At 39.0% G+C, this 144179-nt stretch overlaps 3 protein-coding genes and 1 long non-coding RNA gene across 9 annotated transcripts; 2 read left to right on the forward strand and 2 right to left on the reverse strand.

The window, feature by feature from the left end:
* Positions 1 to 28240: 28240 nt before the first annotated feature.
* Positions 28241 to 44778, forward strand: ALKAL2 (ALK and LTK ligand 2). Of its 4 annotated transcripts, none has more exons than XM_068937282.1 (6): positions 28241 to 28558; positions 29567 to 29904; positions 32346 to 32399; positions 32517 to 32597; positions 35063 to 35128; positions 44099 to 44778. In XM_068937282.1, exons 2-5 carry the CDS (start codon positions 29646 to 29648, stop codon positions 35125 to 35127), a joined length of 459 nt encoding a protein of 152 aa, XP_068793383.1. In that variant the 5' UTR covers positions 28241 to 28558; positions 29567 to 29645; the 3' UTR covers position 35128; positions 44099 to 44778. The 4 variants fall into 4 exon arrangements, with proteins under 4 accessions (XP_068793383.1, XP_068793384.1, XP_068793386.1 ...); XM_068937283.1 differs by having other exon boundaries at positions 28245 to 28558; positions 29570 to 29904; XM_068937285.1 differs by having other exon boundaries at positions 28279 to 28554; positions 29570 to 29904.
* LOC138066694 (uncharacterized) lies at positions 31764 to 42296 on the reverse strand. Of its 2 annotated transcripts, XR_011140074.1 has the most exons (6): positions 42157 to 42296; positions 41464 to 41580; positions 41241 to 41328; positions 40641 to 40738; positions 36610 to 36736; positions 31764 to 32362 (listed from the first exon to the last, which is right to left on the reverse strand). It is a non-coding gene; the product is annotated as an uncharacterized lncRNA (long non-coding RNA). The 2 variants fall into 2 exon arrangements; XR_011140073.1 differs by lacking the exon at positions 42157 to 42296 and having other exon boundaries at positions 41464 to 41600.
* A 674-nt stretch (positions 44779 to 45452) lies between the features above and the next one.
* ACP1 (acid phosphatase 1) lies at positions 45453 to 66731 on the reverse strand. Of its 2 annotated transcripts, none has more exons than XM_068937280.1 (6): positions 66392 to 66731; positions 56478 to 56551; positions 56253 to 56366; positions 51837 to 51898; positions 49470 to 49575; positions 45453 to 48606 (listed from the first exon to the last, which is right to left on the reverse strand). In XM_068937280.1, the coding sequence occupies exons 1-6, from the start codon at positions 66432 to 66434 to the stop codon at positions 48529 to 48531; spliced, it is 477 nt and encodes a 158-aa protein (XP_068793381.1). In that variant the 5' UTR covers positions 66435 to 66731; the 3' UTR covers positions 45453 to 48528. The 2 variants fall into 2 exon arrangements, with proteins under 2 accessions (XP_068793381.1, XP_068793382.1); XM_068937281.1 differs by lacking the exon at positions 56253 to 56366 and adding an exon at positions 56084 to 56197 and having other exon boundaries at positions 66392 to 66597.
* On the forward strand, positions 66709 to 117890 carry SH3YL1 (SH3 and SYLF domain containing 1). The gene is made up of 10 exons (XM_068937279.1): positions 66709 to 66813; positions 79660 to 79770; positions 80800 to 80913; positions 81405 to 81469; positions 84511 to 84623; positions 87545 to 87673; positions 88606 to 88750; positions 89465 to 89537; positions 90371 to 90427; positions 117316 to 117890. Coding segments are annotated over exons 1-10 (1014 nt in total). The 5' UTR covers positions 66709 to 66812; the 3' UTR covers positions 117522 to 117890.
* The last annotated feature ends 26289 nt before the right edge of the window (positions 117891 to 144179 follow it).

Genomic DNA, 144179 nt, shown 5'->3' on the forward strand with positions numbered 1-144179 from the left:
TAACATCACATCCCTGTATACGGCTATAACACAGCTCTCTCCCTTCTCCAAACATGCTGAGTTTTGTAACGGCAGTAATGTCTCTAAAACCAACAAAGAAATCCCTTTATATAAGACTGACGCAAGTCTGAGTACTGTGACACATATTTAAGCTGCCTTGTTAAAGAATTTTCTTTGAGTCAGGTGAGTACATGTTCTTGGCCTATAGCAAATGCAAGATAATTTTACTTAACATTCTTCCATGAGTTTTAAGCATGGTCAAATAAGCTCTCATTCACTATAACAGAATAGACTATTCACAAGGTTATTACAGTTTAACTGTATCTCTGAGCCCTGAATAAACCGGACTTCTGACCTTGCTATGATGAAAACTGCTTTCAAAAGAGTGATTTTCCAGAACTACTTAGTTTCAACAGCTCACACTGAATTCAGTAGACCAGTCCTTCTCTTTCCCCTATGATATGCCAGCTGATCACAACAGATAGAGAAGGAAAGGCACCACTATTAGGGGCTTCCCACCACTTCTCTTTGGTCCCTGCATTATGAGCTAAGGTGCAGCATTTTCGCACTGCTTTCTTTGATGCCTCTGGTTTAATTAATCCCTGCTTCATTTTGAGTGCACTTAAATAAAGCTGCAGAGATTATTTTTCAAACTGCATGACCCAAAATAAAGCCAGTGAAAAGGGGGAAAACATGTTTGGCAAGAGACTATTCACCTGGCAATACAGGTTTACCCTACCATTTCTATCATGTGACCAAAATAGCAAAGATGATCATCTGAAACATTCTGGGAGCATAGAGAACCAAATTACAGAGAAAGAAATGTTGAGGTGTTAAATAAAGAGTTGTTCTCACATCTGCATTGTGTCTATTTTCTTCCATTGAAAGTCTAAAACAAAATAAAACTATTTATTTAAATGAAAGGTAGCTAAAAGCCTTTATTTCCCAAAGAAAATTAGATCACATACTGTGAGGGATTTGGACAAAAGAGTCTAAATATATTCTTGCATTTTGAATTGCCAAGTAGCTTCTGCCATCCTTTTTCATACTCTATAATAAACAACTCCTGTAAGCCTTGTGGAGTCCTGCTCCCTATAACAAATTCAACAGATGTCTTCTATTAGGAAGAGAATGCCTGTAGGGTGTAAGTCCTGTCTAGTCAGAAATCTTTAAACATGGACATATAAGGGATGCAAACACTTTGTAAGGATTAAATCTGCCTTTTTTGTGATGGAGCTTTAGTGAAAACTTACATAAGAATGAGGAAAACAAACATATATAAAAAAATCCTTTCAGAAGATATTAAATATTGAAGGAAGTAAATGCATTCAGTTGATAAAATTAATACAATAAACTGAAAATATATTAAGATAGTGGAGTCTGAAAATGTAACTTCTAGTTAATTATTTACATTTAGTTAAACAAAAGCATATTTTTAACAGTCATATTTATGTTAGATCCAGAAAAATTACATGTTACAGCTAACTTTTAGGCACCTGGAATTTCAACTCAGATCAAGTCTCTCAATATTAATTGGAGAAGCTGGACACCTCATAACAGGACCCATAATAGCACAGAAGAGATCGGCTTAAAGGAGGTATTAGGAAAGCTATGAGGAGAAAAATGTGTAATTGAACATCTCCATTGCCTAACTTGTTAGGGTTAGGCTTATTTCTATACTATCATAGAACTGACAGGGATTTCATGTTTTCTTTCAGAGAAATATGAACAATGTCATGCTTCCATCATTTTCTGGTTAGTGCATATGTGTGCATACACTCACACGCTCTCTGGAACTTGTAGGCAGACTTGTTTGTTCTTCAGTCTGAATGGGGTTCACACACACACATACACACACACACACACCTTAAAGAGTGAGATAAGAGCTGTTGTTTCACAAGAAGAAAGGAAACTTTTTACATCTTAGGTAGAATTTTTGTACATTGAAGGATTTAAAATCATCAAAGATTTCAAATCATCAAAGATTTCAAATTAATCAAAAAAAATCAAAGAAAATAAAGATATAAAAAATAATATAAAAATTAATACCAAGTGGCTAGAACAACCTACTGGAAAAGGACAGGGTTATCTATCGTAGTAACTGATTACTTAGTATAAGAACTAAAAAATGAACACAGAGCAGGATTAAAATGAAGCTGCCTTCTCAGCAGAGATGTATGGCCACTAGGCCATCTTCTGGGCTCTCTCTGTCTTTCTCTCTCTCTCTCTCTCTGACTCCCTTGCCAGATAGCAACACAACTTCAGCAGAGGTGAAGAACAACCTGTAGAATAATATTCTCAAGGAGAAAGCAATGAAGGTATCTGGTTTCCCTTGGGCTGTGTATGGTAAAGAGTACAGACTCTCTGTTCCCTTGATGAAGGTTGTTACTCTGCTACTATATAGAGAGGAAGAAGGATTGGGCTGGGCTTGGTTGGGTTTGACATGAAGTTGTTGCAAACGCTTCTGCTTACACAGTGGCCTTGTGCTAGCTCAATACCAATCCCAGTCACATGGTGGAACAGGGGTAAAAAATTTGGGCTCGGAGTTGTCCACCCCTCTTCTATATGTTTAAGCATGTACAAAGTGAGAAAAATATAGAAAAAGGAAGGGTGGGTGTTAATTTAGACTTTAGGCAGTTAAATCCTGCCAGTGTTCTGTCTTTCCTAAATGGAGATGGCAGAATGAAGTGGAAAAAGCTTATCCGAAAAAGCAATTTTGAAAGCATGCTACTGACAGCAAAACTGGGGATGACTATCAAGTTAAACAAACAAAAAAAAATTTGTTAGGTGCCAATGTTGGGAGTGAAATTGTCTCTATATAATTAGGACAGTAGGGAGATCTAATGCATTGAGAGAATTATTTTACAAATGAAAACTAACTCTAATAATTGTTGCTGTTCTTAGCAGAATGCTTTGCACATTTAGGCTGTAGAAATGTTATTAACTTCAACTCATTTGAATACAACTGCAAAAGCACAAGTACTTATTGAAATAACCATGGGTTAAGTACTCCAAAGATACATACCTATTCTTGTGTTTTTAAAGAATTCTCATATCTAAGGGTTTTTTGAGTGTACAAGGTATTTTGTAACTGGATTCACTAAGAAAAGGTTTATTTCTTAAAAAAAATTCTTATTTTGGTTTCAAAGTCAATCAAAAATCAGTGAATATCTGAATTAAGGTTTTGTGTGTAATCTTAATTTAGTTTCTTCACTTTTATTAAATAATCATTCATGTTTTCCCTAAATTTTGTAAGTTGTAAGCAGAACATGCAACCATACTTATAATTAAGTATAAAATCAATGAATCAATGAATATTTGTAGCATCTTTGTTTTACTTCTCTGTAACTTCTGTTTTGATGCTGAAATTGTGGATATAATATCAGTCTGGAGGTGATTTTTTTTTCAGTATCTGTTAAAATGCTTCATCCTTTTCTACGTATGAAGTAGATCATTCTTAGCGTTCTATTGTTTGGAGTTATTTTGGCGGAAGCAAGGCAAATGCTGTAACTAAACTGATTATAAACAGAAAATGAAAAAAAATTCTAACAAAGCATTGTAATTTCTTGTTAAGAATCACTAAGAACCTCATTTAGTAGTAACCTCAACCCACCAGCAAGTCGTCATTTTAAGTGTAACATACATTAGTAGTAAAAATGTGCATCTCAAAGCCTAAAGCTGTAGGTCTTGCTTATCTAAAAATCCATGGGTTTTTTTGAACATTCAGATAATAAACCCAAATTACTTTTAAGTAGATAGTGTAAGAATATGAAGGAAATATTTTAAAACTTGGTATTTTATCATAGACCTAATATATACCTGCATATAGGAAATATGCTAAAATGAAAGATAACATTTTATGTTGGTATTTTATCCAGTAACAATTTAGACTGAATTTCTATAGAAAAAATTCAATTTTGTCTATGAATTCTGAGATTCGTGTAACATTTCTTTATGAGCAAACAAAAGAATGTAAGCATTTTTGGTAAGTATAGGCTCTCAACTGCAAAGTCTCCTGGGCATGTTATGTCATTTAAGAATTTACTCACAAATAGAAAACATAAGGAAGCATCTGTGAAAACAGAAAAACATAACTATGATAAGGAAAACAAAGTATGATTTGAATTCAATTTGGCAACCAAATACTGAATTTTTGCTCTGAAGGTGGGCAGCAATCCTGTTTATGTGGTGAAGCATGCATGCAAAGTCTATTGTTCAATGCATGTGAGATGTTTTGACAGACTTGGTTTTTAACTGTGGAATATTTTTAGACTTAATCCTCACATTATTAGGAAAAAAGTCAGATTCATTTATTTGGTAATAAAATACAAATCAATGGTGCACAGAGACATCAGTCAAGATTAGACTTATGATAGGGATATATATTAAAAAAACCCTACTTCACAAGCTTCCTGCTAAATAAACAAAGAGTGGGAGGGAATCTCACGGCACAGTTCAGAAGTAAATTCACCTCAGGTCAAATATCAAGCAAGTCACATAGCTGAAACAGAATCCAAGTCTAGTCAAAAACTACTTTCCCTGCAGTAGCAGTAGCAAACTCCAAACACTGGTGCCACATTTGGCACCGTCAGACATTTATTGTAGCACCAATACAATAACCTAAGATATATTTAAAATAAATTTCTCACTAGACATGAAACATTCTTACTATCACACATTTAGCAATCCTAGATAGAAGAATCTGAAAAAAAAACTAGTTTATTTATTTGAACTTGCAGGGTCTGTAGAGTTAGCATAACAACAGGAGCCAACAATAGTTTTCGCTAGTTCCTTACCTTTTTGAGATATTTCACAGAATCACAGAATCACAGAATCGTTTAGGTTGGAAGGGACCTCTGGAGATCATCTAGTCCAACCTCCCTGCTCAAGCAGGGTCACCTAGACCATATTGCCCAGGATCACATCCAGACGGGTTTTGAATATCTCCAGCGAAGGAGACTCCACCACCTCTCTGGGCAACCTGTTCCAATGCTCTGTCACCCTCCCAGTCAAGAAGTTTTTCCTCAGGTTCAGATGGAACTTCCTGTGGTTCAGTTTCTGCCCGTTGCCTCTTGTCCTGTTGCTGGGCACCACGGAGAAGAGACTGGCCTCATCCTCTTGACACTCCCCCTTCAGATACTTGTACACGTTGATGAGATCCCCTCTCAATCTTCTCTTCTCCAGGCTCAACAGGCCCAGCTCTTGCAGCCTTTCTTCATAGGAGAGATGCTCCAGCCCTCTAATCATCTTGGTAGCCCTCCGCTGGACTCTCTCCAGTAGGGCCATGTCTCTCTTGGACTGGGGAGCCCAGAACTGGACACAGTACTCCAGGTGAGGCCTCACCAGGGCTGAATAGAGGGGCAGGATCACCTCCCTCGACCTGCTGGCAACACTCTGCCTAATGCACCCTAGGTTCCCATTGGCCTTCTTGGCCACAAGGGCACACTGCTGGCTCATGCTTAACTTGTTGTCCACCAGCACTCCCAGGGCCTTCTCGGCAGAGCTACTTTCCAGCAGGTCAGCCCCCAGCCTGTACTGGTGCATGGGATTATTCCTGCCTAGGTGCAGGACCCTGCACTTGCCTTTGTTGAACTTCAGGAGGTTCCTCTCCGCCCACCTCTCCAGCCTGTCCAGGTCCCTCTGAATGGCAGCACAGTCTTCTGGTGTGTTAGCCTCTCCCCCCAGTTTAGTATCATCAGCAAACTTGCTGAGGGTGCACTCTGTCCCTTCCTCCAGGTCATTGATGAATATATTGAACAAGACTGGGCCCAGGACTGACCCCTGGGGGACACCACTAGCCACAGGCCTCCAACTTGACTCTGCGCCATTCACCACAACCCTCTGAGCTCGGCCATCCAGCCAGTTCTCAAGCCACCTCACCGTCCACTCATCTAGCCCACACTTCCTGAGCTTACCTAGGAGGATGTGATGGGAGACAGTGTCCAAAGCCTTGCTGAAGTCCAGGGAGACAACATCCACTGCTCTGCCCTCATCTACCCAGCCAGTCATTCCGTCATAGAAGGCTATCAGATTGGTCCAGCATGATTTCCCTTTGGTGAATCCATGCTGACTACTCCTGATCACCTTCTTGTCCTCCAGATGCTTAGTGAGGACCTCCAGGAGGAGCTGTTCCATCACCTTTCCAGGGATGGAGGTGAGGCTGACAGGCCTGTACTTTCCTGGCTCCTCCTTCTTGCCCTTTTGGAAGACAGGCGTGACATTGGCTTTCTTCCAGTCCTCAGGCACCTCTCCTGATCTCCAGGACCTTTCCAAGATGATGGAGAGTGGCCTAGCGATAACATCCGCCAGCTCCCTCAGCACTCGTGGGTGCATCCCATCGGGGCCCATGGATTTGTGGATGTCAAGTTTGCACAAAAGATCTCTAACCCGATCCTCCTCCACCAAGGGAGAGTCTTCCTTTCTCCAGCCTTCCTCTCTTTTCTCCAAGGTCTGGAATTCCTCAGGACTGGCCTTAGCAGTGAAGACTGAAACAAAGAAGGCATTCAATAACTCTGCCTTCTCTGTATCTTTTGTCACCAGGGCACCCGCCCCATTCAGCAGCAGGCCCACGTTTTCCCTCGTCTTCCTTTTGCTATTGATGTATTTGAAGAAGGCCTTCTTGTTGTCCTTGACATCCCTTGCCAGATTTAATTCCAACTGGGCCTTAGCCTTCCTTGTCGCATCCCTGCACGCTCTGACAACGTCCCTGTATTCCTCCCAAGTGGCCTGTCCCCTTTTCCACATTCTGTACACTTCCTTCTTCTGCTGGAGTTTTGTCAGGAGTTCCTTGCTCATTCAGGCAGGTCTCCTGCCCGCTTTGCTCGACTTCTTCCTCAGAGGGATGCACTGATCCTGAGCCTGGAGGAAGTGACGCTTGAATATTAACCAGCTTTCTTGGACCCCTCTTCCTTCTAGGGCCCTACCCCAGGAGATTCCCCTAAGTAGGTCCCTGAAGAGGCCAAAGTCAGCTCTCCTCAAGTCCAGCGTTGCAATCCTACTCATTGCCCTGCTCCCTCCTCGCAGGATCCTGAACTCCACCATCTCATGGTCACTGCAGCCAAGGCTGCCCCCAACCTTCACATCTCCAACTAGACCTTCTTTGTTCGTTAGTACAAGGTCTAGCATTGCACCTCTCCTCGTTGGCGTCTCCACCACCTGGGTCAAGAAATTATTATCAATGCTTTGCAGGAACCTCTTTGACTGTTTGTGCCTAGCTGTGCTGTCTTCCCAACAGATGTCAGGGTGGTTGAAGTCTCCCATGAGAACCAGGGCCTGTGATCGTGAGGCTTCTTCCAGCTGTCTGTAGAAGGCCTCATCGATGACTTCCTCCTGGTCAGGTGGCCTGTAGTAGACCCCCACAACAGTGTCACCCATGTTACCCTGCCCTTTAATCCTTACCCATAGGCTCTCAACTTGCTCTTCATCCACCCCGAGGCAGAGCTCCATACATTCTAGTTGCTCCCTCACATAAAGAGCAACTCCACCACCTCGCCCTCCTGGCCTGTCTTTCCTAAAAAGCACGTAGCCATCCATGACAGCATCCCAGTCATGTGAACTATCCCACCATGTCTCTGTCACTGCAATGAGATCATGGCCCTGCGACTGCACACAGATCTCTAACTCTTCCTGCTTATTCCCCATGCTGCGTGCATTGGTATACAGGCATTTGAGAGAGCCAGTCAAGCACGCAGGCTTCCCAGGAGAGGTGCAAGAGGATCCTCCATAGCCATGTCCCATGCTGTCTCCCCTGGTTGTATGCACCCGCTGGAGGCATCCTGACTTGAGCGGTGTTTTACTGACTCCCCTGCCACTATACCACTCCCCTTCCCCCATCTTGCCTAGTTTAAAGCCCTCCGTACCAGGCTGGCCAATCTGTTGGCAAAGACGCACGTGCCCCGCTTGGTAAGGTGGATCCCATCGCTCCCCATCAGCTGTTGATCTTCAAACAGGGTCCCATGGTCATAGAAACCAAAGCCCTGTTGCCAACACCAGCGGCGCAGCCAGCTGTTAACTTGGAAAATTCATCTACTCCTCCTGTCCTTTCCCCTCACAGGCAAGATTGAGGAGAAAACAACCTGGGCTCCCAGACCCTTCACCACCATTCCCAGAGCTCTGAAGTCCCGTTTGATGGTTTCCAGTTTGCCTTTCGTGTCATTAGCACCCACATGGAAGATCAGCAGAGGGTAGTAGTCCGATGCATGGACAAGCCTTGGCAGTCTTTCCACGACATCTCTTATTCGAGCCCCTGGCAGGCAGCAAACCTCTCTGGACAAGAGGTCAGGTTGGCAGATAGGTGCCTCTGTCCCCTGCAGCAGGGAGTCACCCACAACAATCACTCGCCGCTTCTTCCGGGGGTTCCTGCACGGCACAGGGTCTGCCAGGCCAGTTGCCTCTCTTGGAGCCATGCCCAGCTCCTCCTCGGCTTGGAGGGCGCTAAACTTGTTCTTCAAGGGTAACTCCTGAGGAGGAGCAAGAGCCCTTCTCCTTCTACGAGAGGTCACCAGCTTCCAGCCCTCTTCAACAGCGTTATGATGCACCTTTACACACGGTGCTGAGCCCTCTGACACCTCCGCTGCAGTGGGGGCAGGGGACTCCCGGAGCTGAACAGTCTCCGAGAACACCCTGTCAATCTCCCGCTCATCCTCTCGGATGCTACGCAGCCTACTAACCTCCTCCTGTAACTCCTTTATCTGGTGACGCAACTGGTCAACCAACCTATATTTAGGGTTAGAATTATGAAAAGCTAGGTTTATTTTTGAATTCTAAACATATTTAGGTACACAAAAGCCGAACATAAGAAGATGGCTTAAAATGGTGCTTTATTACCTTACCTGTTGGTAAGGCTAAGGCTTGTTAAGTTTAGTGTCTGACAGAAACTGAAGATCTAAGTTAATTTCTGGATCCTTCAGTGCCTAGAGAGCTAATATGGGGGTTTAAGTGGCAGGGAAAACGGCTTCTGCCTAGTTTGATGGCAGATGTGAATTGCTAGTTTAAGTAAGTAAAGGGCTAAGATTTGGACCTGGAGGGATGGAGGAACATAGTGTTACTGATGGCACCCGAAAAGCACAAGGGACTGTAACAAGACCTGGGCCTTAGCAGAGCAAATAGGTTATGGTTAGTTTTCGAGATGTTACAGGATTCTGGGTTTAGTTACCATTAGGGATCAATTTTATTTCTGAGAATTTAAATTCTGCGAATTCTCCAACATCTGAAGGATTTGGCTGAGAGCTTATTGTCAATGCTACCTATGGCAGGTATGGATTAAAGTGTGCTTAAAGAAAAGCTTTGGTTTAACTTCAAGAATATCAGGAAGTAATAAACAAGATTTCTTTTCTGGTTCCTGCAGCCCCACACTCTAGGATGGATAGATGGTACCAGAGACTTTACATAGGTAACACATATGGCATGGTATCGACCACAGCTGTAGAGTAAAATAACTTTTCTAATTTGGATGGCAATTAAAATTTGGAAAGCTGGAATCTAATTTTTCACTTGATTATGTATGATTGGCAGCCCTAAGATGCTGCAATTAGCAGGGTCAAATAGGTCAGAATGAAGAGATGGATCTGGCCAACAATCCTATTGTAAAGCTTGATTTGTTTCATTTCAGTTTAAAGATTAAGACTAAGAGGCACTGGAGATGTGATCTACTTGTAACCCATAAAAACCATACAGTCTAGGACAGAAAGGATTAAACAGCTAAGACTACTGCTGGAAACTACAAAAAGGCAGGGAAAACAAGGGCTGAAAATCATAGAAAAAAATCTCTTATATTGATTCTCTGTCTTTGAAAACGTAACCCTAATACATAACCTACTTTACCAACAATGAATACCCACACCAATATTATACATCAGGCATTCCAGAGCTATCTCATATCTTGGCTCAGAAGATCCTGAAGTATATTGTAATCAGCTTAGCTCTATACACCCTGCTTTACTGTGCCTAATCTATAATACAGGCATAAATGTAGCTTTAACTAAGGATCAACAGCCTACACCTGTCCCAAATCTAATAAAAACCTACTCACCTCTGTTGATAAACTCTTATCCCAGTTCTGTGAGACTTTTAGTTCCAGTATAAATACAGATCTTTGTAATCTTCTGTACTAGTTCCTAATCTAGTCTTAATCACAGTTTTCCTTTAGACACCAGGCTTTATTTTAGTCTGTAGAGGATGCAGCAATTAACCTGATTCAGTCAGTGATTAACTGCTATACTCCTTTATGATTACAGCCCCCATCCTAGATTTATGTGAAGCATATCCAACTCAGATATAAACCTTTTTACTTAGGCTAGCTGAAGGATCATTGTAGTTCTGAAGGCGTTAGAAAACACAGAACTCTCAAAACTTTTTAGCACCTCCTGTATGGAAGCCCCATTTAACTCTTCCCTAGCTCCGGTCGAAGCCTTTCCCTCAAACATACTTTAAGGACCATAAGCCCTTTACAGATCATCTTGGCCCTGTGTGTTCTGCTTCATTCTATTCCCTCTCCTTATTTCTATTCCTAACCTTCACTAGAACAGTAAACCCTCCTATGCAACCATCACACCAGAAGACTCAAAAGAAGTTACTTTTTTCTAACAATGCTCGCTCTGTGAATGTATGCAAAAGACTTCAGTCCCTGCTGTTTTTAATACTACTCCATACCCTAAAATCAACCCTAGTCTTTATCTTTTCTATAGATCAATGATCCACTCCCTTTCAGAATTAATTTTAACATCTCATTCAGATCAAAATCATTTGTAATTCTGGCCCTATGGACTTTGCAGGAAAGATAAAGCTATTATCCCAGTTCTGCAATTCCTGTTATCCTAATCCTGTTTCTTTCTCTTAACTTGGGGACTGTAGTCTCATCCATAGTAATGAGTGTCTAATGGATACCATCTAGGAGACAGTTTTATGGCTGTTCCAGCACACTAATATGTAGTTAAGATAGAGGAAAAGGTTGGGGTTAAGGTAAAATGAACAATGTACTGTGCTGTGTTATCAAGGTAGAATGCTTGAAAAACTGGAATTTGGGCTGGAGATGGCAAGGTCCAGTATTTTGCAGTTAATTCTTTGGCTATCTTGGGCTGATAACATAGCTTGAAGGTTAGGTTAGGGTTTGGTGTTAGTAATACTACTGGGGAGAGGAGATGCTGGAAATTTTGGCTTTAGCTGTATTTTCGATGGTGTTCTTACCTCCTCTCTCCTACTTCTGGAGGGGGGTGGGAGGAACAGCTTTTAAGGTAGGAGTGACTGATTTCTTAAAGTTATTGCTGGTTCTCACTAGACATGCAGCAATTGCATGAGGGCTGGGTCTGAAATATTGGTGTCCTTCATGTCCTTAATCTGAACCCAAAAGCTTACACCTACCCTTAGCCAGAAACAAAAAAAAAAAAAAAAAGTGTTTGCCCTAAGGGCTTCCACCCTCATCACAGCTTTGCCTGGCTTGCAGGACACTTGCAAGACCAAGTTCTTTAGTGTCTATTCTGCCAGCATTAACTGTTCCTAATCTTTGCTTTCAATTTGCAACTATTAGTCATAACTATCACAGAACAAACTATCACTCCCCTACTCCTGTGGGCACCAATACTATGAGCCTTTATTCCAGTATTGTATTATCAGGTATTTAGTCTCACTTTATAACACTTTATAATGTAATGAAACTGGTGGGCACTAATATCTTGCCTCAGGATTTAGGGAGGAATTAATCTCCTGGCTGCAGTTAACTGGCTAGACTTATGGAATAGGTGTGAGGGTCTGATGTAAGACACAGTGAAAGCTTAACTTTTTCTGAATTCTACAAGGCCAGCAAAAGCAAAACTTGAATTGACAGAGGTGAATGGATTCAAATTACTACTTTTCAGGGTATTTCCCATCTATTGAGTTCCCAGGAGTTTATAGATCACTGTTTTATTGAAAATGGTAAGTTAATGGTTTGAGTAAAGGTTCTACTTAGGAGCATAACAGGCATAAATTCCACATAAGAGATGGATATTGAATTTGATGCAGGTAAGCTTTTTGCAGCTGTTTCTCTAGTCACTACAGGCCCCCTGTGGTATTGTAAAGATGGGATTTGAGTCAATGTAAGGGCTTGGCACAGGCAATTTGAAAACCTAGGTTTGTAGCCTTTACAAAGTCCACTGAGTAGAAAAAGTATCAGAAAGAAATAGTGAGATAAAGTCAGTTCTGTGCTGACTATGGGTTGCCTGCTTATGCTTATGGCTATGGTTAAAGTAACAGTGGATAACAGTAAAGACTCAAGAACGGTTAACTGTTCTATTCTATAATACCCTGTCAAAACTTAAAATAAGTTAACAGAATGAATTATGTTTCTGTTACAGGTCCCTGCTAAGAAGTTTAAGGTTTGGCTTCTAAATGGTAGGAGTTAATAAAACCTGTGTTTGATGGATGCTAGAAAGAACAGAGAACAGGATTAGGTCTTTATAGAAGATACCAGAAGTGGGCTACTGTATTATGAATGAGGAAGAATTGAAGGTTGGATTCAGGCTCAGGTTCAAGAGTCAAAAGCTGAACATTATGTTGCTGGACCCTACCAATTCATCAGGATTTTCACAGCCCCCTAAAGGGATTGTTTACACAGCAATACAATGAATGGTTGCCTGTATAAACATATCTAGAGATAAAAAATGTATCTTTCACTGTCTTATTATGCCACTAAAGAATTTTCTTTTGAGAGATGATCACTGGACAAATTCGTGATGATGAGGCAGGTCTGAGGATAAGTGAGGAAGTCCAATTAGCCTCAAGTACACGGCTGTGTACAATCTACACTGTAGTTCAGGCAAGCATCAAGGCAAGGGCCTAAGCTTAAATGCAGGTCCTAAGTCAGCAGCTCCAAACATGGCTTATACAGCTCTTTTCACAACAGTAGCATCCCAGGTTGCACAGCTACATCGTATTAGAGTGGATTTGAGCACAGGCAGCCAAACACCACAGAGAGGAAAAGTGATTGGGACACTCAACGCTCTGACAGCAAGGCTGCTGCCCATATGCAGCATTTTAGCAATTATCTCCTACCACGAGAGCTAAATGAATGCATGCAAATAAGAAAGAGCACCTAACCATAAAGTAGGCAGCTCAGCAACTCAGATGATTTCTCAGGGGAAGTAGTATTTATCCTTACAATATTATTCCTCGTTAACACTGTTGCAACCCATGCAAAAGACAAGCCCCAAGTTAGCCTGCAGATACTTCAGTTGGGTAAAGAGACCAAAATGTTCCAAGATACAAAGAATAATTGTGGCATCACATATTACCGTCAATGCACAGTCAGATCTGTCTTGGTAACTAACAGCTGAAAAACACTTGAATGTTGTTAAAACCATCTTCTGCTATTCTTTTCCTGTATTCTGTGAGCTTTTTATATCCAGAAATTATGCAACCACCTGTATAGAAGTATTCAAATAAATACATGCCCTTAATAGGAGCATTGCCAGCAGGTTGAGGGAGTTGATCCTTGCCCTCTGCTCAGCCCTGAGGAGGCCACAGCTGAGCGCTGGGTCCAATGCTGGGCTCGCCAGTACAAGACAGACATAGAGCTAATGGAGCCAGTCCAGCGAATGGCCATGAGGATGATGAAGGGACGGGAGCATCTCTCAGATGAGGAAAGGCTGAGAGGACTGAGCCTGTTCAGCCTGGGGAAGAGAAGACTGAAGGAGGGATCTTATCAGTGCATATAACTATCTGAAGGGAGGGTGTCAAGAGGATGGGGCCAGACTACTCTCAGTGGTGCCCAGCGACAGGAAGAGAGGCAATGGGCACAAACTGAAACACAGGCAGTTCCATCTGAACATGAGGAAAAACTTCTTTCCTGTGAGGGTGACTGAGCACCGGCACAGCTTCCCGGAGAGGCTGTGGAGTCTCCTTCCTTGGAGATACTCAAAAGTTATCTGGACATGGTCCTGGACAGCCTGATCTAGGTGACCCTGTTTGAGCACGGGGGTTGGCCTCGATGTTCTCCAAAGGTCTCTTCCAACCTCAACCATTCTGTGATTCTGTGATCTTTCATTCCTACCAGAATTCCTACAGCAGGTCTGGGATTTCCTAGATTACCTCTCAAGATTTGGATTACTTGACAGTTCAAGGGTGTCTGATTCTCAGTAAGCCACATGAAAGCTCTAGCAAAGCTTCCAGCTCATCCTCAGATTGATTTTATTTGGAGTCCGTCATTCCCTGTGAATTTCCACATCACTATATTCGCCCTATGTGCTTTTTTATCATGCTATATTAAAAAAAGTGACAGCTTTTAACCCTTTAGCTTACTTCTGGAATCAGGACTCTGAATCTCTGTCTTCTATTGGCAACATCTTTGCTGCACAGATTTTCCACTACATGTAGACAGGCTGGCCTCCAGGCATTGCAGGAGGACTGCTAGTATCACTCCACTGAATAACTCTTGATCACAGTTTCAACACAAAGCTTTTGTAGCAATTCTATCCAGGGAACAACAACAACAACAATCCTTCTTCTTCAATTCAAAAAAGAATGTTTTTCAGTTATAATAGAAGAATGAGGACACACACAATGACAGCTCCACACTTTTAAAATCCACAAATACTTAAAATATTCCAGTTCAAGGACTCCTCCTCCTTCTAGACTGGAACTTAAGTGTCTGAGGTGAGAATCAACCTCCTAGGCTAATTCCAAGCATGTGTATATAGTTTTATTACAGCACACAAAGAGTTGCTTTACCAGATTCAAAAAAGGCATGTGAACCCTATTTGAAGGGGCTAATAAAGTTAGTTCTGATGAGTCATAGTTACATCATCATTAAGGTGAAAATATTTGTAACAGGAAGAGTAGATGCATTAGTTTTAAATTTGAATCTGCAAAGTTGACATGGCTAGGATAAAACCAGGAAGCAGCAAGCATATAATGCTTTTTATTTTATTTTCAAGCAAGTATTGATAGCTGGTTTATAAGGGTAATACAGCTGAAAAGCAAGGCATACTCATCTACAGGGCCACCATGAATGTTAGAGATCTGTAACTGTCATTGGTCTTTGGGCTACAGTAGAGTTAATTCTCCTTCCAACTAAGGTTTCTGTACAGAAACTACTGAACATCTATATTTCTTAGATTCTACAAGACCTGCAGGAATAGCTGGAGGTCTGGAGCCATCAAGGATGAAAAGCTGGTGTTTATTTCTGAAGCAGCTATGATGACAGCAGCTCACTGTATCATAGAAGAAATGTGGTTGATGTTCACTAACTCAAAATGTCTTATAGTGTATCTTAAGGGGTCTTGGGCTGCAACTGAAAAAAAAAAATTGGTTTGGAGATGGGCTAGACTACTCCCGACTATCAAGTAGCTGGTTAGTGCCATGAACATAAATAACCTATAACTGAATTTCTCCCTTCTCTCACCCCCCATTAATGAGAAGAGTAGCTGCCATTCTGCAGTTTAATACTCCACATAACAAAATGAGATATGGAAGGCCTGAGGAAGTGTCCTTGGAAAGATAAAGAAAGGAATATTACGGTTAGGGCAGAAGCAGCAGCCACTGAGGAGAACGGAGACATGCTTCAGACAGAGAAATAGAACAAAATTAAAATTTGACAAGAATAAGAACTTTATGTGCTTTGAACTGGTTAAAACTTTGAATTCAAAGGACTTGAATCTGTGTGGACCTCCAAAGTATCCCTCCTTAAGATACCAGAGAGTATCCAAAGACATCTGGCCCATTGATCGTGAATAACAGATTCTGCAGAGAATATATCCATTAAGGCTTGCATTTTAGCGGGAAAATTATCTTATCTCCATTCTTGGAAGCTCATCTGCACTCTAGTCAGGTCTATGACTTTGGTAGATCTATCACTTCATAGGCTTGTAACTAAGATTTAGGTGAGGGGTGGGATTAGGATTACAGTTTAGGGCAGCACCAGTGCGAAGTTAAACCTCAAGATCTGGGAAGTAGGCTGGTGCTGATAAGAGCGAAATGTTTATGACTGTGGGTTCCCATGCTGCAGCTAAAATGAGGGTTGTGTTATAGCTTGACTGCATAGGGACTTCAGTTTACGTCAGCACCCCTCAAGACTTGCAGGTCTGGATCCAACAGGGGCAAATGATTTATGGAAAGCTATAAGGAAAAGCTGGTCACTGCTTTTCATGAAATCTAACAATGGGCATGATAGTAGGATTAAAGTTATTTTATAAATGATGATGAAAGCTTCTATGAGATTTGCAGAACAAGGATGCTGGACATCAACAATGGTGAATTGACTAAATTTTGCAGCTGACATAAACCAAATTGGCTACATCTGTGGTTAGGTTTGGGATAATATTACAGTTATCAAAAATAGGGACTGAAGATGTTATCTGCCATGTTTTACAGTGTCTTCAGAGCTAGAAGAAAAGATAGAGCCAGTGAGGCAGTTTGTTCATGATTTTGAGGTAATAGAGGGCAAGTGGGCTCTGGTTAGGCTTAAAATGTAACACAGATCTACTGTCACAAATGTATAATTTAATTCTAACAGATCTGGACTGCAATGTGTTTTAAACTGCTTGCCGCCACATGCTGAATGGTTTCCTCTCCTCCAAAACATTCCTTAAAAGTGGTCACACCTGATGAAATCAGGGTTTCATCTAGCCCAGCAGCCAGACTCTGACAGCAGACACACAGGAAATAGCATAGAACTGCATGCATTCAGCGGTACGTTTATGAGAACACTCTTAGAATCTCTAAGAGTTGGTTTGCAAACTTCAGAGGCAGAGTTGTCACTTTTTAAACGTAATAGACTTTTTTTTTTTTTTTTAGATTTTTCTTCCATAAACTTTTCCGGTCTCCTCTGAACATACTCAAACTGTCAGCATCTGGAACATCCTATGCCAGCGTGTTCTACAGATAAGCTGCACATTGTATTAAGAACCACTTCCTATCATCTGTTTTAAATCCAAGGCCCCCAAACCTTGTATTGAAAGGCACTGTTTACTTACCCATGGCACTCATGACCTCATGGACTTCTGCCATGTAGCCCTTCAGTCTTACCACTTCCTTGTTGAAGAGTCCTAATCTACTTAGCTGCTCCCTGTATATGAGCTATTTCACACCTCTGGTCACCCTTTTTTAAACTTTTCTGAACTTTCCCCAGTTCTATTATATGCTTTTGCAAGAGAGAGGAGGATGGAACACAGTTGCTGACAGATCACAGCCCTCCATGGAGGGTGGAGAAACGGTTTCTATTTTGTTCTCTGCTCTTTTTTGAATAGTTTCTAATTTGATTTTGAGCAGGAGGATGACATTTTTAAGAGAACTATCTATTATAATTCCAAGATGTCACTCCTGAGAAAGAGGAATCAACTCAGTGTTCAATCTCTTTTCTGTGTCAAGTTTGGATTACTTTTCCCATATATTCTACTTAACATTGGATGTATGTACACTGCATATCATCTGCTGTTATATTGCCCAGTTATTTAGTTTCATAAGATTCTTTTCCAATGTTTCTTAGCCAGGCTTTCTGTTTGCTACCCTGAATGATCTGCTATCAATAAATGTCACCTTCTCCAAGGAATGTCATTTTTCACATTGTTCATGAATATATTGGAAATTAAAGTAATTATTTACCTGTGTAAGGATCTTGGTTCTTGCTCAACGGATACTATACCTCTTTAGGAGCTTCTTGAGAGACAGTTTGTTGATGATATAAACTAGATTCCCCTAATGCATATTGACTTCTTCAAAAAAGGACAATTGATTTGTAAGGCATGACCCTCCTTTCCAAAACCTGAGTTAATAATTTTGAAACACAATGCCAGAGGACTATGGAAGCTAAAACCACCTAAACTATAGGAAAGCTAACAACAATGAAGAAAATCCATTTGTGGCACAGCTAAGAGTGAGGAATTCTAGTGCACTGCAAAAGAAATGAATCATAGCAATGAAACAGACCTTTTAACTAGATATGAATTGTTAAATTATTAATAGTGTAGAAAAGGAACATTTATTCAATTAATACCTTTGTTCTGTCTTTAGAAGGAAGCTGCATAAGATACGTGGATCACATAGGAATAAAGGGAAGACTTTTACTTCATGAGTAACTGAGAAAGATATTAGGCAACATCAACAACAGATAAACACCTTACAGTCCTATAAGATGTCTCCAGTAACACTTTACTGAGGGAATATCTAGTCTTCTGATTTAAATGTTTTTTATTTATTGCAGTGACAATTAATCAATAGAAGACTGAAAACGCTGATTTTTTGTCACCATTCAGGATGAGGAAATGGGGATGATTTAAAAATCAATAAATAAAGAATTAAAAAATAGGAATATTGTTAATCTCAGTCAACATGGCTTTAAAAGAAAATAGGTTTTGGAAGATAAGACAGGTTGGGGTTTTTTAGATAATAGATTTTTTTGATAAAATTAACAGCACAGATATCATATTATTAAGTAGTTTAATATGTGCTACTAATATGACAATCCAATGCCAAGCTGTAGCAAAATGACAGAATGAATTGGCACTTGAGTTTATTAACAAGATAGAGAAAGATATAATTCTAAATCCAGATACAACATTGTTGAGTCTGATACTGGCATGCTATGTGCTGTTCTGATATTCCCTTTCAAAAAAGGATGTCGAGGAAAAAGGTGGAAGGATGTTGGAAAAATCATAAAAATAATTCAAGGGCTGTAGAAAGTGCCAGAGGAAACATTACAATATAAATTGCAACAAGATTGGTGGTCAGGTGTTCTTGCCTTGAGTAACGTACAAATCTGTTAAAATGGGCAAGTAAACACAATAATTTATCTCTGTTGTATTCCATTAAGCCATGAGTAATGCACTGATGTCTGGATAGTTGATGAGGACTGGCTTCAAGAAGACCCTTTTTAAAGGCATAAGGTATATGGATATTTCAGTAGCTGAGAAAACTAGGACCTTCTAGCTTAGCGTAGTACCACTGAGTTAAAAAATCACCTGAGTTTGATCTTCTGTAGGTATTCCTTTGGGTAAGATGAGAAAGAATCATCCAATTTCCCTCTCATTGCAACAAAAACGCATCTGTTTTCCATATTATCTAAAGCAACTAGTCAGAGCATCCATTTGCACTGGACACATATAAGATCAATATGGAATAATGTTCTATTTCAGAAGTATGCTATAGAAAACTGCCAGATCCCTTTGCCATTCTCCTGGGATGCACTGCTAACTGATAACTATTTTGCTGTCATCTCACCTTGAATATAGATTAAGATGAATAAAATGAAAATACTCATTTTACCAGGCAACACAAAATCCAGAACGTTTTCTGACAGATGTTTGTTTGCGCTCCATTGTTTGGAGCACAGGTGACTGCCTGCCCCCAAAAGCCCTTGTTGTTGAACACAGTAAGATTTATCTTCTCTGCAGGAAAAAATCAGCAATATTTAGCGTTTTTCCAATAAGAACTACCCTAAACAGATCATGCTCCTTAATTTCTATTCCTCCACCCAGTCTCTCAGTCTGAGAACTTCCTACTAGAGTTACTAAAATATTTTCAAACTTTGTTAAAAAGTTGCTGTATTAAAAAGAATGTTCTATGCAATATTTTGCTATCAACCTCTGAAAAATCACAAACACATCTCCCTAGTACATTGCACCAAACAGATTGCTTCAGAGTGAGGCAACTGGGGACTTAACAGACTGAACAGCCAATCTCAAGATCAAGTTTCTTGGCACAATCAGGGATTGCAGGACATCATGAAGCCAAGAACATAGTAGCCTTGGGAAATTTAGTTAGATCCAAGCTTTAAAGACCCTGGAAGGCCTCTCTCAAGACTTGATTTGCTAGGCATCCTGTTCCACAGCACATAGTTCCCTGTGCTAATCTTAATTCTTGGGAAATCCCAAGAGTGCTCCTACCTCTGAATTAGCAGGATGCCTCATTTAATTTTGGAGAAATCCTAGGTTATTCTGTGATTCCCTGATAATGTATTAACAGTTCCTATTATTAAAGTTTTTTTAAAAAATGTATGAGATGATTGTCTTCAGATCAAAAGAAAGAAGTTTTGAAATGTTGAAATTGCTCAGAGAATGGAAGTTTGGGTTTTATCTGGCTCCTAATCATGATTCCTACAGTCAGAGCCATTTTCCTTTGAGTACTGTTCCTCTTGCTCCTCTATCAGGACCAAAACTGACAGAGAAAAAGAGACAAACAGCTCTATCTGAAACAATTCTGTTGTTACTTTGTGTGTGTGCTTTTTTAAATGCAAATCCCGTGTTTTCAAAAGGAATAACTGCAAAGGTCACAGATGCATTGATCAAAACTGATTATGGAACATTATCTTTCCATGACAGCCTCTAATAGAAACATCTGACTGTGATTTCTGAGCTAATTGAAATTATCAGAGTGTTATTTCCACTAAATTTGCTCTGCGAAACAAGTGAGAACATGGAGGTAAATAGCCATATCTGTGTGCAGTACACATACCTGATGGCAGTGATAGAAGTCCATCTGTATTCTTTTAATTACAGAGCCAAATTCTTTGGTATATCAGAACAACATTTTACAGAATTTGCACACAAAAGAAATAATCTCTCAACTGAATATTAAATTGGAAATTAACATTTTAAATCAAAAACCTTTCCCATGCGATATCTGTCACTAAATCATTATAAAAATGCATGAAGTCTTCCCCAAATGAGTATGCCAACTGGAAAAGGTAAAAACAATTGCACTGCTTTTATTATCCAAGCTGAGGTCAATGAAAAATCTAAGTGAATGATAAAAATAGTAAATCATAAATTAGATTTTTATTTTGATGGTATAACTAATTCAGTAACATAAGGTATTTTTGAAGTTAGTATCTTTTTTTTCATGTAACTATCTTTTCAAAATAAAAGTAAATTAGAGTGAAAGTTGTAGAAAAGACCTTTACAATGTGATTTTTGGAATATGTCATTTTAAACAATGATAAAAAGAACTCATAAAAATTGAAGATTGGTTCCACTTTGTAATGAATGTCAAATCCAAGTTAGTTTTCAGTTTCAGAACCATTTGGCATTAATGTTCTATGAGAAAATCTTTGACAAATCTGACCTTTTAACGTAGAATAAAATAAAAAACATAGAAAATGATTATAATAATAAGTAAAATGTATAAGTCAAAAGTTTTCACTGATTTCAATACAGTATGTATTTTGTCATGTGTGAAAATTCCTCCATTAAAAAGTAGATTAAGTTTTTTAGGGGAAAATGAGTTCAGGAAAGAGGCTGCAGAGAGCAATTGCAGTAGCAAAATATTCAATAAATATGTAATAGCTTGTTAAAAATAATGTAACGTGAGATGAAGTTATCTTCTGTCTTAGGAGAAAGACCACCTTATAAAGGTCATATAAAACTATGTTTTAACCTTCTGTTTTCCCCTGGGTTAAAACTAAAGATATTGACCATTCTGGTCCACTGCCCTACACGATCTACAAGATCTTATACTCACATAAATAATGCACATAAAGGTGGTGGTGGTCGGGAAAGGGATATTTTCATCCTGTTCTGTAACTAAGCCGATTTCACAGGGATTCTTCATGTTCTATGCTGGTTCTTTGCTGCCTCCAGTGGAGGTTGTACACAGCTGCTTGACTGTAAAGGCAGGAAACTATTTTTAAAGCTGCTTATGAATTCCCAGATTCTGATGCTTGTTTTATTCCAATTTGAGCCATGATGCAGCAAAGCTACTGTAAACTCTGCCAGCCAGTAAGTCCCCAAAGGGATAGCTGGTTTGCTGCTGCCTCTGTCCCTTACAACCCAGGCAAAACTCACAGACTGTGACCACACCAGAAGACAAAATTGTACGCTGCCAGGGATGGTGCCTGGGCACTGGAACTCAGCCACGTACACTGTTAGAGCACATGTTTCGTCTGTGCCAACTCTCCTAATCGATTCCTGTGTACAGTTGGGAAGTTAGGCAGTCCCAGAAGTATTCCTAATGAGTAGTTTGCATAAGGCTATGCTCTCACAGAGCGTAAGAAGGATGAACAGAATGGATGTGGCCTGTCCTGTGCCAGCTGGCTTAAGTGCTAGAGGCCCTAACAATGGTTTTGAGCACATTATATTTACGCCTATAAATGTAGTCTATGTATTCCAGGTCCTGGATTTCCTGCAGTTAGGCTGAGTCAAGATGTTTTTTCCCATCTAAAAGATGGCAGTCTTCCATATAAGAAGAGACAACATTCACAAGTTTGGGCTAGCGGACAGTTTCTTTCTGTCACTTTAAGTGCAGAATCAGGAGACGCCAGGAGTCAAAATCTTAATTCTATAGACTGCTCTTTACAGTCCTCTGCCGCTATTGAGTAAACTTTATGCCTTTACCCTAGAAGGCAGCTTTTTTTCATTATGAATTTAGTCATGAGGAGGCTGCACAGATACAGCTGGGCTGCAATGCTGGTTTCTGGAAGGACAGACCCACTGACTATTTCATAGCCACATGATCTTCCAAAGGGTACACTTGCCTACAAAACAGTCTCTAGACCATGATCTTACTGACAGGCATACTCTGCATCTGAAGTGTAAACAGTTGCCCAGTTGACCACCAGAAAGTCATGGAGCCTACCTACTAAATAAACAGCATGTCTGCCTACTGATTATCCACAGCGGGAAAAAAGTACCACAACTTTTTAAAGAGGCAGATACTTGTGCTTAGTATTCACATGCTGAAAGTGACTCACATGAGACATCCTTACGTTTATATAAGATGGCATATATTTTTCAACATTTATTTTTTTTTAAAGTGATACTTACACATAGTGAGATGACATTATCAAATTTAGACTGTACTATCAAAACATGTTATCATTTATCAGCTATGGCTCTATAAAACACATGTGATTCACTTGTCTCTTTGAGCTAAGAACTATAGTTGGGAATGAAAGAGCAAGCTACTCTGCCACTAAAACAACTGAGTTCTTATGCATACTGAAGCCATCTTCATTCCTTTTGTGGCACAGAGAGATCAGAGCAGGCCAGAGAAAGCAATGCCTTCTATCAGCTAGTGAGAGAAATCAGCTAGGGATTTTACTCTTGCTCTTACATGGAAAGACAGCTACTATACCTGCAGCTATGTAACTCTAAGGCAAACAGACAGCAGTCAACAATGAACACACATATAGCAGGCCCACTGCTGCATATCGGATACAGATAAAGAAGGGTCTTCCTCTGAACTGCTTATGGCCTCAAAAACAGTTTCTTAGAGTGGAATTAGCCTCCCACCTTCCATTAGTTGTTTAAAAGTTAGGAGTCTGGTCTTTGTTAGTGTCTCGCTATAGTCAATAGTCTACCATGAAGAGGAGCTTGACTTGCTTCTCTGTAGCATTTATCTTTATTCTGCAAAGTTAAGTATCTCCAAAAAACTATAGATGGAATAATTCGGAGTACTTTTCTTCAGCCTCTGGTTTCTGAACCTTGAAATTCCAGGGGATACTTTGAAAACTATGAAAGGTAACTAGACAAAGTGACACTATTCTCATAGGACACACATTTCCTCCAGCTTGTTCAGTGGGATTTCCACAGTCGGTTTGCACTGGTGCAGCACCACAAAACTAACCGAATATAATGTTGAATCTGGCTCAGTGACTGAAGTGTTGGCCAACGCAGAGCTGTCTTTAGCCTTGAATTTACAGGTAGAGAATATTATAGGCAGAAATCTGCTCTTTTAAACTCTCTACCAAAAACATCAGGCCGGCCCTGCCTGTAACGCTGACAGAACGTTTAGGAAGTATATCAAAGTTCTCCAGTCTTGGTTGCCGTGATGATTAATGGGATTTTAATCTTCTTGGCATTTGGACCAGGTAGGAAGCGAGGAAAGCCCTTAAAATACTCAATTGGCTTTAATACCCTAACATCTGTTGAAGTTTTTGTTCACGTTATGTATGTTCTCTGGTTGATTTCAGCACTACAGGAATTCGTAATGCCTCATCTCTGCCCTCCCCAGCAGCTGTCACTGCATTGGGCATTGCCTCTGAGAGTTGGAGGCTCACAGAGATGACTGAGCCAGGTGCATAAATATTATTTTACACTTAGGTACAATACATTATATTGAAAACATATTCAACAGTTTCATAAATTGGAACAGAGATTTTGGAAAAAAACATCTGTTGGATGCTACATATATATTTTCCTATCTAGAATTTTAAAATAACTATCATAAACATAGCTTCCAAAGTAATACCCGCATGCTCTGCTCACAGAAATGTAGCTAACCTAACAGTGGCCAGAAAGAAAATCTACTTGTCATTTGCCAGTGCAGGTATTCTTGAATCATCAGGTAGGATAAACTTCCTCTTAAAGAATTACTGACTTCCGTATGGGATAAAAAGTCGCCACATATGGTGGATGTGATCTATACTTTGCAAGTCCAGTTGTCAAGTCAGTCAACGGATAGCCACTCAAGAAACCCAACAGAATTACCAGCTCCATACCATCTCATCATATTTATTTTTATCATGATTGACATATAACTTGAAGAAGATTAAATATTGCTTTTCTTCTGTGAGGACTGAAAAGTCTGTTTTTTAAACTCACAGGGTAACTTTTTAGAATTTTTATAAGCAGTTGGAATGCTTATGGGGAAAAAAAGGATTTCAAAACATCATTTTGAGGTTCTGAGGTCAATAGAGAGCGATACAAGAAGCATTTTCATAGTCTAGTCATATGAATGTCCGCTGGAATTTTCTAAGTGTACACTCAGTTCATATATTGGTTATGAGCTTGATTTAGACAATCAGCTCTGCTCTGCAATCACTTCAGAAAATGTTGCACTTGCTTTTATTAAATATAGATAGGAACCCTTATGTCTGTTATAATCAGCTGAAACAAGAGCACGCTTGAAACTGTAAGGCTCTTAGCATGAAAATTTCACCAGTTTTAGAAGACAGAACCAAGTACACATATTCTTGTTTTCACGTACGCCCCGTAAGTTTAAAAAAAAAAAGTGAAGATATCTTTAACATTCTAGCATGGCATTAGAGAAAGGAATTGGTGAAAGTTAGTAAAATTGCTACCCAGAAAACAGTGACTACCGTGTGTTAGTTAATGACGCTAGAAATTCCACTTTGGTTTTTGTTCCAAATTCCAAACTTAGTGCCTCTGCTCCATAACCCACCCAGGGAACGCAGTGTGAAGTCTTCACGCATCAGTGAAGTCTGTCCACCCAATACAGCATTCAGTCTTCTTTTTTTTTACTTTGTGCTTGCTTCACATGGTCCTTATTCAGAGGATTAAGATGTTCACTTTAAAAATAGATTTGATTGCCGAGGAGACCACTAACTTGATGTTCTGTAAACATAAGCCAAAAAATCACATCAGGAGTTTTTTTTTAATGAAATCTATCCCTGCAGGACAAGCCAAAATACTCATTATGTTGTAATATCTCTTTGGCTTCCTCATCCAAGATTGTGTTGCTTTTTGAGACTGGGGGCCATATCACCCTCTCCACCTTCTTTCAAGGAACGCAAGAAGAAAGTCTTTCTTTATGTCCATGTGCAGCTGGCTGAGAAGGTGTGTTCATCTGTCATTTCTATCTGAAGGCATCCGAACTTACATCTTGTAAATCCTGGGAGCATGCTTTCTTCAGCATCCAGGCTGCTTAGTGCCATCAAGAGTCAGATGCTTCCCAATATCCAGAAAAGAACTCCAAGCACCTCTGAGCTTTAATGGCAAAACAGTGCACCTACTCACTTCCGAAGCCTCAAGAGTCAGATTGAAGGCGGGCAGAAGTCTTGGAGATCGCAGTTTCACCCATATATATGCAGAGAAGGTGTTTGGTAGTATTTCAGTGGTAAGCACTTAGATAGTTAGTTAAATCTAGCCCTAAGAAAATGTACTTGATAACATGTAATATGCTGGAACATTAAATTATCATCCCAAATCTATCAGTGTAAATTTCAGTTAACTCCACTGAAGACATGGGAGCTAGCATTTATCTGTGTATAAATCAATGTAAACAAATCAAAATAGACCACTGCCTCAGTTTCTGCATGCATAAAAAGACAACAGATTGTGTATTACCTACTTTATAGCTCAGTGAATATTTTCATAGTACTTTGAGTCTACATCTATATTAGTAAATTAAAGAGGAATAACCCTGGACATCTGAATGAAATTGCCTACATCGTCAATTTGTCCTTGGCATGCTTTTGGTTCACGCCAGCTAACGCTTTCCCTAACTCATGCTGGAGTTATTGTTTCCAAAGCGATTAATTTGGAAGAAGTATTACTTATAATTACTTGTAATAATTACTCGCAATAGAAGTAAATAGTGAGAAGTAAATAGTAGAGAAGTAAACAGCAAACTGTCAGATTGTGCAATATCTGTCCAGTTTTCCATCTTTGCTATCTATCTCCTGTCTCGTAGCTATAGTGTTACTATTTGGTATGACTAAATTGCAACTATAACCATACTATGGTTATGCCATGCAAAGTACCATTCTTTCTTACTGATGAACTATCGTTTCATTTTTTTCCCCCAAGTCTCAAGACTAGAAACAAATCACCAAGCCAAAGAGAAACTAGTTTTCTGGACTCCTTTCAAAATTGCTCTTGCTCAATCTTGCCTCTGGATGTCTTTCTTAATCATGCTGTATTGTGTAGCATATCCATATATTTAAAAGTAATAAAATAAGTATTTACAGAAAGACACATATAAAAGGCAAACATAGAGCATGGTGAAATCATCTTTTTTTTTTTCTTCTTCCTTTTGTTTGGAAGCACTTGGAAGCACTTTGGAAGTCAGGAAAACTTATTCCGCGCTGGGTGATTTACAGCTCTTAGTGAGCAGAGGTAACGCGCTCTGCTCGGCAGAAGACGAGGCTCCTTCGAGACGCGCACATGGCCGGCGGCGGCGCGGCCCGCCGCGGGGGGAGGAGCTTCCCTCCACAGCCGAGCCCAGCCGTTGCCCGCAGCCGTTAACGGCCGGCTCCGCGCGCCTCCTGCGGCCGCGGGCAGGGTCCCCCCAGCCAGCCCCCCGCCCGTGCTGGCTCCGCGCCGCTTCCCTCGGCTCGGCTTCGCCAGGGCTCAGTTTCGCCAGCTGCCACTGCGGGTCACTGTTGCTGCTGCCTGAGGAGAGGAGGACGCCGCGCTCTACCTGACTTCTGTAGCTACCAGAGCGGGGCAGAAGGGGCAGCGCTTCCTCAGTCCCCCGACCTCGCTGCGCGGGAGCGGACGTTATCTGCGGGGTGCCTCCTTCCCCGCAAGTTCACGTCCCGTCCCCTCAATCCGTTCGCCTCCCGCTCCGACCCCCGTCTTCTTCTGGGGTTTGGAAAGTACTCTCACCGCTCGATCCAACTTTGTATTTGTCTTTTGAGCTGCCAAGGGAGAGGTTTATACACACAATCAAAGTAAATAGAAAAGTTCAGTTGGATCATGTTTCACCGTGTTTCACTTCGGCTCCAGAAGTTCTGAGGGGCTTAATGGGGAAACGGAGGGGAACTCTGTTCGGGCTGAAAATCTGTGGTTGGGCGGGAGGTGTTGGGTCTTGCAGGACGGCTCTCGCTCTTACAGGGAAGCATAACGCCGCGTGTTTCCAGGAGGCTTTCGCCTCTTCACGTCTCTCCGACGTCCCCCGTGGTAGTCCCCCTTTATTCAGGTGGTCACCGTTTGCGGACCGAGCTGATGACTGACGAGAGTCTGCAGCGCGCTCCTGTCCGTGGCGCTGCCTTCTCCCCGCTTCGCCCTCCTTCCCCCCCCCCCCCCCGGCCGGCTCTACTGGGAGCGTTTCCAGGCAGTGCCGCGCTGAGAGCCCAGGAAGCCGCCTCACCGCTCGGGACTACCCTTGCCAAGAATAAGCGAGAAAGGCGACACGCCCGCCTCTTCCACCCAGACCCTACTCCCGCCACCTCGCTGCGGGCTTCCCGGTCGGGAGCAGCAGAAAATAGCCTCCCTTTTCCCCAGCCGCTCGCCCCCGCCCCAACACCTCCCCTTCCCCGCCGCAGCCAGACCCGAAGTTCCTGGTAAACACGCGGCTTCCCCGCCCGCCCCCGCGGCGCGGCCCCCGGCGAGTGACGGCCCCGGGGCCGGGGACCCGCCTGACGGCGAGCCGCGCCAAGGGCCATGAATATTTCAGAGGCTTCTCAGCGCGTTTCTAATTAAAGGCTCAGGCTAGGCGCTCCCCCCGCTCCCATCTTCCCGCCGCCGCCCCCTCCCACTCCACACACACACACTTGGGACCGTCTCCTTACGTCGGAGAGAGGAGAAGGAGTGACTGAGCCCTGCCCGGGGAGCTGCGCTAAGGGGAGGGACGGGGGGACCGGGGCGGGAGGGAAGGGAGGGCGGGAAGGGGGGGCTTGTGCGGCAGCGACGCTCCCGAGGTTGCCAAGTGGACTTTTATTGTTTTCCACCCACTTCCAAGTCGATACTATCTGCCGTCTCATGTCCATCCTATAGCCTATATAAGCGGCTGCGCTGGGGCTGGAGGAGATGGAGTAGTTTGTGGATACGGCGGGAGCACAGGGACGGGAGGGGGGCGGGCCAGCCGGGGGAAACTTGGACTCCCCGCCGCTTGCGGGCTGCTGCTGGCCGGGAAAAGTCACGGGAGCGACTCCCGCGGGAAGGAGACATCGGATCCCGGGACGCGGAGGCAGGTAACAACGCTGGGAAGGGCCAGCAGCCCTCCTTGCTCCCTCTCCCTCGCCTCATGCCGCCCCGGCGAAGCGGAGCGCTGCGGGCGGCGCTGCGGGGTGGCCCGGCCACGCGAGTGACAGCCGGCGGGCTGTCCCGGGAAAGTCGGCCCGGCAGAGCGGCCACGCGGCGCGCACCCACGCGCGGGGACGCGCTGGGCAGCCGGCTGCGGGGCTGGCCGCCCCGCGGCACTCGCCGGAGCGGGGAGGTGGCGAGCGGCGCCGCTCGGCTCGGGTCCTCTGCGGGCGCGGTGCGGCTGCTCCGCGCAGGGCTGGTTGTGGCTGCCGCGCTCCTTCCCTGAGTTGGGAGCGAGGAAAAAAAAAAAAAAAAGCAAGGAAAAGTAGGAGTCCGAGAGTGGCGTGTGGGGACGGCGGCAACGTGCGAGCCGTGTCACGGCCATGCCCCCAGCCAAGCAGCGCACCTCCTGCCAGGGCGAGATGCGCGGAGCGCCGGCCGTGCCGGGCCGCAGGGCCAGCGTGGGCTCGCTCGGCGCGCAGCCCCGCGCGCTTCTCCGGCAAAAACTTCGGGCGAAGTCGCCGCCTCCCTCCCGCCTCCAGCCCGTCGGCTGCGCTGCGCGGCCGCGGCCGCCTCCCTCCCGCCTCCAGCCCGTCGGCTGCGCTGCGCGGCCGCGGCGGCACGCGCCGCGGGCCCCTCGCCTCGCTGCGCCGCGCCTGAGCGAGGCGCGCCCCCGCCGCCCGCCGAGCGCCCCCGCCTCGCCCGGCGGCGCGGCTGCGCAGCGCGCCGCTGCGCGCGCCCGCCGGGGGCAGCGCGGGGAGCCCGGCCGCGGGGGCCGCTCGAGCTGCGGTGCGCCGGCTGCGCCGCCGGCCCGGGTGACAGACAGCCGGCCGGGGCGCCCGCACCCGCCTTATGTAACTTGAAAAGCGGACGCCGCGCTCGCCTCCTGCAGTCTTTCCGATTGCACCCCCTTGAGGCTCCCCACCTCCAACCCACCCCCACTTTTTCTCTTTCAGCAGGATAGGGGGCCTCCCACAGCCCCCTGTTCACATCCTTCCTTTTCATCTGGTCGTCCGCCCTCCAGGTCAGATTGCAATGAGTGGACTGAGGTCTCCTGGGTTTCTGGGGCTGATGCTCCTAATGCTCTCAGCAGGATACTGCAAAGAGAAAACTGACTCCACAGATTTGAAGGACAGGCAAAGTCTCTTAAATCTGATCATGGAGATCATTCAGGAACTGAAAAGGTACCACCTGGAGAAGGACAGCGGGGTGCAGTACTTCCCCAAACATGACTACACCTTAGACCGAAGGGAAGCGGCTGACTATGGGGGATACCAGGATGAACAGAGAGTTGGTAAGTTGCAATCCATGACTTAGGGGATCTTTTTCTTTCTGTACTGGCTTGGGGAATCAGAAATCACATTAGCTAGTTTTATATCAAGAATTCATCACTCAAAATATCTGCAATTCCCTCTGGTATCAGAAACTCATACAGACCGCAACTTCAGAATAGAAAAACTCCATTCATGCTTCAGTCTCTCTTTCCCTGGTCAAGGGTACTCAAGAGATCTGCCTTTCAGTTGTGCGTTGGCTTTGAATGTACAATATTAATATGTGAAAACAGTGAAATAGGTTGAGATCAGAGAAATCAGGGATGAAATGGTTCTTCCTCCTGGAAGCTTATCTTTTTTTAAATATGCCTCTTTTCTTTCCTGGAAATGATCCTACCAGTAATTCCTCTGCAGGACTATGCTATGCCCTTAGAGTGTTCACATTTAGAAATCTTTCCTGCAGTTCAGCCTTATTAAACTTTTCACCCCCATTTATTAGCCCCTTTTGTACTCTGGCGCTAGCATCTTTGAAACTGAAACACAGTACTCCACTGTCACTCTACAAGCCACGAATATTTTGAATCATTCCTTCAGTCATCATTCTACTCATTTGAATTGCTCTTCTCTAACCTCCAGTGAAAGTCCAGATTTTTTTTGTAAAATTACGTTCAAAATTGTACAGAGCAGTCCAGAAACAGTCATACTGAGCACCATGATGAAGGAGAGTTAAAGCTGTTTTATAACGTACTTCTGTGCATCCAGCTGAAAGTTGATTTGGCTTCTCCTGCTGCCATGTCTAATTTACTGTTCAGTGTCACTCCCAAACGCCCTCAGCATCACTGCTGCTAAGCTTACACCTCCTACTAGAAATGACTTTCTGAATATTGTCCAACAGATACCTATTCACTTTTTTCCAAACTAGCTTTCAGTTTGCTATTTTGCTATTTATGTTCTCACTCATTCAAAAATCGCAATGATCAGCAGTTGTTGGTGATTGTCACCAAAACGTTACTTCCGCATCTGGAAGATTAATGAATATATAAAGGAAGACTTTTGCTCTACTTAAGACCAGTACACTGGGAACATTTTGTTTTATAAATGTGAAAAAGTTAAGAGGCCAGACTGGCAGCGAACTCTAACCTGTACAATTCTTATGTCTCAACTTGTAATTTGGGCAGAGTTGGCTATCCTACACCTAAAAACTGGTGTGAAAAATCTGGCTTTTGCTGATCCATTTGTCTATGTGACTATAAAAACCACTTGACAGTAGGTTAGTTGGTAGTGGTGTCATTGACTCCTAAACAGGATTTTTCATTCTGTTGTTATAAGCGAATTATTGCCAGCAGCTCTGAAAAGGTTCCTTTTCAGCTCTACAGCTTAGAGTCCTTCATTTCAGTTTAGGTATCATTTTCCCAGTGAGTCTGTCCCCTGGGAAATTCCTCAGTGAAGCATGCGAGTTTTTAATGCTCTTCATGACATAATTAGGTCAAATATGATAAGGTCAATTTTACTTACACTCCCTAAAGTTAGAAGTAAATGAAGAATGACTTTCGAGAAGTGTCTAACCTCACAAGTCAATCAGATCTGGATGGAAATGTTCTCTACTTTATATCTGATAAGAAGTGCCAGGGGAATGAAAAAGGCTGCTCAGGCATTTGTGGCCAAATAAAGCACCATGTAGTGTATCATACACAATCAGCACTAAGCTATCAACATAGAGTTTGTAATGGAGAGCAATCAAAGATAGCTGTAAATCAGGAAGACACAAGCAAGGGTTAGGGCTAAAATGGATTTCAGTAAACCAGTTTCATTTTGCCATCTGCTGAACACAAAACACAAGGCAGTAAACCACAAACATACGGAGCCAGAAGAGAGCAATTTGCTTTGGATCATTTCCTGTGAATTTTATTTACTGCTAGAAGAAAAAGAAAAAAAAAAGATTCCTGTAAGTAGATCAATCCAGCTTCATGATTACAGCAGGACAGTACTTGTACAAACACACTTCTGACAAAATAGCGGATACATTCACAAAACAGAATCAGAAGAGAAGCCAGGAAACCAAATTTAAATACATCTTTGGATCTTTACTGTTAGTGGAATATGCAATTTCCGAGCAACTGTGAACTAAATTTTCTTAAAGAATTTAAATTTAGATCAGGTGATAACGCAAACCATAAAGAACTAAAATCTGACTCTTAGTTGTCGACGGCATTAATAACTGCACACTTAACAGACGTATGTTTCATCATCGCAGTGCTCTGCAGTACTGTTTATAGTGGCTTCACATGTAAAACTAAAGTTTGCAAGTTGGTCCACGGTACACAAGTGAGTTTTGATCTTGGTGTGTGTTAAAATACAGCAGTGTTGTTTGCTCATCAGAGTTTATTCCCTTCTCCTTCATAGTATATTTGGCAAACATAGTTCTAGTGTAGCCCAGTGAATATTCTTTTTTTCTGTCCAATAGAAATAGTTCCCAGAGATCTGAGGATGAAAGACAAGTTTTTGAAGCATTTAACAGGTATGTTACTTTTGCATTTGTATCCATTGTTTCATCTGCAAACTGTAGGCTGCACTACACTTCCAATAGTTCCTGTGAGCTGTGCTGATTCATAATTTATTTTTCTTCATGTTTCAGGTCCTCTCTACTTCAGCCCAAAATGTAGTAAACACTTTCATCGACTTTATCACAATACAAGGGACTGCACCATCCCAGCATGTAAGTGCCAAAAGCTGAGGTTAGCTTTCATAAAACATCAAAAACCTCCTAAATATAATAGCTCTATGGAATACCAGGTTCATGATACCATGCTAGACTATGTTTCTTGCAGTGAAGTCTGGAGTGCTCTGAAAGGCACTTACTGGGCTTTAGAGCATGCTTGCTGGGATAGTATTACCATTAGAGTTTGGAAAGCAGAAACACAACTTCAATGCAAATATACTGCGTAGAATGACTGTAAACACTGCTTCCTTAGATACTTACGCATAGGTCTGTTCAGTTCCAAATCAAAGGTGTTTATTTTGCATAGGAACATACAACTCCTCTCCCAAACCTCTCATACTAAAGTAGACTAAAAACAGAATCAGAAAGCCAGGTAGGACTACTCCTTCTTATGAATTATCTTATGTAGAACATATCTTACAGCCGTTTTATATTTTGGCAAGTCAGTGCCAAAATAGTGATCTTCCATGTAAACCTTTGCAACCTTTGTCTTCAGTGAAATACGTAAGTATAACTTACTAACACTTAGTAAACAAACCAGCAGATGGACACAAATTACAATATATCAGCAGTGTTGGCAGCACAGAGAATTAAAAAAAAAAAATCAGAAATTGACATTTATCAGTCAGTAGATATGACTCCAAATTGACGCAGAGGCGAAGAAGATGCTATTTTAGTACAGCCTTTTTAGAATGGAAGAGTACTTTATTTTACTTCTCTAAGGTTAACCAGTTGGGTCAGTAGCAGTAGCAGAGCTGGGATTAGAATCAAGAGTTTCAGATTCAAAGTTTCAAGTATTAATAAATATTTCAGCCCAATGTATTTTAAAGGCATATTTGTTAAGAATTGCAGAGTTTCTTCCTATTTATACGGATTCAGATTAGGATCATTTTGAAAAGATATCAGGCTACTTAAAATTGATAAAGAATTATAGATAATGACTAACCAGGTCATGTTCAGTTTACATTGATTATAAGAATGGAGTTGTTAATAACTAGTCTGTTTTAGACAAACACATGGTCATATTACATTTTCCATAAGGGCCACATCACAAACATCATTTGACTCAGCACTAACTGTGAAGCTAAAGACGAGGTGGCCTGAAAGTCGGAATTGGCCTTTTCCTCCTGACAGGTGAAATACCCACTGACAAAGTTTTCTGGGTAATGGAACCTAACTTGTATAAATGGCAATTATAGCATATCTAAGTTGTGAGTTAGGGGTCGTTAACACTGAATCTCTAGGAAAGATTAGATGTAGTTACTCATTAATGAAATAATACCAAGCAAAAATTAACATCACTGGGCTAGTCTTGCTAGGATCTTAAAACAACTTTCTTGTAGGAACATGAAGTAAACAACCTCTTGTAATTCCTCAAGTACAGTATCATGTTACTTTTGATAATATTCTGATTTTAGGTCAATACTTACCTATTCAGTCTACGTAGTCACTGAAAGGCAAATCAACACAGAAAAAGTGCCTATGATGCTGCAACAAGGTGGTAGCTAGTATAAAAGTATTTTGTGGGCATACTTTCTAGTGCTTTGTGTAGCACAGTGCATTGACACAGTCACTAACTTAGTCTACTGTCTGTCCATGGCCAGCTTTCACATAATTTGCTCTCAGGAAAAAAAAAAAAACAAACAAACTTGATTAGTTTTGTACCTTTGTATCAGTCCTGTTAATTGCTACAGAACTCCCTACTGTGAAGGCACCAAAAAGCAGAAGGTGCCTAACATCAGAAATATTAACAATAGGAATACTGTGGGAAAACAACCTAACTAGTTTTAAGATCAAACTTGATACCATTATGAATGAGTTTATATGATATGGCTCCTTACTGTAGCTAGGGGCTGGACTTAATGTTCCTGTGATTATATAGAGAATATCAAAAAGATAGGTGAAATCATTCTACACTGGTATAAGAGAATGCATACGTTACGTTTCTATCAACCAGAGACCTTATTCATCTAATATATTAGTTCTTCTAGGAGGAATATATATTGGAAAGTCACGTTATTTTTTATTACGTTGTTAGATTTATTCACTGAGGACTGAATTTTAAAGGTGGATGAGCAGTACATTTTCTTTCCCTAATGCGGAAATACTGTGGACACATGTTTAGATCCCACATCTGAGTACAGGCACAGATACATAAATTTTCATATATACATACACGTGGACAACCTCTAAGCACATTCATGTTATTTATCTATAGCTATTAAGTATGCACAAATCAGGTGCATGTAGTTGTACGTACCAATTCGACAAGGCTCACAGTTACATAACTCCTGCACACTAAATTTCTAGGTTTGAGGAGCAGATTTCTACCCTGTTGCAAACTAAGGTGTTGATTAAAGTTTATTATGGCAATAATTTGCACACCTTGAACAATTTTGATTTTTAAAAACAAAACTGGTTACTTTAAAAGCGTCTATACCTGTGGTGTTTTTTCATGACAGACTATAAAAGATGTGCCAGGCTTCTTACTCGGTTGGCAGTTAGTCCAGTGTGCATGGAAGGATAAGGTAAGCTTTTTGATAACGCTAGAAGCATTCTACAGCACAGTAAAACTGTGGATTTTGCATTTCAAACATGAAATTTCATGGGAGTATAATGACAATTGCTCTTTGACTAAGGTATTCCTCTTTCAGAGTACTTGACATAACTGTCTTAATTTGGCAAAATATTGGCCATAAATAAAGGATACCCCCTTCTGGAATCATTTATATAAAAATCTATGTGCATCAGCTGTGAATTATTCACAGCAGGACGTAGTTAGCAGATTGTGAATTTGTTGTTATAGAACAAAGCACAACAGCTGTAGCTGATTGAGTTGACTCAGTATACAGTTGAGTATATTGGCAATGGCAGCCCTTTAAGTGTGCAGCTGTAGATTTATGGTGTACGTTTTAATATGAATTAATATATACATAACTATACACATGAAAGCTTTGTAAATGCAGATAAGTTAAAGATGCTTTTATAATAATTCAATTAAAATATATTAGTAACATTGATCAAGTAACTTTATGCTACTCGGATTTCCTGGGATACACTCTGTTCCTCTTTTATGTCAATCGGTTATATCCTTCTCTTCAGCCTAGATGCACCTCTTTAATTGCTAGACATGCTTTGGGAATTTCAGGGTGCATCAAAACAAAAAAAAAAAAAAAAGGACTTCCAAGTTATCTGTACTTCTACAGAACTGACACATAAGAACACAAAAGGACGAATTCAGATCCTATTCTTCTCAACCTTTACCTAAGACAAAAATGTGACCTCTGATAAAGTGATAAATAATAACCCAGAGTGATTTGTCCATAACAAATGCTGTCAAATCAATATGTTTTAACTCTATGACAACTCTAATAAAATAACGTATCTTGTGGAGAGTCAGTGAGGAAGAGCAGTAAATGCTATGCGTCTTAGTTTATTTTAAAGTGCCTACACTTTATTTTAAAGTGCCTACACTATTTTGCATAGCATTCTCACAAGCAAGCTAGGGAAACATGTTCACGATGTATGTAAAAATGGTTGGAACAAAAATTCAAGTAAGTTATTAGCACTTCGCAGTCAAACTGGGAGAATGTTTTGAGCAGAGTCACGCAGAGATATGTTATAGGTCTGATATTGTTCAATATTATCATCAATAACTCGGGTGACAGAAGAGATTACACTCTATTTATGGATGAAAGTGGTGTAGGAGAGGCAGCCATGAGAGTATAATACTGGAATTGAATATTGAAATTGAAAATAATCTTGAAAAATTAGTTGAATAGTCCAAAAATAGGATGCAATTTAAGGGAAAGAGCAGAATTCTGGAGTCATGCAGGAATAACCAACTGCAGCAATATAGGGCAATTTGTGAACGGCTAGATAGGTAAAAGTTGTGTAGAAAACGTACAGGTAGTAGTGGATCACAAGCTACATACACATAAATCAACCACATCACGCTTGGAAAAAAGGCAAATAACATACTGGAATATGTAAACAGAAGTATAAATACCTGAAACAATTCTTTCACTGTTTCTGGTAAGGCCTCAGCTGGAATACTGTTCAGGGCACCACACTTGAAGAAAGATGGGTGCTTCTTGGTGAGAGTCCAGAGGAGAGCAACATGGGTGATCAAAGATCTAGAAAACATAGATTGTTTAAAAAAAAAAAAAAAAAAAGGGAACTGGGATTATTTAGTCTAAGGAAAAGATGACTGAGGGAAAACATGATGGAGTTATTCAATTTCATAAAAAGTGGCTACAAACCATTCTCTATGTATAAGACGCAACGTGTTTAAACCTGCAGCCAAGAAGATTTCAGCTAGACATTAGGAAAGACTTTTCCAATGGCAAGGACAGAGAAATATATTAAATCATTATACGTAATTCAGCATTCTGACTTTATGTAAGCTCTTCAACAGTCTTTTAAAGGCATTTTCTGTCTTTCTGACTTCCTATCTGTTTTCATTTTCACATAAAGAAGGCAGCATAGAAAAAACTATCCCAGCTTCCACACAGGTGTTTCTAAAGTCCAATCACTGTCCATGTTACTTGACACCTTAACCTGAAACGTGCAGCCACAAAGAGGAATCTTTTATCCATACCTTGTGTGTTCAGGGATGGAATCATGGAAGCAATTGTATACAGTACTAATATAAATAAAACTTAGGAGATAGCTAACTCCTTTGATCTCACTAGGAGAAATTCCAGTGATTCAACCTCTGAATTGTAAAATCCAGAAAGCAAGGAACAGGTGAACTATTCTCCTTGATATTCACCTGCAAAAGGTAGGTGAATAGTGTTATTATCAATGCTAATAAGCAGATATATCAGAGTAGGGAATTCTTTTCTTCCTTCCCTTAGAAAGTTCACACATCCTATCATGAACACACAAACTCATAATATGCAGGAACAGTAAGTACAGTAGCTCTAATCTCAAGCTGTGAGTCTACTGAAAAAAAGAAATACATCCCTATTTTGCTAAACAGCCCCTTTGCTCGACTAAAAGGCATGTTTGGATGGAAGTAACGTTCCACTTCTGTTATCTTCCACACAGACATAAATAAATCAGTAATAGTACCAGTACTCCTGACTGACCTGTATTAATAGAAAGAAAGCCTATTCGCCACCACAGATGCCTTGAGATCCATGGGTGTCCTCATAAAACTAAGGGTCTTTCCTTCTCAAAGCTCTTCCACCTCATCAGTTCACTTTGTGTGGGTAAAGCATCTCTCTCAGAAAAGTATAACGCAGGCTTTATTTGCTTTCCTCATTTCATGGATTGAGCTACAGACAAACGGGTTCCTTTTACTCCACAGAGTGGATAATTATTATTAATCCAGACTTTCTAAGTGTTCTCAAGAAATTTCACAATTTTCAACACAGTATCATGTATACATAGGAAGACAAGATTTCAAAGCAATGCTTCTTACTTAAGATACTTTTCTAATGTAAGCATAGTTTATCTGTAGCCTGACAACATGTAGACATTTCTGGTCTCTGCCATAAGGCTACTAGTTAGTATTGATTCTAAAACTCATAACTCCTGAATCTTAGATAACAAAATAATTTTATGTGACATTACTCCACAAAAGTTGAAGTTGACATATAGTCTCCTGTTTTATTTATAATTAAAATTGTAGTCTATTTGTAGTCTATATGACTAAGTTTATATTAACTATAGAGACAAAAGTATATTTTGAAAAATTGTTCTAAACTATGACATGTTTCATATTCTTTTTCTACTCTTTCTCCAATCTTATACTGTAACTTTAAAAAATGCTCTTTCAAGCTAAATTCTTAATGAGGATATAATTCAAGAATTTTTCATGGGGAAAAACCCGGAAGATTTGTGCTTTTTTTCTTATTTATCATTTAAGTGCTAAGTTATTGCCCAGGAAATAGGTTAAGTATTTAAAAATAAAGAATCATAAATCCATGTTGCTTTGATTTAACAAAACTCTTAAGCCTATGCTTATTTTAAGCTCAGGGTAAATACACTACCGAACTGGAGTCTAAATATCAGCCAAAAAAGATAAAGAATAAAAATTTAGGTTATACTTGAGATTTACTGCATATTTTTCTTCCAAATGTATCCACAGATATAAGGTTCAGAATAAATAATACACCTTCTTTCAAAAATTGAAGATGATTTCCCTTTTCTTGGTAGTTATTTTTATCTTACATTCAGATATTTAGACACATTCATTTTTATACTTAATCATCTGTTGTTAAGAATTAAGGTGAGAGTCTAGACCAATCAGTGATCTGATCCAGTATGCAAACTCATCTATTCTAACCTAGTAAAATAGTAACATTCTTAATTGTCCATGCCTGCATTTTTATTTCAAAAAATTAGAATTCCTGTTTTGCTCAGTAGCTGAAACTTATTTCATTGTAAGCTCATGACTGGGCTATAGATGAATTAATGCTTTTGATACTTTGGCAAGCCCACAGTTATCTTTGTGTATTTTTAAAATCCACAGACAACTGTCCATGTTTAGAGATCAGTTTTAGAAGAAAAGAAATATTAGATTTGGGTTTGGCTTGTATTTAAAATGTATTTTGGATTATCAAAGCTTTGAAGCACGCAGAAAATGTTGAAACGATGCTAAGATCAAACAAGACAGGAAAACAGGAATTAGGCATCTATTAGTATCATAGTACATAAGTGATTTGTGTGTGCATGCGTGTGTACGCACGCATATTATCTTCTTAAACGAAGATGAGCATTCACTGCCAAACCAGTTCAGTTGAGCGAGATGACTGCAGTTCTTAAACTCAACTTTTAGTTCTTCCTACTCAAAACTACAAAAACAAATCTTCAAAAATAGGACTTACGACTGTGAAAAGGTTTCACCACACCCTGAAAAAGAACATGCTACTCCCTTCTGTTCCTAACTCAGCTATAGGTTCTACTAATTTTTAAAAATTTCTCATTAAGCTTAGAGATAATAGCCAAAATTTTAATTAGTTGAGATATGTTCATGTCCTCCCATCAAGTCAAGGTTCTCCCTGCACGCCCATGATTGATATCCACTGCTCATGGAAACAAGGTTTCATAGGAAGCACTTGGTTAGCACACAAGATAATTCAGTCAGGGGATACGCATCCAACACAAATTTAAACCTACTTATGGGATCAGAAGTTAAGATTCTTCAGGGAAGAGTCACCCATTTTACAATGTGTCTGTGGAGCGTTCACTTTCTAATTTATCCTATGCATACATAACTGGTCTCCATCTCCAGATTCCTTTCCAGAGCATCTTTGCTTCACATTTTGACAGACCCAAAGACATAAGCAATGCAAAGGCTCAGTTACTGCCGGTTTACCTGTTCACATTGCATGAGGGAAGCCAGAGCAGCATCTCTTTATAATCATATCACTCATGGTCCTTTTCTTCATTGGCAATTCCACGCTGTGATCCCTGCTTGGGATCACATCTCTAATATTTTTTATTCTGTAACACCTTTTCCTTCTTGTGTTCCCATGGCTATGCCAGAGTTCTGTCCTCTACTCTCCTTCTTTGTTCTGTCTTTCAGCTTCATTTTTCTCCCAGTTCCTTCAAAGTTCTCCTTTCTGTGTTCCAACCCATGCAGATACATCCAACACACATTATATTGTCCATATGTACAGTGATTAAAAAAAAATGTCAGAGAGACAGTTTCTAAAGTCTTCACCTACGGTTCACAGTTATGATATTATGCAATATGACAGGCAAATCTGAGGAAGAAATTCTGGCCTCTCTGACAGCATTTGTCATAATTACTTTGGCTTTCAGCAGATCCAAATTTTACCATTTCTCTTTGAAAACTGGAGGTGCTACTGTTGGTGCTCTCCCTTTTCCATCACCTGTTAAGTGTTTGTTAGAAACCAACAGTGTTCTCACAAACTATCCTTAAAGCTTCCTTTCCCATAAGGATTAGTTCAAGGAGTAATGACTGCAATATCACATATGAAAGCTTGTAGCTTTGCCACTGTAGTTTAATTTATATATTTCTGCTTTGAAGATTTCTTTTAATTACTTTGCTGACAAAGTACTTACCTTTATGAATTTCACACGTGTATTTTTAACATTTCTGTTGGAAGTTTCTACAGTTATTTCAAATGAACAAGACTTGGAGACTAGTAACGCAATCAAGTCTAGAAAAATATATATACAAAATTAGGGCAATTAGTCTTGGGCTATCGTGAGAGAAGGAGTTTTAATATTAAAAGTATATGAAAATCTATCACTTTTCTTATTCCTAGACAAGCAGATATAATTAGCAATATTTAAAGCAAAAGAGCAATAGAACCAATATTTCTTGCTTAAGATGCAAAATACATGATAGGACAAGAATAAATATAAATAAATATGGAGGTCAGAGATTCTTTATAGAATTTCTAACAAAAAGCTAAAACACACTGATAACTGATATTTCCTTTGGAATCCAGAAGTCTGTGTAAATTCTAAATAACTTTTAAGATGTATTAAAGTTAACAAACCATACGATAAATTTCCTTAATTGTTCTCTCTCTTACACAGTTTCTTATTCAAAGTAATACTGAATGGACTCAAGCAGTGTTAGCCACTTCCATTTCAAGAAAACAAGTGAAGTTGAATTAAGATGTGGGATTTGCATATTATTCAGCGAAAACTGACCTTTGTTCCTAGAAAGTATAGCCTGATCCATCATATGCAACTCCCAGAACATAGTCAGTTCTCTCCCGTCGGTGACAAAAAGTAGTTCCTAAGGGACACAATTTAGACTTTATAACCACCATTGCTTCAAATTGGATATGTAGCCAGAGTACATTCTGAGTTACTGGTGCGGCATAATCCAGCTTTGTGAATAGGCAATTCTGAGTACCACAATTTTACTTACTAGTGGATCTCTATGGATTGCATCAGACACAGCTTCAACAGCTTTATGATCTCCAATACGTGGATCTCTGTGATTCAGTGCTCGTTTTAGAGCAGACTTCTATCTGGGCATTCACAGCTGGGGAAGGAAAAGGAATTTCTGACGTTAGCACATGGAAATACTGCTACAGAATTCTACTGGCAGAGTAGTTTAAAGGTTATGTGGACATTTAAAACATTAAACTCCTCTCTTATACAGAATTGCTCTTTCCCAATGCTTATGTCCACCATCACTCACAGATAATGACTAGAATCAAATTTCGAAAACTGTAATATGCCTTTACAATATTTTTCATTTGTGCTTTTAAAAATCAAAACAATTGTAAGGTTGTAGGGGGGTTTAATTATCATCGCTGGTTGTTTTTTTCACACTAGAAAGGCAATGTAAGGAACAGAATGGAAGAAGAGAAAGGGCTTGTATGGCTGCCAATATTCCCAATAGATATTGCAGTCAAATACTATTCTTACTGGAGATCCCGAATGCTATTTGTCGTCCTTCAGCTAAGTTGCAGTCTAATTTTCCTAGATTTGAGGTATGTAGCCCAAACTACACGAAATAAAGAATACTGCAACAATAGTCTGTTTAATGCTACCAGTGTTGGGCTTTTCCATGGGCTTCTGGAAAACGTAGAGGATTTAGGAAACTGCAACTCACCCAAGCGCTGAGAACCTAAGATCCACAACTTCTGATCAGATGTCCATACAAAAGCAGGTACAGATGAAATAACAAAGGTGCATTCTATGCACGAACGTGACCATTTCGTTTTTCAAACTCAGTGAGCTGCATATTTTCATTAGTAATGAAAAACCTGTTTATTAAATTCTCAGTGTACAACTTGACAGTTGTATCACACTGTAATCAGATTAAAAGCATATTAATTTGTTTATAAACATCACTTTTTGGCTTAAATAGAGCGCAGTACGGATATACACCCAGAAAATAAGCTAGATGAAAAAAAAAAGAGAACTTATTTCAGTTTCTATTCTAAGGAAAGAAGTTAAAAAAAAAAAAAAAAAAACGCATTTGTCCTATCTGCAAAGCCAGAACAAAACTAAACTACATTAAGCTTTTCTGTAGCATTATTCCGTTACATTATTACATCTTCATAAAGGTTTTATAAACATTATAAAACTAAAAATATGTTTAACTAGAATACTACTAACAAGTAGTTCTGTATGGACCAATAGGTTGATTTCCAATGGATTACATCAACTCTGGGTGACTTTGCATTCAAATCATTCTATTACAGATTACACTTAAGCAGTAGAAAATTCAGAGAAATTCAAAATATCAGACAATTCACACTGATCATGGCAGAGCCAAATACATGTGTTCAGACATACAATATAAAAGTTTTAACTTTGGAAAATGACCAAATGAGAACTCTAGTTACGCTGCTTTGTATCTCCCACATGGACTTATGGTATCCATGATACGAAAGTATAATACCATATGCTACCATGATAGAACAAGATCCCTTTGAGTCTATTCTCTTGTAAGCACACTCTCTCTCATATGCACAATTTCTGTTGCCTAATGAGAATCAAGTTGGTGCTGCATTTTTTCTTTCAATTAGGGCATCAGCAGGTTGTCATCTCTACCTGGTTTCATTTGTTTCCAAGACTTGAAGCTTTTGATATTCATGTCTGGAAAACATGGTGGCGGAAAACGTGGATAATAAGCTCAGAAGTTACTGGATAGACGATGGACTTCTGGATATATAGACACACATATAAAGCTAATTACATTTTCTCAGAGAAGCAGGCTTAAAAAGGATGTACGGGGAAAAAAGGTTGAGGTAACCTTCACCACTCAACCACTTTTGAATTAACCTTTCCAACTGTTAGAAAGTACCTGTTTTAAGTGAGCTGGAAGCCTATAATTTCATGTTACTGACTTGGATACCAGTCATAGAAGAGGCTTTGATTTGATTCCAAGAAAAGGTTCTGGGTAGAGTTAATAGAATTGGCAGCAAATTCAACCACTGCAGCTCCTACTCTGCTTGTGTTGCCTCACTATTTGCAGGTCCCATGGTTAAGATTTCTATTACTGAATCTTAGAAAGTTGCTTCTATTTGCTTCTTGTTTATGAGTCCAAGTTTCTTCACTGATGGGACCAACAAAACACTGAATCCTTTCTAGACCCTTCAAATCTGACCTTGACAGATTTACATTACTGGACATTGTATCAGCTTCTTCTTGATATCAAGACATTAAGACAGAAATTTGCAATCTGTTAATACTATCCTTGATGTTTATTCACATTCTGATCTCACTGCTGCAGTCACAGGAACATGCTAAACTGATCTACGAACACACGTTGAATTGGTAAAATGCCAGTTTTCCAAATCTCCTCTACCTAAAATGAAACATCACAAAGAAGGATGATTTCCAACCTCTGACCTATACACTAAATTAATAGGCTGATATGACCTGAACTAAACCAAGAACGTGCTTTTGGATCTTTACAAAATTATTACTAAATTCTCCAGTTTTATTTACTAACTATATTCAATATGATAAATGCATTTTTAAACACTTGCGTGCGAGTATAAAAAGGATGAAAGGCAATTTTCTTCTTTCTTTCAATCCACCAGATGTTATTACCATGAAAAGAAACACCAAGAACCAAGAGAAGTGCCTTGGAAACCAACAGGGAAATAGAACTTATTACCTTTATAACATATTCCATTGTGAACAAGAGATTTATTTTTGCAGATTGACAGACTACTTCCCATAATTCTTTTAACATGCGTTTTGTATGCTGTCAACAGTTTGCAGAATGACATTCTTTACAGTAGTATAACTGCCAGTAGTACTTAATGCTCCATACTTAAAAAACACACTCTACAACTGATGTATAATGCTGCCAAAAATTACATAAACACGAACACTTCACCAAGAAAATTGATGTTCTGTTGCTTAATTCTGAGGTTTTAAGGAATGTTTGTTTGTATATCTAGAACTACTAAAGATTTGCTCCACAGTAGTTGTGGTCACTTGATATTCTTCATGCTTATGCAATTTTTTAAAAGTTTGGTTAAAACAGACTTGCATTGGGGTCACATTGTACCCTAGGAGTACAAATTGCATGACAAACAAACATAATTCCAAGTAAACATATTTTTGGGGACAGTGGAGCATGGATTTTGTACACACAATAAAGCTGCCATTAATCTACTTTATATAATAAATGTATAAAACATTCCAGCTAATGTGCAATATGTAAATACTGTAAATAGCAAATATAAGTAATAAAGTGTTTGGTATTAAGTTATCCTCAGTGTGTTTTCTTTTCACCCCTTACAATCCAGAATTTGATAAATTGGAAGCTGTTTTCAGGTACTTACTGTAATTTATCCATACTTAAACCTTTTGCCAATGAGCATTTGCTAGGACAAAGGAAAAAAAAAGTATATACCCCTCAGAGAAGTCCAGTAGTTTGGACACTCTCTATGGATTTGTGAGTACAGCCAGATCTGTGTTCCAGTCTCCAGAAGTGCCCAGACTACAGGGCTGCTCCAGTTACGTACAGATTTCTAAATGTGAATTTTTTCTGGCAAAATTTTGTCAGAAAATCCATATTCTATTCATGATATTGTAAAGTGATATAATCAATAAATGTCCAACAAGATATTGTAGTACAAGAACTTTGGAGTAAGTCTTCGCTAACTCCTCAGGAAGCTTTGATATACATTTGCCCTTCTTCCTTAAATCAGATATTCAATCCAGTTGTCATAATAAAATGGCTCAAACAGGAAAAAAAATTATGCATGTCTTGCAGAAGCGCCTCAGGATCTTTTTCTAAATATTGCCATTTAGCTTCCATTTTATCCTCAATTACAGCCACAAAATGTAAAAACAAAATGAAACAAAACACCACCCTGAGAAACAGGGAGGGGGCTGGGATTCTTGAAATGCACACTAAGAAGCCTACAGCATCTATTTGTCTTTAAAAAAAAAAAAAAAAAGGGCAGAAGTACAAGCCTAGATTATCAACAATCACTAACTGCTAAAGTTTCATTTCTCACCGGCAATTATACATGTATACTGGAAAATATGTAGCTAAGAGAAGGTACTCCTACACGATTCTCTTAACTGCTCATCTGCAGTAAACATGTGGGTGGAACTCTGTGCTTCTCTGTAGTTCCACTGATTGAAATCACATCAGAGCATATTACTTAACATAGGAGTTTAAATTCATACAAATATTTCTATTTGTAATAAGAGACTGAAATCTGGTTAAGTTAAAATTTTCCAGAAAAAAAAAAGATATATTGTAAAATGAAAGAAGTAATATATTTAATGGCTTAATAAATGAATATAAATAAGTTAATTCCATGAAAGTTTTTTGGCAAAAGTCAGTAGGCTTTGACAGAAGATAAAACTATACTGTATAAGGGTTTGCTTATTTAGTTCTAGGTATAGGTTCATTACCTTAACTGAAGGGGGGTGGGGAAGACTAAGGGGGAGCAAATTCTACATTTTTTAATACAACATTACATTTTTCATGAGCGGTATTTTAAACCTGTAAAAGCTTAATCATTTTTGTGATTTGTGTATTATGTTCACTGTTTCTCTTGTAATCTAAGTGCCACTGTCCTTCCTCTGAAGGCTATCCTGCTTCTGTATTCTCGTATTTTATGATCTCTTTCTAAATGCAGTGTTGCTATCCTAGCTTCCAACTCAAACAAATGCATGAATTCTCTTCAAGAAACAAAACAAACTCGTCCCCCAAACCCCAAAACAAACAGGGATCCAAAAAAAAAAAAAAAAAAAAAACTTTCTCCTGCTATCAGAGCCAGTGAATTATTTAGCCAACAAATTACTTGTTGAAAATATAACTTGGCACAAGTCTGACACTCTTCAAATCTGAACTGAATTTAACACGGATAGTTGACTTAGTATCAGTTTAGAGTAAGATTTCTAAGCCTAGTGAAAGTTAAAAAAACAAATCCTCCTTTATCTCCTTTCTGTTACCCCAGCAGCCTAAAGATAAATATTTATAACTTTTAAATCTTGGCTTTAAAATGTACAAAACCTTAGGTTCAATTCCTACTCAGCCATGAACATGAAAGCACAAACCATCATGTTCTCAAATGTCTGATTTATTTTACTTCCACTGGAATATTTAAAACGGTAGTACTCTTTTAAGTACCTCCTCTTCTGAGGTAGTGCATAAAACCACATCTAAGATAGCTTGTGCCCATCATTTTCACTCATTCGTTTTGTTAAAGTATTCATAACAAATGGAAAATCATTTTTTCCAGAGTTAGATTTTCATCTGACCTGAAATATATATTCCTTGTCTTAATTAAGAAAGAAAAGAAAATGTTTCATTTTACTTTGGTTTAACCCCCAAATTAATCCCTGAAGTGAAGCAGCTATTAATCTAAAAGTTTTTAACTTGATCTTCAAAAATCAAAACTGTTGGTAATACAAATTTTGCATAAAGATACTTGTTTTTACATTTACATATTCCATCTACCATTTATATTTGGTAAGCAAGTTCCTACATTTTATGTAATATTTTCTTTTTCAGAAAATTCTGATTGAAAATTTAGCAATCAGAAAACAGAAACCTCATTAACACAAACATTTTTCAGCTGTTCTACTGCAGTAGTCCTAGGAGACTTACTCCCCACTGCGAAGGCTGCAGCACATCTTCACAGTGACACCAAGATTCCTCCCTCCCCAGGGATAACAGGGTCCTCTATCAAAATACATCCCTTGCACAGGAGGTGAGTGGGTAACAAATCAAGAGGCTATTCTATGTTAGTTTGGAAGGCAGACAGAGGGCATAACACAGCCACAAGGCTAAGAAAACAAGTTTTAAACATAACGTGGTAATGCCAGTTCATACCAATGTTGCCATTACTTAAAATAGGGAACTACCATGGTAGCAGTTATGTTACTGCTCTCAAAAGAGACTTAAGGCAGAAATGAAATGCAGACAAACAGGCCTGTGTTTTTTACAGTGCAATTTTTGTGAGAGCAGAACTTCCTACTTATTGGCCTTCTATTAACTTCACACTACGTTACAGGTAGTCAGTCAAAAGCATGCTCTGAGAGTATAGTTTAAACTGAACACAGTCCATGTACTCTCCTGAACAGTATCTGACAATACTGTCCATAGAGGAACTGGGATTATAGCAAATTTCTTTAATTATATTTGGTAGATTTGAATTATTTTATTAACTGTGTGATACAAAACATACATTTCACATCTAGGCTTTTAAAATTGACCTGTTTTGTCCTAAAAATAAATGCTATGTCACACTTACCTGTATCACTGTGCTAGGAACTAGTCCCAAGACCAAAGGAAGACTAACTGGATAAGTCCTATTAATATTGATCGGTATTTCTGAACTGAGATCCTCTTAATTGGTATAAAAAATAATTTTGTCTTTGCTAACTGAACACTTAAACCTATCTAACCTGTTTTAACAGGAACCTGATGATTCACACAGGTTTTGCTTGCCTGAGCTTTCAAATAATGTTAAATGCAATACCTGTCTGGGGGCACATACAGTTCTTTTATCCACCAATACGAAACAGCTTCGGTCCAAAAGCTGTCTAACGATGCTAGGATGCTATGCCTAAGTTAATATGCAGGTACTACTATCACACAGCTTCCTGTTGGAAGTTGGTTTAAATTAATTCACTAATGGCCCAATAAGAAGATCTCAGGTTAGTTTATATTGCACATAAAGAAGCAAGACATTATTTTTATAGTGCTTGTGAGAAAGCACTGGAAGAGTTCACAAATAAATTTATTCTGAATGAAATACTTTATTGTTACATAGATGCATGAGAATATGACTGATCATCTAATTCAAGTTTAAAACTTTTCTATTTTTTTCTAATTACATGACAGAACAGCTACAATACAAAATTAAACTGAAAAAGTGCCAGTTTGGCCCTACTGAGAAGGCATAATATTACATTTCAAATACATCAATCAAGTAAAGCTTACATATTTCAGGAGGAGCTTATTATTTTCTTTTAGAAATAAAATGATGCAGCATTAATGGGGCTTCTCCAAAAATGCTTTACAGCATCTAACACACTGCTCGTAAACAGTTTCAAAGTCCTTTTCGTTCCCCTAGAAAAGAGCAGAGGAAGCAAATGTAAGAATGGTAATACTAGCTCAGACCAAAAATTCTTCCACACTAGCTCTCTGCTACCAATAATGGCAAATAATTGCCATTACAGAAAAATATGCAAAAAATATCACAGTATTCGTACTATTTCCTCCCTGCTTTGAATTACCAGGGGCTTACGAGTTTCCACAGCCAAATACTGTGATTTTGTGCTCAACAACCCTTGAGTAACTTTCCTCCATAGATCCTTCTAGTCTTTGAGCCCTTATAAGCCTTCATTTTTTCTTTACACAATATCCTTTCATGTTGAGTTTCACAGTTTAACAAACCACTGTGTGAAAAAAATACCCCTTTTTTCTTTTGAACCTGTCATTAGTTACTATTTCCTTCTTGTATATCGAACAGTGATTCCCTTTTAACCTTTTCCCATGATAATCAAGATTGTATAGAACTCTGTTGCACGTCCCTTCACTTTTCTTTCCTAAGCTAAAGAATCCTAGTCTAACCTGTTGCTCTGTACTGACATTATTTCACTTCCTTGACTATTCAGTGCCCTTCTCTCTTTCTTGATTATCTCATCTTTGAGAAATGATGCTGACTGACCAGGACTTTACACAGTATTCAAAATACATTTTAAATTTAAGTAATTTATATAAGCATAAAGATGTGTTTTCCTTTCCTAGTCTAACACTTTATATTGTTTTGTTCTCTATTCCTAGTAATTCCTAAGTGAAAATATGTCTACAGTTGACTTTATATTTCATCAGATTATATATTTCATGAGAACTGTGGGATCTCGCAACACTATATACTACATATATATACTATTTTTGATCAAGCCACCCAAAAAATTTCTTATACATACATAATAAGGATCTTCAATAATAAGTTGTTTCTGTGGATCATAAGTCCCAAGTAGTTCAATTGTAGCCTTGCAGTCTTTAACTTGGTTGCTTTTCCTTTTCAGATCTCTGTAAAAGTAAAATTAAAATTTTCCAGTCAATTTCTCAGAATTTCTTTTTGGTATCAGGGTTAGATGCTCATGATTGTCATATCCTTTCTTCTAAATTGCCTCCCACTGATACAACATACTATTTTTGAGATGGTATCTTCCCCATCTGCTTACAAATGAGTGTCCATTATCCTAATGCAGTTAAAATGCACCTCATCACCTTCCAATGAAAGGCAGCTCAGTGCTATGTTTTTCACATAATCATCACCTTTACTCACCTAGTATTAAAAAATTTTAAATTAGTTTGCAATAGGTCATTAGAAACAATTTCCTGCAGAGTATTGTTTCAAATAGTTGCTGTTAAGCTTTTACAACCTTACTTTTCTGTCTAAATCATACCACAGAAAGGCAGCAGTGAGGATTAACTCTGTGGCCTAAAAAATTAAGCTTTGAGCAGGGCCTTTGAAAACACACACTATGTTTCCAAGTTTTACACTGATTTATGGATGAGGTTTAAGAAAAAAAAAAAAGAAAAGAAAGAAAAAACAAGGATTACCTTGCCATCTGTAGATCCCAAAGGACATTACGACTCACAGTACTTTTTATACTTAATAAGAAAAATCTGTAAATACTTACAGTAATAATATTCAGCTTTAAGAAATTAATGTTCCTATTTCATATAGTTTAGAAATACAAAATTACAGTAAGAGTATAATATGCTTTTTCTTAAAGAAAAATTAGGAGTCCTCTATAAATTAAGCAATTATTGCTTGAAGTCACAGATTTTCAGTAAGTTCTCTATCCTTCTATAATAAAAGGTGTAGCCTGTGAATATTTGTTATATTTTCAGAGGACAAGAAGGATGTTTGTTTGGAGACTGTAATACCATCCTATATAATAAAATTCACCTAATTACAATGAAGTCCAACCATTTGCTTCAAGGCTTTTGGCATACCACCTAGTAAGCAGGAAGAAGTCAAATGGCTCCAGCACTAAGGAAAAGTGATGTCGCAAATTAAGTTTGCTCCCTTTTCTGATATGGCAGGCACTCCATCAGCGTCTAAGATGAACCCGGTTTCCTGGAGCTACAGATAGGTGTTGCCAGGAAAACCACTTGGACTGGGTTTAAGGCGAAATTAAAGTGCGGCAGTAGCAATATCCCTATTCTGCTATAGCTGTGATGCTTCTGCTCACGTTATGTTTTTCTGTTCATGTTATGGAAATTGTTAATACCAAAGTAAGTTTTACATAAGAATTTAAACAAAACTGAAAGTAAATCTAGTTCAATCTTTCCTGACAAACTGCAATCAATCCAAGTGTTACATACAGCATGTATGAATGAAGAATATAAGAGAGGCCATTCAAAACATTCTACAAGAGTCAACAAATGACACTTATTTCAGTTAAGCACTGCTGTTTTTAAAAAGTCTTTAGGGGTTGCTAATAGACTTGTTTTTTTAAACTAACTTCACATGCAATAGTCCTTATGAACACCTTGACATTTGTACTTTATTAAAACTCAGACCCTTATAAGGAGTCTATTATAATACCAATTATAAGTGTGTACCTAATTAAGTTGAAATTTTGCTAACGATGCCCAAATTACCACATAAGTCAGCTCCAAGTCTATCTTACACTCATATTGCCTCAAAGACAGACTTAACAAAAATGATAGGAAACAGGAGCAAACAAGTCCCCTGGCTAGCGACCTTACGTCAGAGCTCCTTCAATTTCTCAAAAAAAAAAAAATAATAATAATAATCCCACCTCCCTGCCCCCTCCATACACAGAAAACAACTTATAACATAGATAAGCGCAAAAAAGAATAGGAGTTCTGTGCATGCAATATTGCAGATGACATGACATGAGCAATGCTGACAATCTCTAACCGAGCAAGAGGTTAGAGGTAAAATCTTTAATCCCTTCCAATTTCCCCAGTGTCTTTTAGATCCCATGCTAACTAGAAAAAGAGATCACTTTAATCAAAAGTCTTAGCACTTAAAATGAAAATCTGTACTCATGCCTAACTATACAGACAGCAATGGAATGTCTATAATTTAGCGTATACTAGATTTCTTTATTCCTTAAGTGTCATATCACACAAATAAACTGCTCCCTTCTAGCTCATTAAAAATATTAGAAGTAAAGAATACCTTTATTAGGATATCATACACACACAACAAAAAAAACCCTAAAATATCCTAACTGTCTTCCAAAGTGACTTACGAGCTAGCACTACAAGTAATGAATAAAAATTTGTTCAATTTCTTCATACATTACCTTAGATTGCTTTCATCCATACAAAGTATATAGTCAAAGGTCTGGAAGTCTTCTTTAGTAATCTAGAATTAAAAATATGTGCTTTAGCCTACAAACCATGTTTGAATACAGAGGAAAAAAGTTTAGTGTTTTCAAATTTCAAAATTTTGATTTATTCAAAGAAACAGATTACAAAAATTAAATAGCCTCTCTTCATAATCCCTTATAATAATGTGTAAAGTGTTTAATTATATTCTGCCATGATTACTTATCTAGCTGTACAAATCTTCCACAAAATAAATAAATTAGCTATTTTATTAATAATTCTTAACATCCCATTAATCAACACAGAAACATCACTAGAAATGTCACTACCTCCCATGCTTTCCAACAGCTAAAACTAAAACAGGTTTCCAGTGACAGAAAACATACAGTAAAAATGCAGGCAACTTACTGTTTTAGTACTTCATTAACAGAAAAAAATAAAAGAATTAGACAACATGTAATATATACAATATAGAAATCTGTGTATTATACAGACAAAGATAATAGGTGAAATTCAAAGATAAAGCATGATGGCATGAATTACAATCTTTGAAAAAAAAAAAAAAACAAATGCAGTGACAGTGCTTTAGGCCACGTAAGCTCACAATATTCACAACACAACGGGAAAAAAATCTGGGATCATCTTTGTACTGTCATACCAGCGGTTATTTTTCTTTCTCACAGCTTACAAACTCCGAAAAACAAGCATTTAAAAAATTCAAAGATCTAAGCTCACAGTAAGGTGAGCAAGCATTACTGATAAGCCATTAATTTAGGTAGGTACTAACGTTACCTGGACCACGCCCTAGAAAGAAGAGGGGTCCAAGAAAGCTGGTTAATATTCAAGAATCACATCCTCCAAGCTCAAGATCAGGGAATCCCTCTGAGTAAGAAGTCGAGCAAAGCGGGCAGGAGACCTGCAGGGATGAGCAAGGAACTCCTGGCAAAACTCCAGCAGAAGAGAGAAGTGTACAGAACGTGGAAAAGGGGACAGGCCACTTGGGAGGAATACAGGGACGTTGTCAGAGCGTGCAGGGATGCGACAAGGAAGGCTAAGGCCCAGTTGGAATTAAATCTGGCAAGGGATGTCAAGGAGAACAACAACAACAAGGGTTTCTTCAAATACATCAAGAGCAAAAGAAAGACGAGGGAAAATGTGGGCCCGCTGCTGAATGGGGCAGGGGCCCTGCTGACGAAGGCTACAGAGAAGGCAGAGTTGCTGAATGCTGCCTTTGCTTCAGTCCTCACTGCTAAGGCCAACCCTCAGGAATTCCAGACCCTGGGGACAAGAGAGGAAGGCTGGAGAAAGGAAGACTCTCCTTCGGTCGAGGAGGATCGGGTTAGAGATCATTTAGGCAAACCTGACACCCACAAATCCATGGGCCTCAATGGGATGCACTGGTGAGTGCTGAGGGAAGCTGGCGGATGTTATCGCTAGGCCACTCTCCATCATCTCTGAAAGGTCCTGGAGATCAGGAGAGGTGCCTGAGGACTGGAAGAAAGCTAATGTCACCCCAGTCTTCCAAAAGAGCAAGAAGGAGGAGCCAGGAAACCACAGGCCTGTTTGCCTCCAGGATGAGTTGTTCCATCAGCTTTCCAGGGCTGGAGGTGAGGCTATCTCCATTACTAAAGACAGTCCATGGAAAAACATGTTATTTTTCCACTTTATCGATGTCAAACATTTGCCTTCCATTTCCAGAAGGGAAAAGGAATCTCTTTTTCTCTCTTGAAAAAGAAAGAGTTGCCGTGGTCCTCAAATTTATCCCGTGTAAAACAACCTTTAATATAACCTTCTTTTAATCTCTATTTCACATTAAAGGAAAACGAAAGACATGAGTCATACTGAAATCAATTTTGACCCGAGCATGAATAAAAGTGAAACTGATTAATATAACCATCTTGTACACAAAGGCTAAGAACTGAGAGAATTTCAATAGGTACATAAAAATACATCCTGCAGCCTATTATCAGCTAAAATGTTAGGATTTAATATGTATGTTGATACTTCAGTACTTTCACTGAAAATTTATGATTATTATATGGCACGGTAGTATATAACCAACTTAACATTCTCCGTTATATAAACTAGTCTTCTAGTATTTGTGTCAGTTTTGGATTAAAAAAAGATACAATCCACGATTATCATGAATATGTGCAAAATTATCTGAAAGTGCCTTTCACAGGGTACATAATTTTCCACAGGAATGAAAAGGATAATTGTATGAAGTAGTCATCTTTTGACAGTAATTAGGAGACAACAGAAAAAAAAAGCCTTTCTTTGTAATTCTTCAACTCCCTGAGTTAAATCTTTCTCAATCTGTTCTGGAACAATGGAACAAATGGAACTATTCTGGTTGTTCTGGAACAACTTACACTGGTACTGTTTCTTAGATTAGTACGCTCAACAACCAAATTTTACACTACCGAGTTCCTCTTTTTCCAGAAGAGCTATGAGCCCTATCAGGATTCCGAAAGAGCCCTATCAGGATTGCAAGTTTTAGAGGGTCACCAGAGACCAATTGACAGAACTTTGAAACAGTAAAATTGGAGTTACATAGCTAATGCCAATGAAAAAAAAAAAAATGAACAGTTACCGTAGGTCAGGGATTTGAAAATTTCCTTCTTAACAGAAGCTAGTCATGTTAGGATGTTTTAGACATATTTTCATCCTGTTGGTCTTTCACGTTATTGTCTCATCCTTTCTAATTTCTTCTCCCTGCATATGTAATATTTTATTATCAGACAGACTTATGGCCTTCCTTCAGATGTTTTTTTTGTTTGTTTGATCTAAGCTCTCCTGCTTTAAAATTCTGTTCGTTTGCCAGAATGTATAGGCAAATTTCTTCAGGAATGTGTTTTCACCTTCTCTATGCCAAAATAGTATACATAGAGTTGCTTCCAGGCATGGGATTAACTCTTTTGGATACTTTGCTTTAGTTTAACTGCTCATAAACTGCTCCAATAACACTCAAGCACAGTCCTTCCATTTCCAAAGCTTACCTTTTAAGACACACATGTTACACTAATGTGACTGAAACACTGACCGATTAATTTTAGTACCATTTAGCTAGTATAATGATGAAATATGCTGTTTTTAAGCACTAATATGCAATAAATCTAGAATCTTTAATGAAAAAGATCACAACATCAATCAACTTTTTCTAGTAATTATTCTAATGAAATCTGGAACAGCGCTGTGCTCAATTCTGTTTGCAGTAAGGGAGATTAGCATCAGGAAAGGTTAGCAGAGGGCATTCAACTAATTCAGGGAACTCATTTTAAAAAGTTAAAGAACTAAACATGTAGTTTTTGGAAGTGAAAAAAAATAAAGGATGACCTCAATAAGGTCTCATAAAATTCTCAAGGGAACAGAAAAGAAAGACTTTAACACGACCATGATCTTTTTTGTCAGTACAAAAAACTAGTGGCACAAACTTAAGCTAAGAAAAGGTCAAGTCCTAAAGCAGTACTTTGTATCCAGAGAATAGTTAATTGAAATAAGTTATGTGCATTTATTTGAGAATCTTAATAATAGATGCAGATATGTTTATTTCAGATCTCTCTGGAATGTAACATAGAAGTATATTTTCATTAGTGAAAACTGAGATCAGTTCTGTTAAAAACTTAGAGGATTTCACTAAGCAAAAAATGTCTTTGACATAATAATGTTTCAAGACCATGCTTTCCTCTGAAGTTACCACCAGCCCTACTACTAACCTTGGGTTTGAGCTCTTTATTTCTAACATAGCATTCTAAAAACTTTCTAAAGTTTTTCATTCAAAAGTAGAAATTTTAGTGATGGATAAGCAGGTATTCTACTTCTTTTTTGAATCTGCTGAATAAAAATGCAATCCTTTCAAATTCCAGTCAATTCTTTGCTTAAAGAAGAGCCACCGATTACAACAAGTCATCCATTTTGACAAGTACTCAAAACTGTTTGAGAAAAACGTTCAAAACACTAAGGCATCGAAGGTAAGATTCTTCTACAATGGAGAAGCTGCTCAAATGCTTCCTAGTTTTACTTCCAGTGAAGTTTAATAGTAAGAAACTGACTAACCTCAACTGGAAGAGTTAGGTCACTTTGAAACCCTTTGAAAAACTGCACATATTTATTATTTGATGCTTAATCATGAACTTTGTCAAATGACTTTCGTGATTGTAATGATTAGGGCTGAACAAAGAATGATGGGTATGAAGATGAAAGAAAATATACTCTCTTCTACCTGCCGTGCTTTATGGGCTGTCTCAATGCCATGATTTCTTAGACAGCTCAAAGCCCTTGCATCTGGGCAGCGCCCCACGTTCCAGTCTGAAACAGCAGCACTGTCTGTCATCCACTGTAACAACAAAACACATATATACACATATTTAAAGAAAATAAGAGTACAGTACCTGCCTGGCAATATGACTCATGGTAATGCCATGCTTCTTCATGCAAGTCTGTCCTCGATAGTCAGGAGGGTTTCCTATTTCATAGGTAGATGTTGCTGCACTGTCTATCCTCCACTACAGAAAAACAAATTTACATTTTATTTTTTCCTTTCTTACTGCTCGTATTTGTACTAACTGGCTAATAGACAGTTATTTCTTAGGCAGGTACAGAAATCAGTTACTTACCTTATTTTCAACTTTTTCATCAGTTACAAGTTTTCTAAAAACTGCTTCAGCTATTGGAGAACGACAAATGTTTCCTACAGAAACAGGAAATTTAGGATGATTAAAAACAAAAATTTAACAGTTGTGTGGATTCATGAGCACGTCAGATTTTTTTTTACTTAGCTACAGCTAAGTAGCTACATTCCTTCTGTTATTCTATCCCAAGAGATTCTGCAGCAATAGAAACATAACGTACCTCTGTCTCTTGAAACGCACATTATACTATGCAAAGATATACCTTGTTAAAGTAAATAGGAAAGGGGTTTATGTAAGCACATTACCCTATTCCTCTACTCTACAGAGTCTTCTGCGATCGCAGAAGACACAGCAAAACTACAGAATTTCCAAGTGGCAGCAAATCATCTGCAAATCCTCCTACATACTGGCATATTTCAACTAATGTTTTACTAGATAATCCACAAATATTCATCTGAAGTATTCACATTATTATCCACTTACGAAACAAAACTTTTGGACAATTCCAAAACACAAATATCACCACTGTGGAACCAGCTTAGTGAAATGGCTGAAGCACCTGCAGTAGAAATGCTGCTAAAAACTAAAGTGAAGTCATTGCAGATCAAACTGAACCTTCAAGAGCAGCTTTCAGCTACTAATTCCAAAACCTCAAGGAAAAGAAGACGAAGAAGAAAAAAAAAATCAATTACACAAGCTCTTAAACACTTAAGGAAAAGAAATTTTCCAAAATTTTTTTGGTCTGAAGTATGGAGAATTAGTGAAGAAAGGTGACTCTGACAGCAAGGCTTAAGTACTGCCGATCAGCAAAAAACTAGGTAAGATTCCTGGTTTCTTATATAAATAATAAATCTTCTCATCCAATGGCCTCTGATTATTGGTCTGAACATTACTTTCAATAAAAACCCATCTCAGCAATGAAATAGTGACCAATGAAAAACTAGAAATAATTGATTTACAACATTTATGTCACTACTGAGGCTGTAACTAGGTTATTCATTTAAGGTAGACCTCTCAAATCTACACACAAAAATACATACTCTAGGATCACTAGAGAGAAAAAAGCTGCCATGACTTGAATATTTTACTAATCTGCTCTCATTCATACCAACTATAACAAAATCAAAGTGGGAAGTGAACCATTCAAGAAATACAAATGTGTTGCCAAAGTTTTGGAGAATTTTGGAGAAAGTCAAATCACTAAATGGGCAAAAGAAACTGTCTAATCATTTGGAAAACAATTTTGCTGAAGCATTAAGTGAATTTGGGTAGCAGCAGATCTTTTTCCAGGTGCAAATATACTATTTCCTTTATTTTAACTTGTTTATTGCAAGCTGAGAAACTAAATTGAACTTGAGAGAAAAATAAAGCAGTTAATTTGTAGATTAAAAAAAAAACTTTTTAGAGTGACAAAAACAGAGATTCCTTATTATTAATTATAAGAATGTTGAAGAATATACATAAAAAACTCACTTATTTTATAAACTAGTTAAGCATTAAACAATACCATTTTATTAGGAAATCAAGGGGACATGAGCACAGAACATTAGACAGAAAGGAACCTTCACAGTCAGTGAATCCAATCCTTCAATACTGTAGACAAATATACCATCAAGCTCCCTTTTAAAAGCATCATCTATATTAAAAGGCTAGCTGAGAAACTCATTTCCTCTGATAGCCAGAAACCTTCCAATTCCCAGTTATTATTTATTCTTAGAAGTTTATGCTCATTTGATCTTGGTTAACATGACTCTGTATCTTAAAAACCTTTCTTCCCTTCAGCAGATACAGAACCAACATACTTCTTGTCAAGCACAGTTGTGCTAAGCTAAACAAACCAAGCTCTCAGTCTCCTCAGGAAATTAACTGTCCCTTATCTAATCATTCTATTTAACCTAACTCTGCACTCGTTCTAAATTTAATTCATTTTTCTTGAATGCTGACAACTAAAACTACATACAGGATTCCAGCAAAAGTTTTACAAATTCTTTTATAAAAAAGAAAAAGACTCCAAAATATTTACTTAGCTCTATTGAAAAAAACTTGAGATAACACCTTCTAGAATCACATTTCAATCCTTCACGAATATCACATTTGTGATCATAATCTCCTACTTCTAATTAGCCCAGTCCATCTCTTTCTCTGTTGCTTCAAATAACTTTAAATCATTCTTAACTACTAAATTCCACATCAATTACATCAGCTTTCGAGACCATCCAGCTGTTGCTGTATACAGAATCACAGAATCGTTTAGGTTGGAAGGGACCTCTGGAGATCATCTAGTCCAACCTCCCTGCTCAAGCAGGGTCACCTAGAGCATATTGCCCAGGATCACATCCAGACGGGTTTTGAATATCTCCAGCGAAGGAGACTCCACTACCTCTCTGGGCAACCTGTTCCAATGCTCTGTCACCCTCCCAGTGAAGAAGTTTTTCCTCAGGTTTAGGTGAAAGTTCCTGTGGTTCAGTTTCTGCCCATTGCCTCTTGTCCTGTTGCTGGGCACCACGGAGAAGAGGCTGGCCCCATCCTCTTGACACTCCCCCTTCAGATACTTGTACACATTTATGAGATCGCCTCTCAATCTTCTCCTCTCCAGGCTGAACAGGCCCAGCTCTCGCAGCCTTTCCTCAGAGGAGAGATGCTCCAGTCCCCTCATCATCTTGGTAGCCCTCCGCTGGACTCTCTCCAGGAGTGCCATGTCTCTCTTGTACTGGGGAGCCCAGAACTGAACACAGTACTCCAGGTGAGGCCTCCCCAGGGCTGAGTAGAGGGGCAGGATCACCTCCCTCCACCTGCTGGCAACACTCTGCCTAATGCACCCCAGGATCCCATTGGCCTTCTTGGCCACAAGGGCACATGGCTGCCTCATGGTGAACTTGATGTCCACCAGCACTCCCAGGTCCTTCTCTGCAGAGCTGCTTTCCAGCAGGTCAGCCCCCAGCCTGTACTGCTGCATGGGATTATTTCTCCCTAGGTGCAGGACCTTGCACTTGCCTTTGTTGAACTTCAGAAGGTTCCTCTCTGCCCAGCTCTCCAGCCTGTCCAGGTCCCTCTGAAGGGCAGCACAGCCTTCTGCTGTGTCAGCCACTCACCCCAGTTTAGTATTATCAGCCAACTTACTGAGGGTGCACTCTGTCCCTTCCTCCAGGTCATGGATGAATACATTGAACAAGACTGGGCCCAGGACTGACCCTGGGGGGACACTGCTAGCTACAGGCCTCCCACTAGACTCTGCACCACTGATCACAACCCTCTGAGCTCGGCCATCCAGCCAGTTCTCAATCCACCTCACCGTCCACTCGTCTAGCCCACACTTCCTGAGCTTACCTAGGAGGATGTGGTGGGAGACAGTGTCCAAAGCCTTGCTGAAGTCTAGGTAGACAACATCCACTGCTCTGCCCTCATCTACCCAGCCAGTCATTCCATCATAGAAGGCTATCAGATTGGTCAAGCATGATTTCCCTTTGGTGAATCCATACCTGGGGTGGCATTACACAGAGTGTTGCCAGCAGTTCAAGGGAGGTGATCCTTCTTCTCTACTTAACCCTGGGGAGGCCACATCTGGAGTACTGTGTCCAGGTCTGGCCTCTCCAGTACAAGAGAGACATGGGCCTGCTAGAGCGAGTCCAGAAAAGGGCTACAAAGATAAGGAAGGGACTGGAGCATCTCTCAGATGAGGAAAGGCTGAGAGATCTAGGCCTGTCTAGCCTGGAGAAGAGAAGATTGAGAGAGGATCTCATCAATACATATAAGCATCTGAAGGGAGAATGTGAAGAAGATAGAGCCAAAACACAGGCAATTCTGTTTTCATCTAAGAAAAACTTTTCTGCAGTGAGTGCGACTGAGCACTGGAGCAGGTTGCCCAGAGAGGTTATGGAGTCTCCATCCTTGGAGATATTCAAAACTCAAGTGGACATGGTCCTGGGCAACCTGCTCTAGCTGACCCTACTGGACCTGGGGGGTCAACCAGATGATCTCTGGAAATATCTTCCAGCCTCAACTATTCTATTCATGCACAGTTACAGAATCACAGTAAATTTCATTACTACACCTAAAATTTCTGTAACAAATAATGATGTATACTAAATACAATTGGTCCTACTAATTCATTAACTACCTTTCAGAATTTCAAAGTGACCCTTTGAAGTAAATCTCCCACACTTTTTCCCCTATTGAACTGTCCTAATAATGTATACTAAATACTATTGGTCCTACTAATTCATTAACTACCTTTCAGAATTTCAAAGTGACCCTTTGAAGTAAGTCTCCCATACTTTTTCCCCTATTTAACTGTCCTCATTACTTGAACTGAATCACCTTATGACATGATCCAAATTATTTTCACTCTTCTACAGTGTCCTCACTACTTAAAATAAACGCTGTATCATCCTTTGATGGCACCATGATCATTGACTGATTAAATATATTAGCTGCCACTTCTAACAATACCTAGAAGATGTGGTTATATTCTTTCTGAAAGAAACTTGTTACTTAGTTTGTGACTTGAAAAATTAGTGTCTTCCATGATGAGACATTCCAGATATTACTGGAGGAACTAATGCTATTACAGTACTGCCATCTCCATTCAAATTACTCCTGGAGACTACAGGCAGAATCCCATAACTAACTTCATAGAAGCTCTTTTTCCCCCCCTATATTCTTCAGCGTTATTTTTGTACTAACCAACTACGTTTATCCACACTACTCCTCGCCATTATGCTATAGTTCTTCCCATTGTCAATGTAAAGCACTGCCTTACCTCACTGATATTGAGTAACATGCAAACTTCAGTTCTTGTTTTCGAGTCATGATCACTTCCCCAGCATATTTTATATCCACACAAAATCCAGTTTTACTTCCCATATCTGTCTTTCCATATGTTTGTCCAAGTTCCTTGCATGTGCATAGTTTTTGCTAAATTATAGATCAACAAGCGTCTGAGGAATGAACAGAAAATCTCACAGAAACATTCATACAGGATTACCTTCCTCCCTGCACCTGAATCATACTTTCCTTAAATGTTATGTACACCTTCCTTGTCATTAAACTTATCTTTACTTCCTATCCTCCTACCCACTGATAATCCTTTTTTGTATTTCTGATTGATATGATTATGCTCTTATGTATAAGATACTGGCATGAAAGTTCTCTAAATTTCTATCTTCTCCCTTCATTTTTTTTAAATTTCAAGCTTTTTAAACTGTAGCGACATTTTCAAGCTCAGAAAACCAGTACCTGAAGTACTCAAACAGAGTCTGCCCATTGAAGTAAATCTTACAAACATCTCCAAATGATGACTCAGAGTAAGAGACTTAAATTTCATTCATAGAATCAGTACTGGCACGATTGATCACTTTTGCATTCAAGCTTTGTCACTCATTTCCTAGGGAAAAGAAAACCACTGACAATTATCCAAGCAGCCAATATGTTTTCTGAGTTGTTATTCCAATCTATGTATTAATCTTTCATCAATTCCCATAGGGACATGAAAAATAACTCGTATCCATTTAAGGCTCGGGTCCATAGCTCATCTGGTAGACAGGACGGCCGGCCACCTTTAGGTTACGTTTTTCACTTTTAAAGTCAAATAGGCCTGCCTCTTCTTAGCAATGGCATCAGATAAGCGGATTCAAGTACTGCTGATCTTGTCATCTACTCTCTCAATCTGTTTTATATCCTCACTGATTCTTATCCAGCTCTCTCACTCTGTTGTACCTTTCTCAAATGCAAACAGATGCTTTTTCCTTCCTCCTTTGTTATCTTCTGTTTCTAACAGAAGCTTTCATCCTCTCACATTTAAAAGTCTGTTTTTAAACTCTGTTTATTTTTCCCTAGACTGTCAGTTCATCTGAGCTATTTTAATACTGTTTCCTGGTATCATTCGCTTCATCAATTTACCATCAGGGCCTTTTCTTCAGCAAGTGTTTAAAGCTTGCTACTTATTCTACTCTATGCAGTCAAATTCCTGTCTAAACTTCATCATAATTCCCAGCTGTGTTACTGTATCTTCTCTTCAGTTAAGTCTATCTGATGACACTTAGCTCTCAATTAGCTTTGTACAGAACCATTCAAGAGTGATCTTAGTCCACATTCCCCGTTCCTTTCATTCACTGTCAACTGCATAGCTAGCATTCCTACTACCACCCTTAATGTGGGAGAGCTAAGTATAACTATTTAAATGGCATGACCTAACTTCCACGCATTTCCCCCTCTACCAACACACAGAGGAATTACTCACAGAAGTTAAATATTAGCATAAATAGACTGAAAAAAAAATCTGAGTGCAACTCAGTTTGTGCTCAAGACATCGAAACTGAGGTGTCTGAAGTGTCCAACTCCCTAGTCAGTGGAGGTTTTGGCAGTATAATCAATGTCAATAAGTATATCCCTAACTAGGATCCACAGTACTCAAACCATCAGCTAACAATGTGGATGTTCCAGAGTTAAAAATCTTTTCCTGCTACAAGATTATTTTCAATTATCAACTACTGGATCATTATGCTTTTCCCAGGAAGCCAGTAGCTTCCCAAGCTCCTCAGTAACACCAGAGCTTTTCAACACATAAGCACCTACACACAATCATCAGACTCTCAATCTTTTTTTTTTTTTTTTTTTAAGTATGCACCAAAATCTCATTTTCCAATTCGAAGAATCACTTTTATGACCATGCTATCAACTCTCTCAAAACTTCTGTATCATTCTGAATCAAAGACTGAATAAGGCACTATATTCTAATAGTAACCTTACCCATGCTGCACAAAAGCAACACATTTTCCTTTCTTCTAACATTCTCTTCTTTCACCAAAAATTGCATTAGTTCTTTTTGTCAGCTTGCTGTGAAACCCCATTACAGTAGTTATTTATGATGACCTGTTCAATGCCTTATTCAAGCTATTGTTTTTCCATTCTGCAGCTATAAATTGCATTTTGTTCCATGAAGCCTTGAATTTGCCTATATTTAAAAAGCCTAATGGATTGTGATCGCTGAACTAGAAACTCGAATCTCCCTGCAACTGTAACCTAATTTCCTTATTACTGGCTACCCAATGAATTTATTGTCATTTCAGAAAAGGTTTTATGCAATCTATCTCTCTGATGACACTGATACTCAGTGGCTCACACCAACCATCCATCAGTTTTTCCATGGCCAACAAAAAACCACTTTGCTTACTTCCAGCTGTCTAACAGCTATTCCTCTATATTCTGAGATCTATCATTTAGGCCAGTTTCTGGTCTCTTTAATGTACCCATGCTGCGTGTCATGCTATTGTGAATAGCCAGCTGAGAGACAGAGGCTCCCTTATAAAACACGGCATTATATTAAGATAATTTCTGGAGCTCAATCGTTAATTAGATGAGCTATGTAAGTGTGGGGGGAGGGGGGGAGGAGTGAGCAACCAAACTGCTTTTTGGTTCATGTCCAGTTTTAATTCTTCCCTTCACTTAATTTTTTTTTCCCCAAGTGCTTTTTCATATACTATAATCACATATGCTGTTAGATGCTCCATTTATTTTTCAGTGATGAGAAACCCCCATCATTAATGTAATTATGTACATTAACTAGATTATATTTTGCTGTGTAATGAATATCTGCTTATCTCATTACAAACAAAGAATACAGTAAATTGATATTTCAGTAATAGGTTTCTTTCAAAATAATGTAGAAAGAAAGCATAATTTTTCATGAAGCCTTGTACTTTTTGAGATCAGCTCTCACTAAATGTGGGAGTTATTAAGAATTAACGGGCCTTGTTAATCACCAAACAATATTGCAGATATCTGCAGTTCTAGAAATCTGTTTAAGTTTTTCAGCAGTAACCTTAGGTATTATTTCTAACCAAAAGCAGGGAAAAAAGCTAGTAAGGTATCAACTTTACTTTTCAAGACTAATACAAAAAAAATTAAGCAAACTTATCATGGGACATGATAAAAAGTGCCTGAGAAACTTACCTTATTAAGTGTATATCTAACTGGAAAAAAAGAAGTGTTTGTCATCTAAACTAGCTTTTCATGTCATATTCCTATCAAAACCCATCATTACCTTACTTTTTATAAGCTAATAAGGTAGAAGAGAAAGTTTCAAACATATTTACAACACTTATCAAAAAAATCATCCCATTAACATGAGGACTTTCTGACTTGCTCGCCTTTTCCTCAAACTCAATACAATTCATCACTTTTGTACCAAAACTGTTAGTAACTTTCACTAAAAATGGTTCCTCAGGAACCAAACTGAATTAGGAACTTATTAACTTATTAGGAACTTAAGGCCATCATCATGGCCTTACAGACCTATAGGCACATATGAAGTATTTGGTGAAGATTACTGTTGTTAGAACTTATTGGAACTTATTATTAGGAGAGAAGGATGCACTAGAAGTTCTTACAATAAGACGTTTGCCTAGGCTAGTGGCTCCAAACAGCAGTTGATAATTCCTTATCTAAAGGATGTTTTCCACAAGTTGTTATCATTAACGGTTGATTCTATCATAATGTGGACAACAGAACATATTTCACAAAACTAAATTCTTGGTTTACTATTCAACTAATCCCCTTTTCTATTATAACAGAAAAGCAGATAGCATACATGCATCAACCAATAACAGTTTCCCTGTTTTTGTTCAACAAAACTCTATCCAATTAAACAAATGGTATAAACTCTAGGGATTCTCAGGGATCAAATTACAGCACACAGGTAAGAGTATAAGTGCTAGGGAGCCAATAACACTAAAAACCCTAGCTCTAGACCCAGAGCAAAGACCCATCTAGGTTGTAGCCCCCAAGAGACTCAAAGCAGGTTGTTTAGAGAAAATACATATAAAATAGAGTAACGCCATGTGCTCTTTCACTAATTTAATCCGCCCAGCACTCAGGTTAGGAACTTGTTGCCCATGAAGATAAGGCGCAAAAGATGATCTTGCTTATCGACAGCCAATCATCTTAAATTTCAGGAACGTGTCTAAATCCTTTTTTAATGCATAGGTACTTCTGTTTTCCATAACTTATGACATGAAATTCACAAATATATGCAAACACTTTAAAAAAAATCCGTTGCCTAGTTCTTCATTTGGACAATCCTTCAATTTGCATGAAAAAAGGAGTCAGATTTTTCTCACTCCTTTCTGATGGCCATGATTTCACAGATCAAAATCATCTCTGCCCTGTACCAAGCTCCTTTTCTTACTAAAATAGTCCTAGTGCAGTTATTTTCTTCTCATAGACAAGCTATTGCATTAACTTTAATGATTCTTGTCACCTTTCTCTCTCTCAGTTTTTAAAATCAGGTGATCAGAAGCGCAAACCATATCCATGATGTACTTGCAGCAGAAACGTAGCATCACGATGTTTGCTGGTTGGGTCTCCATTACATGCCTGTTATTCCAGAAGCTAGGCACTGAGCTGACAGTTCCAGAGAGCTATTCACAAAAACCATTCAATGCTAACCTTGGGTAGCAGTGGCCAATTTAGAGCCCAGGTGTGTGGATGCATAGTTACGACCAGCTCTTCCCCACATATAAACCCTGCCTTTACCAACACTAAATTTCATCTCCTGTTTTGTCCCCATCGCTCCGACCTATTTCTGACATAAACACTTGCCCAGAGCAAGGGGATGGATGCTATTTCCTGCTTCCTTCCTCCCTACTCGGGCACCACTCCGACCCCTCTCGGCGGAGGCAGCCGCAAACTGCCGTTGGGCGCCCAGCGGGACCGGGCAGCGGACGAGGGAGGCCGCCGGGGCGGGCCTACCCGCAACCCCGCCAGGCGGCCGCCGCCTCACCGCGCTCCCCGGGGAACGCCGGGGGCTCCCGTTATCTCTGCGCCCTCGACCGCTGCCCCCGGACGCGGGCAGCGGCAGGAGGGGGGCGAGAAAGGGCCCGCCTCCCCCCGGCCCCGCTCACCCAGGCACACGAACAGCACCGACTTCACCTCGCCTGCCGCCATCTTCGCTCGCGCCGGCCACACCGAGAGAGGTCCTTCCCGCCGCCCGCCTGTCGCGCCGCCTGCGCCTCGCTTTACGGCACCGGCCGTCGCAGCCGTCTACGTGTTTTGCCTGATTTGAGGGATGAACGAGGAGACGAAATATAAAAATATAAGCACTCCGTGTGCACTGAGGTGGGGGGGGAGGGGAGACGGGGGGGCGGCAGCAGGGCCGCGCGCGGGGGGCGGGCAGGCGGTTGGCGGGCACCCTCGGCCCCTCCCGCCTCACCTGCGCCAGGTGAGCGGCTCGGCGCGGCCGCCCCGCCCCGGCCCGCCCCGGCCCGGCCCAGTGCGGCGGCGGCGGCCCCGGGAGCGCTCGAGTGCGGCGGCGGCGGGGGCAGAAGTGAGTATCGTCGCCGAGGGGCCGGCGGGCTGCGCACTGAGGGGAACGCCGTTATCAGGCTCTTGCCCACCGCGGCCGGCCTCGCTGAAGCGGCGGCCCGCTCCGTCCTGCCCGCGGTGCTGCTCCGCGGCCTCGTCCCCGGCGCGGGGGGCCGGGTGTTGGGGGTAGGGGGGAAACGGAGGCCGAGGCATCGCGGCAGGGCCCGTCCCGCCGCTGGGAGCACCGCGGCTCCCTTGCGCCTCGCCGGCATCTGCCAGAAGAGCGCCCACAGAGACGAAGTCGCTCTGCGCTTGGCTGGCTCCGTGCGTTGCGGCTCCAGTGGGTGCCTCAAACACTGGGCTTGCCAAGCTTTGGCGTAAACTAAGCGAACGTGCTCTTAAATTACAAACAACGCTCAGTTTCTCCGTCGATTCCCCACCCCGCATGCACACTTGCAACATGTGGTGCAACATCAGGCTAGAAATCTGCAAATCGTCTAGCGTGGCAATGGGCCTGTTAGGCTGCTGTTGAAGTTTTGCACGTATACTTCTTGCTGACTAGAACGGCTGGCATTTTCTTCTTGCGTGTGGTTTGGTCTGCGGGGTTCCCACGTGGGTCTGGCCAAGTTTTGTCACGCTGGCTCTGTCCCAGCCCAGTGATGACAGGGTGTGGCCAGGGGCTGGATTCCTTTGCTGGTTTTAAAGCTGGCTTGCCTTGTTTTTCAGTCAAAATGTGGTAGTTTGGAGGTTAAAAATGTAAAAATTTAATTTTGTGCAAAATCTGAGACTTTCAAATCAAAGAGATTAATAATTAAAAATTATAACCTGACAAGCTTATGCCGAGTATACTTTCTGTAGAATGGAATTAATAGTGCATTTCCTTTTAGGTAACTTCATATGCTGGCCTGCATACGGCACATGACACATTTTTCATAAATGTGGCTGTACAACTGCTTTTTTTTCTTTGTAATGGAAGTGATTGTTATTCAGAAACGTTCATTTTGTATCCAATATTCCTCAGTTTTTCTCCCTCAGCACTGTGGTGCCCCGCTGTAGTGCTGGTCCCCTTGCACGTGTCAGGAATGCAAAGGTAGTGGATGCAGAAAGAGGCCATGATACTGGTCAGCTATCAGGGACAGACTTGGTGAAGGAAAGAAGGGTGAGATAAGTCAGTTGTGTAGTTCTCACACAAAGATCTATCATATTTCATAAACTGAGCAGTGTTGAGTGCCCCTATTGCTGCTTTCTATCAAATAAAGTGGCGTGAGGCACCAATAGAGGAAATAAATTTCCCTGCCTCTCCCCATGCGGATATGGGTTGAGGAAGAGGAAAGCAAGGCTACATATAGAAGTGAGAGTTTTGAAAGATCACTCTGGAATTCATATAAAACCCTGTCTTTGTATGACTATGTATATATATATTTATATAGATATATAAGTAGCTCTTTACAGGATTGGCACCTGTGCGGGCTTTTTTATAGACATATTTGGTGAGTTAACACATAGGTATGCCTAGCTCTAAGTTTCAGACTGAGCATTTCATGTTCCCTCATCTCTGGAGGAGGGGAAGCTGTTGCCTTAGGTGTTGTTCTGCGTTCCCAGCCCACAGCAGCAGAAGAGAGTCCATCTATATACCTCGTTCGGTTAATTTCAACCTCGTATCCTTGCAGTGGACCATAGCTAAATTCACCATTGCTCTCCATCTTGTATCATGGTTTCTCACTGCTGATAACTATTTTTTCTGGTATGAGAAACTCTCTATAGTTAGTTTTTCCGAACATCTATTGCCTTGTTGTAAGAGAGCATGTAAAATAAGGCTGCGGTGAATAGTAGGCTGTGTGACTTAATTCGGGAGAAACACTATTGTGGACAAGGCAGCCTAAGAGTTTAGGTGAAAGTAGGGCTCTTCAAATGGTTGATTAATAACTGTCAAAACACTTGTGTTTACCCCTCTGTTTTTTTTAAAAAACATTATTGATTTTTGTTTGAAGAAGTGTTTTCTGTCTAATTAGTTGTAAAAGCTATTTATGTTCATTGTGGGAGTCGATAATTTGTTAGGTTTGATCCCAGCACATAGGGAACTGGAACCTCTATGAGAAGGTAAAATGAGAAGGACAGAACAATTGTGCCGATTTTGGTGATAGTGGTGTTAATTTTTTTCTGCTGGGAATGGCTGTTATCTGTATTTTTGTTAGGCTGCCCAAATATTTTTTAACATTGCTTACTATGGTAGTATATGGAGCTGCCTTGTAGTGCACATAAACTGATGGTCATGTCACGTGTTCTCTCTAGGCTTCCATCCCTAGAGAGAAGATAAAACAAGATGGTGCGTTGGCTTTTTAGGATTCTGTTGCACAGCTTTGTTTTAATTAAAGCCTTCTTGTTGAAGTATTAATGTACTTAATGTGCTTGTTTACCTGCTTGAATTGCCTCGATGCTTATTCTTCATGATTAAAATAGGCCTAGCAATCCAAAGTTAGGATTCTCTTTGAGATTTTTCGCCTTATCCCCATGTCTAAATTTAGCATATCATACCAGCTCTTATATTAGAGTGAGGAAAGACAGGTAGAACTGAATTCCTAGCTCTGCTTTAGCTTCAGTCATGCTACTTATCTTTCTTGGTGTACAGCACCCAAGCCCTTTGGTACCAAGTGTTTACACATCAAACACATTACAATAACTGTATATGGAAAGACTTGCTAGTTTCAGCTAGACAGTTTCCCAGGGCTTGGGTGGCAAAATGGGTAGGTGTGGTGGCATGCTTTGAGCAGAAGCCTGCAATTCTTGTGGTATTAATTCCTAAAGGAGTTCACTCATGAGTCTCAGACTAACCTCAAGGTAACTCTGCCTTTGGTGCTTGTGGAGTGTTCCACTGTCTCTGTGTTCTTGAAAGTGCACCATTCGGACTGTTTTTGTACAAATTGAGTGTCAATCAGTTCTTTGTCATCAGAAAGCTGTTGTTTTTCATGTCCTGGGCCACTTCAGCTTCAGTAGAGGATGGTAGAGTTATTCCAGTTATGTGTTGCTGACGTTTAAGTTCATGATGTTTTGGCTTTATGTTCTCTGTTCTCTGGCCTTTTCCAACATATGATCTTTGTGGAAATCCCTAAGCGAAAGTTTTAGTAATATGTCAGTATTATAGCGCTCATGTAGTATCCCCTGCTTTATTAGTTATAATTCGATTTATGTTTCTCATTTGCACTAAGCTAGAGATAATACAACAAACATTCGGTGACACTAAGCAGGGTGTCTCTTATACCGAGTTGGAAGACGTGTTGGCAGATAACTCATTTGCCTAACATTAGTCCCAAACACAATGCTGAGATATGCTGGTATGGACTCAGGTGCTTAATAGAAGATAATAATGAGTATAAATTGTATGCTAACGTAGGTGCTGCGCATTTGCTTTGTGCTCCAGTGATACCTGTTCTGGTGGTATTGTCTAGTATTTCCTAAGAAATAGAAATTCTTAGTCCACAAAAACATGTTACAAAACATAAACTCTTCTAGTAGCTCTTTCTGCTTGTGAGAGGAGAAATAGAAGATGATCTGATCCTTGCTGCTTGTAAAGACTTCAATTAACGTAATGATGAAGACTTTTTAAAGATACTAAATTGTATTTTTAGGGGGTGGGAGGAGAGGCTTCATTTTCCCCTACCCTATGTCTTATTCTTTCTCTGCTTGCCCTGAACAAATATTTGAAACATAACCTTTTTAACAACAGAATAAAGATCCCCCTCCGGCCCTGCCCAGTCGTCTTGTATCTCAAAAGTAAGAGTTTGAAGAAGCCAGATATATTTGTTCTGGTTGCCAACTTTTAATTACCCTCCCAGCAACTTACAAGGCTTTTGTATTGGTTACATTTGAATAAGCAATTACCAGCAAATATAATCAGAACTGTGTTCCTTGTAAGAGAACATATGTAGTTTCTTGCTTATTTGATTCTTCCCTATACCTCTTGTGGGTAGCTTTTCTTCTAGTGCCGGGCTACACCTCAAATGTAGAACTTTGAACTTGGGATTTTAGCATTCTTGTCATTGCTACAAGTTACAAGGATTTTTGAAGATTTTTAGCAATATGTTCCTCTGCTCTGCCTTTCATTGGGTTGAACAAAGGTATGTGCTGTGCTTTCCAGAGCAAACCATCTGACTCACCTGTGCCTCAGGCAGTTAGCTACTGTCTTCACATACCACAGATGATTAGAAATAGAGATATAGTTAAAACATTATGCCTGTACAGAGTGAACCCATTTTTCTTTAAAGTGTCGTGTACACATATTTCAGTGCCGTTTTGCTCTGATATATTCCAACTCTCATCAGAAAGTTCATCCTTGTGGGAGATGAGAAGAAGTTCAGTATCTCAATTTGAAATTTCCTCCAAGCCGACTTAAATACAGAACCTACTGGGAAGCAAATTCATCAAATCCTTTGATAATGTGGGTGGCTCTGTGTTTTAGGGTTTTTTTTTCAAATTCTTGATGTTTCTTAAGAGAATAGTTAATTCCAAGTGTGATTAAGGACTGATATCCTGTTATCAAGTGATACCCTTTCTATTTGGATTAGTTAAGTCTTTTACTCTTGATAAGAAAAGTAATAAAAATATGCACATACAGTGGAACTGATTTTTTTAATCATTATTTTTATATGCAATCTCCATTTTGTTAGTGAACTCCTGTGCTGTAGGAGTGCATAATGCAGTTGATGGAAAAAGCCGCAGCAGTGGAGACAGATTACCAGCACTAGCAGATATCTCTGACTGAAAAACTTGTATGCTTGTGGACACTTTATGTGTGAAAATACTTGCACTGACATAGCTAACAGACATAAATACTATTATCACATTTCATACTGTCTAATTTATTGAGGTAGCCTATACAGAGGCCAAGCTTATTGTGCACATGTTATTTTATGTACTTAACTGCATTTCAAGTAAATTTTGTTTTGCTTTCAGAAAGGTAGGTCGTCATTGCTAACGTGTCTAGTTTGTGTCTCAGTAGGCTTGAATTTACAAATTCCCTGTGCTTAGGAGGCAGCAGCCTAAAAGCTTGGCCAGGAAGCAGAAGTTTTCTGCTTCAAAAAAGTGGTAGCAGAAAACCTTACACCACAGTTAGGTGCTTGAGAAGGCTACAAGCAGTTTTCCTTGGAACACAAGCTAATAGTAAAAGCAGTACAGGTAGAGGTTGGGGGCGGGGGAATATTAGAACAGTTTCCTTCTAGGAGTTTAGATTTGCCACAGCTGTATGCTTCCAATAATATTGGATTCCCTGGGATTGTTTTCAGAGGTGTTTTACTTTGCAGAACTTACATTAATATGTTATAAAAATAAAAAAAAGGCAAAAAGGTCTTACAGAAGTGAGAGCAAAGGAGGAAACGTGTTCTCTGTCTCCATTACTTAATTCTTATCAATGGAAAGGCTTCTATTTGAAGTGGTTCTTTTCTGAATAAATATTTAAGATTCTTTAGTTTTCATTTTGACTTCATCCTGCATAGCAACATCCAAAGGTAACATAGAGGACTGGATTTTTTTGTTCAGTGACTTTTTGGCTGTCTTGGAATAAGCAAACAGTTGCAGTATGAAGTTCCATACAGGTTTTCGGAAGGTGTCCATACAGGTTTTCGGAAGGTGTCCATACAGGTTTTCGGAAGGTGTCCATACAGGTTTTCGGAAGGTGTCCATACAGATTTTCAGAAGGTGTCCATATAGATTTTCACTTATGTGAAGTAATAACTGTACAGACTTAGCTTAGGGTCCTCCAGTCTTAACTGCAGTTCAGCTCCCACCTTGCAAGGCCGTGTGGTTCCTGCAAAAGTACTTGTGCCCTGCCAGAACTCGTACTAGCTCCCATGTAGCACTGTGTACTTGCACCAAGTCTGTTGGGGAGTGGTATTAGGTAAAAACTGGTAGATTTTCAGGAATCCAAGTGATAGCAAGCATGGTACAGACACATGAAATCAGTATAGGGCTGCACTGTGCAGATAGCCAATTCTCTCATTTTCAACTTCATTTTCATTACCTTACACTGATGTATTTTCTGTTGCCTACTGCTACACATTTGTCTCGCTTTCTCTTCTCTAGATGCCTATGACAGAATTGTACAACCTGAACAATTGTCATGACTCTCTCTGTCAATGATTGCTACTTTCTCATATCCTTGCTGCTTTGCAGACTCCTGCTGCCATCCTATTCGTAGCGAAGGCGTTCTAGCAGGATGATCAAAGTGCATTTTCTGGCACTTCCTGTTTCATGCTTCTTGAGGTCTCAAGGAAACACTCTCTGTGTCAGGAGTGTGGAGCTGAGTGGGAGCTGACAGCAGGAGCCAGATGGATCTAAACTGAAGGGGGTTGTTGTTTATTCAGGCTATTTTGTTTTATCTTCTCTCTTGGGTTCTTTCTCAACTTCTACCACTACCTGTTTGGGTTCCTCTGATCTCCTGACTCCTGTGGACCTGGACTTCTTTGCTGTCTACCACTGGCTTTAAGGATGTCTCCCTCTGTCTCCTCCCATTTATTTTTCCATTTACTTCTTCCAACACTTAATGTGGTTTGCCGATTACTACGTGCTTCTTGGCCGCTGCTCCAAATCTACTTCTCTTTGTCTAGGGTTAGGCAAAATGCTTACAGTACACATCTTGCACACTGCTCTAGAAACTCCATGAATCTCAAGGCTAGAGCTGGCTACCACAGTACCAAGATGTTACACGTTTATGAAACTAAAATTACATTGACCTCTTTAATTGTCATGCTGAATTGAAACGTCTCATTAAAGCTCTTCTCCAGCACTGCAGTGTCTTGCTTTTCGGGTTTTTCTTTCACATAAGATGTTCATTGTTAACCTTTCTTGACTGTGTTAGTTCTCATGTTTATGAATATTCTTAATTATTCTCTGTTCATACTGACTTTTGGGGGTTTATGTTACTGCAATAGCCGTGGGTGTTTGCAAACTGACTATACTTTGATGTACTCTTGTACTGTTTTCTAGACTTTTTTAAGTGAAGACTTTGAATTATTGCCTAAAGCTTGTAGAAGGTATTTGCCATTGTTTTTTCTTCTGCTTGTAACCAAAAATAAACAAACTTCTACCAAAATACTTGAACGCCAGTACATGGGCAACATATGTCTGCCCGCTAGGCTTTGTTTCCTCTTTATCGTCAGTCATTTTTGAAACTAGACTTTTGATGTGCAAGGTCTCGTAATGCCGCCATGCTTTCATTTCATCTGTTTGTACTCAGCAGAATTTTGATTCTTATCAGAATTAGTTCTAGCTTTTAAGTAAAAATGCTTTATTTATTCTTTATTATACCTTGCTCAGATAATTTCACCAAATGTTCAGGCAACACATTATTACTGTTAGTCAGAATGTAAATTAGAGGCTGACGCACTTGCCTCATCAGCTTACAAATTAAGCAGTTAATCAATTTTGGTGTGATATTCCCCCATGGGGTTTGTGTTGCTGACTCACATATGCTCAATATCTTCTCCCTTCAACAAGAAGCAGCAATGTAAATGAAGCTTGCTCCCAGCTGAGCATTCTCTGGTCACGGCATTCCAAATCCGTCAGTCAGTATATCCTCCTGATGGAAATTATTGTCTTATTGCTTCTTGTTACCTCTTTCCTGAACACTGGTTGAATACAGACTAGACAATTATATATGCATACTTAAAAGCTAGTAGTGGAGATAGTGCTACAGGATTATTCTGTATGTCACTAGAGTGATAAACTGAACATAGAACTTCTGTTTGTTTCTAAATATTTATTACCGTATTTGTATTGAAGAACAGATATTTCTACAACTTTTGTTCAGCAAACTTTTGTAATATCTAATCAGATTTTAAGAAAAAAATACGTTCAAATAGTAACATAAGCTTGAGAGGGAGGGGCGGTTTGGGTGAACAGAATTTTAAACCACTTTTGATGTCACAGAAATCCTAGTTATGGTTTTGTTTGTTTATACAGCAGTTAAGATATGTAGAATCAAGATCCCATCCATCACCTTCAGTCTAGTCTTTAATCACTTTATTTATCTTGTAGTTTGGGGCAAACACTAATATTTTGTAGTCAAAAGTCCCCTGTACTTTTTTTAAGAAGAAGTAAATAACTAGTTTTGGATAGTCTCTGACATGCTTGTGTGATTTTTCCACTTTTTTGTTTTTTTTAATAGAAAATACTTAATGTTCTGCTTTGGTCAAAGTTCTGTGAAACTGATCTAAAATTTGAGTGAGTAAGAATGAGGCCTCATCTACACTATATATCTAACCGTTAAGATTCACCTTTTGTCCATTAATTGTTGTGTGTTCCTTGTTTAATCTTGAGTTCTGTCAATAAAATCCTAAATTTATGTGATACAGCCTAGGAGGGAGAGCCAGACCTTCCCATTTTCTCAATGATACAAGTATTAGTTTAAAGTGTGTATTTTTTTAAAAAAAAAGTCATCAGTTCCTCAAGACCCCATATGCTTCCTGCCAGTTCTTTAGTATTTACATAATAGTATAAAAGTAATTCTTTCCAAAGCGTCTCCCTCTAAGTTCCGTTATTTGAATAGTAGCCACTTTGAGTAACCATGCTGGTTTGCAGTGCTGAAAATGTTTAGTCATTTGACTTGCTCACCCTGTCCATTGTTGCTAAAACTTTTCTGTGTCTCGTTCACTTGCTAAAAGTAAAGTCATTTTAATTTTTGTGTCTGCTGCTTTCTAAAGTCTGGATGTAAGTCATCTTACTTGTACTGGTAGAAGTAGCTGAACTCCTCCTTGAAAATAATCTTTACAAGACAGCTTTGAACTCTCCAGTTGGCAGTGATGCTGATAAAGTGTTTATCCTCCTCCTTTTTCCCTTCTCTCTCACCTCTCTATCTCCAGTGCGATTTAGAAATGTCACCCTTCTTAGCCTGCCTCTGAAAGCATACAGGTCTTGCTCCGTGCAAAATAATTTTTAGAATGTTGTCAAATCATGCTGTTTTTAGTTCAGGAAAAATAGTCCTGGATTGCTTAAGTGTGTGGCAGGAAGGAAGAAAGCAAGGGACAATGCAAGCTTGAATTTCTGTAAATATGTAAGTGATGCAGAAATAATACTGACATAGGCAACAAGTAATATAGGAAGAAGGTGCAGAGACTGCTGTTCTTTTGAGGCTGGGATGTTAGCTTATCCTCGTGCTTGCCATATACAGCTGGATGAGGAATCTCTCTCTCTTCCCTGTCCTCTGGCAGTAAAGGAACCCCACAACATACAGCACAAAAATACTCTTTTAGAGGTTTGAAGCGGGAATGTATGATTTTCAATTTGCTTTTCAAGTAATGCTTTTTTTCTGTCCAAAGCCTTAATTTGGGTATATAATGTTTAGAATCATACCGATGTTCTGCAGATAGATTGCAACACCAGCATAAAAATAAAGCAGGTAGGAAAATCATGGAGCCAGCCTCGAAGATCTTGTGAAACTTTGTAAGTTAACGTTGTAAATCATTATTCGACACCATCCCTCCTGCCCCAAACCTGCAGCCAAAATCTGATTTCAAAACTATTGGTGTGTTCAGACTTGAAGAGACAGTGATGTGGTAACAGTATTACTTTTGCTGGCTCACAGGGCTCAGCTTTGAATTGTCTTCAGTTAAATAGTAACACTTGTGTGCCTGTACATATGCACAAACTACTTTCTGGTAACTATAAAATCTTCCTGAAGCAATTCTGAATTTGAAGATGTGAATGGAAAATGTGAAATGCATTTTTGTTACTCATCTCTTCTTTACAGAGTCTTTTAGATCTAAAAACCTGTCATATTTTTGTCAATAGACTTAGCTGACGGAGCTCACTCTTAACATGCTTGAAATATGAACGTTTTTTTGTCATTTTGGGAGTAAGAAATGTGTTGGAGATGTTCCTCCAAAATCCATGATTGGTCAAAGAGAAACAAGGGGGAGAAAGGAATGCATGCAGGGCTAAGGAGAGTGAGAGAAACAGTGTTTTATATTTCTCTATAATCTAGAGCCTGGATAATACTTGGTTTTGCTCCATAAAGTTTTCTATCTCCAGTAATCAATGTGGATGCATCTTATTTTTCCAAAGGTCTGGATCGCTTTGCTGAAGTGTCCTTTATCATCAGGCACGCAGCTATCCATTTTACTTCAGTTAAAGAAAAGCCTGACTGCTACTTAATTCTTCTTTCTATTAAATAAGATTAAAACACCCTCTTCAAATTCAGAAGACCTGTAGACTTACAAAATGTGTTAAGTGAAAACCTACATACAGAAGCGTTCATCTGATGATGCAAATGGCTATTATTCATGCCTCTCTCAGAAGAATGGTGTTGCAATTTGCTTTTGGTGACTACCTTAATGTTTCTCCATACAAAATCAAAAATCTTCCTATTTTTCCTCTTACAAAATGCTAATTAATAATTTTTCACCTCTGACCGTGAAAATCCTATGTTAAGTGCAAGTGGAAACATTTGGCTTCAGCCTGGTTTGTGACACTTTAACTATCCTTTTAATCTATCAAAAGCAATTACCCTTTCATGTTTTATTTGGGCAACACCAGCATCTTTTCTTGCTATCCGTGTACCCAGTTTCTGGTGAACCAAAGACATGTTCTAGACTCCTACAAACCAGCTGACAATTTTAGTCCCATAATCTGAGAGAATTGCTCATGCTTATAGCTTTTTCTGAAAATCCTGAACATTTAAAATTTAGAACTTCACCTTCCCCTATCCCTCTGCACATGGGGACTTGACCATCCTCTTATCTTTCTAATATCAAATAGAAGGGAATGGAGGACAGAATTAGCATGTGTGCCAGCTGTTATCTCACTGCAGTCTAGAGTCTTTTGCATTTTATACATCCATTTCCTGATGTTCCTAGGGAGATTGATGCTTCTGCCCAACTTTGCAATGACTTTTATCATACTCCCAATGTTACATCTGCTGCGCTTTCTCCAAAGCAAAATATTGCTGCAAGCTTTCACAGGGGGAACTAGTTCAAAGTCTCGGCAGTCGAGATAAGTCTTGTTTTGAGAGTCTCCCTTTCTACTTGAAGAGTAGACTGGAGGGATAGACCTCAGTTTAAAAAATAGATGTGTAATCTGCTATTATAGTCAATGGAGTGTGGAGAGAAACTCAGCTAACTTGCCGCTAGATGCCTCGTTTAGGCTGAGCTGAATTTTTCTCCAAGCTCCACTGACTTAATTTCAAAATGTGTTTAGTTCTCACCTTCATGGCTTTTGATGAGAATGTTGTCTAGAGTGAAGAAGTGAATGAATGTTCAGAAACACACACAAAAAAATAGGTGAGTTTTGAATGGAAGTTGTTTCCCTATGTACTGTTTTTCCTACACTTTTGTGAATTTAAGAGCAGTGAAATGTTACTGAAATACTGTGACCAGCCTCTTTTCAGAGACGAGACATGAGGCTAGATGAATCTTTAGTCTGACACTGTGCTTATTTTACTGGGACAGTTTGCTTCTGATAAACCCAAAAAGAGTGAGTGCTGATATGTCCAGGCTGGAAAACAAGAAGAATTTAAGTGATGTTTTTGAGTTTTTTTTAAAATAGAACTAAGAATCAAGATCGACTTAGGTCTTTTTATCTGCACTAAGGCCTCTTTTTGCAGAACTGTAGGTAAAAAGTTTCTGTTCATACACAGAATAATTTATGTGAATGAGATTATGCCACTGCGATAGAAGATCATTAACTATCATGTAAAATAACAAACTGCTAATATTTTTTAACGGCCTAGTATTTATAATATTACAAAATGTTAATATCTCGTAATACTTGATTCTGGTCAGTAGTTGGTTAACTACGGCAGATCTAAATGAAGTCAACAGCTTTCTGTAAAATTTGACACCTCGTGGATTTTTGGGATAGATTTTAAGATTCTCACTTTTGCTACTGCAATGTACTTCTTTATAAAACAAACATAGACTACCTATAATCTCAGCTTTTTGCCAGTTGAAATCTGCAGAGGTGCTTATGTTAGATCGCCTTGGAGAAAAGCTATTGACAGCTAAGCTACTTCAACAGGAGCTTTCTAAAGGAGATCTTTTCTCCAAAATAGTTAGAATTTTGTTCACTTTCAGAACGTACGGTAGGCTTTACTTCTGTAACAATATCTTCTGAAGAGAGAGGAACGGCCACGAATAACTGATCTGTAGAGAAGGCAGAGAAACAGCCTTTCAGTGTTGCGTGTTCCTTGATCAACGCCTCTCAGTTTGAAGGCAAACAGAATTGGTCATGGTAGAGAAAGACAATAAGAGTAATCAATCACAGTGATGGACCTTGAGAGACTGAGAAGATTGGAACTCTACCTGAAGAAGTGGAAAAGGCGGGAGGGTGATGACAATTTGTAAAATCATGTATGTAATGGATAAGTTGAATGCAGTTGTTTGGCAAACTTTATGAGACTTGAGCTAGCAGGCGTTCTCTGTAATGGGCAGGAGCTCAATCTAAAATAGGTAATATTTCTTTATGTAGCAGGTAGTAAACTACTACTTCTGGAGTTTTGGAGGCACAGACTATCAGCAGGTTCAAAAAGAGATGAGACAAATTCATATTCATATTACAGGCTCATAAATAAATACTGACAGGAGCATCCAAGAGCATATCTATAGCACCTGAAATAATTAGTGTGGATTCTGAGGAAGTACAAGGGGAACGGATAGCAGAAAAGAACCAGGCTTGTGTGTTCTTTGTAAGTGACATCATCTGTTGCCGCTGCCAGAGATAAAATACTGGTCTGATCCAGAAGGCCATTTTTTATATTTATTTACTGTTTTCCAGTTTTTTGGAGAGAACCGCTTTCTCCCTACATATTACACCAATTTATTGTTACGTAAACTATCCAAAACTGACCATAGATGTCATTGCTTGCTTCTGTCTTGTTTTACAGTGAATAACCCTATACCTTCCAACTTGAAGTCAGAAGCTAAAAAAGCAGCTAAAATATTAAGAGAATTTACGGAAATAACTTCTAGAAATGGACCTGATAAAATCATACCTCGTAAGTAAAGAAAATGTTTTGATTCAGTTAAAACCTCCTGTTATCCGGTTCTCCCCTATGTTGAAATCCTGCTCTTTTTACCAGCGTCCTCTTTCTTTGCTGATGTTTATTTTTAAGAGGAATGAAGATCTGGAGTCCGAGAACTTTTGTGAAAATATGTTGAAAGTGAAAAGTGTTGTTTGCTGTGTTCTAGGGAGGCATTACTTGGCTGAGAGAGATAGCTTTCATGTTTACAGCCACAGGGTAGCACAGGAAAGCTTCTCTCTGGGATGAGTGGAATCTCTCATATTCATGACCTGTGTATGACTATTCTTAAGGAAGAACCTTGAAGAGTAGATACGGTTCTTGAATATATCTGTTCATCAGAGTTAGCAAGATGAAAATACGTGGAAGGAAGCAGATCATTGTACCTTTCTCCTTTAATACTGATCAAGCACTCTTACTTGCTACTATCCTTTTTATTTCTGCAGTTGTTAGTCTGTGCTTCTCCTAGAGTCCTCCTTCGTCTGGTGCTGCTGGTTGTGGTTTTGAATTTGTAACTATTATGTTCTAGAAGGTCTATAATAAGACTTGCTGGATGATCACATTTTATTTGACACAAGCACTGTCTGATGGGATAAGCTGATTAGGCTGCTATGTGTCACCGTGATTTAAATTCAGACTGCTCACCTTCAAAAATCCGTAGAGACATGGATGTCACCTCTTCACGACCTTTTTATCTTGCTAAGGGTGTATTTGCATGCAGTGTTCATGGCAGTAAATAAACTAATTCGATATGAGCTAACCTGGAGTAGCTGCAGTAGTGTCTTAGTTGTGGCAACGCTAATGTAACCTGTGTCTAGCGTTGTGGTTGCTTGTGGAGCGGAGGTGTGTGGTTTTTTGTTTTGTTTTGGGGTTTTTTTTGCAGTTTTCCTTAAGCTTTCGTTTTGATTCCTTGACTGTATCTTCAAAATTGTTAACTATAGTTTTATTTTTCCCCTCTCTGGATTTCTTTTAAAAGATTTCTCTTAAATGATTTTCCTCTTGCAGCCCATGTAATAGCTAAAGCCAAAGGCCTTGCAGTTTTGTCTGTTATCAAAGCTGGATTCTTGGTGACTGCTCGAGGAGGCAGTGGAATTGTATTAGCCCGTCTTCCAAATGGAAGTAAGTGGATATTGTCTTTTATACTTCATGGGAGAATTTAAAACATTTTTCCATTATTCTTTTTTTCACAGCATGCAACATAAGGTGTGTAAAGAGTCAAGCTAGTAGGTAACATTTGATTTGAAAGTTATTTTCAAAATTTTGTACATTTTGTTTCCAGGTGTAAGTACTTTCAGTACCTTTACAGAAAAATATGTGAACTTCTCAGTGTGAGTGAAGTACAAAAATCTATAGTTTAAGACTTGTTAGAGAAATTCATGTCCAATAATGGACAACTGTATGATAAAGAATTTGTACATAAGGATTTGTATTTCTTACGTTCCTACTCTTATAAGCTAGTATAGTTATGTGACATCTGCATTCTAGTGGTTATGAATCTAGTTTTAAATAGAGAACCTGTTAGTGTTTTTGAGGTCTAACAAGACTCAGTTAGAGACGTCCTTGTAACTTAAGTAAACTCCTGTTATTTTATGTCTCGTTTTGTGTGGCAGCCTGGTCTGCTCCCTCTGCAATAGGAATTGCTGGCCTTGGTGGTGGATTTGAAATCGGAATTGAGGTATGATTTTGTATTTGAAATACTTGTTAGCAACTCCTTTTTGCAATAAATTGAAATGTTTTGAGAAAGATCTAAATAGCAGTGAGATATTGAAATCTATTTTTTGTGTAAATATGCTATTATAAAATTCATTTATACAAGTCAAACAAAACATGTTTTTTTGATCATATCAATCTAATTGCTTGGAGATATTTAAATAAAAATAAGTGACATAACTGCTATTTCTTTGATTTCTCACTTTTAGTAGACTCATTTTTTTCCCGTATGGAAAACTTCCATTCAGTGTTCACAGATCAGCCAATCAGCATTGATTATAAGTATGCTGTATTTAATATTGTATCAAATGCTTTGTTAAAGAGCAGCCAGGGACTCCATCTGGCAAGAGATGGGGAAAGGAATAGAAGGTAGCGTAAAATGGAGTCTAGCTAATACTACTGTAATTCACGCATTTATTCAAACTTGTGATTATTGACTTCACCCTTCACTTTGGGAGCATCAAAACTGATGGCACCTCCTCTGAAGAAATCCTGCAGAAAATGAGTCAATTTCCAGCCGGTAGAAATAGTCAAACAAGGAACTGTAACACTTTCAGAGACATCTTGTTAATCTAAGCCCTTATCATTTGCTCTCTGCTTCTGCATCCCTTCTCGCTCACGGTTTCTTCATCCTAGCCTGTTTCCGTCTGTTCCCTTCTTCCTTGCCCTAGTCATCTTTCCCATGCTTCCCTTTCCCTTCTGTTTAGCTTATATTCTACTAAATGAAAGGAGTCACTTTCCAAGAGAAAATCAGATGTAGCGTTATGCTGCCAACAAGATCGTTTGCTCTTCTGGAGAATCTCTGCATAGCTGATCTGTGCGCTGCAGGCCAGCCCCCAGTATGTCTCCTGCAGCTAACCAGCCATCCATATCCTGGCAGCCAGTCATCTAGTACTCACATCATGAACAACCAATCAATATTTTGTTGTATCCTCATTGTTCACTCAGTGATCTCAGGCATTATTACTGTGCACTTTTTAAAAGCTGCTGTGAATACAAAATTACTAATTTTTGTAAGGACTTTTCTTTGACTTTCATGACTGCAGCATCTGAATGCATTACCAAACATTAATGAGTTTGAGACCCAGGGCTTTTTATCCTTTTTTCCCTTTGTGGCAAATGAAACAACCTCTTCTGATGCTTTGACTGATCAATGAAACTTTTCCTCTAATCATCCCCATCTAATATTTTAGAAAATGTAGCCATTTACTATTGATTTTTACTAAAGTAATTTTAGTACCCAAAAGCTATTTCTGAGAGGACCTTTTTTCTGGACACTCTTTTGTCCTTAGTTTGATATTTTAGTAACTCAGCTTAACAAAGTACTGTTTCCTTACTAGCATTATTGTAACACAATTTTCTTTTCCTGTTCTAGGGAATAGATATTATTCAGAAATACTTAAGTGGCGTAGGAGCCCAGATTCCAATTCAGCACTGTTCTAGCCATTTATGAACTTAAACCTTGTGGAAATTGGTTGAATATTGTTCCTATAGGACAGGTTATAGTTGAGTAGTGGTACTTGTGGGTGTTTAAAAACCATAAGAAAGGAATCACAGATTTCACAATAATAGTTGTTTTTCACAGTAAAATAATGTGATTCCTCAAATTAAGCACAAATTTTAAAATAATTTATCTAAATACTTTCAGTGCAGCTTTTCTTACTGTGGATTCATTTAGCCTGTTCTCTAAACAAAGGCTCAGAACACTTATTTTTATCAGAAAAAATAATATTTGGTTTTTAGGATCATCTTTACGGGTAAGAGGAGGTAGCAGAATCCCAGATGATGTTCTCTTCCCCATTCCTGGATAATTCAGAAGCTAATAATGTCAGCCATTTTTTGTTTGAGATCCGGTGGGGGTTATAATGGGACTAATAACAAAGGACTCCCTTATGCTGTGTAACATTGGTGGGCCAGGTTCCCCCCCGCTTTTTTTTTTTTTTTTTCCAAATAATCTAGTATTTCCTTTCATGTTCCCTGCTGTCACTTTTTGGAATTTGGGGTAAGTTGAAAATTTTTATGAACCCTGCTTTCGGTCAATTGCATCTGATGAAAGATCAGGCACAGTAGTCCCAGGGTACCCAAGTTATCTCTTGAAAAGAAATTCCATCACAATAAGCTTCTAAGGCTGTAATCCACTCTGTTGAATGCTAAAATAGATGGCTGTGCATCAGTCTCAGGTGTGCCACAACTCATCTGTCAGGTTTTTGTTTGCTTGTTTTTTTTAAATTCATGCAACACATTTACTGAGGTTTCAAAATAAGATAGTGATCTTTATGGGGCCATGCACGTGTTTGAAAGACTTTTTTTATTTCTTCCTTCCTTTCTTTTGAATGCTTCCTAGTTTGGGAGAAGAGTTATAGGAGAGTTACACTGAAACCTGTTAATCTGAAGAGAGTTACAGTTTTATGCTACTGAAAATTAATTTATGCTACTGAAAATTAAATTCTCTTAGTAATGAGAAAATCTATATTTTTTATTGTTGCTTATTCTTTGGACAGACAAATAAGTAGTACTTGTTCACTATGTTCTTCCTTGCCATTACTATTACTTCAGTTATGGAATGCTAAAAATGATTTTCTTAATCTGATCTCTCTTCACATCTGAAAATACATTCATAATTGTTTCTCAAAGCTATAGAAGATAAAAATTCGTTAGTCAGGATATTCCATTAAAACTATTCTTTTCACATATTGTCCACATCAGCACTTAAAAATAAAAATAAAAAACTAGGTGAAAGAATTTTTAGTTTCAAAATGTCTTGCAGAAAAAGAATCAACTTTATGAAAACTATTTCAAAAGAATTATTTACAAAAAGTCTGAAGGACTGAGAGTAGAATGAGAGATTCTAACTTCCATTACAAAACTGATAAATCTGGAGTTAGTTTTCATTCAGGGGAAGGAAATATCTTATATGCTTCCACCTATTTTCCCACAAGTTCTTCTCCCATACAATTCTAACTTTCTTCTTGAAAAGCGTAGTATTTTTATTTGATATTTTTATAGGTTTCAGACTTAGTAATAATATTGAATCATGAGAGAGCAGTAGAAGCTTTTGCCAAAGGAGGCAATCTTACACTTGGAGGAAATCTTACTGTGGCAATTGGCCCTCTGGGGAGGTGAGTAAAATACTTTCCTAATATGAGGTAGAATTAAATATGAAAGACAGCTTCTAAAGCTTCTCAAATGTTCATAAGTCCTTTTTTGACATATTTGGATAAACTGTACAGGCTGTATGTTGACTGGATTGTATTGTTTTTGTCATGTTATGCCTTTTCAGTCTGTTATTGCCTTTTTCTGTTTTAGATAAAGGAATTCATTGGCAGAAGCAACCCGTTCTGAGGTTTATTCTCTCTCTTTAACGTCTGTTCTTTCCTCTCAGCAGATTAGATGGAAACAAAATGAAACTTGAGACTGTTGAAGGCTGGTCTTGATGAAAAGCCTAGGTGCTACAGTGCCTGACGCTGCACTATTATTTGTATTGGTCTATGGGCATATACTTTCTGTCACCTCAATCTAACTAATAGTAAATAAAAAATATACCAAATAATTGCTTCTAAAGCTTAAAAATGTTAAGGTAGCTCAATGTGAAGACTCATAGAACAATTGAGTTTGCCAGGGACCCCAGGAGGTCGCTAGTCCAACCTCCTGCTCCAAGTGAGATCAGACCAGATTACCCAGGGCTTTATTCCAGTCAGGTCTTGAAAGCCTCCGAAGACGGAGAATGCACAACCTCTCTGTGCAACCTAGTCCACTGCTTGTCAGTTCTCAGGATGAAAAAGTTTTGCCTTATATCCAGTTAAAAAAATCTTTTGTTTCAGTTTACATCCATTTCCTCTTGTCCTTCCACTATGCATTGCAGTAAAGAGCCTGGCTTCGTCTTGTTCATAAGCTTCTCATAGGTATTGGAAGGCTGCTGTTAGGTCTTCCCAATCCTACTCTTCTCCATGCTAAACAAGCCCAGTTCCCCATGTGGCATTTGTGTCCTTATGCTTTTGTTCTTTTGATGAAGTTTTTACTGACATTTGTCATCTTTACAGACAAAAAAAGAAGGATAAGACAATACCTATTCCACAGACAAGATAAATTTGTGGATGCAGGGAGGGCAGTGGATGTCATCTGCCTTGACCTATATCCAAGTTGGGACATCGTGGTTTACGTGAGGATCTAGCAAATGGGTGAAAAAACAAATCATCAGGCTCAAAGAATAGCGGTAAATGGTTCGTGTTCTACCTGGAGGCCAGTTACATGTGGAATTCCTCAGGAATGTACTCAGGGACCTCTTCTGCTTAATGTCTTTATCAGTGATCTGGAGAAGGAGAGGTTTGTGGATGACACCAAACCAAGGGGTGCAGTCAATACGCTTCACAGCAGGGCTGCCATTCAGAGGGCTCTAGACAGTGAAAAGGAAAGATCCAACAGGAAACCCTGTGAAATTAAACAAGGACAGATGCAAAGTTCTGCCTCTGGGTTCAATGAACCCTCTGCAGTGGTACAGGCTGGGGTGTCACGGGCTCTGCTGCTCTGCTGAAAGGGCCTGGGGGTCCTGAAGGACCACAGGTTACCCGTGAGTCTGCAGTGCACCCTGACAGCAAGGGCGGCTAATAGCGCAGGGAACTGTGTCAACAGAAAGGAAATGAGTATTCCCCTTGGCACTTTATAGACTGAATCCAGAACTTTGTGTCCAGGTTTGGCCCTGTAGTACAAGAAGGATGTTGGTGGACTTGCATGTATCCAGTACAGCGCCACCAAGATGGCTTGTGAACTACGAGGTCAGCCTGGGAGCTAGTCTTATTTAGCTTGGAGGAGAGAAGGCTTTGGGGCACCTGATAGCAGCCTTCTAAGAGGCTACATGGCCAAGAGGAGATTACTCAGACAGACCCAGTTATTTACTGAGGTGCCTGGCAGCAGAACAAAAAACAGTCATAAATTGAAACAAGGAAGGCCCTCACTAGATGATTAGGGAAAAAAATTCACTATGAGTATAATTAAGCATGGAAACGGGTTGCTTAGAGTGTCTGTAGAATCTACATACTTGAAGGTTTTCAAAAACTAGATAGACAAAGTCCTGAGCAACTTGATTTTAATTTTATGTTGTACCTGCTTTGAGCAGGAGGTTGGACTTGGTGACCTCCTGTGGTCCCTTCAAACTTAAAATATGTCATCCTGTGTGGGAAAAACACTGTAATCCTCCAACTCTACTGAGCCTTAAGGCCTCTAATAAGGCCTTAATTAAAATATTTTGTGCAGTTTTTGGCACCACAAAATCAAGAAAGATGTGGTTGTATTGGACAGAGTTCAAAGTGATAATGAACATAATCAGGGCTTTTTAAAGCATGGTCTATGAAGAATGTCTGAAGAACTGATCGAAGAAGAGGAGACTTCCTGTGATAATGTCTCCAAATGCATAAATGGCTGCAAGAAAGAGGAAAGGAGTAAAGCAGTTCTCTCTGTCCATAGCAGACAGGATAAAAATTAGATTAAATTGCAATTAGAAAGTTTTCTGGAAGGCTAAGAAAAACTTTGAGTAATAACAAATTTGTCTATGGAAGGTGTGGAATCAGTGTCATTGGAAGGTCATTTCAAACAAGCAACCAATCAGAATTTTGTATATATATATTATGTCCTGACTTGCAAATTTTTAATGGTTATCAGAAATCTTCATGGTTAGAGTTAAAAGTCAGTTTCTGACTTCTGAATGCAGGAGGAGGTCTATTATAGAGCATTCTCAAGGCAGCATTAGCTTGTACTTCAGAGGAGATGTTACCACACAAGATAATTATTTTGTCCTGGATCTTGTCTGAGATGAGAACTGAAAGTGGATTTCAGATCTGACCCAGTAATAAGTTCAATAGAGTGCATAAGAGCAGAGAAAAGTGAAATTCTCGCTGACTTTTGTGAATGCTTGCAAGCTATTCCTGACAGGATAGACAGGTAGGATTAGAATAAGAAGACAGGTAGGATTAAAAAGACAATTGCTGTTCATGTTATAAAGCCATATGGAAGAATATCAAGCAAAACTTTTTTTTCCTTCTTCTAGAAACTTAGAAGGGGATGTTGCCCTGAGAAGCTCTGCTGCTGTCTATACCTACTGCAAATCTCGAGGACTGTTTGCAGGTGTATCTCTGGAAGGAACTTGTTTAATTGAAAGGAAAGAAACTAATCGCAAGTAAGTTCCCTTCAAATCCAGAGGGTTCAGCAAATGAATAGTGACACAAAGAACGAGGACATTCAGTTGAGAAAAAATTAGTATGTTTTGAGAATATTATGTGCTGAGTTTAGGGTTTTTTGAAGGGCATAAATATGTCTTTAATTTGGACAACGTGTAAACGATACTGAGAAAATGCTGAATGTTTGAGGAGATTGTGTATTGTAGAAGATAGTTCTTAAGGAAATTTAGCACATGACAAATATTTTTTAAAGCCACTTCAAAAAAATCTGGTTTACAGCCTCAGTGAACACTCAGCTGGGGAAAATCTTCTCTTTAGGCAGTGTGGCTTCCTTTGTGCAGCCTGTTAAGGTTTGAAATGCAAGGTACCTCTGAGAGCGTGGAGGTGCTTGAAACAGAGCATACCGCAGATCCTAATACTCCAACCAAACAGCTCCGAGAATCTAAATTAGTAACTACTGTGTATCTGTTGCATTGTATGTTTTCTGTTTATGAAAACTTTGATCAGCAAAGACTAATACTACTTTTAGTGAAAGTATGTCAGTAATTTGCAGCTTTCCTCCACTGCATATAAAATTGCAGTTTTCCTGTTTTACTGCATCATTAAGGAATTTTACTGCATTGTTAAGGAATGTATTGCAACCTTTTGTAAAAGCGGAATGCATTTCTTCAGTTCGGTATGTGATTGGCTTTTAAATGCTCTAGTTGGTATATGCCAGATGACCATAAACGAAGTATTACTGGTGAAAAATAGTTTGAAATAAGATAGGCATTCAAGTTTGCTATAGTTATTTATCATTCAAAATTTATAGTGTTGAACTGCTACTGTCAGTGTGAGAAATGTAGCGGGGGAGCATTTGCACGAAATGAAGTTATCTAGAAACTGAAATGTGATAGTGATGAAATATCTGGTATCTTTTCTTTTGTATCAGGTTTTATGGGCAGGATATTCGTGCTAGTTCAATCTTATTTGGTGATGTGCCTTTTCCTGCTCAAGCAGAAGATCTTTATGAAACTCTAGCATCTTTCACTGAAGTATATGAAAATGAGGAACAAAAAAAAAATCCAGGAAAGGCTGTAAGTGAACAAAGAAGGGTTTGTCTGTCCCTTTTTCCATATAGGCTTTTTCTGTTGCTGCACTGTTTATAGTCGGTTGTAATGATGATGTTGCTGTTTCTGTGACATTCCTCGGATCTCTATTGGATGCTTACAAATGTAATGCACAGCAGAAACTTCATGTGCTTAACATGTTCATTCAGATATACCGTTCGCTATCGTCATAGTAGCCTTTTCTGGATGAGGATGTTGCTATTTTTGCTTTGTATCCTCTAAAGTAACTATTTATATCCTTATTTTTAGATCAGTGCATAACCAAATCAGAGATGATGATTAGAAAAGTATGTTCCAAGTATTCTTAATCGAGTTAACCTGTAAATAATAAGTGTACCAGATTTGATGTGAATACTTTTAATTTTTCTACTTTTTCGGTCTCTTATTCAAACGATCGCATTTAAGATAAATATATAATACTGTGAACTATAGAAGATGTTTTTTTCTGTAGTGTTGATGTTACTGGTAGACTATCACGTACTTTCATCTTTACCTTCACAGTGTCATGTGAATTATCTTACAGTCATGTATAAATATTAATTTTTTAGTTTGCTTCTTGAGTTCATACAATTTCAGTGCAAAATGAGCCATTTCTTAGCGTGACTTGACATACCTATAGATTTGAAGTTACAGTGTACTTCCAGGTGCGACGCAACTTATTTTAAAATTTGTATATTTTAGGTAAATGACCCACCTCCTAGACCATCATCAAGACCAGAGCCACGTAAGCCCTCTGTTAGGCCACCACCACCAGGTTAGAAGATATTTTGATGAGGGTTAGTTTATTGCTATATATAAAAATGGAGCATTAAAACTGATGAACTTTATACTATTCTTATAGTGGTAGCTGTCTATATATATGTATATATTATATATATACATATATATATATATATATATATATGTATGTATGTATTTTTAATACTCTTCCTTGGGCAAACACAGTTTGGGATAGTTCCATGAGTGAAAAAGGTAAGAGTTTACGCTTTGTTTTTTCTTCTTCTTTTGGTAAATTTATTGATCTGGTTTCTAATGATAGTGTGAATGTTTCTTTAGCAGATATCTGTAACAAACCTTTTCTATCTGACAGCTTTGCTACAGAAATTGCTACAGTATTTGTGTAGTTACAAACATATATAATAGCTCAAAGGGAGCATTAATGTTTATTGTACACATAAAAGCTCCTTCAGTACAGTGAAACTTCTTAGCAAAAAGAATAATCCTACTAAAAATTTCTGGCTTATAGAGAACTAGATTCCTTTCTAGTTTGTCATTATCTTTGAATTATCCTTGAATAGGTAGATAGAGTTGTAATAGTTGAGCCAAGGAGGCAGAGTTTTGGCTCCACAACTGTTGATTTGCCAAAGTTTTCTCATCAGAAGTGAGGCTTTACTGCGGTTCCTGTTAATTTGGTTTATTTCTCTGGACAAGGATATAAAGCACAATCCTATTTCCTTCACCATTACTGCTCCTTAGATAACTGCAGTCATTTTCTAACTATTAAGCATATATTTGAAAAGCAGTGTATGAAATGTAACAATATATGTTGATATATCATGTAACTTGCTACTAAATCTTCTCTTACAGCTAAAAAGAATTCAAACAAACTTTATCCTGAACTTCCAAATGATTATGGCTCTGTGGGTAAGTACTGAGCTTATTTTATGAGTATGTATAGAATCTGAGAAGTCCTGTAAGTAATTTGGAAAACATGTAACATCTGTGCATGGGTATTTTTCTTTCTTTTCCATGTGTTAAAATAAGATTCATTTGTTGTGTACTCTCCTGAAAATATTTCGTAAGTGTTTTCTTATTCCCTGGCTTTACATTCCATCGAAGATGAATCCTGTGTTCTTTTTTTGAATATCAAAAGTCCTTTTTCTTTATTCAGTGTACTTGAAAAGGGCAGTGAAAGTAGAAGTGTTTCACTTTTCAAACTAATTGAAGTAAAAAAGAAAGATGATATAACAACCTTGTGTCCAAGCCTTTATGTAAGGTATGATAACTCCTGTTTTAATTGAAGTACCTCCACAGGTCATATCCTATTACACTGGCATAAACATAGATTTCCATTTCAGTTTTACTCCTTCTTGGTTTTTTTTTTGTTTTTTTTTGTTCTGAATTGAGATAACTGCGTTATATCAAAAAGCTATTACTTATTTAGTGTTCTATTCTGCCTCTCTTTTGAACTTAAAGAAAGAAATAGATAATTTCAACTTTACCTCTAATTAATATAGAATCTGATTCTGTAGTATCCACAGTATAACTCTGGTGCTGTGCGTCTCTTCATCTGGAAACTTAGGGTCTCTGTGAGGAAAAATTTTGCAATCAAGTGGCTGTGTTCATTTAGCTTCCATAGTGTTCCATCAAAAAAGTGTCTTATCTTTCACAGGAAAAAGACTGTTAGCCGTTTTAAAGTCAGCAAAATTATTTTTCCCATAAAATACGTTGTCCATTTGATAAATATCTTTGTGTCTGCTAGGATGAAAACCAAGACAGAGGCATTGTGTGTTACATATGTGTGTGTGTGTGTGTATAATAATTTTGCCTATAAATATGTATTTGGATATGCATACACATTTTATCATGTACACAATTTGAAAATATAGCAAAAGATCTCCTTTATTTCAAGTTTAAATAGAAAAAGAGTTTAAAAAGAGTTTAAAAAAGAGTTTAAAAAGAACTCTTTTTAAAAGTTGAGTTAAAATGAAGCTTGAGAATTGATCACCATAAAAGTCTAAATCAGGATAACTGAATGGCTGTGATTTAACATAATATTTAACTTCTGTTGTCTCAAAACCAAACTCATAAATGTATTTTTCGTTGCTTGGTTCATACAATTAGAGGTTTTCATTAAAAATGTAAGGTAAGTTATATGTGTCATTTTGTGTTCACGCTCTTCCTCATATGTTCTCTCCATGGATGCTGCTGTTCGTGTTTATTCTTGGGGCAAAGCAACATCTAGTGGGGAAAGACAAACTGGAAAACGAAACTTGATATCAGGACATAATGGTGTTACCATGATGATTTTGTTTTAGTTGGTCGTGCTCTAGGTTTAACTGACTGAAAACAACATAGAGAGGAAAGTGCATATTTATGTGTGTTGGGGGACCAACATAGGAGGAAACTAAGTTGAGCTGTTGATTTGACTTCTGCAGATCCCTACAAACTTCCTGAAAACCAAAATTTGCTATCATGCTGTAGAACTTTTATCAGGAAAGGAATGATAACTCTAGTGTTCTGTACTTAGCAGCAGTCATCCAAAAGGAAAGAAAGATGGGACTTCTGGTCATTAAAACTGAACTATCCCAGTCTTTGAAAAACCCTGACCAAGAGAGTCCTGAAAAGAGGTAGTGCACTTAAGGTTTTTTTCCAACAATATAGAAATCTAAACATGCACATGTATGCTATATTAAAGGGAGTATTTCTCCCTTCAAGTGCAGGTGATAAGGTAAAAATCTTCTGGAGCCATCTAATGATTCTCAAGAAGATTTGAAATCTAAATCTATACTGAATCAATCTTCTACTGAGGATTTGTAAAGATTTCTAGAAATACGCAAATACACAACAAACAAGATGCAATTGGATCTTCTGTAAATGACGCTTCCTGAAAGAAATGCTATCTCATGGTAAATTTTCATTCACCTTACAAGCTTAGAATGGGATATTTTGCCTTGCCTTGCAGGTTGTATTTCCATAGCAACAGCCTCCATATTGTCTGTAGCCATAGAAGTGGCTATGTGTCTCTGAAGGCTAAAGAGTTGCTCTTTTCCAAGAAAAGATTCAAGTCAGTTCTCTTGCGTGTCTGCTAGCACCATTGACTTACATGCATGTTAATGGGATGCTGGAACAGTAACTGCCCCTTTCTTGTCAGTAATAGAGTTTGTTCATGTTATACTGGGTCATGGCAGAGAAGAAGCCTTAAGGCCATATCTCCTGTCAGTAATCTCTTTCTGCCTCTTTATAGTCCAGCTGATTTCAAGAGAGCTGCCTAGCAGTTGAAACTTGTACTAGTCAGTCTTTATTGCAGGGTTAGTTTCTGCGACTGATGTTCTACAGTGACCCCCCCTCCCCCCCCCCAAAAAAAAAATTCAGCACTTCTTGGTTCTTTTCAGTTTAAAAAAAAAAAAAAAAAGACAACTAACAGAAAATTGCATAAAACCGATCTTCAGGAAGCTATATTTTATATATAACAGCCAGTGCAGGGTTAGGTTTTAATATTTAATGACAAGTTTGTCTATGTTGCCAATAGTAAGGAGTTAAAGGTTCTTTATTTTGGGTTTTTTGTTACAAGCTTTTGATTTTTGCGGTTATAAAAGTAGCAGTAGGGTTGAAATGTTGATTTTTTCCATTAGATGGAAGAAAAGCAAGACTTGTAGATGAAACCTTTTTAATTAAATTCTATGTAGACCTGAATTATCTAGATGAGTAATGTAATATAACCTATTTGAAGCACAAGAAAAATGTAAAATGAAAAACATATTTTTCTAAACTGGTACTGTGATACTTGGCTCTGATACAAGTAGAGCTTTTTTATGAAACTGCGTAATACTTAAGGCAATGCATTTAGTTTTAAAATGATGTTCAGGAACATTTTAAAATGTTTCAAGAAAATTGGAAATAACACAAATTTCAGTTTAAAAAAAAAGAAGAATTTGCAGAGAGTTTTTACAGTTCTGAAAACAGCTGATAGTGGTGTTGTGATTCAGTGGAGTCTAAAGGAATTTGGGAAACACTGAAATCCTTAAGGCTGCTTTGAAACTTCCAGTACTAGCATGTTATTACTTTCAGAAATAACCAGTTCTATGCGTGGAAATCAGGAAAAAAGCTTTGAATAGCTTATTCTTTCTATATCTTCTTTTTACAAAAAAATATTATTTTGGCTATTGGTCTTTTTAACTTGTGTTTAACTTTACTAAAATAGTGTTTCACGTCAAGTCAAGCTGCCAGGAAGCAAAATTAATGGCCAGTTAATACTGGAAGAATGATCCCACTGGCTCCAAGTTCAGGCATGTCTCATGAAGCAGTATACATGCTGTGGTAAACCTAACAATTTTATCTGAACTGGATACATTGAAAATGGATTTTTCAGCAAGATATTGAAGTACAAAATGTCTACAGTAGTGATGATTTTTAGGAGACTGTTCAGATAAAGAAATTTGATTTGCCTGCAAGTATGATACCCATGCCTCCTCCCCTACTAGAATTAGGTATTTGCCACTTAATTTTTGTACTTGTCACCATACAAAGTTATATATACAACCTGTGTGTCGCAAATGAAAGGACTGACTTGTCTTTCCAAGCTTTATTACCGTTGCTTTATCTGAATAGATGGTTTCTGCAGTGTTCTGTCACATGACTAATCCAAGTGACCCCTGGCTCTTTAGAAGGCTATTTGAGCATTGTAAACCGATATAAAAGTTTCCTTTGCTAGTACATGTCTTCAGATGCTTTAGGTTGATAACTTGTCAAACTAGAATGACACCTAATCCTAGATTTTAGTTTTTCAGAGTGTTTTCTAATTATTTTTTCCTTGGGGCTCTCCCATAGAGCAGCAAGTAACCAAAATTATTAAATAAATAGTTCCCAGCTATCATCCTAACAGGATGCTGAATACTGTACAGTTCTGGAAGCACTTTAGTGGTGTGCTTTCTCGGCTGAACTGGTAGCAGGAGGAAATAGCCATCTACTAGTAAAAATTATGCTCCTAAATTTGTCTCAGTTATAAGCTATAAGAGCTGGGTTAAAATTAACATTTGGGAGAACTGAATCATTAATGGGCAATTAGTTTGGGGTCAGAAGCCAGATTTTTTTCAGCTTTTCTTCAGCCAGTCTGAAAAAGATTGGTTTGTGTGTTTGGAAAAGAAGCGTTCGAGACTGTCAAGATACTGAAACAATCAGAAAACAAACTTGAGGGAGGAACGGGGATGAAAATTTAAAAAATGTTTTCCTTCTAAACGCTGCTCATTCACAGTTCTCAAAATTTATTATGAAGCAGTTCATGGGCTTGACGATATTTTTTCCTTCCTTTGCTGTTAATACTGTGATCCTTTCAGGAGGACTGTGACTGTGGAACAGCTCTATTTTCATTATACGTTGGATGTTTAATGGTTTAAGGTATTCAATGTAGGTTTCTGATTACTGCTTTTGTCACTGAGAGAACGTTCTTAAGCTGGAATACCAAAAAGTAGTTTCCAAAAGATTCTACAGAATCAGTTGTAGCAGCCCTTTTGATGTCTTCTATGCAAAAAGTGTGACAGGTATGTCACCTTTTTGAGTCTTGTTCTCTGGCCTTGAAAATGCATACTTGCTAGTGCTTCTTTCTGCCTCTGCTCAGTAACACGTGGCCTTTCAGGATTGTTTACAAACAAGAGAGTGGGTCTATGACTATAAGACAAAAACACTGTCCCCAAACATGAAAGCATTTCTCTTCATAACAGTATGATTTTTGTGTCATAATTTGGAAGTATTAATGAGGCTGTTTACATCTCTTAAGCAGTCATATAGCAGCCATAAAAACTTGTGCTTATAAAGCCTAAGTGTTCAAACTTTCTTTTATGTTTCTCTAAGAAACACTGGATTTCTTTCCGTAAGTACTTAAACCTAATAATTTTTTAAAATTAATTTTATCCTGGAATAAATGTGTGCCCTTATCTTTTTGACTTCTGAACTGAATAAACAGGCTGTTATGCAGAAGGTCATTATAGATAAACCTAACTTGAGCAAACTTTGAAGGAATAAGAATCTAAATTATAACTATTTTTTTTTCTCCACAAGAAACTTTACATTTTGAGGATACTGTGAAAATATTAATGACTCCTCACTGCATCATTAGTCATGTATTTATATTTTTATATACTGAAATAAGTGCTATATGAGGCCTACTGATGAAGAGAAGCTGAGATGGACAGAAGTTTGTGACCTTTCTAAGAAGCCGAAAAATCAGCTTCTTTCAATGACCGTTAGAGTAATTTGTTGGCCTCGTTATTAAAAATTCATGCTTTCCCATATGAATTTGTCTGCAGCTTTTGGACAGTAATGATGGTTGTGGTCGTCTTCACTAGATTAAAGTGGAGAAGGGGAGAAGACAAAATACAATGTGAGACTTTGACACTGCTCCAGTTTTCTCTGCGTTAGTACCTCTAATTATGTGTGCTGGTGAGCTTAGTTAAAATCAGTGCAGTGAAATAATGTGATTTTTAGTTAGACCTGCTGAAAGAGCGCATTACTTTTTCAATGTGCCTGTGACTTTAACACTGGCTTGCTTTGCTAAGTACATATTGAAACAATCATTTTATTTTTCTGACCTTTTTTTTTTAACTTTGATTTGACAAAGCTAGTACTATTTTGGAACAACTCAAATTTAACTAGAAATCTAACATACAGCTATTTATATCAGTTATGCAGTTCCACATTTAGAAATACGCAGTGACAAAAAAAACCCTAACAACTGCATTATAAGAGAAATTCAAGTGTGCCTACATCTTTCTGGTTCGTGAGCTACTTATGACTTGGACATTTTTATTGCAATTATAGCTAAGTACCGCTGTAGCAAAGCGGAAGTATTTCATCATTTTGGAGCCAAAAAGATATCAGAGATTGACTGTGGTCTCAGGTTCACTTTTTCTCTGTGTAATATCTGAAATTTTACTTTTCCTTTGTTATCAGAAAGCATATATAAGCTTCAAGTCTGTCTTTGTATCATATAGTCAAAATGTCATTTTTTCTTAGTTCTTTCTGTTCTGGATCAAGACACGTTAAAATGGTGACATCATTCTGCAGGTTTCATTTGCCAGCTTGAATCCTAGTAAACATGAATCAAAAATTTTTAACTAGACAGTAAGATAATAAAATATTTTTTGTACCACACTATCTACAAAGATTTGAAGGAGAGGAGGAATGCAGAACTTGTTCTTTTTTAAGGATGGAAGAAGACTCCATGGATAGTAATGAGGGGAAAAATGCAGTTTGTTTTTAAACTGGAAATTAAATAGTCTGTGGAAACATAATATAGTTCTGTTAATGTCACTGAGACCAGATGATATTTCTGAATTGTTGGCACTTTTTCAAGTCTATTCTTTAATGTGGTGAAATGAACTTTGAAATAAATAAAATAATCTACTGCACCTGATAGATTGCTGATTTAAAAAAAAAAAAAAAAAAGCCAGTCTCCCAACCAAACTTCTCATTTCTCTGTGATCCAGCTGTGCTGTTGCCACTGTTCTGATTTCCTTGTAGATAAGGAAGTTACTTGGTTAATGAAGTTGTCCCCCACTGTGTATCTTCATGTTGAAGTGGAGCAGACATTTTTAGATTGTGAGAGATGCTAATTGTAATAACTATCTGAAAGCTAGATGAAATAATTAATTAGAATAATGAACTCTGAAATCGGATATGCTTATTCCTTTAGGCACTGCAGATGTGTACTGTGCACTTGGGACCAAAAAAAACTCACTTTTAATTCTCCAGTTCGTGAATTCTTCCTTCTTCAAGAAAAACAAGTATTTACTGTAGGATCAAATAGAACTATTTCACACTGGAAGGAAGAACACTCACCAAGCTATGCAATAATCTGATCCTTTTATACTATAATTTGTGGAGGAACTCTAGCAGATTAGAACCTGTAAAAGCAATAAGGCAGCTCAGTGTGGCTAACAGATATTTGTTTTAGAAGATCTTTGGATAGAGGGATAATATGATGTATCTGTCATAAGTCTTCATGACATTGTCTACAAATTTCGTAAACATTAAGAAGTTAACCCCCGGAAAGTACTTTTTTTTTTTTTTTTTTTTTTAAGAATTTTAGCTAGCTTGGTGTATTTTTGTGGGTTTTGCGGCAAGGCTTGCAACATGTTTATATTTAGTTACTGGAATAATAAAACATCCATCTGGTGGTCCCCTCAGTATTAATTTTCTTGCTATTATGAGCTCTGTCTTAATACTCACCAAAACCAGGAAATCCCAGGAAATTATTTTTGAGGCTATTTTTATTTCTGATTCACTTTTACCAGGATTGTACTATTAGTATTATGAATGTAGTAAGTTAGATAATCAAGCTGCTTATGGCTTATGTTTGGCAAGCTGAGAAGGAAATACGTAGCATTCAGGACTTCACTAGTCATACTGAAACAAATAACAGCATGTAACCAGGTAACTCAAAATACAGTAAGGCACAGAGATTGAGGTCAGACATGCTAGGATGAAATTGGGGTGCTTATGATGTGTGTATGCACTAGCAGAGAACCATTCTACTGAATATGAACCTACTGGCAAGGGGAAAAATACTTGTTCTTGGTATTTTTTAATGACTTGGAATTAAATTTATGAAATTTCAGCTAAATCATAGGAAAAATCTCAGAGCAGCCTATGCTTATTTTTTTAGAAGTAAAGCAGTGTGTTAAGGTGATACTTTGGAGTCACAGCAGTTAAGGCGTGAAGTGGTTCGTGTGCCTGTGGCGCGCCACTAGAGGGGCCTCTGGGATTCCTTCGCATGCCGGGGTTAGTTGCACGGAACTCCACACTTCCTCCTTTGTCAAGAGTGAGAATTCATTAGAGACAAAAGCTAGAAGTATAGCAAAGCTGGAACTATAACTGAACTTAAAATGTATATACATGTCAGAGCTCTGCAGTTCAATTACAGGTGCACGATACAACGACCGCTCTCACGCCTTACAGGCCACCCTTCCAATACAGTTTACCCTGAATTCTCCTCAGCCTGCTGTTGACATCAGGGGCGTCCCCACTGGGTCCTCGCATTCGCAGGCCCGCTGACCATGGGTCCAAGTCCACAACAAACTTATGTGGCTTACTCTCTTTTATACCCAGGCAGAACAATGCCAACCCACAGGTATACCGAGGCTGCACAGCTCTAGGCAATAGCAGTGTGCACATCTCCAGGTAACTCCTGCTCAGCCCGCAGCGCTGCTCCCTTGGTGACAATGCGCCCATTAGCAGGTCGTTCTGAGGGGAATGGCCCCACAGCCCGGAGATGTTTATGGTGTGGGTCTGCCCTGTCACTTCCCCTTTGTCTGCCCTTGTCAACGATGGGGTCGTTGCGGCGTGTGCCCCCAGGCTGCAGCAATCCCACAGGGTGGTGGCTCTGGCCATGGTGCACCCCCGGTTGGTTAACTCTTGGGGAGCCCCCCAGAGCAAAGCCCTCTTCTAAGGGCTGCACCACCCGGAGTCACACGCTTGCCTTTGTGGCACCTGTCAGTGACCATACAGATGTGTCTTTTGTCTGAGGCCCTTGTAAGGCACAACAGCATGATGTCCAGGCATGTTTACATAATATGCGTTCAAAAAGTTGTTTCACAACTGTGTACTGCATTTAATAATATTTTATTTCTATATTGTTCAGATAGTAAGTTTAAATTACTTATCTAGAAAAGCCATTGGGAGTATGGGAGCTTTTGCTTCATTAGTACTAATGAAAGATAAACAGGATTTTAAAGCGTGTCTAGGTAATGATATATACATAATTTCTCTCCAGGCTGCTGCTAGCTGCCCTGTGCTTGATTGGCTTGCACTGAAAACTGACACTGAGCAAAAAAATGGAGAACGTTTTGCATTAGTAGTAGGATAATAGGGGGAAACTGCATATCCATCTTGATAGCAGGGACTAATAGCCTCTCTACATCTCAAAATTGCATTTTTGGGAACATCTTGTCTTTTACTCCTTTACCTCCCCTCACCCCCTTTTTTCTTGGTGGGTGGCAAAAGAGATGGGAATCCTGCATATCTGTTCCTGGAAGGGTAGTGAGTGAACATCTACTTTGTATTAGTACTAAGGGAAGACTCTGGTAATACTTCTCTTTCATTGGAAATGGGTTCATCTTTTAACCAATAAAATGGTCATCCACATCAACTATACTTTTCCATAAGAAGCGCAATTAACAGTGCCGTGGTTCCCCAAGAAGTGATGTGTTCCCTGTCCCAGAGGGAGTGTAGGAGGCGCGTGAGGGTCCCACGTCAACGTTTGCTGTGCTAGTTCAGAGTTGCGTCATGCTGATTAGCCAGCTGGATATTGCTGATTGAAATGAGGTCACTCATGTTTTGTGGAAAAACTCTCACTTCCTGAAGAGTAAACAGGAGGCCTGGGAAAAATAAATTAATATGGCAAACACTGATATAAACTAGATTAATTTGACAAACAACTCTGTTAGCAATGTTATGATAAAGTTCTCACTTTTACCAAAAGGTATGACTTCAAGAAACTTGTCCTACCCATTCCCTGGGGAGGTCTGATACAGATTTGTACAATCTGATCCAGCTTCCCTTCATTAAGGCTTCTTGAATTATATTCCATTTGGTTTCTCTTTCTCATTAACTTCTTCCCCCTCCCCGCCTCCAAAAAAATTAGGCAGCCTTCACATGCTCATTTTGCTGTTATTTTATGTCTTCAGGAAACTTGACTAAAAACAACCTCTAGTTTTATGGAAGGGAAGGCCTGTGTTATCGAGTCTTTCATTCGACCGGAAGACTTGCACCCTGCTTCCCCCGTGCCTCCCCATGGTGTATATATGTATTCTTAGCAGTCCCTGTGCTATTTAGAAAGAAAGAGGTCAGAGGAAATTAAAAAGCAGAAGACTCTCCTGTAAGTCAGGCACAAATATAAAGGGGAAAATTTGCTCTGCGTAGTGTCGCATGTTGGTCCCTGCGGTAAGGTTCACACTCTCCATCTCTTTCCTTCTCCCCCATCAATTGGTCGTTTGTCAAATACTACAGAAGGATGACAGAGAGATTGAGATTAGTGGGACAGCTGGGTATAGGGCAGCAGAGAAATTTGGAGGTATTACTGGGGTTTTCTTTGCATTTGCTGCACATTGGGCAAATTGGAGTTAGTGGCTGAATCCAGTCTGCAAGCCAGAGATTTCTCATTTTTCTTCTAAAGAATATCATTTTTCTTTCATTGCGTTAGTTACTATAAGCTTGTTCTCCTTTTAGAAGGATCTTGTTATCTAATATTTTACTTGACCTGAAAGTACATTTAGCATTGAATCATGTTCATAAAAGTATAAAGAATATTGTAAATACCATTCTTCAGTTGTAACTGAAAACTGAAAAACTGTTTGCTGTTTCATTTCGTGAACTTTGTCATAACTGCCTACTTCTCGGCCAGTCTGATGTCATGAGTATTCAGTGAAGATAGGCTGGGCTAGCCTGGGAAGTGTAATGTAAATAAAGGTTTCTTGGTGGTGGCTGTCCAAGATGTTTCATCCTGATGAAGCTGGGTGTTGTTAGTTGCAGAGTTTACATTAACTAGTTTTGGCTCTAGTTTCTCTAGTTTTGTGCTGTTTCTAGCTCTTACTGAAGTTGTGCTGTGATTAGCTAGCTATCTGCTTTTCTCCTATTGGTTTGCACTATTATAAAATGCCACGAGATTGTGCCATGGGATACTCTAAATGGAAGTACAATTGCTTGGGTCTCCAGGTGAAAGAGGAAGGGAAGATCTGTTAAATATCTTCTGAGGTTATAAGGTGAGCCCTTGGGACAGGCAGAGTTAATAATGGCTATAATGGTAGTACAATAACATAACATTAATGGAAATAACTAATTGTGGCAATAATGTTATCTCGAGTATATCACAGTAACCCATGAGCCCCTTAACCCAACTTAAGTTAGTAGGAGCTTTCTATGTATTGCATAGATCCGCATAAGATGAGAACAGATTATCATGAGAACAGTAGACTTGATATTAAAAATTGGTAGGAGATTTTGCCCAGCTCTTTGTACTGAAAGTTGTTTCTGAATCTTTCTTTTTTAATGACTTCAAACTTCTTTCTGAGACTTATTTTTCATCTAAATTTATTCCTAGCAAGATGAAGTCAATTTAGTTTCATGGTTTCATGTTCCTTAGCTAAAATACCTTTTCCACTTTATTCATTAGAAAGTAGTCTGAGAGTAGTAGTCTTTTTCATCTGAATTTTATTCTGTGAAGGGAACTGTGAAAAAAATTTTTCTGTTCCCGATTGTCCCGTCCCTCATGCAGTTTGAACATCAGTGATGAGCATGGTCAGCAGTAGTTCAGATGAAGGCTTGTACAATAATATTATTTTGTGTGTTGCCATATAAGGCACCTCTTTGCCTCATATAATTGTATTATTTTAACCACTATTTTCTAACTAGCGCAGAAAAGTTTTTCCTCTATGCCAGTTTGAAACATTTTTTCAGTGAGTGTTTCACAGAGTGTTACTGTAGTGACTGTGCAGAAACTATATAGAATAAAATTGGGCTTACTGTTTTTAGTTTTGGAGGCTGCAAGTTGTTTTCCGGTCTAGGATAAAAGTTAGGGTTTGTATCAAGTGAACTAGTTCACGTGCTAATACCACGTTAGTAGAATTTTCTAATCAGACTATAGAGAGACTTGAGAAGCCAAATGCAGAGATTGTGTGTTCCGGCTGGGATTTTAACTCAGTATGCTTAGAGGACACATGGAGTAGCTTGTCAGCATAACAAAAGATCTGCAGATAATTCCTAAATAGTTTAATTGACCTGAATGTCAGATGTCCTTTCTATACTGTACTTTTCAGAATATGAACATTATGCTTAGCATCAAATCTCATCTCTTGCAGTATGATTTCGGTAGATGCACTATTTTACAGTAATGTAATCTTGAACGTAATAAAGACCTTGACATCAATATCACTTATTTGACCATTTCAGCTTGAATGAAAATTTAAAGGCTTTTTTGTAAAGGTATAAAAATCCAAAAAGTAATCAGCAGCCGTATTTGTTGTGGAATTGACTCTGACAAGCAGGAGGTGTTTTTTTTATGTCCTAAATACCAAATAGATCCACAGATGCTTGACAAAAACGGCGCTTCTTTAATGCAAAAGCTGAGTGTGCTGAAACAAAGATAGAAAACATTCCATCAGCAGATGAAGATGATGAGCCAGCATGTTCCTTAGTAGACCAGAGATTCAAAAACAGTGAAATATGTTTCATGTTGAATGAGCTTAATTTGCACAGTAACTTAAACTTTAAATATAGTCAGGTCTACTTCAGCCACCAATGAAACCATTAGTTTTGTTTGTCAGATGTGACATTGTTTAGCAGCGACACAAGTTGGTGACGTGGAAGCTGCTTTGAAATGGTCCATTGCCAGTTTATGTGGAAGAGGTCAAAAATACTCGAGCTGTTTTTCTTTTTTTTTTTTTGTGAATCAACAGAAAAAAATGAGTATATTACCTCTGTTCTCTGCATACAGATTTGCATCTGTTGTTGAATTTTTATCTCTTCATGCTCTGGACGAAACTGAGGATAGTGTTCCTTGAAGGCTACATCTGTGCTTTATTTTGTCTTCTACATCCATTTTTAAACCTGGATGATTTTTTCCATCCACCACTTCTTTGTTAATGGAGAACGTAATTAAGTTATTCCACAAATCAACCGGAGGGTTTTGTAGCCAGAAAGGGCACTGAAAACCTCGAAAAAGGGCACTGAAAACCTAGTACTTATGTAGTACATAAAATATAACTAGTTCAGAAAAAAGGCATTGCTGACACAGTTCCCATATAAGTAGAAGATAAAGGGACTGAACACAAAGCAATTTGGTTTTGTACTCCTTGCTGGTACTGGGGTGTACGTTTAGTGCTGAGAGGTACTATACAGCATAGTTCCTGGAATGATACAGGCCTTCCTTGACATAATCCAAACTACCTCAGATCTGGTGTAAAAAGACAGACATCGGGTCCTCTGGATACAGGACTTTTTTGCCCATAAGTGGTTGTAGAGCGGTAGAGAATAAAGCAACTGTGACCTGTCCTCCTTCTTCAGAGCATATTTGTGTAACTGGTGGCACAGAAGTATTTGTTCAAAAAGTATTTATGTGGACATTAAAGGGTATTGCGTTTCTGCATTGTCAGTGAGGCTCAATTACCTCACGTAGTCCATTCTAGTAGTAGAAATACATGTAAGTCAACTCTACAAAACAAGCCAAACTAATACTTTGCAATGGTTTTTGTTTGTTTCCTCAGTTTTGAAGAAGGATTTGTTCTCAGATTTCAATGTTGAATATTAACACTTTGAGAATCTTGAGTTTTTTATTAGAAAGCAGAGAAAGACTAGTACTTTAGTTTAGCTATTCCAAAGAAGCCATAGCTAAGGAGTAAAACAACAGCTAAGACAGGAGATTGTGTTTGTTCTGAGAGTCATGTAGTGAATAGCGTGGCTCCTGACCTTTGATCAGATAAACATTATTGGAGATTAAGTGGATCAATGGTGGCATATGACATATTTCAAGTATCTGCACTGAAAGATTTATATTTATATCTGATTATAGTGGATTACTACCTGTGGATATGAAATGTCAAATCTACTATGCATATTTAGGCCTTCTCAAATACCTGTTCAGTGAAATACAACGTTGTTGTTTTATGTGCGCTAAGGGGTTTTAAGGTGAGTGTGGAGAGGGAAGGGAAAAAAAAAGAAAATGCTTTTAAGGAAATTAGCCATTGAACGTGAATAGGATGTAAGATTCCTGAATTCCAACACGTGGCTCAGATCCTCATCCTGAATACCCTTACACATATTTGGTTTATAATGTATCCAGTAATAACTGAACTGGAATTTATAATTATGTATATGTCTGTTCTGCTTTAGGGGCTGACTAAAACTCTTTACTTTTAGGTTAAAAATTGAAAGAGATGATCTATGAATAGGGAAAATGAAATGCATCCAGTCAACTTTGCTTAGTTAGGTCTTAATCTCCAAGATGCTTTTTTTCCCAAGAGTCACCATGAAATAAAATACTATATCTTTCTATTATTGCATGTGATCATAAAATGGGTTTTTTATTTGAGGCAGTTGTTTCAATAGTCTATTACCTGTCTGTGGAGATATTATTTTTCTTCTTTGTTTACATGCTGGCAACCAAATAAGTCAGTTCTTTTTTTTTAAAATAGAGGAATTACATAATATGCGCAAGAGGTTTTCAAGTTTGAGGGAATACTCAGCTGGTAATCACATCAACTGCAAGTCATACATTTTCTACTTCAATAAAAGAATGCACTTTTCTGCTGCAGTTGATTTAATTGCTGCATTAAATGTTGGTATTAAATGTACAATTGCATACTTGTGTAGCTTAATTTCCTTACACCCTGCAAAGTCTTATCCTGTGTTTTCAGAAGCATCTTACACATTTTTGACTGTTGCCATAACCTAAGAAATAAAATCATTTCCATTGATTTGTTTCTAGGGAGCCAAATTTAGGGTTATGCATGCATTCTTTCAGATAACTGAAGTATTTCTAGGATTATCTTTTTGAATATCATCAGAATTTGTCGTCTTGAACCGTTTCTTTGCTCAGACTTGTATTAGCATATGTATTTGTTATGATCAAAACCAGTGTTAATTCCCATAACTTGAACTCAAAATCAGTATTGGTTCTGGTTTAAACTCTTAAAAGCAATTACAGAATTTAGTAGTGACTTAAGGTATGTGATACTTAAAAGTACAGGACTGAACAGCTTGCAGGAAACACATATATAGTAATTAATGGTTTCCCCAACATCCAGCACTAATCCTTACATCGTTCTTCCTCATGCTCCCTCTCAGCTCTGTTCCAATGCTACTTTGACTATCTTTTGATGCGATTCACCTCAGAGTTGATATCTCTGTAGGGCCTAAATTTTCTTGTGTTCATAACTTAATTTCATATCTTTACTTACATAGCTTCTGTTTTCTGTAATAGTTTAGGACTAGGTAAAATATAATGGAAACCAAGAGGATAACTTTAGATTTGTTGAAAAGTTGATATTCCCCAGTATAACTGACCATGTGTAACCGGGACCTCAGATTTGCCTCACGTTCCTGAAAAGGGTGCTGTCTCTGAGACTATTACTGAAGTTTGATTTCTCCTTTCTTAAAAGTATTATGAAGTTGAAGCATTAGCATTATATCAAGACAATAGGCAATCCATTTCTCTCTCCATATTGATGGCCTACCGTACAAGGAGTACTTTGACTTCAACCTGATTAATGCTGCTATTATACTAGTTTAAAAATTAATATCAAGAGGTCAGTTTTAGGCCCATTTTCTTACTCTCTTTGAAATAGCTACACCGTTTAAATCCATGTGCTGTTATTTCTTCTTATGATCAGGTAGCAGGTAAAGGCACGAAGTGCAAAGGCATCTTTCCTTTCACTCTTAATCTTGCATCTCTCTCGTCTCCTGTTTGCTCCCTGTATTTGTTTTTCTCCTGTGAAACCTTGGATCAGCTTCTATTAATGTATACCAAGACTCCTCTTCTTTGAAAACCTACTTATATTAAAACACTTCATGGAACTGATAACTCTCTGTTAGATTAATGATCATCAGATGAATAACATCTGTGTTCAATATTGTATTATACTGAATTCTCATATGACTCCGGGTTTAGAGGTCTGGGGTTTGGAATAAATCTATTAGTGTCTGTGCCTCTATATACACTGATATTTCTCTAAAGTAAGTACACGTATCCCCATTTTCTTTTGGTTTCTCTCAATCTCCAGTGTTAGTTTTTGTAACTTCATTATCGTTCTTCCACTTGACCCCTTAGGCTGGTGTTGTCTGCCTTTATCATTTATTCTGCAGCCTTGGTTGAGCTCAGCCTTTCATTGAGAGAGAGAGGCTCCACTATGTCAGTAGTACTTCTCCTGCTCTCATATTTCAGCTTTTTGTGACTTCCTGTTCCTCCAGTGTTCTCTGGTCTCCTTTACTCACCTTTTTTTCCTTAGTATATACTGATTTCTTTATTCTTTACTTTATCTCCTCATAAAAGGTCTGTTCTAATGGTCTTCTGTGTTGATTCACCCTAAATATTTTTTCTTTTCACAGTCAGAAAGAAATCCATGATATCCATAAAATGAATACTCTGTTCCTTCAGTTCTGTCTCCCTTCTATTTAAACAACTCTGCTCTTAATGGTACAGCGTGAAAAGTCAATTGCCTACATGCTCATACTTTAGAGGTAGGGGAAGTGATAATTAAACTTGGAATTTGCCTTATCTGGAATGTGGTAATATTTAGGTTACTCATTTTCAGGAAAGATTAAGTAAAATTGAAAGGATCCAGAGAAGAATAAGTAGGATGAGTGAAGTGAGGAGTCACTCAAATGGAGAGTTAACTAAATCAGTTTGTTTAGTATAACAGTCTGAAGGTTTGAGGAATATATTTTTTTACTAGAAAAGCGTAAGAAAGGTAAATGCGGAAAAAGAAAAGTTTAAACCAAAGGCCAGTGCTGACAAATAAGAAAAAAGATATCAACAAAGTAGTGAATCACTTGAAGATGGATGTTAAAAAAGCAATCTTAACAACCAGAGGAGTAGATCTCTAAAATAGCCTTCCTGTAAGAACAACAGGAGCAAAAAGAGGAGTGATCAAAAAAATGGTTTAATGTCTGGCAACAGGCCAGACTCTGATCTAACCCTGAGAATGTGCTTTATTTAGTCACGCTCTCCCGATCCATCTGTATGAAAGTTTTGCATTATTGGATCTTTCTTCAGTTGGACCGTGTTCTCTGCATTCCATTGCTGGGCTAGTTCTATAATTGCCTTTACATCTATACATTCAGTTGTTTATGAGGAAACCCTCCTTGTCTTCCAATTTCCTCTTAAGGTTTGCCAGCTGATTATCCTTGGTCCCTTTTGGTTCATTTGCCAGATACCATCACAGAACGGCCGAGTTTGGAAGGGACCTCTGGAGATCATCTAGTCCAACCTCCCTGCTCAAGCAGGGTCACCTAGAGCATATTGCCCAGGATCACATCCAGACGGGTTTTGAATATCTCCAGCGAAGGAGACTCCACCACCTCTCTGGGCAACCTGTTCCAATGCTCTGTCACCCTCACAGTGAAGAAGTTTTTCCTCAGGTTCAGATGGAACTTCCTGTGGTTCAGTTTCTGCCCGTTGCCTCTTGTCCTGTTGCTGGGCACCACGGAGAAGAGGCTGGCCTCATCCTCTTGACACTCCCCCTTCAGATACTTGTACACATTGATGAGATCGCCTCTCAATCTTCTCTTCTCCAGGCTGAACAGGCCCAGCTCTTGCAGTCTTTCTTCAGAGGAGAGGTGCTCCAGCCCTCTAATCATATCTTTGTAGCCTCTTCAGTACTGCTGTATCTCTCTTGTACTGGGGAGCCCAGAACTGAACACAGCACTCCTGATGCAACCTCACCAGGCCCCTAAGTAGAGGGGGAAGATCACCTCCCTCCACCTGCTGGCAACACTCTTCCTAATGCACCCCAGCATCCCATTGGCTTTCTTGGCCACAAGGGCACACTGCTGGCTCATGGTCAACTTGTTGTCCACCAGCACTCCCAGGTCTTTCTCTGCAGAGCTGCTTTCCAGCAGGTCAGCCCCCAACCTTTACTGGTGCCTGGGGTTATTCCTCCCCGGGTGCAGGACCCTGCACTTGCCTTTGTTGAACTTCAGGAGGTTCCTCTCTGCCCAGCTCTCCAGCCTGTTCAGGTCTCTCTGAAGGGCAGCACAGCTTTCTGGTGTGTCAGCCACTCGCCCCAGTTTAGTCTCATCAGCCAACTTGCTGAGGGTGCACCCTGTCCCTTCCTCCAGGTCATGGATGAATACATTGAGCAAGACTGGACCGAGTATTGACCCCGGGGGACACCGCTAGCTACAGGCTGCCAACTAGACTTTGCGCCGCTGATCACAACCATCTGAGTGCTGCCATGCAGCCAGTTCTCAATCCACCTCACTGTTCACTCATCCAGCCCACACTTCCTGAGTTTGCCTAGGAGGATGTGATGGGAGACAGTGTCAAAAGCCTTGCTGAAGTCCAGGGAGACATCCACTGTTCTGCCCTCATCTACCCAGCCAGTCGTTCCATCATAGAAGGTATCAGATTGGTTAAGCATCATTTCCCTTTGGTGAATCCATGCAGGTACCTCATTACTACCTCTGTTCCAGATCTGTCTCTGTCTAACTCTGGTGCTGCTTTGTTAATGTTTAGGTTGAGTTATTAATTAGCTATCCAAGTAGTTTTTAATATAATCTGAAACTACCTGTTGCTGATTGGTGCAGACCATGTGTGATCTTCAAGTTTAATTTCTTCAGAAGTTTTCACCTTCTAAGCAACATGCAATAGATTGTCCTATAGATTTTTTCCTGAATACCAGTTCAGAGAGCCGTTTCATTCAATCTGCACTTTGTCCATGCTGTTGTACTCTTATGATTCAATTATTTGAACATCCTTCTCTCAGACCTTTGCAAATTCAATATTCCTTTACTCTCATCTAGGTTCTGCTCTTCTTTCAAAGTTAATTTCCTGTCCCATCACTTTGCCCATATCATCCTCCATCACATTCCTCCACTGACTCTCCCTTTTCGATTGATTCAGGACGTTTAGCTACTCACTTCCCCTTTTTTAAGGCCCTCTGAAGCCTATCACCTTATAGCTATTATCATCTCTCATTCAGTGGCTGATTACAGCTTCCACCACTGACTAGGTTTTCAAATGTACACCATTATGTTTTCTCATTATTTAATAAGTATTATATTTGCAAAATAATCTAGGTAGAGCTAGAGCATCTAGAGATTTCTTGAGGATTTTGGTTTTGGCACAATAATATACCTAGAGAACAAATTAAGTGTGAAATTTGTCTTGTAGGCTAGTAATATTAAAGTTCATCATCTAAATCTAAGCTAGCACATTCTAATAAAAGAAGTCACCTGAAAAGGGCAATTCATCCCAGTCATCTATCTTAGGATAAGATGAACTACCCTTAAAGTGCCTTTTTTTTCTTCTTTGATTATAAAGGAAGCATAGAGTGATTAGACATTTAAAAGTTATCGGATGAATTCTATCCTAAAAGACTAGACTTTCTAGTTTACGTAGAAAAGTTGTATTGAAATGGCTGCAAATATGTTTCATAACCACTGTAGCTTGTTGTCTCATCCATTACCAAGTTTGCTGCAAGAATATCATAAGCAATCCTTTTTTTTCCCCCACATCTAACCTTCAGATCCAGTGTAGGCAAATGGACCTCCATCCTACCTTTCAGGGAACCGTTACTTATCTCTTCATGTCCAAGAAACACATTGCGAACAATGGCATCGGTCTTAACCTTAGGGTTAAATGTTTATCATGGAGTCTCATTCACCTTAAAAGCAACCTTTCTTAATGCAAACTACATCCTTTTGCAGGAACTAGCTGTGAACCTAAAACATAGTCTCTTCTGCCCTGAACTCTAACAGAAGCCTTAATCATAACTGAGTGAGGCTGAATGAATTGAGACCACAAAACATTCAACCTGCAGCCAGCAGGAATCTCTTCATTGTCATGTGGATCTTACCGGACCTCACAACTGTTGAGAGCACTCACCAAAAAAACCATCACTGGGTACGTTTGCAGTAGAAAGCCTTTTTTTTTTTTTTTTTTTTCCCTTTTCTCTATGTTCTCTCTATATAGAAAGCCATTTTCATGATCAACAGCACTACCAAATCTATTTCTATACTAGATAAAAATTATTTTTTTGGTCATAAGACACTTTGGGTAGCAGTGTTACAGAACAGTTCAACTCGTATGACTTTTTTTTAATCTGAAAGAAAGTTATCTGCATGCTTTCTTGTGATCTTATTCATAGCAGAAGAATCTCTGTCTTAGAGATAAATTATGTGCAGATGTGAGAAGAGTTACAGTAAACGTAGCTCTTAAATATCTACCATGTTGCATCTTAACTCTCGTTCCACTATTAACTTAAACTTCAACTAAATTCAGAGGCTCATACCTTGCTCATAATAAAGCGTTTCCTCCTTTACATCTATCCTAGCCTCATAGGATTTGTAGGATATAGTAAAAAAACTTTTTTGTATCCTCTTCTGTAGAAATCTAATTGTTATTGTAAACTCAGATTTAGCTCTAGTTTGCTTAATATTAAGACTGATCAAAACCACTTACAGCTGTGGCCTTTAGAGCATGAAATAATAAATTTAGCTCTTAGTAAGTGGCATCCTGAACCATACCCAAACCTCTCAGGTTAAGTTTATCTTTGAGTTCAAAGGGAGCTGAAAAAACTCCTTGCCGGTTCCAGCTATCATCTCATTCTTGTAAGTATTATAGATTGAACTTAGTGGTTTACCTCCTACCTCAGAATTAACCATGAGCTATTTGTCTGTCTCCAAGCCTCATCATAGCCCAATGCTCCTGGATTCTTCAAGTTAACATTTTAGATCTTTAGTTCCTACTGTCCTGAGCCTTAACGCTACTCCAAAGCCTTTTGCTGTCATTAGTGGTGACCCTGATGCCCTGAGAATTTAATACATGCTATTTCCTTTGCCCTTACCCTGTCTCCAACGTTACAATGCGTGGTATGCTGGATTCAGCAGAAGATGTATCTCTTTAATTTTTGCACAGGAACTACAAAAAACTATCTGAAGTATAGCTTGGGAAGCTTAAAGTCTCAAAATATGAAGAAGGGAGTAGTATTAATCACTGTGAGAACTTGACCTATTCAAACCCCTGTGAACAGTGAATGTAGAGGCTGCATAACTGTATTTGCTACCTGGATCCTCTACCCAAATTCTAATTCCACCCTTAAAACTAACTTTGTCGGTAATGCAGAATCTCATATCCACCTCAAAATGAATCATAACTCGTATGTTGTTTTTACTCCCTCCTGCACCTGGCCTGCAAGGATCCAACAGTAGCTCTTTTAATTAATCTCTGGATCTAGCCCTATAGCTTGATAAGCGCAGCAAATCTAGAAATATCGATACACCATTTACTCTTGCCATTTACGGTGGGCCTTGTCTCAGCCTTGATATTGCTTGTCCACCAGTGAATCTTTCTCCTCATCCTCAGCCTGTACTTTCTTTAACTGCTATCCTATTCTTAACCCTAACAGTAGTCTAATCACTCTGTCTGTCTGAGGGTAATTAAACTGATTTGTTTAGGCAAAAAAAAAAAAAAATCCAGCCTAGCTTCTCGTGGAACTGGTAGTGAGCTTGGCTCTTTATTGCTTATTTGAATTCCTGCCTCTAGCCTCACTTTATCTTCACATCCTATACTTGCCAACCTTCTATAACCTTTTATTAGACCAGTAGTTAAATTCTTTAATTACAAGTATGAATTGAGACTAAACAAGAACTGTCATAGGGAAAAACTGCTCAGTTCGCATAATTTAAACCAAAATCAGGATTGAAGTGGTTTATTAATTCATTAGTGACAGATAATTAGTTGTTAATCTGTGAACGAAACATTCAGGATCAATGTCAGTATTACAGCGAATCAACTGCAACATTAAACACTAACACAATGTTAATAAACATCTACAACTTTCTAAACGCTCTTCTATAACTCTCCCTCCCCCCCAAAAAAAGTTTTAGTTGTATGCATGCGTATACACATGCATGCACACACAAGCATGAAGTGTTATGTGCACAAAGTGTTATGCCACGCACATCCCCTCTCACAGGCAGTATGGGTTACGAGCACATACCACCTAGTCTGGAAGTGTGAGTTCCCCTACTTGCACACACCTCCTATTGGAGATTGTGGATATTGCAGGTCTGTGTGTGCCTGTAAGGCTCCCTATGACCTGCTGATTCCAGCAAGAAAGCTACCTACAGGATCACAAATGCACATCGTAGTGGGGGTCGCTACTTGTTGCACGCTGTGCTGTCAGTTCCCTGGCTGGGTGCAATCTACTCACAGTGTCAAAGGGGGAGGCTGCTCTATCTGACTTAGAAAACAGCTGTGATCACAGAATCACCGAATGGTTGAAGTTGGAAGGGATCTCTAGAGATCATCTAGTCCAGCCAATGCTTCTCAAGCAGGCTCATCTACAGCAGGCTGCCCAGGACCCTGTCCAGATGACTTTTGAATAGCTCCAAGGATGGAGACTCCACAAGCCCTCTGGGCAACCTGTGCCAGTGCTCAGTCGCCCTCACAGGAAAGAAGTTTTTCCTCATGTTCAGACACTGCGTATGTTTCAGTTTGTGCCCATTGCGTCTCGTCCTGTCACTGGGCACCACGGAGAAGAGTCTGGCCCCATCCTCTTGACACTATCCCTTCAGATCCTTATACATGTTGATAAGATCCCCTTCTCCAGGCTGAACAGGCCCAGCTCTCTTAGCCTTTCTTCATATGAGAGATGCTCCAGTCCCCTAATCATCTTCATGACCCTTTACTGTACTCGCTCCAGGAGCTTCACAACTCTCTTGTACTGGGGAGCCCAGCACTGGACACAAGCACTCCAGATGTGGCCTTCCCAGGGGTAAGGGCAAGCATCATCTCCCTTGCTCTTCCTAATGCACCCCAGCATCCCATTGGCTTTCTTGGCCACAAGGGCACACTGCTGGCTCATGGTCAACTTGTTGTCCACCAGCACTCCCAGGTCTTTCTCTGCAGAGCTGCTTTCCAGCAGGTCAGCCCCCAACCTTTACTGGTGCCTGGGGTTATTCCTCCCCGGGTGCAGGACCCTGCACTTGCCTTTGTTGAACTTCAGGAGGTTCCTCTCTGCCCAGCTCTCCAGCCTGTCCAGGTCCCTCTGAAGGGCAGCACAGCCTTCTGGTGTGTCAGCCACTCGCCCCAGTTTAGTCTCATCAGCCAACTTGCTGAGGGTGCACCCTGTCCCTTCCTCCAGGTCATGGATGAATACATTGAGCAAGACTGGACCGAGTATTGACCCCGGGGGACACCGCTAGCTACAGGCTGCCAACTAGACTTTGCGCCGCTGATCACAACCCTAATGATGCCAGTGGGGTGACTTCTGGCAGTGTAAAACAGGGATTTGATTGCTGCTGTTTCCACCCTAAACTCTCTTCCCTGTTAAAAATTTCCGTTCTTCTTTTATATCTTTTCAAAATGTTTCCATCTTTGTTTTAAAAATCTCTTTGAAGTTTCTCTGTTGCTGTTGAATCTGGATAATGGTCGTCTTCAACTTTTAACACGTTCATTTGGGTACTGATCATCTTCTGTCATCTTTTAACATGATAGTTTTGGGCAAACACCCTTCAGACAGTTTTGTGTGTTCAATCCATGCTCATGCTCACTGTCTGCACTCACATTCTCATTTTAGCAAGTGTTGTCCAGGCCATTTGCTAAGGGTATCTATGCAGGTACCCCCACAAAAACCTTCTGTAAACTCTTCATCATTGCTGGCACAATTATCATTTTTTACTCAGAGATTTGCAGGACCCAGTAGTTAACCTAGGTTTTCACTCCACTTTGAGTTCTTTCCTAAACTCTAATTCTAAACTCAATACCAGTCCTATCCTAAGAAAAGCCTACTGTCCCATAGCAGGGAAAGAACTAAGGTTTTTGTCTGCCCAGTGTTAGCTACAGCTCTCATCCTAAACCTGTGAGAGTTACTCAGGCTTCCAATCTCTGTGAACACTATGCGAGTGACAATGAACCTTTTTAATATTTGATATATTTACTCTTAAAAGAATAGGTGTTTTTGTCTGTCTAGAGCTGTTAGATGTTTTCCATCATTTGGTCTGTTTGCTGATTTTCTCACATTTCTCCTGCACAAACTGGGTTCATACGGTCGTTTAGTTTTCTAGGATGCCTTTTAGCCAATGAGAACTCTATGGCAGCTTTCTGTAAGCTGACACTTTTTGGTGAAGGTTTTATGCACTATGTACAACTTCTGTCATCTCTAATGCTGGAGATTCATCTAACTTTAAAATTGCATGTGGCAGTTAATAATATTCCAGTCACTTATTTCTACTTTTTTACAAAATACAAAGAAAGCAGAACTTAACATATTGAACATGTTGCTTATTCAGATTGATTTTTAAGTAACAAAAACTTTAGCCATGTATTCTAAAGGTGGAACACAAATTTTGAGGAAGTGCAGGGTAGAAAGAGCATTGAGTTTCAGGGAAAAATAAATCTCTTGGACAATCACTTTTGTGTATGTTGCATTACAAGCTAAAAGAAGTAATGTTGCAACCTTTCAGCTTCAAAAGAAGCCAGACCTACAGCCCATTTATGAAAGCAGAGATTTAACAGAAATTGCATAAGATACTGACAGTCCACAACAGGATTACCCTATCAGTCATCAGTGCCCTTGGTCAGATGGCGTGTCTATGGTGACAAGTGAGTCACAGGTCTCCTTTTCTGCGAGATCCTTAATATGGGTCAGATGAGCCCAAAAACAGCACAGTAGTTTTTCTTACTTTGCTTACAGCTTCTGCCATATAGCTGGACACATGCTAGTTCCACAGAGATCCTGGTAGGTCTCTAATTGCTGACAATTATCTAATTTTGCTAAGTAAATGTGTAGCAATCTTGCCACTAACCTCAAGCACATGAAATTCATTTCAATTTTATTTTTGTTTCCCAATGGACAAAAGCAGCACTTCATAGTTTTTGCATCATTTCTATGCAAGTTCTTCAACACTGGACATTCAATATTTAAAGGATATACATCCTTGCCAGTAAAACAAGTTTGGGACCCACAGCAGTACTACAACTCTTCTGTTTTGCAACTTGTTTTTGATTTTCAAAAGCCTAATAAAACTGAACCCAAAGTGACAGGCATAAAATGCCTATTCTTCTTTACAAAGCACTCTTGGAATCAAGTTATGGGTTTACAGATATTTTATCGTGGTATAAATTAGAATGTGAAATTAGTGGCTACGTTTACTTGTATTATAAACAGTGTGAGGGCATGGGCCGAAGCGTTAGAACTCGATATGGCTAAATTATTAGAGAGTTGCTCTAATAACTCTCATCTAGCACTTTTCCAGATGATTTATGGGTGCAGTTTGCAAGTCATTCCAGACTACAGACCAATAGGTAGTTTGGATGTGGCTCTGCTGTCTGAATGGTGAGAGTTTGCTACTACATATGTGACTAGTCTGTGCCCACTGACCTCAAAGTCAAAAAAAGGCTCTGACACTGCTCAGACTATTAGTATGAATGTATCCAGTGTATCTGTTCTATAGCAACTTACTGGTGAATACTTTTATTCTGTGATAAGTATTCTGTAATTAAAGATAGTTTTCTCTGTCTTTCATTTACTAGGGGGCTGGTACCACAGCTCTAATTTCACTCTAGTTAATGCTACATCAAGTCATTAATCTGTAGCTGTAGTCTTTAGCGAAACATTAAAAGCATTATAGTATGTAAAGATGAATAAAAGTGAAAGGATATAGTGGTCAGAGCAGTTAGTTAACCAGCATACTCCATTCCCATGTCCCATGTTGAATGGGAACATTCAATATGTGTGCTGGCTGCTGCACTAATAGATCTCCATCCAAAATTTCTATATTTCTGTTGGCCACTGTATTTGTAGAAGTGTGCTGTGTGTATGTTCAGATCTCATTAATTAAGGATTTTCTTCAATATAATTCGTTTTTATTCCAGTGTGCATACTCATAAATCTCAATGATCTCAGTAAGATCATATCATATGCTGTATGTAGCACTGTAGCACCATCTTGTGTGAGCTGCAAATGTGGTTTCAAGATATGCATTCAGCAGTCTTCATGTGTGTCTATAAAAATTTTGTTTAAAACAAATATTTTAAATTTTGGCAGTAATCTCCAAAGGGTTGTTATAATTCTGATAAAGTCGTGCTTTCTAATCTATAGTATATCACATCTAACATGATACAGTATAATATGTATCCACCCCACTTTATGTGCAACTGAAATGAGGAAACAAAAAGATGAAATAGCTTCCCCTCATACGGTGTATGGCAGATCTCAGAAAGGTACATTCAAGATACCTCTTTGTTAGGATGATCTAATAAATGTGCGGCATGGGATATGTATTTTATCTGGTTTGTGCTAGTAAAGCACAGAGATTAGAGTCTTGATGAGAAATACATTGAAACTATAGTATGGGAAAGAGCTGCTAGGCAACATTAAAAAGTAGTTACTATGAAATAGGTTAAAGAGTAATAAAGTTGGAAAATGCTTTGAAATGATAGGTAGCAAACAGTGCAAGGACTCAAATCAGTATTCATGAACACAGTTGTGGTGCTTTGAGCTTTCTACATGTCTGGAAGGACATATGATCCTCTGAAAGAGGAGCAAAATATGGGAAGGCAAATGCATGAAAAATCTTGTTCATATGACAGAGCAAACAATAACCGGAGATGTGTTTGTGGTGCATCAGTTGCACTCCTGCATTTTCATATCTCGCAAGTACTTCTCTTGTTTCATCTTTTCATGGTTTGATTTGTGTCTAGCTTCTCTTCATTTTCCTTCCTACTTCTTTTTTGCCAATTTCAATATACTCAACAATTTATGTAAGAGGAATTATAGTATTACTCTTAATTCATGTTCAGCCATGGAGGAGGTAAGTGCTGCTTAATGCCATTGCTATGCATCCAGTTTACTAAAGCTGTGGTGACAGTTCTATTAAGCTCAGTTAAAAGAGACTTTGACAGTTAACTTTCCTTATTAACACTTTATCTTTTCTTTATGTCATCAATTATTTGGTATGCAAAACATACCAAAATCCTAGGAACTAAAAACACTATGAAAAGGAAATGAAAGTGCTGTGAATATTTTGTATCTTACAATCCTTAAGGTCACTGACTTAAGGTCAGTAATTTTTTTTTTTATTTATTTATTTCATTTCAGGTAATTCTTGGAGCAGTCCAGTAGAAGTGACAGCACTTTATTCGTTTGAAGGACAACAGCCAGGTGACTTATCTTTCAAAGCTGGAGACAAAATCACAGTCACAACCAAAACGAATTCACAGTTTGATTGGTGGGAAGGAACAATAGGAGGACAAACTGGCATCTTTCCAGCCAATTATGTTGCCATAAGTAAACTAAATGACTAAATTTATGTAAAGAAAGTGTTGAACCAATAGTATACTTACACATAAACTTTCCAGATTTATCGAAATGAGATTCCTGATCAAGACTATTCCAACATAAAACTGAAGTACATTAAATGACCTTACCTTTACCCGAAACTTATTTCTTAAATAGACAGTAGATGATGATAAATTTATGATGAAGTTCTATTTTTGAATAGGTTGCCCTAAAAAAATTACTCCAATTTGTGTCTAGTTTCAATTCTCTCTTGCTCTATGGATTTGGGGAAAAAATTACAAACAGTTTAAAACTAGACATGCGGGGGAAGTACTGGTTTCTATTAGATTATAATGTATGGTCTCTTTCTGTAATAAACTCACATTGATATCAAACTGTCTCTGAGTTTGAATATTCTACTTTTGCTAAATGGGCAGATTTTTTTTTTTCACAGCTATGGGAGAAGAAATTACCTTCATACTTGGTTTTAAAAATCACTTTAAGCATTATTATTTCTTAGTAGATACTTTAGGTCTGGTCCCCAAAGTTTTTCTGTGTCAGGCATACAAAGACTTTTTTTTTAAAAAACAACTCTGTAGCAGTTGAGCAGTTGAGCTTCTTTAATAGCTTGTCTTATATTGCCCTCTGCCTTGAAGAATTTAAGCACTTCTGAAAATTTGTTTAATCAAATGCATGATCAATACATGCCAGAAAATATATAGGCTTATGATGTCCCTTGGTTCCTATAAGAATTTGTTCTACAGCCAGGAAGCAAGCCTGAGAAAACTGCCTCATTGACAGATGAACATAAACAACTCTCCTGCTCCTTCCCTTATAAGACTTTTTTTTTAATGTTTAATCTTTAAGGAAACAGCAACATTAGCTTAAAAATGTATAGCACTTAGATACCTTGTAATCCGTAGAGTTCAACTTAATTTTGAGTATCTTTGTAAATCAATGTCACTGTACAGATGTGATTATCGACTTGAAAGTTGGTATGACACACCAGAGCAGAGCTAAGAGTGATACTTGGAGTTCTTGAGAACCAGTTTAGTTTCTTTCTCAGGGCTGGATGTGCGGAGTTTGCCACTTACACAGAGTTAATGCCAAGATGATAATTGCGCATCTTCAGTTTGGGCTCTTCCCCACTTGAAAGTGTATTTTGTTAAGTCTTTTTTAAGTCCTTGTCCTAAAAGTGCCCTGAGTATCCCATAAAAGTTCAATGTGTGTGAACTTTCCAGCAGACAAGTTGCAGTGATATGATCTATTATTCACAGCTGGACACCAGGCAGACTTTCTCATTGTATCAGGTGCTGTATGGCTCTAAGTTATCCTATCTGAATGACAAGACTAAACCTAGCATAGAGGAAAACTTAGCGTTGTTACAAAGTTGTTTAGTTGCAGTTAGCAAAAGTTTCTGAAGTTCCCTCAGACTGGGCTGTATATTTTTGACAAACAAAACCGAAACTGAGACTGAAGAGACTGAAAACATAGGTGAGTGTGTTTACCATCTCTCAAAGAAAATCCTTTAGATTCTGCATATCACAGACAACATAGACATATGCAGTCTGTCTTTAGATACTGCCACCAAAAAAGATGCATACTGTTTGCGTGTATTTTCATCAGAAGGTGTTTTGCAACCGTTTGGAAAAAGTTACATAAGCTTACCTTATTGCAGTGAAAGTATTAATATATGTCTTTTGAAGAACTGTGGTAACATCCATCACCTTGAGGTAAGAAAGCAAATTCTGTGTTTGCATGTATTTCGTGGACTACATCTGTTACTTATTAAGCAAAGAAACATTGAGTCATCCAGTATCAAGGCTCAGTGAATAGGAATAGTAATGATATATATCATGGACCCAGAAAATAGATACGCTACATATTCATAAAGAATCACTCTGGTATTTATTATACCCTGTTGCTTCAGTTTAGTTATGCAGTACAAGCTTAAGAATCCACTAGCAGATTCGTGCTGTAGTACTTCATTAGTAATTTCCAGAATACTGGCTTCTTTTTCAGCCAATATACTTGCGTTCGTATAGGGATGTTAAAACTTCTTAAGTGTCTGCTTCCATGAAACTGTTGAAATTTATGAACTTCCACAGTACAATATTTTTATTGTTTATGTAAATTGAATTGCTTGGATTGACTTAGTTTGGGAAAAAAGAGGATTGTCTAATCTAAGTGTTCATGCTAGTCTGTAGAATCTGCAGTACGGTAGTGATTGATTATTAAATCCATACCTGGAAAATTCCTTTCTTCCTCTAAATATTACATAGGAAGGAGAAGCAGTGAATTAGCCTAATGCAAGAAATGACATTGGTTGTCAAAAACAAGCCTTCTTGTGGCACATCAAAACTCTACTGCCTGATTCTGCGTACCTTTGATGCACGCTGGCTCATTCCGTGTCAGTGGGCTTAGGCTAATTCCAAAAGAATTTTTAGTTAGTATGGACTTTACAGTAAAGGGCAGTCTGCACAATTCTGTGAACTAAAAGGTATGTAAGGAATAGGGTTTCTGCAGTAGATCTTTTTTAGTAGATTAAAAAAAAAAAAAAACTGCAGATACATAGACTCCAGAAAGAGGATCATATTCTGGTAGGAGAGGTTTTCTATGAAGGAAAGTCCATGTGCATGTTCCTTTCCTACAGGATGCTTCACCTAGATCAGAGCAAAGAGAAGGTATTGGAGAAGATGGTACAGAAACCACACAAAGTACTAAATGTGTTTGTAGACCAGTTCTTTGGTTCGTGGCGTCCAGTCATTTTAGTAGGGGTCTGGGAGAATAGGTATTTGATGGATCAATTGAGTAGGTATCTCATACTAGAAAAGAAAATTGATACCAGCCAAAGATACAAAAAGCGAGGGGCAATTTGTGAAAGAAGCTTCCCCCCCTCCACAGATATTTAATCAGCTAGTTGTTAAGACAAAAATAGCATGTAACTGCTATGGAAAGACCTTTCTTCCACATGCATTCTTAATTAATGCAACTGTAATACTATTTAAAACGACATCATTGCTTTCAGCAATTCGAAAACATGTTTTGTAAACCATGTTTAGTTTCCTAACACTTCTCTAACAGTTTACTGTGGACATCATTTTGTCCATTTATGTTAATTTTTAATACTTCCAAGTACATGACTAAAACCATAATTACGTTGCATTCAAACTCTATTCTTTGCAATATCTGCTACTAGTAACATTAAAAAAATATTGCCAATAGGCTTTTTTATTATTTTAAAAATTAACTTTGTAGGGAATGTAACTGCAAAACTTTTGATCTGAGTGTCTTCTCCTCCTTTTTCTCCTTTCAGGTCCTTTGTTGACTGAAAAATACTTTTAGTAGGCATAGGCCTAAATTTCAAGGTTCTTTAACAGCAAATAAACATGTAATCCCATTCTCAGTTTTCATATCAGACCAAACATTCCAATAAAGTGAACCCTCCAAAAAAAACTTAGACCTGTCTTTCCTGGTTATCTGTCCTGTTTCACTCTTTCTGTATGTGTGTATACATAGACACACACACATTCTGGGATTATTTTGGATCCACGTTTTAATAAGGACCAGCTCAATCTAACTGAATGCCTTCTCCAGTGATGTTGGATTCTATTTTTTTTACTAAAGTGGGAGTAGGATGACAACTGGAAGTTCCTTAGGATTAAGTACTGGCATCTCATTGAAAAATGACAGTTTCTCGTTTAACAAGCTCAACAGTAGTTCTGATTATGTTTTTGCAAACTTGTTGAACTTAGTGTTTTTAAATCTGAATTGCATGCATTTCTATCAGTTCTATTCACAACTTCTGCCTATGTGATCATAAAGAGAAACATAGTGATGCCCGTGTAGCCTCTGCAGAAGAGTTTAGTCTGATCTTTAGAGGAACTGTCTGATCTAAATGGAGTTGAACTACAGCTGTTTATGTGGATTTACTGTGAGTATTTGGACGCACAGAACTTTTGTAAGGTAGACTTTTCTTCTGTGTTGTCTAGATATGGGCACAGCTTCCTACCTATAGGCATCTTAAAAAAAAAAAAAAAAAAACTTGGCCGGCACATTTAGAAATCAAATTTGGTGGTATTGAAAATCTAAATTTATCCAGCACTTGAGTCTAAAAGATCATGGGAAACCATTTGTGAGTTTTTAATTGGTTCTTGCTCTTAATTGAATTAGAAATACTGCAAAGAAAACCTCTTGGGCTTTTCCCATGCCATAACTAATGTAAGAAAGTACATAAAAGGAAATAACAAGCTTCAGTCTTTGGAAAAGGTTTGAGCTCATTTCATCCCAAATTAAGTGCAAATAGTTGCATGAATGTGAGGGATGTATGAACTAGTGCATGCTAACCCTAATGCTGGATTGATACCCAAATGTTCTTTTTTAGCTGCCATTCATCCTGTTGTTCTTTGCTTACGTCTTTTTTTAACAGTAGAAATAAAAAGTACTGTTATTCCATAGACTTCAGAGGAATTATATCATCTGTATCACTAAGATAATCTGCCTTTATAACAACTTATAGGTAGTACTAATTTTAAATTTATCTTCAGTGATTCTTGAACCTTTTACCTGGCACAGTTCACATTCCATTTAACCTTATGGAAAAGGCAAATACTCCTAGCACAGTCATGTATCTTTCTAGCCTTCAGGATGAGAATTTGTTTTATGGAAGAATATATAGTGTATGTGGAAGGCATAGAGAGAAGCGTAGGCAGTAGCTAGAGGAGCTGAACGTAACTGGCTGCCACATGGAAGATTTGCCTAGGTAAAGAACCTACAATCCAGACTGGAGAACTGCTTCCTTGTGTTGAACCTGAGGAGGGCAGTGCCTGCAGTGGTAATGTGAGCCTGAAGGTCGTTTTAAGTATATGAAGTGTTTCATGTATGTAGTTAAAATGTTATTCCTGTCTTATGCATGGTCTTTAAGTAAGTGACTTGCTCAATGCTTGACAGTGTCCAGTGCTGTTAGGCCTAACCTTCCTGTGCCCTCCTTTTCAACATTTTGAGTAATGCTAACTGCTGCACTAAAGAGTTGCAAAAAAAAAAAAAAAAAAAAAAAGAGTGGCTAGATAAGTAGCTTTGGCAGCCTACCCGTTCATATGATTTCTGTGGATGGAAGTTTTTGTTCTGTCCGATCAGATATACAGCCTTATAACAAACCGTGTTAGAATTCTGAGTTTCTAAACATACTGTTTTCACAATATTTGTATTGCCTTTTAGACTTTCTAAGTTTCATTTTCCAAATGACAGTCAAATCCTTTTCTCCAAGGGTTTTAAATCATTTTAGACTCTAATTGTTAAGCAGTTAAATGAGTTATGCCTAACAAGAAATTTAGATAATGCTAATGAGGGGAATAAAATAAAGCAGCTGGATGCAAATGTATTTTCACAAATTGACAATTCCAGCTGTTTGGGAGAGGTTTTTGATTAATAAAGTATCAAGTCACTTAATTAGGTGCCATTCTATAAGATTTTATCAACTGCAGAAAATTAGGCCGAAACGTACTTTTTTTAAGCAAAGGTGAAGTGTGTTAAAATATTGGATTTAATTTAAGTTATATGTACTGTAGTGGTCATTTTCTGTGGATACTAGATCTGCTTATTACCTTTTAAAATCAATCTGTCTCACACTAAAGTATTCCCTTTAGCTTGTCTCTTGTATTTTAATGCTCCCAATTTCCTACTTTCATATCTGATGTCAAAATAAAGGCCACGGTTAAGCCATAAATTCAAAACACCAGTCTCTTGCTCTACTTAGTCTCTTGTCAGCCATCAGAGCCTTACAAATATGAACAAGGACAAGATGCCTTAAATTTTCACAGCCTAGAATTGTATTTGATGTGTTTTGGATCACTTCTTATGCCTATCTGATTTCATTCTTTTCAGATGTAATCCCTTGTTTCTTTGTGGCAACGCTGAAAATACTTGAGCTTGTTCCAGCTGATTTTAAATTAGTGGGGTTCTTTTGGCAGCTTTGAAGTAGGCTTTAAGCACAAATGATGCCACATCTACTTGAAATCTATGTTACTCTGTTGACTTTACTAGGACCAGGGTGCTGCTCAAATTGCAATGTAATTTCACAGAACAGTTGAGGTTGGAAGGGACCTCTGGAGATCATGTAGTCCAACCCCCCTGCTCAAGCAGGGTCACTTAGAGCCCATTACCCAGGGTTGTGTCCAGACAACTTTTGAATATCTCCAGGTAAGGACCCTCCACAACTGAGCAACCTGTTTGGAGATTTGGCACATTTGTAGTTTGAAGATTATTGGTGTAGTTATATGTTTCTGAGAACCTGCCAATCAGTGTTTTCTCCACGGTCATTGTACTCTGAAGCCTCAGTCTTAACTTTTAGCTTTATTACCATGTTGTGTGTTCTTCTGATCAGTTACCTATGTCATTAACAAAGATATCCCTCTTTATCTCACATGTTTGAAGCCCGTAACAATTGAAGCCGTGAGGCAGCTCCAACTTTTCTCCTAGATTCCTCTGCAAGTGATCCACATCTTTTCCTATAAATCCCTTGGAGTATAGGCATGAACATGAAAGCCAAAGAAGACAGACTTTCTTTTTCATGCTTTCTAAACACAATTATGCTTTAGACAGCATAAAAGGAATTTTCTTAAAAATCAAAATCCTATAGCTATTTCCTTGCTTTGCCTTCTTGACAGCTTGAGAAATTACCTTAGATTTAGTTAGAGTGCTTTATGATATAATGAATTTTTCTCTTGAAGCAGGGCTTTTTCTTCTGATTCATAAAGATCCCCTTCTGTAGATTAGTATGCATGGCTGATAAAATTAAAAAAAGAAAAAGTTAGAGGGTAAGAATAGTCAGCACCAACTAGCATATCATCTAAAGAGCATTTTCTTTTATACCTAGATTTCTGCCATCTTTTTTTAAGTATATGTAGGTTTAGGAGTGCTTCCAAGTTAGATTTCTGTCTTTCCCAAGTAGTCAGTTGAGAGAGGTAGGTTGCATGCAATGCCTTCCAGAGTGCCTTCTGGAGTCTGTAGTAGAGAAGATTAACTTGTTTCTTTAAACTATTATCCTAATGTCAGTTATCTGGCAATACTTCAGGATGGCCTCCATACATGAATGCTCTGTTTTTGCATTTCAGAAATAAGCATGTTTTTTTTTTTTTTCCTCCATGACCTACTAAATTAAGCAAGGAGATCCAAGAGTTTCCAAACTAGAAGTTCCAACAAGAGTTTCCAAACTAGAACATGAACTGAAGCTATGGATTACTGCCACAGTAAATGAAGAATGGAAAACCTAAGAAAGGGAAAGATACAATTAACAGCAACATAAGTTCATATCTACTTCAGTAATAGTAATTAATATAGGATATTAGTCTTTATTGCTTGTTTAGATACCTTCAAGCTACCTACTTATTTTGTCATTGCTTTTTGTGGGGGGGGGGGGATACGAAGACAAATGGTAGATTAAAAAAAAATCAATCTAACTGGCCACTCTTTCTATTCAGAGACTTGTATCCAAATCTTTCTTTCAGATTAATAAAACACCCTTCAGGTTATTCTTCTTTTAATCAGTTTAGAAATATTCTTGGCAGACAAAGAGGCAGAAAATAGTAACCTGAAAAGAGAACTTCCTAACCTGAAGAAAATATAGATATGAACAAATGTTATTTCTTAAAATTGTTGAAGCATAGTGTACAGTGTACATTCTAAGCCTGAGGAATTCAGGTATCTTGGAATATCTTTCTTTAGCATAGTATAATATTAAGCAAATATATTTATGTTTGTCTCCTGAGGGTGATGTTAGAATAAAAAGCCTAAATGTTATTCACTTACATTTTAAAAATGCCAATTTTTTAAACATAAGAGTTTTCTGTTAACAACTGGGCTCCCAAATCCAAATGAACAAAATATTTGACATGAAACTCAGCAGTTTCGTATTAATAGATACTGGCTGACAGTACAAAACTTGGACATTATTGATTACAGCTCCAATGAGATGTACTAACTTTAAAACAGTATACAAGCAACATGTGCAGGCAAGCCAGATGCAGAACTGAAACATTATCTAAACAGAGTTGATTTCAAATGTTTCAAATGTAAATAATCCACTGGGTGGTCCTTTGGACTGTCAGCAGTCATTATTTTCTGTAGTGTACACAGAGCTGTCAACCAGGATTTCTGTCACAAAGATAAAAAGTTATTCTTCCCTAGTAAAGCCTAGACTGTTGTTTTTAAAGAAAGTCATGCACCTCCATAATAGATGGAGAGTTCCTTTCTGGATTTTAGTGACAGTATTTTGTAAACTGCCTTGGAAACCAGAATAGATGGTTTTCTGCCTAACAACATAAATCAGGAGATAAGTATAAGTTTGGTAGAATTAGCAAAATAATAGGCCTTAAAATCCTGACATGTCTAAATAAACACATAACTTCAATAGGTTCACTGTGTTTGTTTTTCAAAGTTTTCTGCAGGTAGCTAAGGCTAAACGAAGAAAATAGAGGTAATGAACACATACTCTTTGATGAAAAATCACTGTGTTTATGAGGCTGCTGCTTGAATTAGAAACATGAATGTGATAAGTTTAAGGGATCAACGTATTAGTTGGTCATAGGGATTTATAGAATGGCTTTAGGATTTAAGACCTAAAGGCTTTTTTACAGTGCCTGTCTATATTTAGTTCAATGGCAGCTGAGCGACTATAGTATCTTTACAAATATGATCTGATATTCCTAAGAATAAAATGAATTATGTAGCACTACCTTCCGTATCTACAGTTACATTTTGATCCTAAATGCCTTGCAATGTGCAGGAGCATTGCCATTGGTTTCAGTGGAAACGGGGTAGGTTTGGACAATGGAACACATCAAAGTTTATTTATTTCAAATATTTGTTGAAGACTACTTTTTCAGTTGATTTCCTGGAAGAAAATAAATTTTTCAGGTTCTCCTCAGGACTTCTTTCAGATTTCCTCCTGGAAATGGATCTTCAGGTGTGTATACCTTCTTTCTGCAATTTTCATGTGCGTTGCTCAAAGACTTGGGAGTTTCACACTTTACTGAACCACAGGAATGTATCCTTCCTATGCAGGTATTTTCTGTGTGCCTAAAGAACTGAGTATAGATTTTACTTTCCATGGCAGAGTAATCCTTTTCAACCTGTATTTATACTTGCTTACACAGAACAGTGAAAGGTCGGTAGAGTCTTATCAGCTGAAAATATTAATAATGTGGTTAATCCCTCCTGGTACATTGGGTCCTGACTATGTATTATGTCCTCTAGTAGTTTTTAGAACGAGGAAGGAAAACGGAATTCTTCCTGTGCAGTTTGATCTGAATCCTGAAAGCCTAAGGAAACAATATACATTTTAATGTGATAATTAAAATAGCAGAAAGCATTTTAAAATTGTCAGGGCTCCAAGGTGAGTCTGCTCTCCCATCCTCTGGCAACGAGTAATAACACCACAGTCCTTTTAATCTTAAGATGTATCTCTTGGTTGCACTTTTCTGTTTCCGGATAGGTTAACAAGAGAAGATGAGCCTGTATTTCACACTGAAAAAAACAAAACAAAAGAAAAACAAAAACAAAAATGCTTTTATCTAAGAACCTGTGACCAGTGATGTAAAATCAGCTTTTTTCAAACACAATGTATAACTTACTCATTTGAAGATACATTGCAAATGCAGGGAAGAGTTAAACACTCAAAGAATCTTTATGCCTCTGTCTTACCTTAATCTTTATTCTTTGCTTGTATATTCTGTAAATTCTGTGTAATGCTCTCTTTGTGCTTGTCAGATTACCTAGCTGCCGTTTCTCTGTTTCTTTTTCCCACCTCTTTCATTGTACTCCCCATTCCTTCTCAAGTAGCTGCTAAGGATTCATTTCATCATTTTTTTTTCCCAAGGGGTTTTATATGGTCTTTTGACACTTGCACTTCTGTCTTGGAAAAACACCTGTGTAACGTGGCTGGCACCCTGAAACATCTTGCCCTTTAAGCCTACCACTTGTGATTAACTCTCCTAAGTGGCCTATCCCAGGATGTCTTATCACCGTTTCATTTTTCTCACTGTAAAACATCTGAATTTGCATAATTGTCTAAACTAATACTGTGGACATCCCACTACTTTCTGCTGCCAAAAGGAATCTGATGGCCAGCTCCTAATGGGATCGATGAATTAGGGATGCCTAAAATAGTATAGGATATTATTACATATTTTTCTTTTGGGTTGAATATAGCTTTAATCAGAATGACAGAGGAGATCTTCAGTTCAGTAAATGAGGTCAGTAGATGCTTGAGTGTAAGGAAGCTATAAGTGTCTTTTTCCCATACAGGCTTCATGAAGTACAAAACAAGCAGCCTATACTGCAGAGATATTAAACCTGCCCAGATACCACTCCAATGAGGGCAGTCTTAAAAAAACCTTGAGAAAAATCTATTGCAAGACCTTGAACGGGAACAACAAAACAACTTTAAGTATTGCACACAAGAACTGCGATGGTACCTCTGCCTTGCAAGTCAATTGAACATACATTAGTGAAATTGCTGTGAATTTCTAATATTTATGTGGGAAAGATGAATGTGTTACTTAATGTTTATTCACATTTACTTTTTCCAGCTCATGAATTTTGTGTTCTTCAGATTAAAGACTATACAATTATAAAGTCGACATGCTATAAACACTTATACTAACCATCCACAGATATTTTTCCTTCCATTACATTTTCACCTGAGCTCCAGCCCAGACTTACAGCTGTATGCATACCACATGCAGACCTAACTAACTGAAATGATGCTGGCAGGGGGCTATCCCTGCCTAAATACTGAGAAATGTATGAAGGCCAGTGTTCCAGTATCTAGGTCTTCATATGGGATGTGTTATTTCTTGATAAGATGGTACTGGCTTTTTTTTTCTAGCCATTTTGAATCAGAGCTGTGGTTTCTCTGTTTGACAAAAGTCATTTTTCAACAGAATGGAATTTTTAACAAAATACTCCCTTTCACAAGAATTGTCCATTTTTTAAACTCTAAAATGGGAAGCGTTTAGGTTTGCATTTTTTTTCCAAAAATGTGGGGGAAAAAAGTAGAAGGATAATTTCAACCAAAATAGGGGAAAAATTACATCAAGTTTATTTCAGTTATTCCAGATCCCTGAGATTTTCTTCTACAGTTCCTAGTTCAATGGCATTTTAAAGTTTAGCTTCCCGTCTATGAAGCAGTTTTGTCATTCTGTAGTCTTTCAGTAATTTTCAAACATAATGCTGTAAGATTTGTGCTTATGCTTTCAGGGACCCTAGGAGCAAAGGAACATAACTACTTACATAAAAAGGGATCAAAATCCCTAAAGTAGAGTGTGCTCATCTGAGACAGAGAAAGCTTTAAATATGCTCTTTATAAATTTCCTTTGTTTTCTGTTTACCTGGCATCGTTTTTCTTTCTCTGACAGTACAACAGTCAAGTAAACGCCTATAGTCAAGAGAATGCAAACTTTCCCCTCTGCACTGCTGTTCAGATGTGTCAGATTTGAGTGTTAAAGGAAAATACACTGAAGTCAGCTGAAGCTGTAGTTGCAGAGGAAGATTCTTTCAAATCATGTTTTTTTTTGTCTTTTCATATATATATATATATATTCATTGCATTTACTAAATTAATGTCAAAAGGCTTTACTGCCTAAGTACCTAATAAAGGGGGAACTGGATAAGCTAAGGATAGTTTTTTTCATCAGTTCCTTTGTGTCTGTGTGCATATATATGTAGTGTTTGATAACAAGGTAATGCTGGACTGAACCTCTTTGATTAGATTATATTGAATCTTGCCCTTTGCTTCATTATTGTATTATTAGCTGATGTTTATTTTCGAAACTGTGCTTTTACCAGAAAAACGTAAGAAACATAAGAGCCTGCTTTGAAGTTCAGGATTATATTGTGCTGGGAATATTACTTAGAAATTGGCTAAAATACAGCCCAGGAGGGAGGGGGCTAAGCATGGGTATATTAAGGCTGAGTAGAGTAAAAGCCATCAATATTCTGAAGTCCTGTGACCTTTAGTAACTTTAGTAGCTTTTCTTCCACTCCACATGCAGTACTGTTGATTTACTTTCATGAACAGGGCTTAAAGGATCAAGACTCTAATTTGACACTGTTGGAGACATTGGCATCATTTGCTTTAGTCTACTGTAAGATCTAATTTTACTCTGGCTCAGAAGAGAAAATTTGGAAGACTGAATACCCTATATAGTCACTGGAGAGTGGTAAGTGCTTCCGGGGGGCCACTTATTGAGAGTAAGTAAAATGTCTAAAGGCAGACGGGGTGGATACATCCCTGCTGATGAAATATAACCGTACCATGTGATTCTTGGAAAGTTAGCTAGAGATTTGGGTGCATGTTAAGATTAGTCAAAGAAAGATAAACTTATGGTGGAGTTCTTGCTACTTTCATTTGGAATGTTAATAGCCCACATTAAACAGTGTGGAGTACTCCAAATACCAGAGCAATGAAAAACTCTACAGCAATTATATCAACATTTAGAATATCCATATTTTTTCAAGGATCTTAATTTCCAAGTAACAAAGTCATAGTATTATTACACACCCACAAAATAATCAAAGCTGTATCTTAGAGAAGACTTGCCATCTCGGGTAAACCCCAGCTGTCCTAAGCATCCATCACTCCAAAAGCAACCTTTTGGTCTCTTTATATTTTCATAATTATACATATGTTATCAAAAAAAGCAAGAACGTGGGAAAGGAAAAAAGTTTAAAATAAGCATCAGAACTGTGGGAACATGAACAGGGAAAGCACAGTGAACTTAATAACTCTCCTTTGCAACAATATGAACTCTATGAAAGATTCTGTCATGTACACACTGATTTTATTTAGAAAGTCATCAATTGCCTGAACACCTGCCTGGCTTATGCTAAAGCCAACAGGAGCTGCAGAAATAGGTCTGTCTTAGAGACTCTAAAAATGGCCATAGTTTTGTTGTTATAGCTTCCAAGGCCAACAGAAGACCAGGCCAAGTAAATGCATCTAATAGTTTGCCAAGTCTGGGTTCTGGCTGTTTGCTGGTGGGAGCAAGGTATACAGATATTACAAGAAAGCATCCCGTCTTTGCTTTTAGAGAGATTTAGCTTGAAGCATCTAATTGTAGAAAGTACTTGTATCACATGAATGCTGAATCTGGAATAAGAAGTTCTCACTGCGGAAAGAATGCAAGGAAGAAAAGGCTCTTTCTCCCTGCTGCTACTTTTCCTCTGTGGTCTTTGTAAGTCCTCTAGTAAGTGCAGAAATACCAAAAAGAGGTGCAGAAATACCAAAAAAAAAAAAAAAGAGAAAAGTGGAAACTAGGTTAGAATAGCTCATATGCTAGTAGGACTTGATCCATTTGCTCTTGAAATTGTTAGAATCTTTCTACTAACTTTAGAGAGCTTTCCGTTCAATGCCTAAGGACATCCTTTTACAGAGTGAACTACCTCACTGAACGTATTTAAAAACTTTGGGGATAAAGTAAATGGCATCTAATTTACAGAGTTACAGGCTAATGTATCAACATCCATGGAGTAAGAGCAGTCACAGCCCCAGGCAAATCGCAGATGAAAATGTACCATCAATGTCAGCAAGACCAGCAGTGGACTCTGTACTATCTCAAGAGTATAGGCTGTACCCATGTTTACCATGCTTTTATCTTTTGCTTTTTGTTTTTTTTTCCTGATACTTTAAATATTCTAAATTAAATTATTAGCATTTGGACAACATGAGAAAGTAATCAAGGCTTCTCGATAAGGCTTTGTGAGACATATGAGACACTACTACCTAGAACAGGTGTTTCCTCATGCACATGAGCAAGAAGAGTCAAAAACAAAGTTGTGTGGGACAAAAGGAAAGGAGCAAGGGATAAAAATAGCATGGAGAAGGAATATGGTACTACTGGAAGAATATCTTGTGATTCCAAATTGATGGAGAAGATAAATGTGTCTCTAACCAGCTAACATGGTCTTACCTACTTCGGTAAGGAACAGCTGCTGTGTCACAGAATCACAGAATCGTTTAGGTTGGAAGGGACCTCTGGAGATCATCTAGTCCAACCTCCCTGCTCAAGCAGGGTCACCTAGAGCATATTGCCCAGGATCACATCCAGACGGGTTCTGAATATCCCCAGGGAAGGAGACTCCACTACCTCTCTGGGCAACCTGTTCCAATGCTCAGTCACCCTCACAGTGAAGAAGTTTTTCCTCAGGTTCAGATGGAACTTCCTGTGGTTCAGTTTCTGCCCGTTGCCTCTTGTCCTGTTGCTGGGCACCACGGGGAAGAGGCTGGCCTCATCCTCTTGACACTCCCCCTTCAGATACTTGTACACATTTATGAGATCGCCTCTCAGTCTTCTCTTCTCCAGGCTCAACAGGCCCAGCTCTTGCAGTCTTTCTTCAGAGGAGAGATGCTCCAGCCCTCTAATCATCTTGGTAGCCCTCCGCTGGACTCTCTCCAGGAGTGCCATGTCTCTCTGTGTCACTGTAACACTGGAATTTGTGAGATAATAAAAAGTTGGGACAAGATAGGCAGGAATGACAGGAACTTGGGAAGAAGCTGTAGGACAGGCAGAGAGGAAAGGATTGTATCAGATTTGCAGCACAAATTAATTTATCTCAATGTTTTGCAGATAGTGTGCAAGCCTCATTTCATTTTAGGATTTGTTCTCCAGCCCTGCTTAGAAGGAAGAGGCTAAAAGCATAACTGAATGGTCCTTTTTCTCCCATAAAGTAACGATAAAATGGAGACAAATTTGCTGGTCTATGGCGTTCCCAATGACATCAAACATCCACTTACCATAAAGCCAAAAGCATATAGAAATCTGAGCAGTGTTCTGTGAAGCCAGAAACTCGGTTACAACTTGGAATCCTTCTCGAGACAAATGACGTCTCAAGTAAGACTGCAATTTTTGTAATAGCAAAACTTTCATTTCTATAGATTATTAATAGCTGTCCCAAGTGCTGGTTAGAGTAATCCTACCAGCTGTAATGGACTGAGCAGTAAGTAGAAAGCATTCAACTGTGAACAAATGGCTTAGCAGTGGAACACACAAAACTCGATGAAGCAGTTATCTTTGTGACTTTTGTGTGTCTGTCCCTGACATGTGTGATTTCAAAAGCCCATCTGAACTAAATAAAAAACTGATTTCTTTACATTTACTTTCCTGAGTTCTTTTTTCATCACTTCTGGTACATCCACTTGCTTCCTTAGAGAATCAACGGAAAATACCCTGTTAAGCTGATCAAAAAATTTCTTTTACACGAGAGTGAAAGAATCTGTTATTGTTACTTTTTTTTCTTATATAATTCTAGGGACTACTAGGGTTACATGTTATCACAGAATCACAGAATCACAGAATCACAGAATTGTTTAGGTTGGAAGGGACCTCTGGAGATCATCTAGTCCAACCTCCCTGCTCAAGCAGGGTCACCTAGAGCATATTGCCCAGGATCACATCCAGACGGGTTTTGAATATCTCCAGAGAAGGAGACTCCACTACCTCTCTGGGCAACCTGTTCCAATGCTCAGTCACCCTCACAGTGAAGAAGTTTTTTCTCAGGTTCAGATGGAACTTCCTGTGGTTCAGTTTCTGCCCGTTGCCTCTTGTCCTGTTGCTGGGCACCACGGGGAAGAGGCTGGCCTCATCCTCTTGACACTCCCCCTTCAGATACTTGTACACATTTATGAGATCGCCTCTCAATCTTCTCTTCTCCAGGCTCAACAGGCCCAGCTCTTGCAGTCTTTCTTCAGAGGAGAGATGCTCCAGCCCTCTAATCGTCTTGGTAGCCCTCCGCTGGACTCTCTCCAGGAGTGCCATGTCTTTCTTGTACTGGGGAGCCCAGAACTGGACACAGTACTCCAGGTGAGGCCTCCCCAGGGCTGAGTAGAGGGGCAGGATCACCTCCCTCGACCTGCTGGCCACACTCTGCCTAATGCACCCCAGGATCCCATTGGCCTTCTTGGCCACAAGGGCACACTGCTGGCTCATGTTTAACTTGTTGTCCACCAGCACTCCCAGGGCCTTCTCGGCAGAGCTACTTTCCAACAGGTCAGCCCCCAGCCTGTACTGGTGCATGGGATTATTCCTGCCTAGGTTCAGGACCGTGCACTTTGTTGAACTTCATGAGGTTGCCTTTGTTGAACTTCATGAGGTTCCTCTCCGCCCAGCTCTCCAGCCTGTCCAGGTCCCTCTGAATGGCAGCACAGCCTTCTGCTGTGTTAGCCTCTCCCCCCAGTTTAGTATCATCAGCCAACTTGCTGAGGGTGCACTCTGTCCCTTCCTCCAGGTCATGGATGAATATATTGAACAAGACTGGACCCAGGACTGACCCCTGGGGGACACCACTAGCCACAGGCCTCCAACTTGACTCTGCGCCATTCACCACAACCCTCTGAGCTCGGCCATCCAGCCAGTTCTCCATCCACCTCACTGTCCACTCATCCAGCCCACACTTCCTGAGCTTACCTAGGAGGATGGGATGGGAGACAGTGTCAAAAGCCTTGCTGAAGTCCAGGGAGACAACATCCACTGCTCTCCCCTCATCTACCCAGCCAGTCATCCCGTCATAGAAGGCCATCAGATTGGTCCAGCATGATTTCCCTTTGGTGAATCCATGCTGACTACTCCCGATCACCTTCTTGTCCTCCAGATGCTTAGTGATGACCTCCAGGAGGAGCTGTTCCATCACCTTTCCCGGGATGGAGGTGAGGCTGACAGGCCTGTACTTTCCTGGCTCCTCCTTCTTGCCCTTTTGGAAGACAGGCGTGACATTGGCTTTCTTCCAGTCCTCAGGCACCTCTCCTGATCTCCAGGACCTTTCCAAGATGATGGAGAGTGGCCTAGCGATAACATCCGCCAGCTCCCTCAGCACTCGTGGGTGCATCCCATCGGGGCCCATGGATTTGTGGATGTCAAGTTTGGACAAAAGATCTCTAACCTGATCCTCCTCCACCAAGGGAGAGTCTTCCTTTCTCCAGCCTTCCTCTCTTTTCTCCAAGGTCTGGAATTCCTCAGGACTGGCCTTAGCAGTGAAGACTGAAACAAAGGCAGCATTCAGCAACTCTGCCTTCTCTGTATCCTTCGTCACCAGGGCACCCGCCCCATTCAGCAGCGGGCCCACGTTTTCCCTCGTCTTCCTTTTGCTCTTGATGTATTTGAAGAACCCCTTCTTGTTGTCCTTGACATCTCTTGCCAGGTTTAATTCCAACTGGGCCTTAGCCTTCCTTGTTGCATCCCTGCACGCTCTGACAACGTCCCTGTATTCCTCCCAAGTGGCCTGTCCCCTTTTCCACATTCTGTACACTTCCTTCTTCTGCTGGAGTTTGCCAGGAGTTCCTTGCTCATTCAGGCAGGTCTCCTGCCCGCTTTGCTCGACTTCTTCCTCAGAGGGATGCACCAATCTTGAGCCTGGAGGAGGGGATGCTTGAGTATTAACCAGCTCTCTTGGACCCCTCTTCCTTCTAGGGCCCTACCCCAGGAGATTCCCCTAAGTAGGTCCCTGAAGAGGCCAAAGTTAGCTCTCCTCAAGTCCAGCGTTGCAATCCTACTCATTGCCCTGCTCCCTCCTCGTAGGATCCTGAACTCCACCATCTCATGGTCACTGCAGCCAAGGCTGCTCCCAACCTTCACATCTCCAACTAGACCTTCTTTGTTCGTTAGCACAAGGTCTAGCATTGCACCTCTCCTCGTTGGCGTCTCCACCACCTGAGTCAAGAAATTATCATCAATGCTTTGCAGGAACCTCTTTGACTGTTTGTGCCTAGCTGTGCTGTCTTGCCAACAGATGTCAGGGTGGTTGAAGTCCCCCATGAGAATCAGGGCCTGTGATCGTGAGGCTACTTCCAGCTGTCGGTAGAAGGCCTCATCGATGACTTCCTCCTGGTCAGGTGGCCTGTAGTAGACCCCCACAACAGTGTCACCCATGTTACCCTGCCCTTTAATCCTTACCCATAGGCTCTCAACTTGCTCTTCATCCACCCCGAGGCAGAGCTCCATACATTCTAGTTGCTCCCTCACATAAAGAGCAACTCCACCACCTCGCCTTCCTGGCCTGTCTTTCCTAAAAAGCACATAGCCATCCATGACAGCATCCCAGTCATGCGAACTATCCCACCATGTCTCTGTCACTGCAATGAGATCATGGCCCTGTGACCGCACACAGATCTCTAACTCTTCCTGCTTATTCCCCATGCTGCGCACATTGGTATACAGGCATTTCAGAGAGCCAGTCAAGCATGCAAGCTTCCCAGGAGAGGTGCAAGAGGATCCTCCATAGCCATGTCCCATGCTGTCTCCCCTGGTTGTATGCACCCGCTGGAGGCATCCTGACTTGAGCGGTGTTTTACTGACTCCCCTGCCACTATACCACTCCCCTTCCCCCATCTTGCCTAGTTTAAAGCCCTCCTTACCAGGCTGGCCAATCTGTTGGCAAAGACGTGCGTGCCCCGCTTGCTAAGGTGGATCCCATCGCTCCCCATCAGCTGTTGATCTTCAAACAGGGTCCCATGGTCATAGAAACCAAAGCCCTGCTGCCAACACCAGCGGCGCAGCCAGTTGTTAACTTGGAAAACTCGTCTACTCCTCCTCCCGTCCTTCCCCCTCACAGGCAAGATTGCGGAGAAAACGACCTGGGCTCCCAGACCCTTCACCACCATTCCCAGAGCTCTGAAGTCCTGTTTGATGGTTTCCAGTTTGCCTTTTGTGTCGTTAGCACCCACATGGAAGATCAGCAGAGGGTAGTAGTCTGATGCATGGACAAGCCTTGGCAGTCTTTCCACGACAGCTCTTATTCGAGCCCCTGGCAGGCAGCAAACCTCTCTGGACAAGAGATCAGGTCGGATATATACCTGGATAACTATTTTTGCTTATTATGTTCACATTTCACATGATCCTATAATTACTGAAAATTGAGATAATTCATTTATTTACATGACCTGGTAGTCCTTCTGGTAAACTTTTATGATGTCAAAATGATGAAGTTACTGTAGGCTTCACAGATTTTAATAAGCTTCTAAATTCTCAGCTTCACCAGCTCAATAATTGAGTATCTATTCTTCAAATAATAGAATAAAATTTTCCAGGGAAATAATACACAGAAGGGATAAAGTCTTCATAACAGAAGCAAATTTTGTGTATAGTTTGGCTGCCAGTCAAAAATACAGAATTTTGATGGCTCAGTTAATTTCAGTGGGATTCCTATTATCAGACAGCCTAAACTTAATGATCACTCAGTGGCAGCCAGCAGAGTTGGTTGTCTTGTCTTTTGATAACTTATCTTTTGATAAACAGAGCTTCTTTTTACCCATTTGAGTTAATAAACAGTTTTGAAAGCATTTTTATTCAGTGTTACATTGATAAAATTGCTCCCATTAAAATCAAAGAGACTATTCCCATTGAGAGTAGGAGAACCAAGTAAGAGGAAATATAGAAGGAATAGGGGAAAAACAGAAGAAAATAGATTAGAAGAAATAGCAAAATTTAGAACAAGAAATCATTACTTGTTTCCTATTTCTCTTTCTCTTTCTTTTTTCACCAATCGTGAAAACAGGAAGGATAAAAACAGCTCAGAAGAATGTATAAGGAGTATGAGCAATGAAATGCACAAAAACAAGTGACTGTGAGCCAGCAGGTCAGAATGACAGGCTGATAAAATTAAGGGACTGGATGGACAAGAAGATACTATTTAAGATATGACTGAAAAAGTCCTCAGAATTTGTTTTCAGTTCTTTTACGTATTTTCACTGCCATTATGACATCAGCCTAAAGAAAGTACTGACTACCTCACTCTTACTTTCTGTAAATGAAGTTTATTTGCAGATTGAACAATGTTCTCACTGTTCACAGTTGAGAATTTCTGCAAGGAGAAAAGAGATAGCTTCATCAGATTGCTTTTCGTAGCAATTTTTTCCTCAGGTCCAGTGGCAGTCTATGGGAACTACTAGGTGTTTAGCACTGCTGAAAGATTTGGGGTAAAATCATGGCCAATGGGAATTTTGCCATTAACTTCAAAAGAGTAAGACTTCATCCCAGATTTTGTCTAGAAAGAAATTGCTTATTTTTCTATTCTTTTTTTGTGCACAAACTGTCAATGTTGCATGAAACAAACGTGCTTTATTTCCAGAGTGCCTTTCAAAAGCCGGGTGATTGCCAAAATTGCAAATCCAATTTGTTCACAGATTGACCAGTGTGTGATCATTCCAATTATATTTGACACCTGTCAAGTAGAAGAATCAAACCTCCCTCTTTTTGGATCACTTATAAAAACTTTAAGAAAATAAACTCCTGACATAATTAGCTGCTGCAATGCTTGGCAGGTTGCCATTGAAAAAATCCCCACCAAAAAAAAAACAACAACAACAAAAATAAAAACCGCACCTCCCTTGATTCTTCCTGACCATGCTCCTCAATAAGCTACTCGGACCCTGTCCCATGCACCTAGACTGATTAGTGTAATCCTGCTGACTGCCTGTGGGTATCCCCTAGTTTTCCCACAGACAAGGTCCAAGAGCTGTGTTATCTATCAGACCTGAAAGATGTGGCAAGATCATTTCTCTCCCCCCTCACCCTGCCATAATCTGCTATTTAAGCGCAGCTATAAACTGAACCTCTGCAGCAGTGTATTCATTGGCTACTTTATACTTCAGTACCTTTCTTACTGAAATATGTTGAGGATTTTTTTCGTACATCAGTGAAAACCTATGGCCTTGTAAAGCTGTCTGAAACCCTGCACAGGAGCGACTTTTTTAGTAAATTTCTGCCTTACCCCCAGAAAAGATCCTTCCCTTCTGCCTGCTGAAAACTCCTGCCAAAAATGAAAAGGAAAATTAAGTGGGCAGGTCACTCATTTTTGCTTTTATCCTGAAACACAAAGACATCTCCTTCTTATTTATCTTTTTTTTATTTTCCTTTCCAGTCATTTTCATGAGAATAGCTGCAAAGCACTCAGAAGCTGAGAAAGAGAAAAATACACTCCTGCAAAAGGAAAGTGGAATAGCAGGTAGATACATCATGGAACCCAAGCTTATGTAGCAAAACCACACTTTCAAGTACAATTTGGTGAGAAAGAAAATATATCTTCAGACTTTTTAACTTCGGTTTTTACTTGATTGTCGGAACCCTGGGGACCTTTTACTGCTTACTCTTTAAAATATAGTACCTCTGAAACTATTCCGTAGTCCCCTACTGCTCCAACTTCCACTAACTTCCACACTGTGCAATTCTTTCACGTGATTTCTATAAATCAAGATTACTCAGATCTTGACCCTCCTTTGTGCTTATAATGCTTCTCAACTTTCTGATTTTTAGCAAAGTTCCTAAGTACCCACTTTGTGTGCCAAGAGCATTAATTAAAATATTAGACCAGACCCATCTCATGACTAATCTCTATCTCCCTACTAGGCAATTCCTTTCTGATCATTCCTTTCCATTTTCTTCATCTCCATCTTAATTAAATTCCCATATAGAAAATTATCAAAGGTTATATCAGGTGCTTTTAACAGAGTCCGGATAGATTGGTCTGGTTCATCATGCTAACTCAGGAATAGCTTCTGAAGAAAGCTACCAGAAAAGCCTGGCATAATCCATATTTGGTGAGTATTGTTGCATTTCTTCCACTTTTTTTTTCCAAAGGCATGAATACCGAGTAATGGGTCTGTAGATGCCTGCTTAATGTTTTTCTTTCATTAAATCTAGGTACTAAGTTTATTATTCTCTTGTCAAAAGCTACCACAGTCAGTGTGATGGATGTATTTATAACAGTTTGTACTAGACTTGCAACTTCACGTTCCAGTTTTTTCAGTGTTATGGCATCATTTGATCCCCTAGACTTAAGTGTGGTAAACTGTTTAAGGCTGTCTACCATCTTGTATATGATAATGTTCATATCCATAAATCAGCTTTCCCCATTTTCTATACAATTTTCCCATTGAAAACTGATAAATTACTTCATTTTAGGAGTAGTAGTAAAGGGAAAATAAAATTCTGAATTTATGTTGACTTACTTCATCTCATTGAATTATAGGAGATTGCCACCCAAAGACCACACTTTTCAGAGAAAAGATGTTTACACTTGTAAGGATATGTGATCCCTAGCATAAGTTTTATGAAAATATTTTTCATTTGAGTAAGCTTGATAACTAGTAAGATAGTGAGGTCTCCCTTACTCCTGTTCATTTAAATAAAAGAAATACTTCAAAAATAACAGATTAAAAACTCATTATCACTATTAACAAAAGTTAATCGAGTTTTTGTTTGGTTGTTTTTTTTTGTTTTGGTTTCTATTTCTTTAATCCAATGTAAAAATCCCCACTGGTGTGTGTGACACTGAGACGCTCTGCCTTTCCTTTATAAATTTGTATTTCTGGATGTCTGTAGATCAGCCCTTCAGATCTGTTCCAAACAGAAACTTGGCTTCTAGACTGTCCGTTCAGAAGAGAACGGTTTTCTTTTCTTCCTGCACTTGACAGAAGTAGATTTGATAGTGTGTAAGCTACACCACCGGAATGCAGTAAATAAATAAAGAACATATAAAGGAGAAAATAGTAATCTTCACTGGTTTGTTTACCTTGTTGTAACTTAAAAGACCTCAGTTTAAAGCACAGTCGTTTCAGACGTTTAGCCGCATACTGAGTTCTTCTATCCTGCCCGCCTCCCTGAAGAACAAGCAGTGTAAACCAAGAGCATTGCAGAAATTGGGAGTATAGTGAAACAGCAGAAATAGAGAAGTAGCAAAGTGTCAGAAGCACATTGGAGGGCCTCTGCATCACGCATATTTATGGGGACGCTTTGCCAACAGCTCGTGGATGGAGGGAGTGCTCAAGGGCAGCACAAGCTGTGAAGCTTTGGGCAAGGAGACCCAAATCTTCCATCCCGGGAGGCAAACCGTGGCAAGGCTCCCTTGCATTTCTGCTCTCAGAGCGCTGTCATGGGTTCGGGGAAATGCAGGTCACAGGAAAAGAAGGGTCCACATCGCTCCCTCCCTTCAGAGGGCACCCCAGTTATATTTCAGGCGGGTAAAGTTCTTTTATTGAAGTCCCTGCTGTGGATATCCCCTCTAGCACAGCAAGCCAAGGCAGGCAGCAGGTGCTGATGGCACTAGGCTTGGAAGATGTTTAGTTATTTGAAAATCAACTTTCATAATCTGATTGAGTTTGCAGGCCAGTCTGCAAACACATTTACCTACAGATTGTAGAATTACTAGCTCTCTTATTTAATTTGAAGAGACTTAAGTTACAATTAGCATTAAGAGTCTTTAGAATGCTCTTTCAACTTAAATTTCCCCCCTTCTTCCCTATTCCCCGTTCCTTTCCATCAGGGACTGGGAATCCAAGTTTTAGAAAGGTAGGGAAGGGAAATAAATATTTGCTCTCTCCCTGCCCACATGAAATCTATTACTTTAATTGCCCATAGAAGGAAAACAGTGTCTGCTCTTAACTGCAGAGTTAATCAATAGTCTCGAAGGAAAAGTTTTGTTGTAGAAGAAGGAAAAAATCCAGCCCCTCCCCCATCCTCCTCCCTATAACTCCAGCACTAAAACATTTGGGCCAGAGCCATCCTACTTGGGCATCCACTTTCCCTCCACAGCTGCACAGGGAAATGACCATCTCTAAAAGGGCAGTTCTTCAGCTTCACAGTGTCTTTGAGCCATTAGGCTCTTAATTCAGTTGATGGCCTAAAATTAAGGAGAATGAATTAAGATCACAATTAAATTACACTTTAATTAAAATAAAGGCTTACATAAAAGAAGGACATTTGCTTAATGAAAATAAAAGGCTTAAATTGCTTTAAAAATATGGCATCTGCAATTCTTGCATCTCATGATAAGATTAAAACAAGCGCTCAGTGTAGCCTACCCAGACCAATGCTATGTATATTTGTTTTTTCCCTTCCAAGAAGCTCTTATTAAAATATAGGGGAAGAAGAGAAAAATCTGTAATTGACTTAACACAGCTTGTTATCTCAAATTCAGCATAGATCTCTAACACTGTTTAATGGAAAAACAGAGAAATTTGGCCATTCAAGTAAGTGTGCAGTTTCTATGGGATGCACAGACTGTGTGGAGTTCAGTGAATAACTGTGCAGCTATTACAGCTAAAATGGTTGATGAAATGCATTACAAATATATTTTTATCTTAAATCAATCAGAGGATCTATGGGATTGTTTTAGATTAAGATTTGTTTTTGATTACTGTGAATATTGTATTATCTAAGAACAGACAAAATGCATAAGGCCAGATCTTCACTCAACTTGCATCGTCTTTGCAATGCTTTGGTGATACAGTGAGATGCTGAAGGTGCTGACAACACTTGGCAAAGGCAGACTAATGCCCCCTGTTTTCTTTTCTCCATGTTCCTGATGGCTAGGGTGGGCTAGGTGAAGAAAAGAAGGGAACGAATGGCTGGAAACTACACAATATTACACCTGGGACAAAAGACTAGGGAAAGTAAAGCGTAGTCTAAACAGCAATGGGTATTAGCCATTGCAACTTGGGTACACATACCCACGCTCTTCATAAACTAAGTGGTTCAGGTGCAGCTGGCATATACGTCCAGGGCTCGATGGGGATTGCAGAGATGTACAGCTGCCCAGCCACTGCAGCATCAGGTGAGCTGCACCAGCTGGTGCTAATGGTGAAGTCCCTGGGCAAATTAGCACATGATGAGCACCAGTAGCCTGGGGCCTAGCATGAACCCAGTCTCTCTGAAGGATTTTGTAGCCCAGGCTGATAGCTATATTTCTGCTAGCTCATGCACATTCTACCCTGTGTAAACTCCAGCTCATCAGTGACTGCAAAGCAGGCGTATCTCCACAATTTCATCTTTGGGTATAGATATCGCTGAATTAGAAACTGAGTACAATAATGCAGATGTTAATAGCTGTCTGTTGAGTGTTTTCAGATTAGTGTTTATGCAAAGAGTTCAGCGAACGATGGATGGTTATGTATTTGATAGATAAATGGAGGACATAAAGGCCAATACAAGCTATGTAAAAACAAAAAAAGAACACACACAAAAAAACCCAAAAGAACGCTCAGGAATGAGTCTTTAAATTTCTCAGAAAGAGACTAAGTATTTTAGTATGTAGTAACACTTATTTAGATTACCTTTAGAAAGTGTATTTAAATGCATCTTGTTAGTACCAAGTATAAAATAACAATTACTCAGGAATCTTCATTAATAGCTGTCCTTCCTAATAAGTTTATACATGGAGACGTAAGCCTGGCAGTATCAAATAACCTCAGTTTAAGACGTAGAGCCAACTATGATAGACTTCTTACATAGGGGCCTGCCATTGACTTCAGCGGAGGTGATGCAAAATGGATGCCGGTGGACAGAGCTATCAGTCTGATCTGAACAACACAGAAGTTTTCAGAAGCTCTACACCAGGCAATAAGTAGTTTCTTCCCACTGGACCATTCCGAAAGCATCTTGCTGAGTTTTATTTAGCAGCTGCAATCTTGAAGAGCCTTCAAAGACTAGCAGATTCTTAAATCAAATTTCCTAGTGGTGCTGCTTATGCTAATAACAGTGCAAGCTGTGCATGAGAAGAAATTTCTGTAAGTCATTTCAAGCTGCAAAACAAGCCAGAAGGTTCCCTGGTAGAACTACTGCAAAGGCTAAAGTCTAATATGCAAGTGGAATCACATTTCATTTTGCCTATGTTAGGCAAAAAAAAAATAAAATTGGTGGTTATATGTGAAAATATTTGGGTTTGCACTCTTCAAGATAAAGCACTAAATATCTTTTTCTCATTTATTTTTTGTATTGTTGCAGCCCTGAAGGTCTGAAGATGTAAAAAAGGCAAGATCTGTATGATGAGCTCATATCTTTCCATTTTTTTTACTCCATGGGGCCTAATGATCTTATTGACTCTTCTCTTCTAAAATCCTCTCCTGCTCTGTCCCTTTCTTTTTAATTGTTTTAATGAATTAGACAATTAAAAAGAAAGGGACAGAGCAGGAGAGGATTTTAGAAGAGAAGAGTCAATAAGATCATTAGGCCTCAGTAGCCATTCTGTTCTCAGCCTTTCTCAATCTGTTCTTAACCTTTCTTATCTTAAAGTTTGCTAGTTCTACCTCAGACCCAAAGAAGGGTTATTATCCCAAGTACTGTTTGCTTCTTTCACCTGTGTAGGAATATGCAGAGTGCCAGATGAGTCTTTCTGCATTTTTCACAGGGACCTCATTATTTTTAATACTACATATAAAATGGACCTCAACAAAAGCATGAGAAAAATTGAATAAGCTATGTTTGTTTCTATAATACACCTCTTTTGTTTAAAAAAGGAAAAAGGTTATAAAATATTAGGAGGGGCAGCTCATTGATGCTGACTGATTGTTTTCTCAGTTTCATGTAATCTTGTTAACTTGAAACTCATCTATTTAGATTTTTTTAATGCATAAAGCTGTACACTATTTTTGACATATCTGTTGAACTAGGATTGAAATACAGGGGACCAGGAGCTGTTATTCTTGTTCACATTTGTCAGAATCTCAGTCCCTTTTGGAATCTAAATCCTTGCACAATAAGTCAGGAGGTCAGAAAAATACTGAAATTCAGTTGTAAACAGAACTGCAACTGAGTAGACAAAATGATGTTTTATGTTTAAAACAGTCCTTTATAGGCAACGAAAACTCTTGCACCTTCTGTCACTGATGTTCAAAGATCTGACTGCACTGTATGTTAAAGGAA

Source organism: Struthio camelus, chromosome 3 (genome assembly GCF_040807025.1).
Source record: "Struthio camelus isolate bStrCam1 chromosome 3, bStrCam1.hap1, whole genome shotgun sequence".
NCBI lineage: Eukaryota > Metazoa > Chordata > Aves > Struthioniformes > Struthionidae > Struthio > Struthio camelus.

Bases quoted from the DNA above. Each gene is read 5' to 3' on its own strand.
- ALKAL2 (XM_068937282.1), top strand. From the start codon at position 29,646: ATGAGTGGACTGAGGTCTCCTGGGTTTCTGGGGCTGATGCTCCTAATG. The intron at 29,905-32,345 runs GTAAGTTGCAAT...TCTGTCCAATAG, and splicing joins CCAGGATGAACAGAGAGTTG to AAATAGTTCCCAGAGATCTG. The intron at 32,598-35,062 runs GTAAGTGCCAAA...TTTTCATGACAG, and splicing joins GGACTGCACCATCCCAGCAT to ACTATAAAAGATGTGCCAGG.
- ACP1 (XM_068937280.1), bottom strand. From the start codon at position 66,434: ATGGCGGCAGGCGAGGTGAAGTCGGTGCTGTTCGTGTGCCTGG. The intron at 49,576-51,836 runs GTAATGTATGAA...TTACTTTTACAG, and splicing joins ATGGATGAAAGCAATCTAAG to AGATCTGAAAAGGAAAAGCA. The intron at 48,607-49,469 runs GTATGTATAAGA...GCTCTTTTCTAG, and splicing joins TTATTGAAGATCCTTATTAT to GGGAACGAAAAGGACTTTGA.
- SH3YL1 (XM_068937279.1), top strand. The intron at 81,470-84,510 runs GTATGATTTTGT...ATATTTTTATAG, and splicing joins GATTTGAAATCGGAATTGAG to GTTTCAGACTTAGTAATAAT. The intron at 89,538-90,370 runs GTTAGAAGATAT...CTTCTCTTACAG, and splicing joins TGTTAGGCCACCACCACCAG to CTAAAAAGAATTCAAACAAA.